Consider the following 136966-nt stretch of genomic DNA (forward strand, 5'->3'; position numbering starts at 1 on the left):
GTGGAGCGGTTGCGGTTTTGGGGTGGAGCCTGACTGATGGGAATCTGGCTGGCGTTTGCCTCGGCGGCTCGCTTGGCATCCCAGTACCTCTTTTTGACGAGGTATGGGGTGCGGAAGCGCGCCTTGCACGTTTTGTCCGCCGTCAGGTGCGCATTACCGCAGACCTTGCACTGCGGCGTGCAGGAGTGGTCCTCAGGGGGTTCGACTTGGTCGCAGCCGGGACAGCGGCGTTGCTTGGGAGCCGGGCGGAGTGCGCCGCAGTTACGGCAGTGCTCGATCTTCTTTTTGAAGAGGTAGCACCTATAGAGTACAGAGGAGTAGTAGATGTACTTGGGCACCAGTCTTGTTCGAAGAGGATGATGATGGACTATGTCGAGCCCATGCGTCTAAAGTAGAGGATTGGAGGGTTCCGCCCGTGACTGCGACGGTCCTTGATGTCTTCGTATGAGTGATCGAGAGGGACCCCGCAAACCACGCCGCGGGCGCAGTCCTCCAGTGCCGCTTGGTAAGAGTATATCGCAGGCGGTGCCTTTGATCATTATGGACTTGATGTTGAGGTAGCGGAATCTGCGCTGCGGGTCGGGAGTGTTGATGAGGATGAGATGTTGGAGGGTGTTGATGATGACTGTGTTGGGCTTGGCCTCTTGATGTCCGAGGCGGGCTGCTTGCAGAATGGCATCGCGAAGCACAACGCCGTTCACGGTCGGAAGGTTGAGGCCGCCACGGGGACGGAGGATGATCTTGTGGTCGTCGATGGGGAGCTTGGGGTGGCGTAGGGAAGACAGTTGGGGCGGCAGGGGCCGGCGCCCGGCCGGGGCTTGAGGCAGATTCGGAGTAAGGGTGGGAGGGAATTTGCGATTAGAGCTTCGCTTGTTGTGCGCTGATTGCCAGCCGTTAGTAGAGGTAAGTTCCGAGGGTGATATGTCTTCTCCCTCTACTACAATGGGTTCCATGCCGCCGTCGAGGCGCCGACGCGCCGGTGGTCCGAGCTGCGTCTCTAGCGGCGTTCGGCATCGGCGGCTGCTGCGCCGCGAGAGTTAGCCTCAGCGCAGCGGGGTGATGAAAAGATATGGACTTGCCTCTTAATGTGGTGGTCCAAATCGGGAAAGGTTGGTATCGGCAGGTTCCTGACGAGAAGCGGAGGCTGATGACACTAGTTTCAGACGGCTGGGATGAGTAAATCCGGTCGTAAAGGACAAACTTTGCGGAGCGCATGTGAAGCGCGTCCGCTCGCCTGGCCTCCGAACGCCGTTTTCCAGGTTAGCTGAGTGAGTGCAGCTGTGCTCACCGAGTTGTTGGGGTCATTTTCAGCTTGCGCCTTGCGCTTAACTGGGGGCTGAAACGGCCTGACTTGTTATTCACAAACTAGCAAGACTGCTGCTGGCTGTAAAGCAGTGCTCGGCAGCCTGGCGCTTCCCGTCCATCGTATGTGCGCCCTGCGATGTAAGCAATAGGTGATTTCAGATCACTGTTGTCAAAACTACACTCGTTGACCATCTGCATTCGCTAACACTTGCGAATTCGCTCTTCACAACCGCCGAAATCGCAGACCGACCACTGCGGACTCGCTAGGCCTAGTCGTCGCGGAATTCGGGAAAGAAGCTAGTCACAGTCGACTAACATTAATTTGGCTAGCGCTTATCGCTGGTGAGTGTTCAAGAGTGCACATGAGAAATATAGCCGTCCGCTTCGCTTATTTCCATTATGCACAAGGTAGAAGTGTGAATATATTCACACCGTCGCCTCATCAGCGTGTTTTCGCTCAATCGCCGAGCTGCGAGGACATGAAGGCTGATCGTCCACCCATTGGATTCGTCGGTGTCGTTGACGTAAAAAACTTGTCCCGCTACAATCATATGCTGCTGTTGACAGTGATAGTGTCGTTGTCGCATTAGTGTGACCGCAGTGACCGCCGCCGTCGACGTCGTTGCACTGAGAACTAGCTGAAGCTTTCGGATTCGTTTGGAAAGTGTCGTATAGCACCGCTGGAGTCCGTCGAGTCCGAATGCCATTCGACTCAGGTGCCATTCGAACGTGCCGAACGGTTCTTTTGATGAGATTCACGGTTTGCCGAGCGCAGCCTTCGAGCTTTCTGATTGTTTCCCTGTTGCGTCAATTTGCCTGGATCAGCGGTCCCAATACTAAATGGATGCCTTCCGGCCGTAAGGGAGACTTGCGGTTTCTCATTCTTCGTGTCCTTCCGGGAGCGGTTGGGACAGCAGTAGTTCTGAGTTTTGTGGCTAGCATTTCAGCCCCCTGTCCGTCTGCAATGTTTCGTCGATTTGGCAGTCGCTTCCTTTAGCGACCCAGTGTTTAATGTCATCCGCATACAGGCGTTTGTTAGGCCTTCGTTGACTGAGTTTCTCGCGGAGCTTGATCATGGTCACGCGCACAGTGGAGTACACTAGTGCCATTTACGATACTGTACCTTATAATACACACTCCCACGGATTTTGTTTAACTCCTTATGTCTTTAAAAACTATATTGGGTCGTGTACGCACCTTTGATTGTCATAAATGCCCAATAGAGTGCGCCTTTCGAGCGTTCTAGACAAATGTATGGATGACTGTGCGCAATACTCCATGTGAGCATGGTTCGTGTAACATCTCGCTAAATTTTGACCGATGTGAAAAAATCCACTTATCATGCTCTCCATACGTTAGGAAATACATAATCCAGCGGACGTATTTCCCAAAAACCCCTTTCAGCTCTATGAAACCGATCCTTCACTAAAATGGTAATAATTACTCGGTGTATGCATGCATGTGCGAGGAAATTGGGAATCTGACGTCTATAGCTTCCTCAATATCTGAATGGCATAAATTAAAGCGCGTTCTTGCTGTTACTGTGTAACATGAAGGAAGGAAAAATTCTGTATAACAACAATCCTAGCGGCCAAGTGCTAAACATGGTGACGTTGGTGGCTGAAAGGCTATGATATTGAAATTTTGATGCAGACAACACAGGTTAAGGCCGAAACCGAAACTTGACAAAGCCGTCGCAAGCCCTTGAACCGAAAGCCAATTCGATCCTTAAGGCAATGTTTGAAACTGTAAACGAGGTTAGATTTTATGCTGCGAAAGCTCAGAGCGTTTTGCTTGCCTCTTTACCGAGTATATTGCTACTGACTTCTCCACGGGTGAGCGATGGAAGCTACCATGAGCGATGCCTTCAAAGGTAAGCTTTCTCCAACGCATTTTCCTGTCGATAGCATCGTTGGTGTCGGTTTTCTCGACACCATGTTTTAGATTTTTGTTTGAGAACTTGAGACTGATCGTTGCGATTTTGAATTAGGACTGGAAATGTTCACTTTTCTATCAGACTTCTCTGTGCGCCACCGTGGGTAATTCACGCTGCATTAAACACATGCTGAAAGGCACTTGCGCCTCCAGGGAATACGCGTATGCTTTTACACTACTTTGTGGACATTGAAAACGTCTAGATCGATAAAGAAGCTAACTTGTACATACAAGAAGCAGACTGCTTCATATGTGTGTTCACCTTGATAACAAAGTCTGCGCTCTAATGCTTCCAAAACTCGACACAGTCGTTAGCAGTCCCTCCCCCCGCAAATGGCTTGAACTGCGCCACGGCTTATTACTTATCTTTGGTGAACATAACATGTGCCCTGGGTGCTTGAAAGCTGAAAATGTGTGCAGCTAGCAAGCGCCTATGCATATGCAGCTCCACGCATTTGTAGCTTCACTTTCGCTGTAGTCAACTGCAGCGTTTACCCCAAATAAGGACATCAGTGTGTACGGTTGCAAAGCGAATGCTTTTACAGTAAACTGTGGCTCATGCAATAAATGGTGCCAACCTGAAAACGTGGAACAATGGCCCAACATCAAACATCACTTATCTTCGAAACCCCACGTAGTACTGGTGTCAAGGTTCAGACATGGGATTGAAAGGGGGCCCGCTGCAATCCTTCCCTTTCATAAAGGAGGTAAAAGGTCATTGCTGGTAATATTGGCAGGAGATTCTGGCTATCTTTTAATTCGTATTATTAATCACCTCTTTCTCAGTTCGTTCTCTGCTAACCTACACATCCTTAAATACAAATTGAAGGAATCAATTCATCAGAGCCTGGATATGCACAGATTTAATTTTTTTTTTGGATGGTTTGTATCTGCCCTCTGGCACCCATCTAAAATGTGTTGTGTTGCACCTTGTTTTTTTTCTCGTTTGTCACCACTGCTCCAAGTGACCACGCCTATGCAAGGTCGCCAGTGATGCATCATCTGAGCAGAAAATTGCCTCAAAAGAGAGCTGCAGTTCTACCACAACAACACAGTGTGAACACAAGGCCACAGGGGGTACATCTTGCAAGGGCAGCACAAATATATGCATGTATGGTACATATTACAGTAGCAGCAGCCAAGTGGCTGAACATAGAAACTTGTAGTAGCAACTGATGTTGTAGTTCCCTTTCAGTTACAGAAGGACATTGCATAATAGTAGCATACCTCAGCCTTTAACATACATAGCTGTTGCACTGTATGAAAGATATCTTTCGAGGTGTCAGCTGTGATATTCATTTCTGAACAACTGCTCAAAATTCAAAACATTTATTGCTTTTGTCTTTATTGCACATATGAGAATACTGAATGGTTTATTACTTGATATCAGTAAATGCTACTGTCACATTCACCTGCATGCTCAAAGAAAAAAAAAAACTCTACTCAAGTGTGTGCACATGTAATTCATATGGAGAACTGTAGCTGTACATCTGTGTGTAGTGCATGATTGTGATAACATTAGTAACAGTTATTGTAACTATTGGAAGAATGAAATACGTACACAAGTTGTAAACGACCCATAATGTGTAACTAGCTTTAATAATTTTGACATGTGTCTGCTGTGTGATTAATTTTAACCCAACTAAGCCTGATCTTTCTTTTTCAGAAGTAGATGATGAAATGAGGTTCTTTAATTCAGTGTTTAGACGTTGACTGTGAAAAATGAACATCGAATTTGTTTAGAGGATCATTTTGCCCTACCTCAGCTTAAAGTACAGTAAATCTGGGGTCATATTTTTGGACACGGGTTCCAGAACTACTCTTCATGCAGTCAAATCTACAACAGTGCTTTAACTAGCATTCCAGAAATAAAGAAACCATTTGAAATTGGGCTGTGAATTATATCTGCATGGAAATAGTGCTACTGCCTGCATCAAACAGCAAGGCAACAATTCTTTGTCCATTTACAGCATATTTATTGTGCGCATCCAGGGGCACAACGAGAACATACGGGTTATGTTCGCTTAGGATGTGAAAATGGGATTTTTTTTGTTTGATGGGCTTATTTGCTTTCTGGTAAGTTTTAAAGTGATGCTAAGGACAATTTTTGTGAATTTGCATTGAAAACTTTGTTAACCATTTTTCAGCCATCTTGGTGCATTTTTTACTCGTTAGGTGCATTTGTTTTTTCCAGAAAACTGTTTTCAAATAAGCTATATAATTTTCTACCCTCTTGAAGCATTTGGTGACATCCGTGATATGGCAGCGTTACCGAGGACTAAAACCGAAGTAATAAAAGTGATGTTGTGCCTTGTTTTTAAAACATAAACACCTATTTGAGGTGAGCTAGGTATGCAAACAATATAATAACAATTCTTTAGAAATAGATATTGTGTGAAACCATCTTCTCCATACTTACTCCCAGCACAATGAGAAAAAGCGCCTCATGATAACATGCGAAATGTTATACGGCATGGAGCTGGTATTTGTTTGGAACTGGTAGTTGTTCAGAAAATAATATTGCAGCTGACACCTCGAAGGACATCTTTCATACAGTGCAACAGCTATGTATGTTAAAGGCTGAGGTATGCTACTATTACAATGTCGTTTTGTAACTGAAAAGGAAGTACATCATCAATTGCTGCTACAACTTTTTATGTTCAGCCACCAGGTATGCTAACAGTATAAAACAATTTTTTAGAAATATATATTATGTGAAACCATCTACTCCATACTTACTCCCAGCACAATGAGAAAAAGCGCCTCATGATGACATGCAAAATGTTATACGGCATGGAACTGAAGTCGGATACAACTCTAAAACTAAGCGGCTATAATGCCTCGGGGGTCGATCTACTCTCATGGCATCATTGTCTAGTGCCTTGCACCTGCCAAGGCCAATAACAGGCACAACGTGGTTGACCGTTACGACAATAAATCTGTGCAATTAGCTGTAGGGCTTTCTTTGAAGGACATTTTCTGCATATTTCTTGAGTTGTAACCTACTATAGTTTACAAGATGCCCACGTTTGATCGCCACCTTGGGATGCCCACTTTGTGTGTCAGATGTCGTCTCTTTTTTTGGTGTTGCATAAATACTCTGAAGCTCTGAAAGCTCCTGTGAACCTTATCTGTCCTATGGAGCTTATTCTAAGATATCGAGCAGTAAGTGAAATTTACTAGGGTGTCTCTTTTTATGTCGAATGAAAGAAAATACGAGCTGGAGTGGACACTTGCCTTCAGCTATCTTGGCATTTTGTGGTGTGCTTCCACACTGTGCTTGCGTTGAAGCTTAATTTAGTAATGCTCTCGTGTTATCTTGCAGCTGTCACAGAGGATTGCTCTGACGATGACTTTTTGAAGCACCCAGAACTTCTCGAAGTACTTGAGAAACTGAAGGAGCGAGCAGAATATGTAGTCACTAATGATACTCGCCGTAAACTGGAGAAGGTATGTTACCCTGTGAATGCTAGACTTCCTCTTTCTGTTCACATTAGTTTGTTGTGTGTGTGTGCGTGTGCATGTGTGTGTGCGTGTGCATGTGTGTGTGTGTGTGTGTGTGGAAAGAGCGAGAGAGAGAAAACTGCAGATGGAAAAACTTAAAATGGTATTAGCTTTAATCTTTTTGGTGCATGCTTATGATTTATGCAGTTTAGTGACAGATTACTGAAGCAGCAAAAGTAGCCAGTTGATGTGAACATGTGCTGGCTGGAAAGTTTCTTCAAAAGGGCTGCAGAACTATGTTTGAGAGAATTTTAAGCTCATGGCTGTTGCAGGCAGTAGTAAAATTATATGACCATAACAAAGTCATAAGTTTGCAGAAGCAAGCTGTGTAAGTTGGGGATTGTGGATGCCTAGATCAATTGTGAACATTTTGAAGGCAAAAAGTGATCATTGCTTTAGATGATATATGAATAGAGCCCTTCATTTTTGGGTAAAACCAGATTTTATTCGATTCTTGTGCACCGAACACATTTCTTAGTAATCAAGTTAAATCTGATTTCTTCCTGAAAGTGCACAGGCAAAGACAAGGGAATAAAGGGACTCATTAAGATGTTAGTATAGGTATATGAAAGGGCATGGAGAACGTACATTTTTCTGAAGAAATCTGAAAACACTCCGCAAAAGTTAACAGATATTCTGTGCTTATACCAGAATAGTGTTTGTTAAACTGGAGATCTTAGATGTTTCTTAGCACTTGTTAATCTTCAGGAAATGTTCGAAAAGTAACTTTTAGAAGTGAGAGGCCAAAACATAGGTACTGCTCAGGCGTCTTGGCATCTTGCATCAAACACCATCCACGCTAATGACGTCTTGCACCAGGGCTCTTTCCTCTTAAGCCTCTATGATGTTAAATGGCTGTGTTCGCTGGGTGCAAAGCAGGCAGGTGTTGCATGCACGTGAAATGCTACGTAGGTGATTGACAGTCTATGCGATAAGATAATCGCAATACATGAGAAAAAATCTAATTTGATGAACAGTTCTTTTCTTCGCAACTTGTAATTTCTATGTTTGGGAAATATTGAGTAAAAAATAGGGTAGTTTGTGTCATGCACAAAAACGAGCGCTTATAGTATACTGTATTTTGCTGCAGAAAAAGGACCTGGAAAAACCGAAGTTATAGAAATTTTTGCTGACCTTCATTTGTACCTGAATTTAAGCAAAAAAATATCTCCCGGTTTTTATGCTCCTGAATTCTGGAAAAAATACCCAGAAATGAAAGGCCTGCATATGAAGCATCAGGAATCAACAGGAAGGATCTAGCTGGGCTGGTAGTTGCATCACTTTGTTTGTCAATTAGTTAGTAAAGATACAGTAACAAACTTTGCATTGATAAGATTTTCAAGATTTTCATGCACAGCCTGCATTTTTTGAAAAATTGGTTCCGCAGACAATTTTCACTTCCTTTGGGATCAGTCTGAATGGGATAAGAGATGCATTCAGTAGTTTCTCACAATATTACAGCACAATTTTTGTCCTTGAAATCTTTTAAATGGCAAAAGCCTGACTCTATAGTTATCTGAAGGGCTTTGCAGACATGCCCATACAGTGCCTGCTCAGGTGTAACCTGTTTTAATTTCATATCTACAGGCACTGAGACCTATGTATGCCTTGGTATTGTGGAAGCTTCATCATACTGGCTTACAAGTTCACCACCAGTGGTGCCAGCACCTATGAACCATCTTTCTTTATCCATGTCATGAAATCTATAGTGTCTGTGTATTATTCAGAAGTTTGAGCTGAAATGTATTTGTGAAAAACTAAGTCACAGATGAAAGGTTCGCAGTAGCAGCAAAAGATTTTATGTGGTGCTTTTTTCTGCGCCCTTGAAGTTGAAGCTAAAGACATTAGTATACATGAATCACTGCATGGAATGCACTTACATCCAGAAAATAATATTTCTTCTGTCACGTTTCTATTTCGACAGCCGTATGATGGGAGTCAAGACTTCATGTCACATGAAGTATCAAAAATGCAATATAATTGCTGCTTCATCATTTTAATTCAGCCCAACTCTTGCACTAGCCTGCCCCAAAAGCTGGAATGAACAGACAGTGATTGTATCACAGTTTTTTTTGTGCCCCACTTTTCCTGAAGTCCAAGTTGATGTCGCAGCCACTGTTCAGCTGTTGAAATCAAAACAGCATGAGAAAGAAATTGAATTATGAGTTATTTACTGGGCGCAGGCAAATTCCACATTGTGATTTATGCTTAGTAATGTCTTGCAGATCATTACATAGAAACGGCACACAACCAGAGTTTGGTGTCGGTATTCCATTAGAGACCTGTGTGAGTGAGTGATAACACAGTATGTGAGGATACTGATTGTTAATTTTTGTGATGTGGAGGTATATAAAAATTTTTGGAATGTAGTTTGGAAGGGGTCATGGTGTGCAATATTCACTGCACTGCAATGACAATTTCAGTAATTATGTAGGCCAGTGTGTCAGTGAAAGACCAATGAGTCTAAATGCACATTCAGAAAGATGCAAACTGCTGGAAAGTTGGTTGCACACTATGGCAGGTGGAACTCTCACCTCTCATTCATAAAAGGAAACCAGCTTGAAATGGATATATGGTGAGCATTTATATGCATTAGGCATTTAAATGAATTAGGCAAGTTGAATAAAATTTGGTGACTTGTTGTTGAAAGTCATTTTGCATCAGTGTTGAGCCAGTTACCATAATTATGTTGATTGTGCGTTATTGCACTGTGTGCACAAGTGGAAAGCACTTGCAAGGTGGCTAGTTAAGCATAATTCAGGCTCTCACTTTTCGAATGTGACAGTAACTGTATAAACACAGTAGCATATCAGCTAGGGTGAAAGGCATCATAGTGTCAGTGATGAGACTACACGTGGGAAGCACGACAAATCACTTGTAAAATACTTTGCCTGTTGTGGAGAGGATCCAGTTTTTAAATGTCACAAAGGCCTTTATTGTGTGTCCTTAAATGCCTTTATTATTTATCTTTAAAAGGCAAAAGCTGATGCTTTGGCTGCACAAGAAAGACATCTTCAAGCTTTAGTTCTGAAAAATGCTTGGACAAACATCGGGATCTCACTTTGCAGCAAAGAAGATCTGGAGCCATGTGTGGAAGGCGCTACAAAGGATGTGAGCAACATTAACTTTACATTTCACTTTTGTCTGTAGCAGAGGTACCAGATCATGAAGCTTCCTAAATTTGATGTGCCTTGTAGTCATCCTGTATGGCAGGATTGTTGGTTTAGTTATTCAGTAATGAGATTTTAGTAAGTCTTTTAAGCACAACTTTTGGGCAGCAATTGCTTTGTATCTATGTTTTTAACTGTTTAACTACTTTTTAATAAAATATGAATGAACAAGAAGATTTGCAAGGTAATTACAAGTTCTTTTCACCTACGGAGTGTAGTCTCACATGTCAGAGGTGAAGACTGACCATGCCATGACATAGTCGTTATTAACTCTTTCCTTACTGTGCTTAAGCATGGGTCACCAGTGCCCTATATAAGTAATGTGCTGTTTCAAAGTTCCTTTATGTTTTGTTATGCTATGGTTATGTATTCAGAGAAATTAACTTTGAGTTTTGAAGTACTCAGCTGTTTGTCACTAAGCCAGTGAATTTTGATGTGGGTCCAAAGTGCATGGTTCGCAACTTTTTCTTATGAGCCTGGCAGACTTCCAGGCAGCCAGGCCCTCCTGCAAACTGTGGCGGTTTATTACTGTTGGGTCATGAGATAAAAATTTTTGGGTGCTGGTGGTAGTAGAGAGCGTGAGGATGATGACATGTAATTGGAGCTTAATGGAGACAATGAATACCCAAAAACGTCACCCCAGAATGTTGCCTGCTGCCCACTGAGAACCTTTGTTTTCTACCTGCGGTTGGTTCACTAATTTTTTTGTGCTGATTAAGATGTCGTAGGAACAGTGGCAGAATTATGACCGTTACCTACAGTGTCTTTCAAGCGTCAGCACAGAAAACTCCACATACAAGAATAGGAAGGATGAAACAGATGGCTCAGCACCTGTGTCCGGTTTGTCCTGGTTGTTGTCTGTGGTGTTCTTTGAGCTCGTTCCTGAAAGTTAGGCAAACCAACCAGCCCAACAGCAAGCCATATTTGTCGCGTGTTTGCACTGGCTAAGGTTTGGTGCAGCCAGATAAGGAAAGATTGCTGCTTTCCTTGAAATGAGTCCCTGGTGCTAGCAGTCAAGCAGATGGCACCATGAAGAAACCGAACGGCTTGCAGGAGCAGTTAATTTCTTGGGCTGTTAATCCCATTAAGGTTGACCACACGTGGAATGAATTCGATAAACAAATGATGAAGTGTACCCGACTGCTTTCGTCATCGGCTGACATTGGAAATGTGCCAGCTACCAGCGATCTGGACCAGCCAGATATTGGTACCTACCATCTTCGAGTCTGGAAGCTGTGGCAGACATGAGCCAATATCAAAGCAGAAAGCTGTGGCATTGTTTGCCACATGAACTTTGTTTTAAAAGTCTGCTTTCGCTTTTAAAAAACAATAGGATTTGAGTCAGTACGAATAGTTATGTCAGAATGAAAATCCTGAGCTTTTGCTGAAGTTGAAAGATCGTAAAAAAAGTTCACTCGTGCAGTGTCACGTCTTTCGTTGCCTTGTTCATTCACATCAGCTTTGCTAAGTTTGCATGACTACATCTCTACTTGGGTGAGGCCGACTCCCTACTGCAGTAACTGTCTTGGTGAATGTCTGGAATGTTAGCAGAAGTCTTTTCTTATACTGTGTTGTAGAACTCCTTCTGCAGAAGTATATGGTTCTTGTGTTGCTGCAGTAATTTTCACAAGTGTTGTCTTTCTCTTTACATACATTTCAAATATTATTGACACTTTGTCAGGTTGCTTCACGTATGCATTATAGGAACCTTAAAGCCTTTGTTTTTAGGCTACCATGTTAGTTTGTGTGGTCAGTATTTTTTTTTTAATAAAGGTATTCGAATAGCCTTTCAGGCTTTTTTTGTGTAATTTTATTCCCTCAGGCTGTGGATTATGTAAGCATGTAACAAGGGATTCTGTCTTCAGATGCTGAATTCACTGTTTCATTCCAGTTTATCGAACAGTTCGAAGGACTGAAGTACCAAGTTTTGATTGCTGAATCTCCCTTTGGAAGTGTTTTGAATATACAAAATCAGCCTGAAGTTACACAGGCAAGTTGATTTTGTTGCCATTTTTATTAAGTTTAGTTTCTGGAGGCTGGAGAAATAAAGATGCTGATTAGAGTAAACATTCTTTTTTTCTCAGGAACTCAAGGCTGAAGTACACATTCAGCTAGCAGAAGAACTCCTGAAGCAAAAATCAAAGCTGCTAAACCAGATGGGTCTGTATTAGAACTCTTGTTAATTATCATCATTGCCACCAACATTACCGTGTTAAGGTTGTCTCCTGCAGGAGAAAGCCCTCCTCTTTCATTAATCTCCAATTAGCCATATCTAATGGCAGTTATGACCGCCCTGTCCCGGCAACATTTAATCTCATCTGCCTAGCTGACTTTTTGCTGCAGCCAAAATTTTCCTTCCCTAGATATGCTCTATGTTGCTGTAAGAAACCATCGGTTCAAGGTGTTCCTTTCAGTTAATTTTTAATCTTAATTTGAGCTAGGGTACTATTAAGTTGTTTGTTCTCCAGTCATTGCTGCTATTTTCCGCCTCTTTCATTTCTCCTATCCTTTTCTTTTCCACCATTTGCTGCACTGCTTTTAGTCTCATTTTAAGTTTCTCATTGCCCTCCATGTTTCAGCCCCTTCAGTGAGCTCCAGGATATGCTTGTTTATTCTTTCTTTTAGAGACAGTGTACTCCAATCCATATTCTTCACCTTTTCATTTCTTTTTCTCATGGTTCAATCTGCCGTGACCTTTTGGCCTAGACAGACATACTCCCTTACTACTACTAGCATTTTATTACTTATAAACTGTTTCTTCTTTGGCAGGTAGTTGGAGACTTTAATGCCCACTCTTGTTTTTGGGGAAGTGAACAAGCTGCTACTAGAGGCTGTGTTTTAGAGGATTCGATTCTGTGAAATAATGTCTGCCTACTCAATACAGGCAAATATGCGTACTGCTCTCTCAGGTCAGGAAAATGAGCTATATAGATATGCCTTTGAGTTCACCCTCTGTGTTTACTAATTTTAAAGGGGGTGTTCTTGACAACCCCTCTAGAAGGGATCACCTTCCTGTGATGGTCAGCTATTATACTCGTCATAAATCACCATAAGTGAACCATGCTGTTGAAATCTCCACCTAACTGATTGGCCACTTTCAAGCAAACGCGTAGTCTAGACAAAATATTGTCAGATATGCTTAGCGTTGACTAACTCAGTGAAATGTTGATGACCTATATCATTGCTGCCACATGACTAACTCAGTGAAATGTTGATGACCTATATCATTGCTGCCACATGCCTAGCTATTCCTCAGCCCTCAGGAGTGGTAGGACAGAGCCACAAAGCGTGGTGGATGCGAGAATGCCAGGAAGCAAAAAGAAAGAAAAAAAAAAAGCCTGGGGTGTGTTTCTTTACATCTATAGCCAACAAACTAAAAAAAATGAGAGCTAGAGCGTGCTAAATACATAAAGCCCTTCGTTTTCATGTTTTATTTTTTTCGAAATTCAGGGGGTAAAAATCTGGCGATATTTTTTGAGCTCAAATTTGGTACAAATCCAGTTATTCAAAAAAATTCTTGTATTTTGGGTTTTTCCAGGTAAGTTACAGGGCGTCTTTCTGCTAGACTTGCCTTATTTTTTGCTCATTCTTTCATAAACATGAAAATTGTTGGTTCCACTGAAAAGTTGTTCAACAATTAAGATTTTTTTTCCAAATCTATTAAAAATATTTCTTCAAGTATGTTGGCAATCTGCTGCGAAGCACGGCTGCATCTGAGGAATACCGACCTGCTTCTATTTGTATAGTACGAAAGCATTCAACATCAGTGGAGCCATTTTAAATGTGCAAGGTCCTTGGATCAGGGTGTCATCATCATGGATAGCGCTTAATACAGTGACTCCTATAAGCCATCTGGTCTGTAGCCATGTTTTGGCCTTTTGCTTCTAAATTGCCCTTTACGGAGTTATCCATGAATTTATCTGCCTCATGAAAACAAGCGTTAAAAGAGGTTCAAGATCCCCAGTTAACCGGAGACACCTCTTTGGAATACAAACTAGTCAACCGGAAATTTTTCTTTCGGTGTCCAGCTTTGTGAACTGGAAAACCAACACCGTCTAGAAGGCTCGTTTTCAGAAAGAATTCCGGTTCAATCCGATTTTTAAAGGGGCTCTGAAACACCTTCCAAGGAGAGCACATCAACTTGCTCAGTCACAGCATTATGTTGTCATGAACACCTGAGCCAAATAATATGATTTTACGTGCAGCAGAGAACCCACAGTCACACGCAAAAGTTGCCAGGCCTTTCCGGTGAATTTTGTATGTTCGCACCCTCCTCCATTGCACAGCTTCTGTGTATACGAGTTCAGAGATGCCTGTTGGTTAGATTCTTTCTGACGTCACGCTGCTACCATAGCCGCGGCCAATAAGTGGCATAGCTTCGGCGGGTCAGGAAGCTCTGCCCCTGGCGGTGGGGCCAGCGGAGGAGCGCAGACCTTTCAGCAAGCAGAAAGTGGTGAGGTGAAGGAAAGGCACGAAGACAAAGAAATTCAAATTTTGACTACAGATAACTTAGCTTTACAAAGGAAATAAAATGATTCTTGCTGGAGTATATTTGTAAAGCAGCGTCCTTTGACATCACAGTCATATGTCAGCTTTATTAGAGCCCCTTTCAGAGCCCCTTTAAGAGATGTGTTCGGGGTGCAAGAATCGGGCAAAATCGGGTTCTACTCAAAAACGAAGGGCTCTATATATACATCGCATTGCTGAAAAAACATCTTGGCTAAGTTATGTAGCATCCATAAAGAGTTCAATCACATCGAAAAAAATGTGGGAGCAGGTTCATAAACTTAACGCAACTACTCCCACTTCACAATCTCAACTTTGACAGGCCCTGGTGTGCAAACAAGTAGAGATTAATAGGCAGACATATTAGGTGAACATTTTTCCAGAGTTTCTAGTTCATGTTACACAGTATCATTCATTCCGAAGGCACAAAAACACGGCCGAAAGGCAAAAGCTGTCAACAAATGATAATAGTAATGAACCATATAATAATGAATTATTACCATATGGTCCATCATTAAGAAATTCACAGAGTATTGTCTGTTGTAAGCAAACTGCAGCAGGGTCAGACGAAATACGTTATGAAATGCTGGCCAGCTCTCTGAGCCCGCTGTAGAGGCACTTTTGAAATTTTTTAACAAAATATGGAAACTAGGAAAAATACCCGAGGATTGGAAAAAAGCTTACCATTCCTGAAAACTGGCAAGCCACTAGCTTTTCCTTGTAGTTGCTGGCACACAGTCCTTACGAGTTGCCTTACAAAATTTTTTTATTGTGTTATGAATATCAGATTGAAAAAATGGCTGAGCAAGGCCTTTATACTTAAGCAAACAGACCCAGTACATAATCTAAGTCTGCGCATTTCATGTGGTGTGTACAGAGCATACCCTGTTGCCAGCCTTTATGTGGAAGCAAATGAGCCTTCACTAGAAGATACTACCACACAGTGTATACACTCGTAGAGTAAGATACCGAACAAAACACCTTTTCCGTCCAATCATTACAGCTTGTCCTTCCAGTATAATATTCGCCAATAAACCCTGAGCAGCAAGGCCGCTGTTATTGTGGTTTGTAGGGATATGCTGCACACATTGCCTGATTTTGTGCAAAGTCTTGACAAACCTCCTGTTTGGTGTAGTTTTCCTACAGTTAGCACTTTCACTCATTACTCAATTCAATAAGCAACCAACCCCACCAAAACATATCATACAATAATATCCTGCACTAAAACAAAAATATGACAGCTACACTTAGTTTGATAGACTTGATGGTTCAAAAACCTAGTTTATGTTGGAAGCACAGTAGTGCAGGGAACTGGAAAAAAAGCAGTGACTTCCACAGTGTACGTCAAAATTTACAGCTGAGTGTCACGCTGTCGTGGTTGCTATGGAGAAAAAAATAAGCAAGAGCATCAAGGACAGCACAATCTACATTGATGTACTGAGCATACTCACAGCACTACGCGCCAAAAATGCAGTTTTAAGAGTTATTCGGTGATATACTGTATTTACTCGGGTAATATGTGCACTTTTTTTTAAACTAAGGCTCCAAAAAGGGGGCATTCAAATTAGGCGCAGATTTCACGAACATGTCCTAAAAGGTCTACAAAGGTCATAACGTGCAATATATGCCGTATGTTGCTGCCTATACATTGACCCCCCCCCCCAACTCGCACCCCTTGCTGGCCAAAAATTTTATAGAATTGCAAAGCCAGCAGTGGGGTGGGGGGTGGGGGGGGTGGGGGGAATGGACATAAAGGGTAATAAAACGGCGTTCTCGCATGCGGCTCGGCTGACGAGCGGCAAACTGAACAGCAAGCGGCTCGCTAGTTTCAGACTTGGACACATGCCAGTGGTTCCCGACAGTTTGCTGTTGCAGCTGTTCGTCTGGGAAAGCGACCACCAGCACGAGCGAGCTGGGTAAACTGCACGCAATACCAATTTTCGGGGGGGCTGGTGTTGTGGACAACGCAGCGAGCTATGTAAAGGAAAATGATAGGTGTAACATTAGGAGGCAGGAAGAGGACAGAGTGTGTGAGGGAACTAATGCATGTTATTGGCATCCTAGCAGAAATCAAAAAGAAATGGGCTTGGGCAGGGCGTGTAATGTGAAGGCAGGATAACTGATGGTTGTTAACAGCCATCATCCTCATAGCCTATGTGTCACTTCAAGATGTTTTATCTCCACATATAATTTCTTACAAGGGTCCCTGTCTTCCTGGGATAATTTGTTAGTGTTCTTGCTAGCGGCCCTTTCTCGTCGTACCTGGATGCAATGTAATTATACTGGCAAGGTTTTCATGCATAGCCTCTTCTCTACACTAAACACCAAGAGAAGGAGAGTGTAGTAGGGGGCGGCAAAAAGTTAGGTTGGTGGATGAGATTAAGAGTTTACGAGGATGATGTGGCTGCAGCTGGCACAGTACAGGGTTAATTGGAGAGATATAGGAGAGGCCTTTGTCCTACAATGTGCGTATTCAGGCTGATGACAATGTTTTAAAAATTTCTGTAATTTGATTAATGCCATGATTGTAATCTGTTGTTGAATACACTCTTTTTAAAGCTTGCCTCCTCCCTGGGTTGCCTGCAGTTTAATTCTTCCATGATTCTAATGGCATTTACTTTATTAAATGCCTTGGTCACGACAGACAGCAAGCTAACAAGTACCTCTTTTGGATTTTTTTAGCATTCTTCCATGCCTGTTGTATGAGTCCATCAGAATTGGAGTGTTGCAAGCTTTCCGGTTGCACTTCTGTCCTTAAGGGGTCTGGAGTAATGTCGATTTTATTCTGCTGCCCTGCCTCCTACCTGGGTGCACTGTGATTACATCCAGTGCAGCCAGTGCAGAATTCCTCTGCTACTTCAACTACCTGATCCAAATTGCTAATGATATCTCCATCTTTGCTATTTACCATGTGCTCCTGGTTTCTACCTTTGCCTAGTTTGCACCTTGCTTGTCTCATAGTTTTTATGCTCTTTTGCATCTTTTGTTATCCCCATGCTACACTTCACGATGTTGCTTGCCTTCACCTTATTGATCATGTTTGCCAGTTATTTTATAGTTGCTTCTTGCTCCTGGGGGCCTTGTGGAATTTATTGCTAAGACCTGCAATGGCGGCTCAGTGGCTTTGTCATTCAGCTGCCCAAGTTGCAATTTTGATCTTGGTTGTGGTGGCTGTATCTCAATGGAACTGAAATACAAAAATGCCCATGTGCTGTGTGATATTGGTGCACGTTAAAGAACCCAAAGTGGTCTGAATTAATTCAAAGCCCTCCACTAGAACATCCCTCATGGCCTATGTATCGCTTCAGGACATTTTATCTCCACGTACCACATACCATTTCTAACTAGGGTCCCTGTCTTCCTGGGATAGTTTGTTAATGTTCTTGCTGGCTGCCCTTTCTCCTACCCGGATGCAGTGTAATTATTGGCAAGGTTTTCATGCACGGCCTCTACAATGTGCTCATTCTCCTTGGTTAAAGTAGAATATCAAGCAAAAGCCTGAACTGCTGCAAATTCTCCCTCATAGCCTGGGTTGCTTTGGGACATAAAACCCCAATAAGCCAATCAACTGATGCAAATTAATTTCATTGATGTCTGGCAGACTTGTTTCTCTGGGCAAATCTTCTTTGTTCTCTTTTTAAGCTAGGCGCATTCTAGACTTGTGATACTGTGGTCACTACAGCTCCCTTTGGCTAACACCTTCATATTCTGCACGATGCCGGGACTGGCACACAGTATGAGTACTAGTTATTTTTGGCCTCTGTGTTAGGGCTTTTTTATACCCACTTGCTCTCTTTACATTTGTGGAAGGATACAAACACGCTTCCTACATTACTTTTTCCCACAGATTCTACTCATGCTATTCCTAGAGCCTGTGCCACATTTTCCACTTGCCTGTCTGCCTACATTCTTCTGTACTTTTGTATTGCAGTCATCCATCAATGATACTTCATTCTTCTTTCTTAGGCGTTAATTTGATGCTTTCTTCAACCTTTCATCTGTTTTATTGTAACTTATTAATAGAGACTGCTAGCATTTCTTTTTGGCTGAGGAATCTTCAGTGTTCCTTACTGTTTTGTTAGCCTACAAATTCAACCCTGTGTTGTATCCTGTCAGGTAGGCTTTGTAGCAACATTTTTGCCTTTTTTCTGCAGCATAGAAATGGGTATTATAATAGGGAGAACTCTGTAAGTTTTCTTAAAATTCAAGTTTTATTTGCTAACACTAACACTGTTAGCCTGGACAGTTGAAGAAGGAGAATGACCTATGGCAATATTTTGGCCACCATCAGCTGTCTTGCAAGCTGCGGAAGTAGTGTATGGTGTTTTTAAATGGGGCTAATTAGAGCTCCTGGGCAAAATAATTTTGGGCGCAGCCAAGGCCCAGATTCCAAAAACTTTTATTTGGCTGAAGCGCATTGTAAGTGGCCAACATTCAAATTCTTGAAAATCATGATAATCAACAAGGAATTTGTGAAGCAGTCTCGCATTGTATGATATTGTATTGTATTGTATATTGGGTTTAACATCCCAGAGCGACATGGGGTATGACGGACGCCATAGTGGAGGGCTCCGGAGTAGTTTCGATCACCTGGGATTCTTGAACATGCACTGAAATCGCATAGTACACGGGTACCTTCCGTTTCGGAAATGTGCCCACCACAGCTGGGATTGAACTCGCATCCTCGGGCTCAGCAGCCAAGAACCCTACCGACTGAGCCATAATGCAGGGCTGTAAGGCAGTTTTCAAGTGCAATTACACGAGATATATTGACTCACAAATCTTAAGGATGTATTTTTTTTTTCTATTTTTCAAGGTGATTTCAAGTGTTCAAGTTTACAAGAGTCAGTTCTGTCAAAATGCACAGACCGTGATATCAAAAAGAGATCAGTTTTCAACCTGGTTCTTGAATATGCTGACTGTGCGTCTGAATTCAAGAAAGTATGTGTCTCATTTTTCATTGTGTGCATGTGTGTGTGCTTACATGTGTAAAAGGGCATTCTGCACTCTGCATTTACAGTAATTGAGTAGGGCAGTGAAAGCAAAGGCAGATCACTAAGAGTAGAACCTTTGTGGAGAGCTCCAAATTAATTTGGCCCGTGGGGTTCTTTAATGTGCACCAAAACATAATCACATAGGCATTTTTATGGCTTCTATGCCACATAAGTGGACTGCCCATGTGTCGTGTTCTTGTTATAATGCTCCATGAACGTAAAATGTAAATCAGTTATAACTTCTCAAAACTAGCATTTTTTGTTTGTCTAAATGCTTCAAGTTGTGATCTTCTGGATGCGTGCACGTCAAGAGTGTGTATGAAATTGCTGCTGTGAAATTTTAGTTCATGCCGCCAGACCTAAATTTGTCTCTAGTTATGACGTATGTTGTGAAGAAAAAACAAATTGATTGCTCTCAAAGATTCTCAAAAGGAAGTGTGTTCTCTATTTCGCGTATGAAGGAAGTGTGTATAGTGCTCCTGTTTTGAAGTAACTACACTTGGGCCCAATGCATGCGGCTGTCCTTTTGAGAATTTGCATGAGGTATTCATGAACCACGTAATGTAAATTTCCCTTTAACTGTATCGCACTCCCTTACAGGTGTACAGATACCAAATTTTTGGTTGTGCGTTTTCGTGTTTGTAATGATGCACTAGGCATTATAGCTGGATACAACTCGAGAATGATGTGGCGAACATCATGACTTCGTGGTTCCGTAGTTAATCCCCAGTCACCTGCCACCTGCAATTTCACGCTGCTAGATACAAGGGGATTAAGCACGAAACCACAAGAACCAATTGACCCCATTAGCTGGAGGCCCCCTTTTGAGGGACAGTCGCTGCTTCATTCTTGATCTGTAACCAACCATAATATACTTGGATAACGATGTAGTATCCACCTGCGACCGCATCGTAATTTATAATTGAATTTCGTCTCTTATGCTGTTTTCGTTTTGGTTTCAATAGCCAAATGATGGCTATGATGGCAAGGTTCATTGAAGGTCGCGTGAGGCATGAAAAATTTGATACAAATTTCTGATTTGTTGTTTTAATTCGCTAACACACTCAATATAGCGTGTCTCAATAGCCGAAATGATAACTAATATTGAAGGAGCACTTATATCGCAGTTATTTTTTTTTTTGCTTTTGAGGATTGCTTTATATGTTAGCAAGTGCCCAAAGTATTAATTTTTTAGTGATGCCACATTGTTTTCTGCTTTGCTGCAAATTTAATACTGTAGGCTTCTGGCCCATCCTTTGTCTTTATTAGAAAATAATTAGAGCTTATTGTGCTGGGGAATAATGGCATTTCTTCCAACAGATAGTGCATACTAAAAGCTGTTGCCAGTCAAATTGGCTGAGCATGCATGTTTTGCCAGAAAACGAGATGGTGACGACTGCCCAGTGTGGAAAAGGATCCTGGTCTTCAATGTGCTGAATTGCTGCATGTGTGTTGTAGCAGGAGCTCTAGAGTAAAGGAGGACGCTGACAAAAGCCAATGACAATCTGAATGTGGACTTTGAAAAAATAGAAAAGGACAAATGTAGTGAATGAGCATAGTCTGTTAAAAAAAAAAAAAACATCACACTGACATTGTGGCAATGCACAAAAAACTAACTTGAAATGGCTGAACAGTTTTTTCATTGCTGCAGATGCCACTGTGCACCTGCGTCTAAGTAAGAGCATTACTGTCTGCGCAGATTTCATCAAGAATGGAGCCCTCCGAGCTGGTCTTTAAATCTGCAATTATTTGTGCAAAACAGAATTCCTATTGTCATGAATTCGAAGTATAGCTATAAAAGGCTTAAGTTTTTCTTAATAATTGGCAGTTTGTATCCGTGTGTACGTTGTACCTGCAGCCCTGAGTAAAGACTAATACGCAATAGTCACTCTGTTGTATACGTGAGCTGTGTAGTCAACAAAGATGGGTGTGGCAAGAGGGGTGTTAAATGCACTGTCTTCCAAAAGGTGGGAAAGCTGAAAAAAAAAAAGCTCTGTGGTGCAGTGCCAGTTTTTATCAAAGGGACCATGAAGCAGTACCTGGATTTTTAAAAATTTAACCGGGTCTGTACTGCACACTAAGGTGCTGCAATACAGACTTGGTGAAATTTAAAAAAAAGCAAATAATATGGAAACAAGAAACAATAACTTTCACTTCACAATTCATAATGGAGTAATGCATGATCACTTTGTAGAAACAGCTACCGGAGTGGTTCAGTGGTTATGGTGCTTGGCTGCTGACCCGAAAGATGCAGGTTCGATCCCAGCAACGGTAGAACCATTTTGATGGATACAGAATGGTGGAGGTACGTGTACTATGCAATGTCAGTGCACATTAAAGAACCCCAGGTGGTCGAAATTATCTGGAGCTCTCCACTGCGGCATCCTTCATAGCCTGAGTCCAGTCTTGTACATGTTACAGAAAATAAATAAGTAGCCGAATACAATTACTGGATCTGAAATGTAACTGATTATAGTGGTAAATTACAGCCCCAGAAAAGTAACTGAACAATTAAAGTTAAAGAAGCATAATTGAATACTATTGCAGTATTTGCCTTCCAACTTTCATTGCTATAACAAAAATTTACTAAGACTACAGTGAACTACTGCGGCTCAATTGCTTGATATTTTGCTACACATTGTTACTTTTCAAGAGGAGTCTTCTGAAGTTGTCATCGCTAATTTTCCCACATTTCCTCGTAAAGAGATCAGCTATTACACCGAACGCTCTCTCAATGCATGTACCGGAGGGAGGGGTGGTATTATAACTAATGAACAACTTACGCACCGGCTCGTAATTGCGCACACATGCTGGTCGCTGGGGCTGGCGTGCCCGGTAGCTTCTACCATAACAGAGAGCGAACTGCCCATGAGGAGTTAGGCTAGCATGCAGTGTTTATTCTTTTTACTTGTTTTTCAGTTTGTTTAACTGCCATTGACGCTACAGGGTACCCCATGCCACCGTGATGGTGCCTGCTAATATCCCTTCTAGCCTTTGTTTACCTGGGTTTGGGTGACTGTAATAGGTTGTGGGTGCGTGCTTCACTTGCTTTAATGCTGTGTTCAGAGTGCTCCAAACTTGGGAACAAGCTTGCAGTGTTCTTAAAATAGTTGCATAGAATGCGAATTTTTGCTGCTGAGTTCTGCTGTGTAAGCCGAATGTCCATATTAATGCAAACTTTTTTGACAAATTTCTACTGACTTTCGTGCCCAACCAGTGGCTTAATAGGATATCTTGAGAAGCAGACAGCAGTTCAATAAGCTTCCATGAGGCATGAGGGTCGCTCACAGTGGCAGGACTTGAAGGTACAGGCTACTTTCCCAAGCCTTGCACCAAGGAAAGCTGAGCACCAGGCCGGACCTTGCTTGTACCCATTTTTTGAAGAACATAGTGGATACCTGGGTCATTGGAGTGACGAAGCAGTAGCCTAGTGGTCAGAGAATTCGCTTGGCATTTGGAAGGTGCAAGTTCCGGTTGCCAGTGCCTCTGGGCGCTCACCAGCTTTCAAATGGGTACAAGGTTTTTCCCGGCATGGCGCTTGACTCTGCTGGAGTGAAATGCTTGGGAAAAGGGTCTTTAGGCCAGCCAACACTCAGTGGCAAAATCTAAGAATGTTGCCTCATTCCATGGCATGGAAGTATGATCATGAGTAACCAGCGCCTTATAAGTTTTAAAAAGTATTGTCAAAATACTACCATTGACGTTTCTTCCACATATCTATGGGTACTAGCAACAAAAAAAGTAGGTGCACCGCGGAAGCAGAATAAAATTTTTCCTCCTTACAACTCTATATCGCAGGGCAAGTTCACTCGGTAGACATATGCTTGTTTGGCGGACGGCTGTTTTCGTCCTCTTAATTTCTTGGTTGCCTTGTCAGGTGCTTCTGGAATAGAACTTTAAAGGCACTGAGTATCCAACTTCTGTCACGTTAGTTGTAAGTACTGGGAAAAAAAAAATGGCTGTCGATTTGCGCAGTTAGGCGCTAGCGTTCTAACCAATATTTTGCATTGTTTATCATGGTTTTCCATTGTTTATCTTGGTTCTGCATTTTTATCATGGTTTATCATGCCATTTGCCCACTATGGCAGGTGGACCTCCTGCTAGGAAGACCATAAGGGCAGATTGCTTTTCCGCGAATGTGGGCTTGAGTGCAAACACATTAAAATAAAACTGCAAGAAAGGCAAGGATGAAGAGACATGTGCACAGCACTGTTTCTGCGTCTTTTCTTCCTCGTCTTTGCTTCGCTGCTATTTTTCCCAAGATAGAAGCCCAAGTAGTCCACATACTTTTCCTTCTGATAATACAAAACACTCTAGCAGTAGTGCTGGTTTTAACAGAATCCTTGCTTTATGCGCCTTCTTGAGCGATATCCTTGCCTCCGTGCTCTGTGTGGAAGCCGCCAAGTTCGGCGTAGTGGGAGGCAAGTTGCAGTGCCATCCGACAGGACGGGGGTCCCTACATTGCGGTCACTTGATATTTCTCAGGTAGAGAACTGCTGTAGAAGATGGCCGTGACACGGTTGTGGTCCGGACTTGATCGCGTGCGATGGTTCACCGCAGCCTGTTCGTTCTCGCTCTGTCACGAAGGAAACATCCCTGCTAGCATCAGTGTTTGCTGTCAGGTTGAGGTTCTCAAAGCTTTACCGTTGGTTACAAGTTTGTTTTTAGAAAATAAGTAATTGGTTATAAGTAATCATTTGCAGAAAAAGTAATTGAATTCAGCTGAACATTATTGTATGAAAAAGTAATTGATTATTTGCAAAATTACAATGAAATGTAACCTATTACAGGTAATCAATTACTTGTAACACATTACGTGCAACTCTGCCTGAGTCGCTTCGGGGCGTTAAACCCCATAAACCAAACCATTTTGAAGATAGAAGCTTTTAGTTTATTTATTTGTTAATTAATTACATAGTACCAGTACGGCCGCCGCGGTGGCTGAGTGGTTATGGCGCTCGTCTGCTGGCCCGAAAGACGCGGGTTCGATCCCGGCCGCGGCGGTCAAATTTCGATGGAGGCGAAATTCTAGAGGCTGGTGTACTGTGCGATGTCAGTGCACGTTAAAGAACCCCAGGTGGTTGAAATTTCTAGAGCCCTTCACTACGGCGTCCCTCATAGCCAGAGTCGCTTTGAGACGTTAAGCCCTCATAAACTAAACCAGTATCAGTACTTTCAAGGACTAATGTAGGAGTGGAGTCAGTCCATGCATACTGGCAAAAATACCAAGACAAACTGATACAAACAAGCCGATAACTAAATATGCTTGCTATGTGTTACACAAATCATCATATAGCTGAGACGAAAACTCATCACGAGATACCAGAGGCACCACGTCAGCAGGTAGCTATTCCAGTTGTGCGCGGTCAGCGGAAAGAAGGAATATTTGAAGCAATCTTTGGCAGCATTGAATTCTTTGACACGTTGACTGTGTTTATTACGAGTTATGACAGATGTGCGCTCCTTTATGTAACTTTGTTTATCAATGCCAACAGTTTCATTCATAATGTTATCAAAAAGACAGAGGTTTATGCTTGCGCCTAACAGAAAGGCGTGATAAATTGGCTGTGCTGTACAAAGGAACTGCTGAATCTTTCCTCCTGAAGCGGGAAAATATGGAACGTAATGTGTGTCTCTGAACATGCTCCAATTCCTGCACTAACACTTTGCTTTTCGGGTTCCACATCTCGCATGCGTACTTCAGCAATGGGTGTACCAACATTTTATATGCAGTTAGTGTTGTTTCACTTGAGGCAAACTTTAGTGTTCCCCTGAAGTAGCCTCACCTCTTATTAGTTTTACCAACAATGGACATGACGTGTGGCCTCCATTTAAGGTTCGACACGATAGTCACCCCTAGGTATTGAAATTTATTTGTGCGCCGGAGTGCATTTCCTTGTATGGAATACCCAAATTCTAGCGTTTGACGTTTGTGTGATTAGTCATGCATGCTGATTGATTGGGGTTTAATGACACTTGTTACAGTTTACACCAGTCATTTAGTTACCTGTGCTGGTGTGGAAACGTGCTGTAAATTTAAAACCTTGTAGGTTTACAATCGAAGAAGCAGTGAGTTCTGTTTGCCCATCCTTTATTTTGCGCCATCATTTAAGAGATGGGATATCTTGCTTAAGTGTGTGTGATCCATGAAGCCTTCATTTTGGTGGTCTTGCTGCCTCAAACTTTCCTATACCTCATAATATTATGAAACTGCTTTTTAGTAGAAGCTGCTAATTCTAAGTAACTTGTGCAACAGTAGTGTGATGCCTGATCAGTAGCCAAGTAAGACATGTGCCATGATGCATCATGTGCCCCTTTTGCTAATATTGAAAAGTATATCAAGAAATGCAAGTCACAAATTGCAATGATAATGCATGTGTTACCCGCCAGAATTGAAGAATAAATCGCGCATATTTTTGTGTGCCCAAGGCATTCGACATCTGGAGCCACCAAGGCGACAAGAATGCTTTGTAATAAGCAATATGTTTTGTAAAATGCCTTGGCTTTAACGGACTTTATTTATGCGCGAAGTGCACTTTGACACAGGGCAGACACTTTAAACAAATTTGGAAGTGAACAGGTGTTTATCAATAACTTATGATAGCATCTTTATTAGGTGCAAAGAAAATTCATGTAGCGCCTGGCAGGAGCTCCTTCCACACCCTCTTGTACAATGCCTTTTTCAATGTCTCGATGCTCTGTGTTGGCTGCCTCTAGGCCAGCCCGGCTCTTGCATCTTTATACCCATGATGATTGATTGGAGGTTATGGGAGCAGCACGTGTGAGCACAAGCAGGGACATACAAAAATAACATTTCCCTCCCTGCTGTGTTCCATGCTACTTTAGTCTATATACCCTCTGCCATTCCATTCTGCATCCTTTATACCTGCTGTAGTTTAACTGTGTCTTCTGATTTGGCAGAAGTAAATGAATTCGTATAGATGGTCATGAGCAGATAGCAAAGAATCAACGCTCATTGTTCTCTGCTCAAGCGTGCAAGGTTTTCTTGGGTTGCAGTTTGCACTAAGCAGAGCCTACATCTACTGCCCTTTGAATAGCCTATACTCTGTTTCATACATGGCAGGCAATGTTACAAAGGCTGCAGAAGTAGTGTGCCCTCGATACCATATTACTCTGCCACTTCTCATTCTTCTTGAAACCTCTGTGAATGTTTCTCTACAACAAAGAGCGGTATAAAACGAAGTGGTAGCATTGAAAATCACAGTCGAAGCTGTGAAACAGTCAGTGTTTGGGTCCTCTGGCCAGAATTTTCACTGGGTGTGGACCACTTTTTCGACAAAGATTAGGCAGGAATGAGTAAGAGCGATTCGCCTTGCCTGGTGCATATCATGCAGCCACATGTTATTCTTACTTCTTGAAGTCTAAGTCTCGGTTAGTCGCAGGACGAAAATGTGGCAAGAAAATGAAACCCAGGAGGTGCCAGTCACGGGACTTAAGGTTTGTTGCAACAAAGTATGCCTGTGCTTACTTTGGTTGTAGGGCGAATTACGTTTTGGGCACTGACTGTGCCTGCGCAAATGGGCGCGCTAACTTTGGCGGCGTTGACTGCTATTTATAAACAGAGTATGGGCTAATAGCATGCCTTTTCATTGAGACATTAACATACTGAGCAAAGCAATGACATGAATAGATTGAATTTTTTACTGTTGAGGCTTTCTATAGTTAGCACTTTGCAAAGAGTTGCAGGGGATTCAAAAAGTAGCTTTGTTACGTGAGGGATGCGAGGTGCAAATATGATTTTATTGTGGAATTCTGGATACTAGAGTTGCCTGAAGTGTAAAAAACTAGGAATCATTTAAAGCCAAGCCGCCGTGCTGGCTCCGTGGTTATGGTGCTCAGCTGCCGACCTGAAAGACGCGGCTTTGATCTCGCTGGCGGCGGTTGCTTTTCGGTGGAGGTGAAATGCTAGAGGCCCATGTACTGTGCAATGTCAATGCACATTAAAGAACCCCAGGTGGTCAAAATTATCCGGAGCCCTCCGCTACAGCGTCCTTCATATCCCATAAGCCATAAGCCACAATAAATGCCAAGACTTGAACATGTTGGAATTTTTTTACACAATGTATGCAGTAATATTCCCATCTTTTGCCCCAATCGTGGGCTCTTTTTGCTCTCATGTGTAATGGGAGCTGTACAACCTTAACTTTGTCTCTACTCACATGTTATATCTTTTCTAGGCATACGAACAGTATCTAACCTTGGTCTCGTCAATGCCGGTGTTGGATGAAAAGGAGCATGACCTTCTTAAAATATGCGAAGAGGTCTATGAGAACTACTTCCTTGCCAAGTAAGTCACCTGAAAAATTATGTTCAGCAGCTGGCTAAGCTGCCTTTTTGTGCATTTGCAAAAATATCTTTGCATGGATGAGCACAAGATGTAAAATGGGCTGTTTGTGGCCAGAGCTACCTTCTACTTTCTGGCTTGCTCACACATGAACTATCTTCATAAAATCATCAAGGCATTGGTACTGTGTTGGAATTATGCTGAATTTATTTCACGCAGTGCAATCTGCATAGGGTAGGAGTAGCAGCATGCTTATTCAATGAGAGAGTGGTGCAAGTTATTGAGAGTCGATAGGAATGGCTGGAATTGACCATACTCACCATACCAGTATTACTACATTATCATTATCGTAACTGGGAGGTACTAGTAAACTATTAGTAAATGCACATTCTGTAGCATGTAAAGAGCTGTGCTTTATTTTTGTTTTGTTTTTCTCAGTTATGTGATGCAACTGAGACTGTGATTGCGGAAAGCTTGTTCCTTAACAAATGATTATCAAAATGCCTGGCATTCACTGTAAACAAGGCTACTAAACAGTCCGATAACAGTTCACCTGAGCATTTTCTGGAAGAATCTGGTATGTGCAAACCACAACCAGCTTTATGGAGAGTGAGCCGTTTATCAACAACTGCGCCAGCGTGCTGGATTAGTTCAGTTTGCCCCATACTTTAGTGATGCTGTCTGCTAGCATACCTTCGTGCCTGTGTTTACCAGTGCTTATTCGATTGCGGTAAGCTGTGGGCGCACACTTCACACGTTAATGCATTGTGCTGAGGTCAGTGTGCTGCGAAATGATGACTGAGCTCTCGACCTTATCAAACTGTGTTGTCTGTTGCGTAGTTTTGTACGGCCACGTTCCACTCTGCACATCGAGCACCTGCACAGTGGCAGGAATTGCTGTGACTTGTGTGGAAATGGTGGTTCAATACCACCTCTAGGCAAGCAGAAAGAGCATAAATAGTTAGGAGGTATAATAAACTAATGTGTTAAAATACTGAAACTTTGTTTAGGTTGAAAAGTACCTACCGAGTCGCCAGCCGTAAGTTTTTCTGTGCACTTAGAGCACTTTACAGAACCATAGAAAATTTTAGGATTTCGGGTGATTGGAGTGAAGTTTGTAGCTTTAATTTGAAGGAAGAAGTCTACACACAAGTCCTCATGCTACAGAGATCAGAGCAGTTTGTTGTGCAGCATCAATTTATCTCAAGTACCCAGCATATACCTACTGTAAAACACTTTGTCTTGAAGGCAGTATCTGTATTAAAACTTGCTTATCAACAGCCTATCTGGCATGGATTTGTTTCATTTTTTTAACGCTAACTTGCATGCTAAAATAAATTACCAGACACACCATTTTAAACTTCCACAAGTGTGCTGGCACCAAAGTGCATTTGTTAGAATGCATATTGACGTCAAATGCCAAGGCACCACTCATGATAGACCTACACATGAAATGCAAAAGACTGCCAAACAGATTTTGAAGTGTGTGAGAGAAGATGGAATGTGAAATAAAAAAAAAAACAGCAGAGGGTCCATGGAACAGAGTTGCAACTATGGCTGCCCATAGCTTAATTCGCTTTATTAAGTATTAAAGTTCGATTCAAATATCAATGTGTAATAAGGACAAAAAAAGTTCTTTGTCAGTAGACACATGTTTACTTTGGCAGACTGCCCTTGCCTGTGCTCAAAATTTTTTGGAGGTAGTGTTAAGCTGTTCCTCAGTAAAACCTTAAAGACACAAAGTGTAACACTTAAGGTTAGTTGTTTGTGCATAGTGGAAAAAGCAACAGAGCAACGAAGATGAGGAGACATAGCCACAGTGCTGCATCTTTTTGTCGTCTTTTGCGCACTGGTCTTTTCCCAGTAAAGAAACCAATGAGGTCCACATACAAATCCTGGCTTTAATACAAAATAGTCTAACACTAGTGCTGCTTTCAACAGGATCCTTGCTTCAGGCACCTTCTAGAATATTATCCTCACTTTTGTGCTGTGTGGAAGCCTTGGAGTTGGGGTTTCAAGTTGCAGTGCCATCTACCAGGACCGGCTGTCCCTACCGAGCAGTCACTTGATATTTCTGGGGACAAGCGCTGCCATAGGAGATGCTAGAATTATCAGGTCGCTCTCTATAAAATTGATCATAACAGAAGCACATACATGCAGATGCAATGGAAGCAAAAGAGTACTCTGCAGTGCTAAAACACCTTGTCCACTGTTAAGAGTTTGTGCCGTTGTAAGATTAGGCCTGCCCCCCCCCCCCCCCCCCCCCCCCCCCCCCCCCCCCCCTCTACTATGGCCTGGTTGAAAGCTCAGTAGCTGATACAGTCGTGTAGATAGATAAGATCCAAATATGCTTCCACACTTTCCCGTAATTGCTAGTGTGAACTAAAAGTTCAAAATATTGGTCACTTTCTAGCCAACTTGGCAGTAAAGAAAAGCATCAAGGAAGGTAGCGTGTATAGACACATCTGTTTAGGTGGCAAGTGCTTGATGACAAATGTCATGATAAATTATGTACTCGTACCTTTAAACAAATTGTAAACTGAAGGCTTACTTGATGTAATGCATTTTTCACAAGTTGTACTAAGTGACTCAACTTGAAAGCATGACATTCCGGAATGACAGTTCAAAAGGAGTCTTTCTTTTCAAGAGCACTGTATGGGGGCTTGTTCTTTATATCTCCATGCTGCTGATGCTTTTGTGTGATATTTTCAGTGATGGCATTGAAGAAGAAGTGGAATTATGCATTCAACATAACGTGAATCACCTCTTCAAAGAGGCAGAGTGAGTACCTAAAAAGTAATTTATCACACAAATTGCTCTTTGGAGCACCTGGATGTAGCCGCTCATACCAGAGCTGCATATTTGTGCACTTAATCTGCATGTAAGTGGTAAGCTTGTACCGTATTATTCCAGAAAACGGCTTCTATGTGAAGTTGAACAAAAGAGAGCAACAGTGCAGCAAAAGGAATCAAGGCTTCAGGAATTCGAACGCATCTGGTCACCAGAACTTGAAGACAAGATTACTTCGTACAAAATTGCCATCAGAGACAACAGGGGCCTTAAGTTTGCTTTGGATACTGCTTCGTCGGACAGTGATTAGTTCCTAACTCTGTTTTTGTAATGTAATCATACCTTAATGTATATACAGTATTGTGCATCTTTATCGTGAAGACTTCAAAAAATTTTTTCGCCTCAGCTGCTGGCTCGTTTGTGGTAAAACTGAGCACAGAGCTTGCATAATGTGGTAACTTTTTTTCTCGTAGCAAGTTTTAAAATGATACTTACTTGATTCAGCCGCGAATGATTCAACTCTGTAATCGTCTGTGCAGAGATCAATGAACTGAAAGCCGCCAGCACCGGATTGCCGCGAAGGGCCAGTAACACCCTTCGGCGAAAACCCAGAGTTGCGGTTTTTGGTTCGTCAATTTCGAGGCAGACAATTACAGATTTGCATCATGCACAGCTGAACCAGGGAAGTACTGTTGACAAACTTACTACGAGACAAAAAGTACCGTAATACCCAAGTTCTGTGCGCAGTTTAAGCCTTAACGAGCTGGCGGTTGAGACGGTAAAGTATGAAAAAGTCTGTACGATAAAGAGGTGCAATGCTGTATGTAATCATACCTTGGTCCACTGTAACTAAGAAACAGTGGAGATTAGTGAATCTGAAACATGAATACTTCAAGGACAATGTGAGTGTCACCAGAGATTGAGGGGAGTGCTTGAGGAATGCAGGCACTTTGATGACAAGAGTAGGTTGTGTGACTAACCGTGGCAATAAAGTGGGCTTGCTTTATGGAAAATCACAAGCAGTCCAAGAGGTGTTGTGGATTTCTTTTGTGTTTTACATAAACACAATATTATTACAGTAAGATTTTATTGATAGACTCGGACAATTCGAAATCCAGGATACTTAAAAAAATTTCTGTGGTCCCATAATTTCCAATGTAAATCTGACCTGATAATTCGAAGCGGCAGCCTGCACCAGCCTGGTTAATTCAAAGACTGGAGGTGCTATGTGAGGATGTCCGATCCCGATTCGTCGCAGACCGATGAAGCAATGCTCCCTCAGAGCTGCCCCAAATGCCCCCAAATGCCCTGTTCCAAGAGCTGTGTTGGTAACTCTGTCACGTACTCAAGCAGACATGCATTCAAAGTGGCACAACTTAATTTGGACCAAGCAACAATACTAGAATGAAATAACTTCCTTTATACCTAACAAGTGCAGAATGACTCATGCAACCAACCATTTCCCTGCTGGTGGCGTCGCACGCAAGTCAAGTTTAGTGGTGCAATTTAATGCAGGTGTTGCAGCAGACACTCGGCACCCAACGTTTTAGGGATAGTTCAAGACCGAAAGAAAAAAATCAAATTACTATGTGACCACAAATAATGTTCCGATGAAAGGGCATGCTGCTTCATACAGGTAATAAAAGCATGAGGTGCTGCAACATTTTTTGAGGCTGGACTGCATGCTAAATTTGTAAATTAAGCCTTTAATTTATAGTCATACTATCATAATGCGAGTGCTACAATAAATACAAGCCGCTCTCAGTGTAGGAGAAACTTTTAAATTGATTTTCAGGTGCTAATACTCTAATCTAAAATTCAAGATAACTACCTCATTTACTGTCTGAACTGAACATGCAGTTTTGCCTGTGTGTGAAATTCAAACCCAGAAACAAGGTGCTTTTAAACACTGTCAAAGTAGGCTTTTATAGACTCTGTTAGATGACTGCTAAATGACTTATTTGCACATGGCTTCAGCTCGTGTAATTCAAGGGATTTAGTTATATTTTTACAAAGACATGAAAAAAAAAAATTTTCGTGCAGTCTGGTCGCTTTGCCATCAGAATGCAAACATTTTGACTGCATGTCCTTCACAGTTTTGTGGAATAACACAGGCCCCACACATATAGCAGAACTGAAAGGAAAAAGCATTGCAAATTGAGACTAGAGGTTTGTTGGAGCTGCACTAGAGAAGAATTTAAGCCATCACTGAAAAAGTTATGCAGAGATTTTATTTCCTTTTTAGGAAACAGTTTGTGGTAAAAACACAGAACATGAATGAGCATGACTATGTGCATATGACCAAATGAAACTTAACACACCACTTTGTTACCACAAATACTAAATAACTTGTGCGTTCAGAGGAAAGCTCATTTGAACAAACTGCATGCAAAATCTGCCTCTATATTGAAGGGACAGTCTACTGTTGGAAAAATGCATGAAAAGATTGCCATATTCTGGTACTCTTTCTCTGTTTTTACAATATAAGGACAGAACTTATGGTTTTGATAGGAATTTAATATTATATTAGAGGCAAAAAAAGACAGGCCAGAGCCGATGGTGGTGCCAGGTGTTCAAGCCTCATCGTTTTGCTGGCAGTTCGGCAGCGTCACCTACAGTGGATACACTACATTTTATGAATAGGACTGAGTGAAATATGGAGGTTTATTATTTCCTAATTTTTTTATTCTCTCGCAACTAGTCGTAATTCCATCAAAACAGTTGGGATATCTGCAGGCGATGCAATTCCATTCTCTCAACAGTGCAGTACCCCAACTTCTGGTTTTGCCTCTCAGTCTCTCTCAGCTTTTTAAATGGCAATTTTTGCTGAAAAGCAGCTTTGAATGCATGCTAAAAGGGAACACACACCCAGGGCAGATGGCAAATGATTTGCGTGCTGTTGACCTTACAAGAAAACATTTCCTGCAAGAGAATTCAAACTGCTGTCTGGTAGACTGTAAAGGTATACATTCAGATATTAAAAAGGACATGGTGAGCATTCCAGTACCTTTGGTTTTAGGGATAGTAAAAGCAAAATTAACACATCAGCAGTAAAGACGAGCAAAGAAGACTAGAGTACTGGTGGCGTAAGAATGGAATGGAGAAACTGCAGGAACCCTCACAGAAGTCGAAGTTGTATAGCTTAGAACATGAAAAATAGCCTTGAATGGGCAAAATAAAAGTAAACATTAAGGTTCAAAGCAGAAAAAAAGGAAAAAGTACAATTATAAAAAATAGCCACTGTAATTTACTAGGCAACGTAACACTTGCCACTGCCCAGGGGATGCAAATAGTTATTCATCTGTGATAGATATTGCCTAATGACTGTTTTTTAAAACCACCTCAGTGCTTTAAACTATATTTAAGAAAACCCGAGCACACCTGTTAAAGCAGCCAGACATTGCTGCGTCTATAATGTTGGGGTTTGAAGATGCCAGCTACCATGGGAAAATGATGAGGCCATGTTGAAATATTGTTTATATTGCTCGGCCAATGTTTATTTGGACAAGGAACTTTTGATTGCAAACAAAGTCAGTAAGCTGTCCCTTCAGTGACTCTATGATGACTGCTACTATGTAATAAACAGGGCTAAATGCTTGCTGTCGTATACCAAGGCTTATACTTAAAATGTCAAGAAGGAAATGCATAACTGCAGGCATTTGTTAATCCAGATGTGCTAGTGTTAAAGTAAGCAGTTGTTCATGCATTGTTTTGTTAACATATTTACTGAAAAAAAAAAAGACAAATGCAGCTAAAATAAGTTAGCCTCTTTACTGTCAACCCACCCCCTTGCTCATAAGCAAAGGACACACACTGCTGCAATTTCCGAGACTTTAGACCTGCAGCAGGCACAACTTGTTCAGTTGAGATCTTCCTTGGGCAATACAAATGGAGCGTCAAGTCCATGCTCAAAGTTCCATGGTGATGCTGCCTGCTTTGCCTTTGCGGCCTAACTGGGGAAATGTGGACTTGCCTGAAAAAGCAAAAGTGCATTTGACTTTTAACAAATTTTTCCGCAAAATTTCTTGACGGCACTAAGCAACAGCACTGCAATGGACTGCGAGCAGCATGCACCTCATTGTGGACTGACGTGCTTTGCGATTCCCTTATAAAAGGCACTGCTGATTAGTCATTATTCAATAGTCACTTTCTTACCCGGTAGCTGAGGGCCTTTAATAACATTATACTGACACCCAAGAAATGCAAATACCTTCGTAAATGCCAGGCTTTTCTTTGTCAGTGGTAGCAAGGATTTTTGCCTTCAAAGATGAACTGTTCTCTCTTCAGCACCACATGAAGTACATGAGACAGCACTGCTTATACATTTAAGACAGCTTTCAGCTCTCTCTCTCTCTTTGTTAGAACATAACTGAATGCAGTTATAACAGAGCACGCTACATTTATTTGCATCCACAAGTGTGCCTCAATGGAAACTCAAAGGCCAAAGTTTCTGTTGCGCATGTAGCAAACTACTGTGAAGTACCATTTTCAAAAATGAAAGTCGTTAGGTGAAGCATGAAACATGAATAAATAGCAAGTTATACTGCAAAAAGGCTAAGCCAAAGTAGCAGGCAGTGAGGCAGCATTGGTCTGCATAGTGCACAACAGGCATTCGTGCTGTGACCAATTCAAGATTGCAAGTGCTTTATTTAGAACAGAGAAAGTGCACAATAAAGCTGCTGCAATGGAAAGCCTGCTCCTGAGGGTTTCTTTTGATATTTTAAGCCTCTTTAAACTTTTTACAAACCTTCTGTAAAGATAAACGGGCTAGTTATGCATTTCTGAAAGTCATCATCATCAGCTCTAATACACCCACTGCAGGGCAAAGGCCTCTCCCATATCTCTCCAATTAACCCTGATGCTGAAAAAGCGTAAGATAGAGCATCCGTCTCGCTGCTAGAGGACCGGGGTTTCAATCCCGCTGCTGTGCAAATCTCTACTGGCTAAAAAATAAAAAAACCTTGGCATGTCGATGGAATTGCATAACCAGGCCTGGGGTGTGGCCCGATTTCGGTGACGAGAACTGACAATGCACTCCCTCACAACAGAATTTGGCCACCCTGGTGAAGACTTGGCCACAACTTTCTATATGACTAAGTTTTGAGAGTAGAAATAAATAGTAATATAAAAGTTATTCTGTTTGCACTCGGCAATTACCAACGGTATTCATTTAGTTCAATTCTCTCGACTTTCACAAAACCTTTGGGTTATATTGGAAGAATGAGACTCTTAGAAAATCTAAGGCAAGCACTACGCTTTAGGCATGACTAGAAATCAGAACTTTGCTTCACACACTTGGCACAAAACAACTATAGGCCATAACCGAAAGAAAACTAAAGCAATGCAAGAAATATTTTCCTGCTGCAACCACAGTTCTGAGCATACAAAACACATGAGAGCGACAAAGGAAAAATCGAACTGGCACCTTTAGCATTTTAAGGCTAACTGCTGGCACAAGTGTTTAAATGCAACACGGCAACAATGAATAACACATTCCTTTTAGTAAGTAACAGTTCTTCAAACTGCAGCTGCTGCTTAGAGTTTGATGATGTATCAAAATTACTACTCGAATTTCACCTTAACGCTGGCTAGCACTACTACATGCATGTTACATAAATAGGGCCCTTTTTTTTGGATCTGATGCACAAAGGAGGAAGTGGTAATCACAACTTGGTGAATGTGTGTAGTTTTGCTGATATAAAAATAAAAATCAGTTTTAAAGTACCTCTTGTGCTTTTAATATCGCCCCAAAGTTGTCTCTGGTCTAATTACTTAAGCCAAAATTTTCACTTCACTTTTGTGTCAGTGTGTTCGAAAAAGAGCTGTTAGTTTGGAAAAGCTTTATTTTGTTGAGATATGCCCATAAATAGTGAAATATCACAATAATCAATCAATAGGATGAAAATTCGACAGCTTAACTACATTCCCAAATGTATCGGGACCCACTTGTCTCCTGAGATAGCATTCCTCCATCGTTCATTTAAAGATAGTAGGCAGTTGAGTGACAGATCGGTTCAAAACAGGACTTAGAAAAGTCAGGTCAGAGTATTGCTAAGCTTCATGAACCAATGAAGTGTGACTTTGCTGCAATACTCCACAGCTGTCCAGGGGCCATGTTTTAATTTTTAAAAAGATAGCGTTAAGGGCACTGTGTCACAGAAAAGGCGGCATTGTTAGCATCGGTCTCATTGGTCGTGAGTGAAATATGCATGAAACATCCCCAGAGGAGCAACCTAGGGGGCAGGTGGGCCATATAGGTCATGTGACTTTGTGATGTCATCAGAACCTGCCCACCAGATTGTGAGAAAGCTGCCCACTGTGGCAAGTGGCAGTTCAATTAACGATTGGTAGCAAAAGGCTGCTTGGGAAGAGGAACCTGGTTCTCACAAGCCTCACCAGTGGCAGTCTCTACCACTGAAGGCAGTGGCACATTGGTTAACTGTTGCACCACTGCGCTAGAAGTGGTATGAGGACTCCCAGGGATCTATGAATGCAATGTAGGGAATGACCAATTCCAGTGCATATATGCGCATTAACCCAATAAGTTGGCCTGTATCGACAAGGTACCACATCCTAATCACAAAGAGACCACTCTCACCAAAAACGAAGCTTTTATAAGCTAGAAATGACCAAGAAATGAAGTACTGGTGTCGCCATCCCCAGCTGATTTCATAAGTAAAATGCATACATCGACACCAATTTCTGGGCGTGGATCCCAGAGACCACGTACACCGCCATTCACTCCAAAATCGTGGCAACCTGTCCTTTCCAGTAAGAATGTCACGAGTTTGAATCAACTGACAGGAAAATTTTTAAATCCAATTTCCTCACCGATGAATGTGTCTTCTGCTGCCGAACATATACCAACAGAGCCAGAGAATCAATATTTACCGAGAACAATATTGAATGCGGCAATTAACAATTGGTGGCTCTTGCTGGTGCTGGAGAAGAAGAGAAAGTAGCAGTGCACCATGCCTGCTGCATCACGACATTTGTAAGCAGCGTGCATGCTGTGCTAGCTCTCTTGCTTCTTGCCCAGGGATAGCTACAGCAATTAAGTGAAGTACTAAACTATTAGGCAAGGCACCATTACAATGCTATATAAGGTTGGAGACCAGTTATTTTAAACTTAGGCTCCACCTGTAAGTGTCACCTATGCAGAGCAAGCAACATGTGCTCGTGTACTCTGTGTAAGCATTTGATGGCCTGTACCAAGGGCAGCTGCTCTAAACACATGTTCACTGAAAGTTTACCAAAACTACAATTTTCAGTCGAGAAGTTGGTGCAGCTGAACAGTATTAATAAAACACTGCTGCGCAGGCAGCCCCAATACCTGTTTACTTCTGCATGTTAAAAAACTGGACAAGTTTGAAACCAATAAGATGTACTGCATATCTGTGTGCTGCTTAATCTGAACACCCAGTTTGCTCATTGACTTCAAATCTGCATTGATCTGTACCTCACGCCATCGCAATACAGAGGCTAGAAGGTATTCTCTTTGTCATGAACAGCCGCCACACTGAAAGTTGTTTGCATGATGCACCTAGGTGGCACTGTGACCCGCTGGTGAACTGTTTTCCAGCCCAGCTAACATAGGTAGGATCTAGAGCCAGAGCTGGCAAACATGCGAAGTAGTCGTACCATGCAGATGATACTTCGTGGTCTGCTTTTCGTACATTTAGTTTTACCTCGTTATGCTAGCGAAAGCAACTATGTAAGCCCACAGTACGTGTGACCATGGCAACGAAGAAATGAAAGACATACTTTGTGTTCCTTTGCAAAAGTGGCCACAAATCCTCAAAATCTCATTTATCTCTGCACCAGTTGATCCTGCTCGCTTGATAAAGAAGCTAATAACAGCCCTTTTTCAACTGTCTAATGGGCACAATGAAAAAAATGGTAGGGCTTTAACGTAATTAAACCGAGTAGATGTGCGGAAGAATATATTTAGCCTGATTGGCTCAAGGTTTTGCTTTGCTGATTCGTCGGCATGTCTGCCAACGATATTAGACACAGGTTCGAGGTTAAGCTGATCTGATCTGTTCACTCCGGAGTTGGAAGTTGATTAAGACGATGTGGCCAGCAAAGCTTATCTGCTTGCACTGCCACGGGCTGAAATCTCAGTTCCGGATCCGTTTGTCCGTCCATCTATTCAAGGTCAAGGCTTCAACGGTGAACTGGCTTTTGCAGCTGCATGAAGTAGAGCTTTCGCTCATAACAGCACTAATAAATGAGCCGCCGGATGAAAGAAACATTACACATTACACAGTTGCGCTTACCAAGCATGGGAGCTTGCTGGAGCAACACTCTGTACTAATAAAAAAACTAGCAGCCTGGCCATCTTTTACATAGCTGCCTGTGTTGACTATAAATTTCTCAATAGGCTTCCATGTTGCAAGTACGTATATTCTGCTTGAACATTCTCCCCTTGCAGTTGAGCTCAAATGAAAGTGCATCATAGACGAGGTAGTTCATCCTCAATGGCATAGTCTACCCATCAAAGTCAATTCAAGAGCTTCTTACATATCTTCAAATCATTGGCCGCAACAAGGTTCTTCAAAAAAACTGACTGGACATTTGCCCTGTGGTAATGCTAATTGTAGCGACAGCTAGGATACTGCAAAGTGCCAATGCCAGTTGAAATGCTTAGTAACTCTATAGGAGTGCAGTATGTCTGCTGCATTTATGCTGCTACATTCGCATAATAAGTGCCATGGGTAAACTCTAGTGAATGTCTCATGACATCATGCACACAGCGTTACACTAATGGGAAACATAGCCTGAAAAGCTGTCGATGTAGAAGTCTGATTGACTTTTCGCAAATTCTTCAGAAAAATCAGCTTCAGGAAGTGGCTTAGTAAACATGGGCATCAGTCCCTCATCAATCATAAGTATTATGTCCTAACTAATGAAAACTACCAAAGGAAAGGCACAAAGCTACTTAAAATCAGGCAATGCCACTATTACATACAGCAGCGTCGTGTAAAAAAAGTCACTGTAGATGTGTCATTGCAGCCATGACGCATTTTGTAAAAAGGGATGCACTTTGTGATTACGTATTTCTGCCTTTTTATCACTGCCTGTTTGCCTGTACCCTTTGAATTTATGCTTGGTAGACAGTGCTTTCGAAGCAGAACTCTTTAATCTGCACTGCTACATGCAAATAATTCCATGTCAAACTGGTGAAGCTGAACATTTTCAAAAGTTTTGGGTATGCTCCTACATTTCATGCATTAGCAAAACAAGAAAAGTGTAGAGCAGAAAGAACTGTTCGTACAGGGGCTGGCATGCCTACAGAATGCCAGTGGGCTTTGCCGCCATCTATCCAGACAGTGAAAAATATTCCAGCCCCATTGGTCTGTTCATGACAATATGAAAACCTTTCTAGCCTCTACAGTCATGCCATAGATTTTTCAAGACTGTGTGCACTGGTGTGCCAAATGCCTGAAATTCTGCAGGTGCATTTAGAAAGCACTGAGTGCTCCACTACAAAAGTGCACAAAAAATATAGACCATAGCAACACACTTGTCCATGTTCATGCAATTCCTAATGGCAGCAACTCTGCAATGTGGTTGCTTCTGCTTGATTTGTGTTACTAATTACTTATGGCTGGCAAATACAGCACAAACAACATATGTTCCATCAGTGTTAACTCAAAAAGAGAACAGAAAAATGTTACTGCAAAACAAAAACATTAACTGCTTGAAGATGTGTTGGGCCTATTAACAAGTGAAAATCAAGGGAACCAATAGTCAGTCTGTGTCAAGTAAAATCTTGTTTTGCTGCTCCCTTTTCTAATGCCTTGACTGCATTTCATTTGATGCTAACATACATGTATAGCCCTTCTGTAAACAGCACATGCAATTTCACAGTGACAAATGGGGGCGGAATTATGGGGGGGGAGTCTTCCCAAAATAAGCAATAAAATTTTACATAAGAAAACCATGCTGAACGCTATTTTTTTAATGAAAAAAGTCAAAGAAACACGTGGTTTAAATAGGACCACCTCCCATAACTACTCCCGCCAAGACTGACGCATAAATCCGCCCCTAGTGGCAAAAGCACATGATAGTGGCAGGCATTTTCCAATAATTTATGCATGAATTGAATGCACAACTGTGCATTCATGTCCAAATGTACTCTGGTTACATACTACAGGACCTCTGAACAGATATGGACACTCTAAAAGGCCATGTAGTCGGCGGAAAACACAGCCCTGAATCATCGTCATGGTAAAATGGCAATGCTCGGGGAACGGATTTCAGAGGGAGGGAGGAGGGAAGCGGAGGAGGCGGTCGCTCCCTCCTTAGCCGGAAATATCACATGGAAAAACTATGTTGAACCCCATTTTTCCAAAGAAAAAAGTGTTAGAAATACATGGTTCAAATAGGAGGACCTCCACCACCAACCGCCCCCTCCAAGAGTGGTCCATAAATATTCCCCTGCAATGCTCCGACCATGGCTGAGAACCAGCAAAATAAAAAGACCAGTCATGCTCTTAGGGTGGGGAGCAAACCTCTTTGATTGCTACCGGATACATCATAGGTGCTTCCATGGCATCACACCTTAAGCATCCTGTTTAACATGTCTTTAGAAGGGAATCATAAATGCACACAATTAATGTGAAATTATAAACGTTTTCAGAGACCACAGTAGCCTTGAAAATAATGCATCCATGATGATGATAATGATTACGTATTTTAACGGTGCAAGAGCAGCTCTGGCCAAAGAGCACCCTGGCACAAAGTATTTCTGTGTACTCAAGGTGGGCTCAAAGACCCATTTTCCAAGCATTTCACCCCAGGGAAGCCGAGCACCAGGCCAGGCGAAAGTGTGTACTCAATTAAAACCAAAATAATACATGAAAAACAAAAATGTAAAAGATAGTAATGAGAAACAAGCTTCTGAATGCTACTTTGCATGCAATATAATGTATAAGATTTTTTAAACTTTCGGCATCTTTTCTTGTACCAGAAGCATGAAGCTGTGGCAACTGCAACCTTATTAAACCTATTAGTATTTATAATTTTTCTTCTGTGTAGGAAGTGTGTACAGAATGAAATGTTAAATATGTATAGACACCAATTTTCCTTGTTTGTGTGCTTTATTGCTTGTAACGATGCACAAGGCATTGCTAAGCATGGATCACAAGTGTTATTTGCCTGTGACCACTAAATTTATAATTGAATTTTTTCTCTCAGCTGTTTCGATTTCAACAGCCGAATGATGGCTGTGATGTCAGAGTTCAGTATAGGTCATGTGAGGCATGAAAAAAGTAGAATATAATCGTTGCTATATCGTTTTACTTCACTACAATGCTAAAGCTAGCCTGCCTTAAGAGCTGGAATGACAATTAATGAAGAAACAACAACTATATTGCAGATTTTTCTTGCCTAATGTGACCTATATTGAACTTTAATGTCATAGTCATCATTATGCTATTGAAACCAAAGCCGGAAAGGCCCGGGAGAAGAAATTCAATTATACAGGGTGTTCCATATTTATCTGTCTGGGTTGTAAAAAATTCTCCTGTGCAAATTACTTTCCTGTTTGGGCTCAAGCACGGACAGTAGGGCAGCTTATGATAGTTTCCATTTCTCAATAAATACTTTAAACATCGGAACTTGCCTGAATTGTCTGGAATCAGCGAAAGAATGCAGTCGTCTGCGCGGAGAATTTTCGTTTAGATGAGCAGAGCAGCAGATTTGACTGGCTGCGCCATCTGGGGTACTGCGAGACCTACCCCAGCTCCAAGCAGGGATATTGGTTGCCTCACAGTTCGCCAGATGGCGCAGCCTCTCAAATCTGCTATCCCGCTCGCCACGATGAAAATTCTGCGCGCAAACAACTCCAGTTTTTCACCGATTCCGGGCAGTCTGGGCAAGTTCCGATGTCAAGTTATTTATCGAAAAACACAGACTATTATAAGCTAGCCTGCGGCCTGTGCTTGAGCAGAAATAGACCAGTGCTTTGCGCAGCAGAATTTTTTACAACCCGGACAGATAAATATGGAACACCCTGTATATAAGTTAGAGGAGGTTGCTGAATAACACGTGGTGATTAATGTATACCAATGTCTTACGGACCCTTACTAAGGAGAAAACAGCAACAAAAATTTGGTACCTATACTCTTTTAAAGCATAGTAAATTGGTGGGCTTCCATTAGTGGGCTTCTTTTTTAATGCTATTTTAGAAACAACTGGACACACTGTCCTAAGGTTGCACAAAAAGTTATTTTCACACCTAGCCTTTTTAATGCATGCTCTAAAAGAGTAAGCTTGCTCAATCACTACCCTCTACTTACTTGGAGGAGGGTTGATTTTTGAGACCAGGTAAATAAATGGTTCAATCAGAGATTTCCTATCAAATGCTGACACTTCAGCAAAGCGCACTGTAATAAAAGGAATACTGACATCAGCACTTGCATGATAAAGGTAAAATTGAGGTTTACTGAAACTCGCTGTACACCAAATTTTTGGTTCTTGTGCAATCTCGTGGCAGAAAATGAAGACATCAAACTGCAATTTCAATGGCACATGACAGTATTTGATACTGTACCATGCTGAAAGCAAAACAATGGTCTTTAAGTTGCTGTAGTTAGGACAAACAATGCTCATTTCTACTCATCGGCTGAACTGGAAGTACATATTTCCATGGTTGAACCGTTACAAAAGCAGTTTTTAGGAGAAAAGGCTTTCCTTAATCATTTTACATGCTAAGGCCAGAAGAGCAGCTATGAAGTGCACAGCAGTGCAAGGCTCTAGATCAATTTTGACCACCTGAGGTTCTTCAACGTTCAGAGAAATTTCAATACACAAGCATTTTAAGCATTTCCACATTTCCGCCCCCATTGAAATGTGGCTGCTGTGGCTGGTTTTGAACCCACGCCTTCACTCTCAGTAGCAGAATGTTGTAGCCACTGAGTCAATGTGATGAGTACTTATTCTTAGATGGCAGTATTAGTGTGGTACAAAATTTTTATGAAACTTTTCTGTGGTTGACCTCTCGCATCATTCATATAGGGGTCACATAAAATCTTAGGCTTTATACAGCAAAACAATGATCAGTATGGCATGGCATGTAGAGTTGAACATCCTGAAGCAACACACGGGCTATGAGGAACGCTGTAATGGGGAGCTCCAGATTAATTTAGACCACCTGAGGCTTCTTAATGTGCGTTGACATCACACAGCACACAGGCATTTTTGCATTTCGCCGGCAATGAAATGTGTCTGCCACAGCCAGGATTCGACGCTGCGACTTGGGGGTCAGCAGCCGAACATTACAGTCACTGAACCCCCGCAATGGGCACAAAAATAAAAAAAATGTGTACTGAAATTGCAGTGTAACTATAAACTTTAGGTTCTGCTAATGTTCATATAAACTGGGCAATACAATCTATAAAAAAACCAGACTGAATATGCCAACATTGGCAAATGCATCAGGATTAATTATACAGTTGTGGTTTGTTAACCTAACCCCTATTAATTTGGACGACTTGAATTATGAACAGATTTTCTACGGACCTAACTTCTTAACGTATTTATGCCTCACTAATATGGACATTCGCTGCCTGGACAATGGACAAGGTTAAAATTCACACAGCCTATTGGGGCTCAAGTATTTTTGTTGCGTTAATATGGACAACGATGCAAACAAAACTGCGACTGCCCCAACCAGATTTTTCGTTTCCTGCATTTCAAGTGCAGGGCACGAGTGGAATGCAGTGGGGAAGTGCAAATGCTTGAGTGATGGCTTTTTTTCCTTTGGGTTTCAAGCTTTACAATTTCAAGGTGCCCACTCATGTGCCTTGCCATTTGCCAAATTGCATGAATAGTTGTGAAGAAAACCCTCTATGCAGCCTGTGCTACGTTGAAAGCCGTATTCAGCGGCTGTCTGCCAATAGAATACGTACATGTACTACCGAGTCGTGGGATGTGAACAGTTGCTATAGGAGATATGTTAGCGCGGCATTGGATGTTACAATGATGATGATTATGGATTTTTATGGCGCAAGGGCATCTATGACCAAAGAGTGCCATGGCACGAGATATTTTTCGATTACTCAAGGTGGGGTCAAAGACCCATTTTCCAAGCATTTCAGCCCTTACTAGCTGAGCACCAGGCGAGGGGAAAGCTTGCACCCATTGTATCACCGGTGGGTACCCGGCGGCACTGGGGATCGAAACTGTATCATAGAACACTAGACAAAACTGCACCATATTATTTTAAAGATAATGGTGGCTAGGATAACACGCTTGAAGCTCCTAAGATTTTGTTTTAATTTCCACTGCATTGCCCGCCACTATGCACACAGCAGACCTAGTTGGACCATAAATTTTTTCCTGATCATTTTTTTTTCTCTTTATGATTCATTATGATGAACGACTTACTTTATAGAGCTTTTCGTGGGAACCAAAGCATCCACATTAAGGAGGCACAACTATAATTACAAGTTATGATTTAATACCCCCCCCCAAAAAAAAAACTCTTTTGCAAAGTCAACCACATCTACTGTCACAATTTTTACTTTTTGATTAGTCATATAGAACGAAAAGACGAACATTCTTTCAGTGCTGACCGTGGTGCGCATTTGTTGTGTTGGGTTTTAGGGTGCATGAAAGGGTTGAAGTTTTCAGTTTTTATTTTTGGAAATTTTGTGAACATTTTTTCGGTGTTTACTTTGGAACAGTTTCTCTTTTCAGCAAATATTTTTTTCAATTTATGAATTACTGTTCTTTTTTTTCGGTACTATAAAGTTCCATTCCTGTATGGCCCAAAGTCACTTGAGCTTATGTTCACTTTTTTGTCAGTGTGAGCAGTTGATTTACCACTAATTTTTGCCAAAACGGTCATACTAAGATGTGTGCTTGTAGAAAACAGAGCTATCGCCATTAAAAAAGGGAAGGTAAATAATGAAGCTATCAGACAAAAAATGACAAAATTTCTGCCTAAATTCTATAAACGTGTGAAAGCAGAATTGCATGAACATTGGCTTGTCTTGTTACTTTATTATTGGCTTTCTAATGCTGGCTTATCATGCTGTTTTTCATGTCGCAAATGGTAGGGTTTTAACATAGTTAAGCCAAGTATGGCGAGCAAAAGCAACTGGGGCAACACTGCCTCAAAGGCAACCACATGAAAAGACGTGGCACAAGCAGCGGGCGTCCATTGCCTCTGCGTGGTTGCTTGCGTGATTCTGACGCCAATGGCTCTCACGCATTGGGAGCGGGGACAGTGGGGCACGCTGGCACCACGGCATGGGCAGCAGTATCGGCCAAGCGTGGGAGCGCTAGGAGTGTAAACGATGTTGTGGGATGGCGGCACTGTCGGCAATGATTGCACAAACCCATAAAAATCGCAAGATCTTGCTCAGGTTTTACCCATCGGAATAGTTCTCTCACACTAAAAACGCAAGTAGAAGTGCTACTGAACAGTCACAGTAGCCAGGACATGACGGTTTTTTGTGACGTTAATGCATCACATCGTGTCACTGTTCTTAGATGCAGTGCCAAAACACAATTAACCAATTAATTGCCCTTGGTTGGTGACAACAACAAAAAAGAAGCTTTTCACTAGAAAACAGTGAGGATGTGGAGCCTCCCAGTCTGTACAGGGCAACTAATTGCCCTTGGTTGGTGACAACAACAACAAAAAAGAAGCTTTTCACTAGAAAACAGTGAGGATGTGGAGCCTCCCAGCCTGTACAGGGCAACTAATTGCCCTTGGTTGGTGACAACAACAAAAAAGAAGCTTTTCACTAGAAAACAATGAGGATGTGGAGCCTCCCAGTCTGTACAGGGCAACTAATTGCCCTTGATTCGTGACAACAACAACAAAAAAGAAGCTTTTCACTAGAAAACAGTGAGGATGTGGAGCCTCCCAGTCTGTACAGGGCAACTAATTGCCCTTGATTCGTGACAACAACAACAAAAAAGAAGCTTTTCACTAGAAAACAGTGAGGATGTGGAGCCTCCCAGTCTGTACAAGCAAGTAAAGTAGTGGACAAATGCCACAAAATGAACAACTGCACTAACCCAATGATACCATCGTCCCCCACGCTCCTGGCTTCCTCACACTGTTTACTTTTTTTTTTTGAGTGTAACTCTGGCTCCCGACCTCTCTCCTAAGAGACAGGAAGAGAGCAGAGTGGGTCAGGGAAAAAACACAGGTCCATGACATTCTAGTTGAAATCGAAAAGAAAAGGGCATGGGTAGTGAACATCGTGTGAAAGCAAGATAACCAATGGTTGTTAAGGGTAACAGAGTGGTTTCCAAGAGAAGGCAAGTGAAGCAGAGGGCGGCAGAAAGTCAGGTGGGCGGATGAGAACACGGAAGTTTGCAGGAACAAGGCAACCACAGCTGCTCCAGGTCAAAGATAATTGGAGTGGTATTGGAGAGGCCTTTGTCCTGCAGTGAGTGTAGTCAGGATAATGATTATGGTGATAATGATGATGAACTTTTACTCAACAGCCAGCGAGCGATGCCATGGATGTCATGAATACTGACCTTCTTCGGTTAAGGACGAATTTCAAAAATTGAATTCAGCTTACTTTTACCGTTTTTTTTTTGTTGCAGTTTAAACAAAGTTCAACCTGTATGCATGCCAATGCTTACAATATTGCTACCACATATGCTTTTCTTTAACATTCAACCTGTAGGGCTGTTATGTACAGCTGTCTGCATGGCTATAAGCTAATCAAGCTGCTTATATTATCACACAAGCTGGAAACATGACCTCGTGATGTATCTTCAGGGGAAAGCAGTGAGTAATCTTTCTAAAAAAAAGAACACAAGTGCAGGACATGGCAATTATGCTTTCATGAGCAAAAAAAAGAAACACACCGGAAATTCCTCATACACTCACTTTATGCTGGATTATCTGGAAAAGAGAAAGATCCTCAGACAATTGCTCTGACTTTGAATGTAACAATTTGACTTTTCCATGTTCTCATAAAAAAAGTGTGTGTGAAAGCTCACACAATTTAAAACAATACCAGCTGCAAGAGAGGTCAGAGCAGTTTTTAATGCAGTACATTACATTCTATTATGGTTAAATAACCATGCACTTACTTGCACGACAGTACACTTTGAAAGACCTGTCTGCTCCACACAACAGGAGGTGAAAATCACTGCATCAAAGTTTGTGCTTGTTCAATTGATAACAGGCAAAACTTTTGCATATGAATGGCTTTGTTAGAAGCTGAATACCTGCCCTAGTGACACTGTCACAGGGTGAAAAAACTTAAATGCACAAAACACGAACAAGAGATCCACTCCTGCTTTTCCAAGTCAAGAAGGGCCTGCAATTACCAAAGGCAGTGGCCAGCTGACGGCAACGAGGCTCTCCTGACAGCCATGGTTGTTCTCCTCCTTCAGCGTGTGCTGGTACCCGCTAGCACGTGCTAGCTAGCTCTTATTCTTCCGAACCCTAGTGTAAGTGGTGGTGCTACAAGTACTTTTCACAGCGTGTAAGCATATGGGAAGCATGCGACAGACGCCAATTCTCCACTAATTTCTAGAACATTCTGCCTCAATAAAAGACACACTTTTAAAGCATTCTTTCAAACAAACCTTCCCTCAACATCTTCATCAGTAGGTTCCGCACAGGCCATCACAGCACTGGTATACAATGCATAGTGTGGTGTGAACACAACCTTCCATTTTGCTAGCTCTTTCTATTTATGCAGGTTTTAATGTGAAATATTCCGATAGGTAAACCCCAAGCAAGACCTTGCGATGTTTGTGGGTTTGTGCCAAGTGAAATAAATAAAAAAAATCAAATAAATATCCGCGACTGGGATTAGAACCCGTGGTGGCGTGAATAGATCAGCTTCACTAGCCACTGCGCGAGATCTCAAAGCGCACAGCGCAAGAGCACTAGCCTATCGCCACAGCTAAGCACGCCTCGTGTTACACTGCAACACTCTCTCACGCTATGCATTGCACATCGTCTTCTTCAACTAATACTGCTATCAAACTAATATTTTCATTCTGAGCTATGCGGCAGCAGTGACAGAGAGATGTGCGCTGCATGCATTGGCGTGGACAACGCTGTGGCAGTAACACGGCACTAGAGCAACATGTGTTGGCGTTGACAACACTGCTGCAGAAACGCGGTACTGGAGCATAGGCTGCCCGCGTACTTTGGGTAAATCGGCATTGACGATGAAAAGTTGAAGACGCTCATAACTGGCTCCCTGGGTCAGTAGACACCTGCACAATACTTTGTGCTTAGCAATACTAGACCGCCAGGCATTTTTTTCATTCGATCCTTCCTTTGTAACTTTACCAACAAAGCACCAGAGATGAAAAAGCTTTAATGCAAGCACTTCTTCACAACAACACCTTTGGCTGTCTGTGCTGCAACATGTGACAGCTTTGTGAAAGATCAGAGACTGCTTATATGCACGGCTTACCAGAAATTTTAAGTAATTTTTCCATTTTAAACATAAAATCTTTTACTGAATCATTGGAAGAAATTAGGCTTTCTTGATAGTCATAAGACTGGGCCTTTTTTTTTTTTGGTGCAGCCATCTTGTTAATCTGTTCAAAACCCAAAATGGGCATGCATGAAACAAGTTTTGCAATGGACCATGACATAATTCATATTTCAAAAATCTGCTAATTTAAAATCTGAGAATGGAACTGGTGACAAAATAATTAAGAAAAGCAGCCAGGAAAGAAAGAGTGGGGAAAAGAACAAGAAAGGCAAGTGCAAATTTCTCCCAATTTTGTTACATCAGAATTACCCATTACAGGAAGCAGAAATCACAGTGGTGTGTTGCATAGACAGACAGGACTTACGTAAGGGGGTATGCTATGCTGAAAAGTCAGCTTTTGAACTGCTGTATCGATCTTAACAAAAATTTCAGGGATGATGTAGCTTCTCGTCACAAGACTATATACTACATTTTATTACCATAGCACAAACACATAAAAACTTATAGCTGTCATATAGAGCAATTAGGTACGTATGTCAGTGTAGGTATTAATTAAAAAATAATGAAGATATACTTTTTTTTATTTTGAGGTGGTTTATAATGCAGGATAAGGCCAGTCACATGTTTTTTTTTTGTGTTGTTTCTGCAAAAATCTCACCTTAAAAATGAAGTTTACTTTTGTTGTTATTATATGTCAGACATCTGACAACTTTTTGTGTTCAAAAATATTTAGGCATCTAAAAAGTACCTCATCTTGTTCCTGACAAAGTTTCAATTTAGAAACCGCCTCGAAAGCAGCTTTTCACAATCTAATGGTTTTGTTTTCCTAAAAAGTGCAAACTGAGAAATATAGGTTGAATGATTTCAGTACATGCTATATAATTTTATGGCCAAAAACAATTAATCAAAGTGTCCTGCTGCATAAGTAGGGCCCTACTTTGTGGCAACTGTTTGAAGTTTTTTTTTTTCAGCTTTAGAGCTGTGCAGCGCCCTTGCCTGCACTTGTGAAATACTTTTCTTGGTTCTTGGTTGGGTCCAAAAATAAACAATAAGCAGCATCGAACAGAGCCAAAATGAGGTCTGGCTTAGCGAGATCCAAATGGCGCTAAAACAGTGCTGGAAGGTCTTGTGCTGCGTTTTTGCCAATTCAAGCCTCTGTGTGGTTTTGCAACCAATCTGCAGTTGCGACAGCCAAAAATATGTTATCTTTTTTAGTTTTTATTTAGTGGTCTGGTGTACCTTCAGTAGTAGGTCTCCCATGACTAGAAGGCGTGAAAAACAAACTTTCTAACGTGATCTTTCACTCCGCGTTCAGTTTCTTGCCTGCTCTGCAGTTGCGTCTTGAAAAAAAGTGTTCATAGGCGCTTTCAACAGCGAACGAACACCACCGTCAGGTGAAAAGGATTCATTTTCTTCTTTTCTACTGCGCAGATAACAATTAAACTTGGCGAGCAGTTTCTTTTTTAAATGAGAAATCCAAAACAACACAAATTTACAAACACATTTTTTTGATGAAAATCGTCATTTTAGCCCCCCCTTGGTTAAAAAAAACAAGCACTCGACATCAGCCTAACCACCTAGCATCCTAGACACAGGGCTAAGCCATGCCAAATAAGGTACACATGAGCTCGGCCCTCTGTGTTGGACTTATGGTGTTGCTGCAATATGCCAAATGCCTTTACACTGAATACACCCCAGATGCTTGCTAGTTTCCTTGCTTTGGACACAGTGCTTAAGACTTTCACCCCACCAGTCCGAGGACCTCATACCACAGCACAGACTATTTTTTATAGTGCGCACAAGAAGAAGCCAAACAGAACAGTGATGCGCACAAACTACAGGAGTGAACCACATGGTAATTTGAGCAAATGGCACTTACTTTCAGCTGAAAAAAAAAAAAAAACCACTTGTAAGTTTTGGGTTTGTTTTTACAAGACATTATGTTACGCCAGATGATACCACTAAAAACACTTGTGCTCTACTGTGAATCCTTACAGGTTATGCTATGAGGGGAATGAATGTAGCTCTTGCCCACCTGAACTCAATCCCCTCATCAATGCATAATGCACAGGCAGGGGCAACAGAAAAAGCGCGGCATGGGGCTGCTCTTATCAGGTGAGAATTGTGATGTTTAACCCTTTCAGCCCTAAATTTTTCTGCACAATTTTGGAATTTTTTATGCCATCTGAACAAAAAATATAAAGATATCACACGCATGTGCAAGTACTGAATAATGGGATAATGTCTTCATGTAGTGACGCCAGGGCCCAGTGGTTGCAAAGGCATGAACTCCGCACGTGACATGATCCTTTATCCATGCCTGTCAGTGCACGAATATTTTCATGCAACAAAAATGACCTCTTGACTAGCCAAAGCATAACTGAACATAAGGGCAGCAATTAGCGTGCATGAAAATCCTTGAAACAGCTTTTTCTTTTCCAGTTTCTGAAGCACAAATCTGTATTTCATTGCTACAAACGGTCCTGGGTGTCTCAGTACAACCTTGTAGCTTGCACCTTTCCTGCTCCTTGGCTGCAAATAGCCAGAGGCTGATCTGGAGGCACCAAACACCCTTGAGCGTTGAATGCCTAGAAAAAACCTTAATCTTTCCATGGGAAGCATGGCTGCCTTTTGCCGCAACTATGTTGGAAAGCATAGGAGTGCACAGGTCTCTCCATAAGGGGGGGGAGGGGGGGGGGGGGGGGCGAGCAATGTCCATGGTAGCATCCGTTCATGTCTACTGAGTAGTAGGAACACAGGCGTGCACAGAGTAAGGGCAAGGGGGGCAGTGACTCCCTCCGATGGCATGAAGAAGGGGGGTGCAGATTTTGTCCTCTCTTGTTCCCTGCTACCCAGAAGACTTGAAGAGTGGACACTACCATGAACGTCGGCTCTCACTTGCAGAGAGACCCATGCACACCCATGACAGGGAACAACATGGTACAAAATTTGAACCCCCCCGTCTCCAAGCCTATTAGGGGGACCACTGTCCCCCCACCCCCTTTCTGCACATGCCTATAGGCGGCAGATACTGCTAACTGTTGATAATGTGTCTAGTATAGTCGTGCTGAATATGAGCAAGCCCAGCTTATGACATTTCCTTCTTCTACTACTTCTACCCTGGTCTGGTTCTACCAGGCAGTAGGCGACTATGGCACAAGCTCCAGAAATAGCAGTGGGGAGTTTGTAGCACAGTTCGCATGGGGAAATAATTAACAGATCATGAATATCTTCTTCCGCAAACTAGAGAACAGGAAATGGACGTGGAAGAGTCCCAATGGCGAGACTAAAAACGAAACAAACTTCATACTATGCGCTCACCCTGGCATCGTGCAACATGTGGAGGCCCTCGTAACGTGCGTTGTAACGACCACAGAATGGTAAGGTTTCGAATTAGCCTAGACATGAAGAGGGAATGGAAGAAACTAGTGAGGTGGAAGCCCACCAACGAGCTAGCGGTAAGAGGGAAAGTAGAGGAATTCAGTATCTCGTTGCAGAACAGATATTCGGCTTTAACTGAGAAAGACAACCTTAATGTTCAAGCAATGAACGATAACCTCACAACTATCATTACAGAGTGTACAACAGAGGTAGGTGGTAGGCTGGTTCAACAGGATACAGGTAAGCTCTCTCAGGAGATGAAAGATCTGATTAAGAAATGCCAAAACATGAAATCACCAAATCCCACATAAAGAATAAAACTGGCAACATTATCAAAGTTAACCAATAAGAGCAAGTTAACTGACATAAGGAAGTTTAATATAGATAGAATCGAGCATGCTCTAAAAAATTGGATGTAGCCTAAAACCAGTGAACAGGAAACCAGGCACAGGCAAAAATCAGATGTATGCATTAAGCGACAAAGAGGGCAATGTCATTAGCAATAGGGATAAGATAGTTAAAGCAGCCAAAGAGTTCTACACAAATCTATACAATAGCCAATGTAATCCGGACATTAATGAGAGAGGCAGTAGTGCACAGCAATGGGACATCCCTCCAGTAATGAAAGAAGAAGTTGAGAAAGTTTTAAGAGCATTGCAAAGGGGAAAAGCAGCTGGTGAGGATCAGGTAACTGTAGATCTGTTGAAGGACGGAGGGGAGATTGTGCTAGAAAAACTAGACGCCCTGTATATGCAATGTCTTATGAGCTCGAGCATACCAGAAGCTTGTAAGAACGCTGACATAATTTTATAATCCATAAGAAAAGACACGTGAAGGATTTGAAGAATTACAGACTGAACAGTTTACTCTCCGCTGTCTATAAGGTATTTACTAATAGAGTCAGGACAACCTTAGACTGCAATCAACCAAATTATCAGGCAGGCTTTCGTAAAGGACACTAAACAAGAGACCATATTCATACTATCCAACAGGTGACAGAGAAATGTGCAGATTATGACCAACTCCTGTATACAGCCTTCATAGATTATGAAAAAGTATTTGACTCAGTCAAAACCTCAGCTGTCATGCAGGCATTGCAGAATCGGGGCGTAGAAGAGCCTTATGTAAAAATACTGGAAGATATAACGGCTGCACAGCTACTATAGTCCTCCACAAAGTCAGCAATAAAATTCCAATAAGGAAGGATGTCAGGCAGGGAGACACAATTTTTCCAATGCCATTCACCGCCTGTTTACAGGATGTATTCAGAGGACTGGATTGGGAACAGAGGCCTGGATTGGGAAGAGTTAATAGAAAACACCTTAGTAATCTGCAATTCATTGATGACACGCCTTGCTAAGTCACTCAGGAGATGAACTGCAAAGCATGATCAATGAGTTAGACAGGCAAAGCAGAACGGTGGGTCTAAAAATTAATATGCAAAAAAGCAAAGTAATGTTCAACAGTCTCAGAAGGGAACAGCAGTTTAGAATTAGTAGCAAGGTGCTGGAAGTGGTAAGGGAATACGTCTACTTAGGGGAGGTAAGAAGGCAAGAGTATAAGAAGTCACAACCAGTGGGTGTTGTCACGAGAACCACCCGGAGGGTAGTTACTCTGGGAGAAGGAAGATTACCAGAACGTATATGGCAAGAGTGTAAGAAGGCTCGACCAGTGAGTGGTTACCATGAGAATTACCCGGAAAGTAGTTATCCTGGAAAGAGAAGAAGGGTTACCATGAAAGGATGAGGTTATGGTGAGAATGCCAATCTTCCGGGCTAGTTGGTGCGATTCCGTTTCAGAGGGCCAGCATGAACACAAGGATGTGGGAGACACATAACACATCACTGACTACCAAATTGAATGAAAGAAGCAAAGTTGTCAGTCAGCGATATGTTATGTGTCTCCCTTGTCCCAACGTTCACGCTGACCCTCTCAAATGGTATGATGAGAGCATAGGAAAGCATAACCGGAAGGTGGTACCATGGGAACCGCCTGGGAGGTGATTGCCATGGAAGGAGGAGCATGCGTCAAGAGTGGAGGAATCGGTAAGTGGAGGATGGTTAATGTGGAAGGAGGAGGATACGGCTAGAGCATAGGAAAGCTTAACCAGAGGGTGGTCACCATGGAAGGGGGAAGGTATGGCGAGCGCATAAGGCACAAGTGGAAAGTGGTTGCTATGGGAACCACCCTGACAATAGTTAGCCCCGGAAGGAGGAGGGAGAGTATGGCAAGGGCAGAGGAATATAACACGGTCCATCTGCAGCAACTGCCACGAAACACAGCGACCGAGGAGAGGGTCATCGGTGGCACCACGTGCATGAAGCAAGTACTGGAGAGGACAGCTATTCAAAAAGTGAGTATGTGGGGAAAACTAAAACGAGTGCTCTAGAACTGCACAGATATGAAATCGCTCTCATATTCTCTATCTTAACACATCGTAAAATATAAACACCTTAACAGCTATCGTGGAGCCTCGCATTACACAGTGGTAACCATCCTATCAACTTTTTTTTGCATCCTTACATCTTTTACTGCAGTAAAAACTTGTTAAGGCGACCCCTGTTCAATTGGAAAACCGCATAGTTTGGACACCCCGTACGGTATAGTCAAATGTCTGTACTATTTTATGGTGTGAAACACTCATTTAACTCAGAGGAATTTCGACACAATTCGGTTAATTCGGAGAGGTGGCGGACTTCGTGTGTGCAAAGGGTTCTGGAGATGGGTGATGATGATCTTGAGTGAGCCCAATAAAAATGTTAAGGAACCATGTTCATCACTACGATCATTAGTTCAGAAGGTACGACAGGATGCTTTGTTGTTCTGTGCTGTGCTGTGCCGTTCTCTTCTTTTTCATTGCGTGCATGTTGCAGACTGTGCTACCAGCATTCATGTTATTGTTGAGCCTGTAATCATTTGACATTACGTCGTTTGCCTCTATGCAAGATGTGCTTTTTTCGCACAGGAATGAGTGAGTGCATGTGTGTGTGTGTGTGTGTGTGTGTGTGTGTGTGTGTGTGTGTGTGTGTGTGTGCGTGCGTGCGTGCGTGCGTGCGTGCGTGCACGTGCGTGCGTGTGCGCGCGCACGCGCGCGTGTGCGTGTGCGTGTTTCAGGGGGGCCGGGGGGAAGGGGGGTTGTTATGCCTAGAGGCATAACATACCGCACCATTTGGCAGAACTGTAAAAAATACATCTACCTGAATTTCTTAAATGTAGCAATTAATAATTACAGATTTTCTAAAGATATAAAAGTAAGTTGAGGTGCTACACTCTGTTAAGTTTGTTTTTTGAATTTCTTAAATTTAGCAATTAATAATTACAGATTTTTAAATAAATAAAGGTATGTTGAAGTGTTCCAGTTTGTTATGTCCGTTTTTTTCAATTCTTAAATGCAGCAATAAATAATTACAGATTTTTTAAAGAAATAAATGTTGAAGTGCTACACTTTGTTATCTTTGCATTTTTTTGGTCCCCCTTGAGAATTTGACGTTCGGTTAATTTGGCCATTTTCCTCGGTCCCGTGAAATCCGTATCAATGGGATTTTACTGTAATTATTCATGTTCTGCAACTCTTACGAAAATCCATACTAGCAGCTGTATTTTCTAACAATCTATTTCATCTTCCATTCCATTTGGCCATGACTTCAACTGCGATGAAAGTAGGTGTGGAAGCAAACAGCTAATCACAGACAAAGTTTGCCTGGTCGTGGCACTGCCACCACATCCAGTCCGGCTAAGTCCCACGGACTACACTGTACCAAATCATTGTACAAGTGATGCCCTGTCCCTTTGCTGAGACTGGATTAGTGCCGTTAAAGGTCATCAGGCATGTCGAATACATCGTTGTGCTCTGACATTCGTTGGCGTCTACCTTGGTCTGCCAGTGAGACATAGGTGTGGTACACGTTTATTCTAGTGGCTGTGCAGGCATTTCTGAATGACCAGTCTGATGCCTTCTCCCTCAGCCTACATCACTGGAAGCAGCGACTCATAGCAGAGGACCAAATGAATGAAAAATGAAATGGGTCATTAGAAAATGCGACCCCCAGGACATTTCCATATAGACGGAAAGATCACCCCTTTAAAGGACTATAGACACCAAATTTTTGCTTGCGTGTTTTCTTCTTTCAAACGATGCGTTAGACATTTGTATACATGGAGCACCCTGTGGTATTTGTGTACAACCACTAAATAATTCATAATTGAATTTCTTCTTGGCGCTGTTTTGGTTTCGGTTTCATCGTCCAAACGACGACTGTGACTTCAAGTTGATGTCTTAGTCACGTGATCCACTAGAAAAACTATAATATAATCGCTGACAGGTCATTCTTTGTCATTCCAGGTCTTGGAAGAGGCTGTATTAAATGTCGTAGTGAATTAAAACTACATATCAGCTATTATATTTGTTTTTCTAGTGGATCATGTGAACAAAACATCAACTTGACGTCACAGTCGTCATTCGGTCGATGAAGCCAAAACCGAAACAATATGAGAGAAGAAATTCAATTATAAATTATTTAGCGGTTGTAGGCAAATACCACCTGGTAATCCATGTATTCTAATGTCTAACGCATCGTTTGACAGAAGAAAACGCGCAATAAAATTAGGTGTCTATATTCCTTTAAACAGTTATTTTATGAACACGCTTTTCCTAGCTTCATTTGCACGACACATTGACCACCAAGTCCTGATGCCCTCAATGAGGACGTATAAATAATGATACACTACTTTTATTATTATTGTCAGGGGAAAAAAAATTTTAGTTGGGTTACTGTCTCTAGTAATGTTAAAAAAATGTACAAAATTATCAACATGCCCAAACAAGTAGTTAAAGAATAAAAAATGTCAGAACATGCACATCCTATTATTTTGTGTGTGTGTGTATGTATATATATATATATATATATATATATATATATATATATATATATATATATATATATATATATATATATATAAAAATTTGTTTTTATCTGAGGACATTAGGGCCGAAAGGGTTAAAGGTGTTTATGAATATAGAGTTAATGCAGAGTGCTTAAATTTGACTTGAGTGTCCATGCAGCCTAATTTGATTCAATGCATTTTAAGCATGTTTTTAAAAGTAAAGAAGTTAACAATGATAAAAATTTTTTGCATTTATGAAAGTTATGTAGTTAACCTGTTTGTTACAACAATATTACTATAAACAAACTTCAAGAAAGTGATAACAATGCTCTCAGAAATTATATTTGCACAGGGTCTGTGGTGTGCTTTATACAGTGTACAGACACCTGCCTGCTAGTTATTTTTACAAGAATATCTCTGCTACATTCACTTAACTTCACAATGGTAACCTTAAAAACAGTACTAAGAACTACAAAAAAAGCTCTCCTTTAAATAATACTTATGGAGTTTGACATTAAAGCCTTACCCTTTTCCTTGGTGGCCCAGTTAATGGCAGACTGCACATCAACCTGCCTCTCGGCACTCAGATCTGCTTTGTTTCCAAGCACCAAGAAGGCCAGCTGCAATAAATAGCTGTTAAGAATTTGGCAAGAATGCCAACAGCCTGAATGAAAAAGGAATGCTACCTCCTTCTTGTCTTTGTGCTTATCGATGTCCTTCTTTAGCTGCTCCAACAGCAAGAAGGACTCTCTGCTGTTGATTGCATATATTAAGACGACCCCCTGCAATAAGACAATAGTAGGACTTAAGCAGCTTTATTCGCAAAGGTGACTCTAACCAGAAAAGAAAACGTACTTTTAAGATAACAAAAACTTGCCAGCTAGTTTTGCCTTTGCAATACGATAACAGCAATGGTGCTCACCCAGAAAGCAGCAGGAGAGGCAAAGTTACCACGAAAAATGTGCTTACTTCTTGATAAGACATCTGTGGCACAGCAAGACCAGAAGAGTTGCTCACAATTTATCACATCTTCCAAAAATCAAACAAACAATTATCAGCAATAGTGCCTCAGAAGTGTACGGTGGACAATGGCTTTCCAACATATCTCATATGATGCAATAAGCAATATTTTTCAGCTTCACTCTTATGAAAAGAGTTTCTTCCTCACGGCAGAAGAAAAAGTGCATTACTTTACGAAGTCTAGAAAGTGAAAAAAAAAGACAGCCTCTCTGATAGCTGCAAAAAAGTGCACTACTTTGCAAAATCTAGAAAGTAAAAAAAGACAGCCTCTCCAAAAACTGCAACAGAAAGCTAGAAACTTTTGATATATTACAAATTTTGGCAAATAAACTTCGTCTGTGCTGTATACAAACTCCACTACACTATTATGACAATGAACAGGAGATGCAACAGAAGAGACATCTGGGCTAGTTGGTATGGTGACATGATGAATAGTTGTTAGCCCACCCCTCACGTAAAGCCCTCAAGGGCCCTTGAGGTATCTATAATAATAATTAAAAAAAAAACGCACTAAAGATGAGGACAAAGAGCAAACAGGACGAGAGCTGCAACATCTGTGCAGCACCTGTGTTACAACTACTGTTTCACTGCAGGCACAAAGATCTATAATCATAGAGCTTTAAAAACGAACTATGAACCATATATTTCCTTGCAGCACTGCTAAGTCAAGCCCTAAGCAGTTCACTTGTATGAGCATATGCCATGGTACTAAGCTATTTATCCTAAGCATGTAATTTTTTGCGAGTTACCTGGCCATGAAAAGAAAATGAAAGTAATCCTCAATACTCATCATGAAGAAGCAGAAAAGCAAGGCTGCCCTGAAGACCAGCCACAACATAATCCTGGCATGCAATTTTAAGTAACTTGGCAAGGATGCATGCACCAAGCAAGCCACTTGCTACATGCACGGTTGCCATGTTACTTCCACTGCGATTTTTCACAATTTCATTGTACAAAGCAAATAAATACATTTTAGCAGGATATTAAGAATGCTACGGTCCACCTTACACTCACCTAATGCACACGTGAAACCTCCACCATACACAACAGCAGAACGTTTGCAAAGAAAGGCGCATCACTAATTTGCAATCAGCATCAGCCATGTCAAATAATCTTGAATTATTTTAGAACAGAGCTGCCGGCTTTATCACACAAAACTTACTTTATGCCCACGTATAAAAAAAATCACTGAAGAAACAAATTAAACAGGCAGAGAGACAAAGAAACATTTTTCGGGTTCAGTTTGGGCTCATGCATTTTAAGTTCAAATTGAGTTCAACTCTGGAGCAACTGTTTTACTTCATGTAGCAGTGGCTAAAGTGTGGCAGTAACAGGCCTAAACCTTCCAGCCTATTCTCCCAGGTCTTTGTGATTATCCGATGAGTGGTGGGTGCACCAACCTCTGGTCCACATTTGTTTGTCTGCCCTGACAAGGAGTTAGCTTTGTCATCGACTGCTAGCAGTGATCCCTGACCCTGTACCTGCGCATGGCCCTTCTACAGACTGGCTACATACATCCCTTTTGACAGTGACGCCAGTTTACTGTGCAGCTACAATGTGGCATAAACCAGGCTTCTGAATCTTCTACCCTGTGTTCTCAGGTTTGTGCAAGAAGTTTCTTCTAGAACCTTGAATTCATTGCTGCCACTGTTACTGCTACCATCTTGCAATACCTATCACTTCTGAACAGGCAAACTGACTCACGGCATGACAGCCTGGTAGTATTTCTGCGATATTCAGCCTGTATAAGAACTACGCATGCAATGAATAAACTTCAGTTGAAAGTTAGCGCTCGTGGTGTCTCTTTCTTTGTTCGTCCTGGTTTCTTAGAGCTATAAGTTCCATCATGAATAAAAGAAAAATGTTCTCAAATCTAGACTTAACGACGCTGCTGACAAGGTCACATTCAGTGTGGTGTCTAAATTTGATGCACAGCCTCCCTTGGTGGCCACTGAACTTAGGAAGTCAAAGAATTCAGACAATGCTTCAAATTTCTAAGTAAGACATTTGGAGCACTAATATGAGAAAATGAGGAACTGAAAGTAACCAATAAAACCCTGAGTACACATAACGATAGCCTTGTAAAAAAGAGTGACAGGCATGAAACAATATTCACGGGAAAACAATGTGGAAGCCAAGGGTATCCCATGATCACAGGGTATCCCATGATCACAGCGGGGCACACCACCGCTACGAGCGAGGTCACAGGGATGCCTATTCTGTTGCAGGTTTTCCTGCTCTTGACGTTCCCCTGGGAATTCAGCAACGTCCTTTTGGCTGACTCCAACCAGGCTTTAATCTTCAGCGAGCCGGACTGCTGGTTTCCTGATCCCCACACGACGGACAGCCACGAAACCATCCACTCACCTGTTCCTGACATCGACAGCTTCTTCGCCTGGCAACCGAGCGCTACTATCGGCGCGGGTGACCCGCCTAGCCTATATAATCAGCCGCCGCACAGAGGCCAGTTGGGGCATGCCACCGCTACGAGCAAGGTCACAGAGATGCCTATTCTGTTGCAGGTCAGTTATCTTCCGAACGCTAAATGCCTTCGGTGTAATGATCCTTTCTTACGGTGTCGTGCCCCCTTGACACCCTTGACAGTTGGCGGAATCTGTTAGGCCCGATACTTTGTTCCTTCTGTGTCAATGCACACCTGGTTTTGCTTTTACTTGCTTTGTCTGGTGACAATGAGTTGAACTCTGGACCACCAACGCTTGAATCCATATCAGAGGCCATTGCACGAATGGAGCTCTCATAAAACACCATGTTGTCTGAGCTTGCTTTGATACGTTCTGCCCAAACAAATATCAAATCCCTTGTAAGCCGTCTTTCCAGCCATGTTGACATACTAGAAAAAAAAGTGAAAACTGGCCAATCTGATGACCAACCTACCGCTATCACAGTCATTGAAAGCTGACTGCCGAAGTTAAGGTGCTCGCAGGGAAATGCAACGATTCCGAGAACCGCCTTCGCCGCAACAATCTGCTTTTTTTCGGAATCCCTGACTCCAGTGACGAAACGTGGGCACAGTCCGAATCGGAAGTTGCATCTTTCTGTGCTGAGCACCTTGAAGTACCTATCCAGAGCTCAGATATTGAGCGAGCTCACCGACTTGGCCGCTTCCGCGAAGATCGAAAACGTCCCATTATTGTTAAACTATCTAGCTTTAAAACCAAGTCAAACATTCTAAAGCTAAAGGAAACCACATTTTCAATTCGGGAAGATTATTCAGCGTGTGTACGTACAGCTCGAGCAAAACTATACTCGTATGGCCTTGATAGCAACTTACCCTTTAAGATACGATTCGATAAGTTGGTCATGGGACAAAAGCAGTACACCTACGATGCTGAGTCAGATTCTGTCCACGAGTTGAAATCATAGCGATCACTGAATAGTTCAAAGCCTCCTCAATCTGCATCGTATCAGCCGGAACAATCCATCGTCCGCACAGCTGCGCACCACGAAATATCAGCTGTTCTCACAAACATCCGTAGCTAGTTACCCAAAAAGGACTCCGTCGAAGCCATCCACGAAGATAACCTCACTGATATTGCTATTTTTACGGAAACTTGGCTAACCCTTGAAATCTCATCCGAAGAGCTGCTGAATAATGTGTCATTCACTATACACAGGCGTCATAGGGTGGGACGCAAAGGCGGTGGTATCCTAGTCTTTGTTAATCGAGTCATGCCTTCATTTACTATTGATATCGAAAGTCATCATAAAATCCTCAGCATAAACTTACCCCTTCCTGGAAGCTCTATCATACTCATCGCATGCTATCAAGCACCTGATTCTGATCGTTCCTTCGTCAATGAACTGCACTCGGTACTACTCGACTTAAAGAGCAGCTTTCCCAGAGCAAAATTTATACTTTGTGGCGATTTCAATTATCCAGACATTGTTTGGGATAATTTAACTGCCACTTCTCGTCAATCCAAAGAATTCATTGATCTTGCACTTTTGTTTAACCTCACCCAGACAGTTAACATGCCAACTAGGATCAGCAACACGCTTGACCTGGTTTTTGTTTCGAATCCAGAAATGATCCACTCAATGTCTTCTATAAACAGTCTCAGCGATCACAACCCAATGTTATTTAATGTAGCAGTGCCGAAGCCGCTTCGCTACCCTTCCACTAAAGTTATCTGTGATCATAAGAGGGCAAATTTCCCTCTTATAAACGCCGAACTGGACAAGTTCTTCCACACTTTCCAACAGCTTCCTTCTTCAAGAACTGCCAACCAAAATTAGTTATTATTCAAGCGGAAACTTTTGACATTAATTGAAACCCATGTCCCAGTCATTTCCATTCATGGTGATGCAGGTAAGCCATGGTTCAGTGGTACCCTAAAGAGGCTTTAACGTAAGAAAAAACGCCTTTTTTGCATTGCTAAGCAATCCAACTCAGCCGTCAGGCGGGAAAAATATTTCACGTGTCTCGAAGACTATGCACGCTTACTGAAGCAGTCCAAAAAGAAGTTCTTCCACGAGGATCTTCTGCACATGTCCTGCACATGTCCCCGGTCCTGATAGCATTTCTGCCAAAATACTTAAAGCCACCAAAGTCCCAACCAGCCGTATAGTATTGCAGATAATATTTGCCCAGTCCCTCGCTCAAAGCGCTCTTCCAACAGATTGGAAAATTAGCAAAGTAGTTCCTGTATTTAAAAGTGGCAACCGGTCTGATCCATCAAATTATCGTCCAATATCTTTAACATGCATCGCTTGCAAACTAATGAAACACATCATTTATTCTCAAGTTGCCGTACACCTTGATAACAATGCATTCTTCTTTGCTAATCAGCACGGTTTCCGCTCTGGTCTTTCTTGTGAGTCGCAGCTTTTTGAATTCACGACTGATCTTCATTTAAACCTTGATTAATTTTTTCAAACTGATGTTATATTCTTAGACTTTTCTAAGGCTTTTGATCGTGTTCCTCACTTGCGACTCCATCTGTAAACTTTATTCTCTCAGCCTAGACCCATTAATCTTATCATGGATCAAATTCTTCCTCACCGACCACTTTCAGTTCACCGTCAAAGGAGGGCATCCTTCAGCCTCAACCAAGGTTCTTTCTGGCGTTCCACAGGGCTCAGTCCTTGGCCCGCTTCTTTTTCTCATCTATATTAACGACCTCCCTTGTGGCATTTCATCATCAATACGTCTCTTTGCAGATGACTTAATTTTAATAGATGCCTGGTGCAATAAGTGGCTGATGCAGCTTAATATCTCAAAATGCAAGTTTATGCAAGTTTCGTGCAAACGCTCTAACATCACCCACGTGTACTCTTTAAACTCAGTAAATATTTCACAAGTACCAACGTATCGTTACCTCGGTATCCTAATCTCAAGCAATGTATACTGGTCCGAGCATATAATTAAACTGGTCGCTGAGTGCTCCAAAACACTGGGCTTTATTCGAAGAACATTATCGTTGTCGTCCCCGGCCGTCCATTAACTGGCATATGAAACCTTCGTACGATCCAAACTCGAATACGCATGCGCAATCTGGTGTCCACATCAGACTTATCTCATCAACTGTTTAGAATCTGTGCAGAACCGCGCCGCTCGCTTTATATCTTCAAAATACGACTACAAAATCAGTATCAGCGGTATAAAATCATCACTGGATCTCCCCTCATTTGTCTTTCGCCGCAAGACATCACGACTATGTCTCTTTCACAAGATATTCTATCGTTTCACGCATCTGCGCCAATCTCTTCTTCACCCACTAGCACGTTCATCTCGACGCTTATTCAATAGCTTAAGTATACAGCGCCTGCATGGATCAACATCTGCTTTTAATAAGTCATTTCTACCATTTGCAATACAGGAATGGAATGAATTGCCAGATTCTACTGTCATGGAAAGTGACCCTGTCAAATTCAAAGACCAGTTACTGTCTGTCTTTGAACATTAAATATGTCTATATTTCTTTTCTCGCCCTTAGTTTGACGTGCTTGAGCAAATCGTTTGTAAATCCCCTTCTCTACTCGATTGATTTTTTTTTTGTAACTGTTTTAATTGTGTTCTCATTTGATGTTACTGATTGTATTCGTTGTCCTAATTGCCCTCATTGTATGTTAATATATATATGTTTTACTTGATTTGTTCTTTTCTTTTTCAACCTCTTTGGCTTTGTTCTTGTTTTGTCCTAAGTACGTTGCCCCCCCCCCCCCTATGTAATACCCTGTGAAAGGTCCTTAAGGGATCAATAAATGATGATGATGATGACATTCACACCACCTGCCAGCGTCTTGACGACTTGCAGTCGAACTGGCTTCAAGAAACGTGGGATTCTCAGCCCTCTACTGATGCAGACTTGCACACGCTCATTCGCTCCATAATCCGCGAAGAACTCCGTGGCACCATTTCATCGTCTGCTGCAAGTTTCCCATCTCCTCCTGTATGCGTTCCATGATCAAGGATGAGCTGGCCTCCTTCACGCACCCGATTAATCAAGAGCCCCCCCGTCTCTCGCTGCGTCCCGACGTATGCTGAAGTTGCTGCGACACAACCGTCACCTTTCCTGCCTTCCCCTTCTGAACCTGTACAGCACAACCTCGCCGCTATTTTTTCAAGATCTTCCGCCGCTGCTTATCCTCCTGTGTGGCATCCCCATCTATCCAGTTCCGTTTGTTTTTACTGCGCAATTACTAGCCATGTCGCCAGTGTCTCTTGCTGGTGAATGCGTGACGAGCGTGCTGGTTACAGTGATCCCCGACACGTCGACATGTACCCGCAGTTTCCATACTGCCCGAACTACGACTATCCCGATAATCGTTGCTTCCTTCCCCGCCGCCTCCTCCTGACCAAGCCTCACATGTCTGTGCATCACGCCGCTACTCCCCGTCACCTTTCCATCGCTCTTTATATCGGCTCTTCACGCACCTCCTCAGCCCTCGGATCGCTGCCCGGAAAGCTGACTTGTGCAGTTTCAGGAGGTGAAACTGCACCATGAACTCATCCTGCAAGTCCTCCTCCGGCCCCATCCAATATGTTCTTCATAGAAGTTGAAGGAACTATTGTGGAACCACTAAGTGATACCGGCATCGCTCGCTCTGTCATCCGATCTGACCTGTATTTACTTTTGAAAAAATCTGTACTCCCTACTTCAGCTCGCGTTTAGGTGCTGCTAATGAGGCTCCGATACATCCTTCTGGGCAGTGTACCGCTCGAATCACTATCAACGGAATCCACCATCACATCGAAATCGCTGTGCTGTCTTCCTGTGCTCATCAACTCATTCTCGGCTGGAATTTCCTTTTATCAGCGTCCGCTGTCATTACGTGCGGCCAACCATCCCTCGCGGTTACTGCAACCGCCATCTGTGACCTATCTGACTGGACGCCTCACCGCTTGGTTACAGCCACTAACCATTTCCTTTATCCTGGCTGTGACAATGTCATTCCGGTTTTCTCCACCCACATTGGCGATGGGGACACATTGGTTGTACCGAGCCCGCGCTTTTTCTCCTGAGAAATTTGTATTGTTACGTCACTTCATTTTTCATGCGGTTCATCTCTACTGGCTGCCTCGAACACTATGCCTGAGCCTATCCTTCTGTGCCAAGGATTTATTGTCACTTCAATCGCTAGCGCTCAGCCTACGACTATTCTCTCGCTTTACAAAGACGCACAACCAGCTTCCTCCTCTGCTTCCTTTGGTGACAAACTTTCCGCTACCATCAGACCCGACCTCACCTCAGACCAGGCCCAAGCCTTGGTCACCGTCTTGAAGAAGACGCCTCTTCCTTTGAAATACATTCTGCACTTTTGGGCCAGACATGTACAACCACCCATCGCATCGACACTGACGGCTCTGGGATCATCCGTCGCTGCCAGTACCAAGTGTCTAGTTCTGAACACGAGATTATCCAGGCCAATGTCACTGACATGCTGAATCATAACATCATACATCCTTCATCCAGTCCTTGGTCCTCACTAGCTGCGTTAGTACAGAAGCATGGTTCCGTACATTTCTGTGTCGATTATTGTGCTCTGAACAAGACCATTCGCAAGGATGTATACCCCCTTCCTCGCATTGACGACGCCCTTGACTGCTTACAAGGAGCCAAATTTTTCTCCAGCCTCGACCTGCGATCTGATTACTGGCAAATCCCTATGCATGAAGATGACAAAGAAAAGACAGCCTTCACCACCCAGGATTGGTTGTACGGATTCAATGTTATGCCTTTTGGGTTGTGCAACGCTCCCGCTACATTCGAGCGCATGATTGATACAGTTCTCCAGGGCCTCAAGTGGAAAACTTGGCTTTGTTACCTGGACGATATTGCCATCTTTTCGTTGACCTTTTGTGGCCACCTTAAAAGCCTGGATGAAGTTTTAATCGCACTTGCAGGGGCTGGGCTTCAGCTCAATACTAAAAAATGTTGCTCTGCCTCCAAATCTATTAAAGTGCTTGGCCACGTCATCAGCAAGGATGGCATATGGCCTGACCCCAATAAACTTGCGGCTGCTTTATATTTCCCACGTCCATTCAGTGCTAAAGAGCGTCGCAGCTTTCTTGGACTGGCATCCTAATTTCATGACTTCATCTGCCACTTCGTGTCTATCGCGTCAACTCTATACAAGCTGCTGGAACAAACTTCGTCTGGTCTGCCAATTGCGAGGCAGCATTTGGAGAACTTAAACAAGCTCTGACGTCTGATCCAGTACTCTGCCATTTTTGAGTCTGCTTCAGCACTTCTGCACACCAATGCCGACGGGCACGGTCTTGGCGCTGTGCTTTTGCAACGACAAGTTTCATCGATCGAAAAGGTTGTTGCCTATGCGAATCGTACAATGACTCCAGCAGAGCAGAACTATACTATCACCGAACAGGAGTGCCTCGCCGCGGTATGATCCGTTCAAAAATTTCACCCCCATCTGTACAGCTGCCAATTTACGGTTGTCATGCTCTGTGCTGGTTGTCCTCCCAAAAGAACCTATCCGGGCGGCTCGGGTGATGGATTCTCCACCTCCAGGAATTCGATTTTACCATCACTTACAAATCTGGCAAACACCATAAGGACGCTGACGCTCTTTCTCGTTGCCTGCTCACTTCATCGCCACCTCCCAACCACGTTGTCTCCGTCATCTCCAGGCCATCCTGAGGATACCCAGTCTCTTGCCATGACAACTGCCCCCATTGATTTCGTCTCCCCATCCGTGCCCAGAAATCTCATCTCCGAACAGCTGACAGATACTTAATGTCGAATGCTCATCGATCACCTCACCGGTGCTACGCAGCCTCCAAACACACGACTGCACCACCAACTCACCAATTTCATGATACAGAATGGCATGCTGCACAATTACAACCCTCTCAGCAACTCCAGGGTTCCTGTTGTTCCCCGTTCTGTCCGCCGTCAGCTGTTGCAAGCGTTCCACAATGATCCAACGGCGGGTCGCCTGGGTTTCCAGAAGACCTACGATCGTCTCGAAAGCCGCTTCTTTTGGCCGGGTCTTTAGACTAGCGCTGCAACATACGTCACCTCCTGTATTCCCTTCCAACACCATAAATGGTCAACGTCTCCTACTGCGGGCCTCCTACAACCCCTTCCTTGCCCATTGACTCCGTTTGACGTTGTCGGCATCGACCTATATGGACCTCTGCCGGTGACACCTGCGGGCAATCGCTGGATAGTCACCGCCGTAGACCACCTCACCCAATATAGAGAAACTGCTGCTCTTCCTTCTGCCTCCGTTGTAGAGATTGCCAATTTTTTCCTGCTCGCTATTCTCCCGCGCCACGGAGCTCCTCGTGTCCTTTTCAGTGATCGTGCAAGGCTTCTCTCTCCGCCGTCTTGTAGCAAGTTCTTCATGTCTCGAATACCACCCACAAAACAACCTTTGCTTAATACTCCCAAACCAACAGCCTCTCCGAATGCTTCCATTAGACCCTTTTGGCCATGCTCTCTACCTGCATTCAACCTGACCATACCAGCTGGGACTCCCTGCTCCCATTTGTTACCTTTGCTTACAATACAGCGCTAAAACGAACAACCCATTACTCTTCATTTTTCCTTGTTCATGGCCGATCCCCTACTTTCGTCTTGGAAGCATCTTTCTTTTCTGTCCCCGTCCCTTCTTCAGCACCCTCCCACGAACTTGCGCGCCTGAACGCGGACACTTGACAGGCCTTCCGGAAACGCAGTTATGACCTTGCCCATCATGCAGTTTGTTATTCCCCAGGTGATGAGGTTTTACTGTGGACATCCGTGTGCACACTGGGGTTATGTGAAAAACTCATGAGCCGCTATATTGATCCTTATACAGTGCTTGAACAAACGTCCCCCTTTAACTACTGTGTCGCATCCGCCTCCCCTGTTACTGATTGTCGCTGTCGTGGCATTGAGATCGCCCACATGTCACGCCTCAAGCCCTTTGCTCGTGGCCCGTCATCATTCTACCTCGCAACCAGGATGGTTGCCTTCGTCCGGGGGAGGGGGGGGGGGGGGGGCAATTAGTGTAAGCATCGTGCATGACCCTCATCTTCATTTGTCTATATTCATCATCATCTTCCATCATCCTCTTCGTCACGAATGCTATTGCTGTGGCAGGCAATTAAGCCTGCTCCGGGCATTCACAAGCTCACATTATCTCATATTTCTTGGCAATCAACAATAAATTATATTTCTATCAACATGAGATATGGTCTTCCAATTGTAGCCCAGCTGATTAGAACTTATCACAACATTGCAATGGCCAGAGATGCGCAGCTACAGATAAATGTGATCTGTATTGATTTTGCAAAAGCTTTAATTAATTAATTTTTCATTTATAATGTGGGATCCAATCTGAACTGGATTGAAGCTTACTTAACCAACTGCTGGAAGGTTGTTAGAAAGTATGGCTGTGTCCAGTTGGGTCAAGTACTTTCAGGGGTTTCACGAAGGTTCTGCTAAGTCTACTACTATTTCTTGTATGCACTGATGCACAGTTACTGTAATTAAATCCACTTTAAGGCTTAAGGCATTTGCTGAGGATTTTTTAATTTGTTCTACAAAAACTGACAGGAAAGGTCAGCTCAAAATTCAATGCTGTCTTCAGGATTTAAGCATTTGGTATTAAAAATGGTGCACAGGAGCCAATTATACTAAATCAACATACATACATATCATTAAAACTGAAGTACACTTCTCATCTGTATATCCAATCAGTCGCATTTTGTTTTAAATACACGCCAGTTAAAGAACCTAGCAGTAACCATAAGGCAATAATTTGGCTGGCACAAAGATATTGAGATGTGAGCTTGACCATAAACCAAAATTTTTACTTTTCAAGAAAGAAATAGGAACAACAGCTACCCAAGATGTAAAGCTGACTATGTACAAAACATTTATTATACCAGCGCTAGAATATACTACCGCTGTCATCTACAGCTATAAGAAAAAGCTTTTAAAAATGAAACTGGAACAAATTCAAAGGCAAGCAGCATGCTCCATTATCTCAAAGTACCACAGAACTGACTTCATCATGCAGATGCTGTAGAAACACAGATAGAGGAGCTATATTTTGAAATATGAAAAGGACAACACAAATTACTCACATAACTATACACATACCCCTGAAATTAAAAGCACTCAACTGACAAAAATTAGACTCATTATTCTCGCAATTATTCTTGCAGTCACATCCTGTGTTAGTTCTCCTTTCCTGACATGATAAAGCAGTATCTTGTGGCATGCGGCACCAGAAACCATCCTGAACTGTCCCCTGAACTAGTAGTTTAGAGCAGTTCTCCCATTCATTCCAGTTCAACTTAATTCCAAGACAGCAAAAAATTTAAAAAAAATATAGGTTGTATGAATGTGAACTGTATTTCTTTCTGGAGCTGAAACCAGTTTGGTATGGCACTCAAGTCATTACCTTGACTTTTTTTTTTTTTCATAAGCTGTCATAACTTGCAGTTAATGCCAGCACAATCAGCAGGATTCAACTTTTTTCTTCTACCCTGCACTACCTACATGCAGAAAGCTAGAAAATTATCTTCTATTTTGTCTCAATAAAACTTACTCATTCATCACACCCATTAAATGCTGACGCCTCTAAGGTCAAATCACACAAGTTCATGCTCTTGAGGACAGATCATAAATAGAAAGTATTACCTTATTAATGCAAACTAGCCTATTTTGTCAATCGCAACAATTGTCATCTACCAGAGAAATCAAAATCAATTTTTGAAGACTATGCAGTCATTACAAGCCATGATAATTTCTTCAAAGGCTACAATTGTCTTTTAAAATGCATGGTCATGCTTGCTGTGTATTTTGTGCTTTACTGTTATAAGAAGGATGTGTTGTTGGGGGGAGCTGGGTCTCAAAAAAAAAAGTGTTTATTAATGTAGTCACAATTATAAAATCTTCAGGGAACATAAATTTTTGCATAGCAGTTCAAAATACAGCAGACTCCTGTTACAATGAACTCGATTAAAACGAATTTTCGGATAAGATGAACAATGCGAGACCATTTGGTTGATCTGCTAAAGGACTCAATGTAAAAAAAAAAATCCAACATTAACAAAGGCCTCGAACCACGGCGACCCTGTGCAGTGGCACTCACTGGGTGTCCAAGCGACTTTGTTGAGGAAAGAAAAAATATACAAAGTGTTTTTACACAACAAAATGCACCCCCACAAAATGTCTTCTATGCACTTTCACGCAAAATTGCGGGGAATCTGTTTTGCCAAGAGTACGCTTTCTTGAGCGAAGCTTTCTTGCGGGTGCGAGAAAGGCAAGGCACCATCACACCTGTGCTGGTGCATTGCGCATGTCACATGCTGCATATCGCCTCTGACAGGATGAAAGGCACGTATGTGCAAAGTGTGCTTGCTCGTTGATTTGGGGCCCGAAAAATCCGGAGCCGCATTGTTAACATACGCAGCATCGCAACATGCATTACTGTAGTGCGGAGATGGCCGGATAGTAGCACCGCACGCATTGCCTATGGTGTATGGAAAGGCGCGTGGTGTGCCTGCTCGTGCAGTTGATAACAGCTCTGCCACAGAAGGAACGAGATGAGAGAGAAGCATGGATACTTTGCTGGGCCCCTTCAAAGCGGTCGAAGCAGGACAGAAAGCAAAAATTAGAAAAATAGCTCGCACAAATAGCAACCGCTGTGGAATATAGTGAGAAAAAAAGAGTTGGTGGAAAAAAAACTAGACTAAAGTCAATTTCAAGTAGGATGATGGGAGCTTATTTCACGCTTTCAGTCTCCAGCTCACTTCATGCATAGTGGAATAAACCCCCTATTTTCAGCTACCCTCTCTGAAAGGCTATTTTATTCATGGTTTTCATGTAACATATATGGGCACATATAGCATACTCACATATCTTTTTTAAGGGCACTTCTGTAAACATGAACTTCTGATAATACGAACAAATTTTCTGGTTCCTTCAAGTTTGTCTTAAAGGGAGTCTACTGTATGTCATTTAATTTCATGTGAAACAATTCCTTGAGCACTTAAGTAATTGTTATTTAAGTTCTTTGTGAAGAGCTTTTGAGAAAGTCTGCTGCAGGGAAGTTAAGAAATGTATACCGTTAGGTTCTCCTGACACCAAGGAATGCAATAAGTGTACAATTATCATCCTGCCTATCATTGAACTTGAGCTATAAGGTATTAAAGCTGCCACTTCCGAAACAGGAATATTAACTTTTTTTCCCGTTTCCAAAGTGGCAACTCCAAAACCCTATAACTCAAATTTTATGGTAGGCAGGAACACAATTTTAACCCTACTGCATTCCTTGATGTCAAGAGAACCCCAATAGCATACATTTTAGCATGTTCCCTGCAGCAAACTTTCTTAAAACCAATTCACAAAAACTTGCATAACAATTATGTACATGCTTGTTTTACACAAAATGAAACGAAAATTAAATGACATATTCAGGATCAGAGCACAAAAATACTAGTTCCCTGATGATTTCATAACTGCAACTACATTAACAATTTTTTTTTTCCTAAACACACAAGGGCCCACAGGAAACTCATCTGCTGTTGGCACTTAGCTTAAGATACTGGTGGAGACAATCGCCGGTTTTGCTTTGTTTGTTAGCTATATGTACTGCTTGTATAACCAATGCCTTTGCAACTCATGCTCTGAAATTTTGTGGCTTGAACGCAACCATGATCAAACCCAAAAAGAAATCATATGCTTTCAATGCTTACAAAGTACCATGGCTACCCGTCTTGCATTGCAGTTTGGCAATTCTAGATGCCTTGCAACGTTTGACCCTTGTGCTATGTTCATAGTACCTCAATGCTGATTACTGCAAGAACATGAAATGATGTGCATTCATTCTGGTATGTCATCTTGCACCTATTTTGTTTCTTATTGGCAGCTTTAAAACAATCCTTTGTGGCAGATTATATGGTTAACAGATCACACAGCTAGCTGACTGCACTAATTCAAAGTTTTATTGATCAGTCTTTATCTACTGAAAAGCAAACCATTCATCTCACAGCCTTTTAAATTTTATTGAGCACTTCAACTCATTTCTTTTATTGTGGTGGTCACACTGCAAAACGTGCTAGACATGAAAACAATGCACTTTGCATTTTGTGTTCTGTCATCATCTAGTTGTGTGTAGACCACAGTGTAAGAATATATTTAGGTGTTGACAATCGGCCCGATGGCATGACCAGATCTTGTTTGCTGCTGTTTGTGCTTTTTTTGAACACGGATAGATGGCGCCCCACAATGCAAGCTTGACAAGTCGCCAAGCTGTGGCGGCCGTACTGCAGGTGTTGCGGGATCATTCGGTGCTGTGGCATGTATGCGTGGTTGTTCAAGTACAGCAAGGCACTGAAGGATCAAAACTGCTGTCAACATCATTTTATGCTACTTCGTGTTCTACTTGCTGGGACTGCATGAATGGGCAGAACAGTGGCAACGATGTGGCCCTGTGGTCCTTCGGAGCTGGTTATCAAAATACATTCATTGCAAGGTTTTTTTGTTCATCCGCATGACTGCTGAGAGCATGGTTAACTATACCGCCTCTTGAAGATAAACGGTCGGCCTCAAAGCACACGCTCCCATATTTGGGCCAGAGAGCCTATGCATACGTTCAAACATTGCTTGAGTAGCATAATGAGCCGATGCTTGACAAGATGAGGCCAACCGTGCAGAGAACATGGTTAATTTCAGCAAACTGGGTTCTTTGATGTGAACAGACAGGTTAGGAGCATTTCTGCATTTTTCCTGCATCACAAATACTGCCTCCGAAGCTTAGAACCAGACCTGTGCTCTCATGCTTGGTAGCAGAATGTCTCGCTGCTGCACGCAGGATTGAAAGGAAAACGAGAGTGCAGCTGTGACGTTTTAGTGGCTAGTGCAGTGCACTTTTAGCGATGTGATGCGAAAATGATTTGTTATGTTACCCCTGATGTTCCTCCCACCAAGCTCATCTTTACGCTGACAGTGACGATGCTGAGTGGTTGACAGGGCATTTACTTTAAAAAACCTGTATATTGCAAGCAACTGCAGTTCATTATTGTCCAGGGAAACCTAGGTATCTATAGCATGCCTGAATGATGGTTAACAGGAATTTGTGTACAGGACAAACCAAGGAAAACGGAACTGGCACTTGAGAAGGTGCCTCCAAGCTTCACGGGGGGGAGAAGGGCATGCTCCCTGATCAGCTGCCACTCATGATGTACTGCAGCCACCTGTGCGCAGTTTCTTGTGAGGGCTAGATGGTGGATTGGCACCTTTTGTTTTTCACAGGCTGTCCCCAAGGGCAGTGCGACAGCGGCGGGTGTACACTGCTTGCTTGGCCGCTTGGCACACATGGCTGCTGATTGCCATTTTCTAGGAGGCTTCCTTGAACTTGTTTGCTTTGTCAGATATTTCGGACACTCGGAGAAAATGCTGGGCACAGCGTTCATTAACAGTACCGGTTTCTTGGGTGCATTCAAAAGGACCTTGCCACTAAACTCGGCATAGCATGATTTGGATATCATATGCTCGACAACGTGCTTCGCACAGACACTGCCGCTCAGTTGCAATATTGTATCCGCTCTGGGGATTGCCCGGCACCGAAGTTCCAGGCGAGCACGCTCCGACGGAGCTTTAACAAGCCCAATCTGCAGAGTTGAGTACAAATCCCTTCTTGCTATAACCACGTCGAGTCGGCTTCTGGACCTGGCTGGACTCCGGGGTGTGCCACAGCAACAACCAACACACAATAGCACCAGACACATAGGCCGCAACGACTGCTCACGGGGTTGGCTCACACGACCATGTGAGCTTGCGCTGCAATCACCGGGGGTAGTATCGAAACGCAACTCAAAAGGCTAGTTTTGGAAGCCCTTTTTGTGCACAGTGCACACACTACTTAGAAGCAGAGAACCTAAAGTTCACACTTTGAGATGCACTCTGGCAGCAGAATACAGACAAACACAGCTTGAAGCGCCATTGAAAGCCCCACCCCCACTCCGCTGCGATGACCAAATGTACTAGAGCACGAACATTATCTGTGCGCGCTCTTTGTCATGGTGGGCGGTCAGTGTCAACACTTAAATACATTCTTACACCGTGATGCAGACCTTTTCCTACCCCCTTGGACCAACTTGCTCATGCACATGCAACAGCCTCTGAAGGATAAAATAGACCGTCTGCACACTAATAGAAAGCCATAGAGTTCAATGCATTATAATCAACCAGTTCGATTTGTGTTAGAGTTAAATGTAACCATGAATCCATGATGCAAAAATTTTGAGAACATACTGGTAACCCCAATGTGAACTAAAGGCGATAGCGTACGGGTAATCACTCTAGCTGCTGCTGCTGATGATGACGATGTCGGCGGGTTGTTGCTGTTTCCTTTGTATCGGGCGGACATGACGTACGCATCCTAGTCAGTTTGATGAGTGAGGATCTTGTGCGCTATGCCATCTCTTGCAGCTAGCAGCGGATGCCAGTGCCACTACAACACATCCAAGCGGATTTTGTTTGCTCATATGCGTAAGCATTTGTGATGCGAATTGGTCATCTTAACTAACTAGATGTTGTAGCCCGCTCTGTAGCGTAGTGAAAAGCGCTCTGTAGCGAAAAGGGCCACAAGAGGGCTTTTACCGCATGAAACAGATTTAGGGTTGCTTGATGGCGGAATGAATCACTGGCCCGTCAATGCAATGGTTTGGTAGAAGACCCTTTCTCTCAAGCATTTCAGCACAGAAAAGCCAAGCACCGGGCCGGGGGAAATCTTGTACCCATTAGAAAACTGGTGGGCAATCAGCAGCACTGGGGATCGAACCCAGCACTTCCCGAATGCGAGGCGGATGCTCTACCAAAAGGCCATCGCTTTGGTATTAATTAGTTGTAGACCGCTCAGTAGCATATTCTGCAGTGCGAAGCGCTGACACAAGGCCTCCTTTTATTGCCCTCAACACAACCTTCTCCATGGTCGAGGGTAGTTCGTTCGGCTCTCAACCCAAGTGGCTCAAGTCCTGGCTCTATTTTTCTTTTCAGCGCAATTGTTTTTCTTTCTTCAGAGGCACTACATAATGGTGGTAGAATAACGTCACAACGCTGTAGACAAACGAGGAATTGTGCAGTGACATCATCACCATTGTACTTTGTGACTGTTGTGGCGTGTCTGAATTACCCACACTAGGTCATGTGGTGCGACGCCACATCATCATTGACCAATGGGAATTTTTTTCACACCACAGGGGCTGCTGCAGAATGGAATTTCATTCTCACACCCCTGGGGTTGCTGCCAAACGTGCAATTTAACGCTGTTGTATTAAAAGTGCATTATACATATTAAGTGGTGTTCCACCTTCATAATAAGGTTGCATAAGCTGTAAGCCTGCAGTGTCTGCATATATGTGAACAGGGCTCCACCTGTAACTTAAAAGCTGCTTTAAAAATGAAGTGCTGGGTTTTGCAACAATATAGCTAGAGTAGTATACTTAGCAGCCACCATACACTTTTCACTACATAACTGTGTTCACATCAAATAAACATGGCAAAATTTCTGCAGTGGAGTCTCAGTTCTGGTTCATTAGCACAAGAATCTATGACTAAAGTAATTCAAAGGTGTGTAATGCGCAGCAGCAGCTCCATGACTAGTCAAGTTTTGGTAATAGCAGGCAACTTTGTTGTTTGTATAACCTCGTATGTGGTGCATATATGCACTGTACATCATAAAAATTTTTTCGAAATGATAACACTGCAACAGTAGTGATATTGAGAGGTCACGTTATCCCAACCAAGCTGGTTTTGCTGATTACAAAACAAAAATATAAAATATATTCTGGCAATTTCTTACCAGTAACACCTGGTCAGAGCTATCCTTATAAGCACGAAAAGTTCACACAAAAGCTCAAGTTGGTGAAAATATTAGGTTGTCTATTCCTTTAAACAAAGCTTTCCAAGCAATTGAATACTAGGTTACAGCAAGTGAAAGAGTGAAGCAAAAGAGTGAAAAACCAGGCATCTGCACAATGAAATCTTTGCAACATAAAATTCAGGGCTATAGTAGCAACAAGTGGTAACATTTTAATGTGTGCAAAAATTGTGCCACCATGATGAGCTGGGATTGAGACCAAAGAGATGATACATGCACAATTAAATGTTGAAGAAGCCTAATCCAAAAAAACTGACATAAGATATTGACCTAAGCAGTTTTGTATCTTGATATACCATGCTGTTGCTTTTAAATGACCAAATCTGCTTTGCAGAATTTTTTTTTTTTTTGCAATAGCTACGTCTAATTTAAGCATAAATACAGTAAATTAAATAGCAGTAATGACAATGAAGAACATACAGTGAAACCAACTTATGACAAAGTGCAGGACATGTCAAGTTTTGTTTGACGAATCCAAAGCAGTGCAACCTGCATATAAAGAATTTGTCAATAGTTTGCTATGTATAACATTTTCAAGGAATGAGAGAACAGCCTCCAACCTCCCCCCCCAAATGTCACCAGTATGCATTTATTACTAGTAGTAAAGCATTCTCTAAAACAAATTTTGTGATCTACACTTTACACTGTGGACAACTTTTAACTATTTAATATATTTCAGTCTTACCAATTTGCAAGATTACTAGGCATGCACATAATCTTGTTTTTTGCACATGAAAAGAAGACAATGCTGGACATGGCATTAATGAATTCCATATGGTTGATGGAGAGCATTTTTTTCTGGCTTAAGCAGTCGCAGATGCTGTCAGCCCTGATTCTTGTCACCCAGTATAAATAGTACGCAAGGACAATTGACAGAGGTCTTGTTTTGAAGTTGGCATTACTGAGTTCAACATATCCCATGCTGAGTTCAAAGTAAGAAATGCGCAGTACCTTCGCGACTTTCTTGAGGTATTTGATACAGGTAACTTAATGGATTGAACTTTTATGAGTTTTAAGCATATGAAAAATTATGATGTTTACCTTTGTAACAAAAACATCTTTATAGTGAATAGATTCACTACTTTAGTAGTCAATTAAAACAAATTTCTGCTAATATGTTACCTAGCGAAATTTCCATAGCCGAAATTCCACAATATTTTTGTTCTGAAAAAAGAATACTTACGTTATGCTAGGAAATATGGTAACAGCAGTAAACAAAAAATTCTTCAGTAAGAGCAAGTTTTTAACATGAAACTAAGGAATATGGCTTGAGTACTTACATCTGCATGTGATAGATGGGACTTTGAAACCTCCGCACGGGAACTTTCCTGGAAAAAGGTAGTCATAATTCTCTATGGTATATTGTTTCTGCATGCAAATGCACAAATGAACAATGCTGGACTACAAGAAAAACCAACCAGCCCAATTTGAAACGCTATTAATGTTCGTTCAAGCACTGCCATGGCAGGCAGCACCAACAAGCATTGAAGCCCATGTTATTTTACAGCGCTGCCAATGCAGCCTTGCCCACACCTGCGGTGCACATTCATCTCTACTCTGACACTAAACGACATAACCAGGTCTGCCCATGTTATCATCAAACAACCTACGTAGGGATGTAGCTTTTGACTACATGCCACAGTGACTCTGTAAATGACACAAAAGAGAAACTGGCTGTAGAAATCACTTGCAAAAGCAATAAAAACTCCTTCTTTCCTATCATTACCTCTATGAGCTCTAAGAGAAAAACAAAGATTGATTCAAAATTTTTTGGGGCATGTTCTGTCATGGCGGAAAATTTCTAGCACCTCTGCATTGGTAGCCATAGACTTCGAAGAAGTCACCACATGCACATATGCAGGGGTGTCTGCATGTCTGCCATTCTTGGGACATCTCCTAAAAGCTACATTACGTGAGAGTGTCAGGCGCTTCTTGGGGTTCTGCTTGAATTGCCCTGTAGGTGTTGAGATCGTGGCCTTTCATCTTAAAATTCAGTTAGTCAAGGAAATAAACATCTGGCTTGGCTCACGAGAATAAGGTTAGGTTAGCAAGATGGGTATAGAAAAACATTCATATTGTTTTTGGTCAAAAACTGCCTGTGTAAGTGACAGTAAAGCTTTGTAGGGGGCTAGTTGGTTGTACATACTGAGACTGGGGAGCGCTACAATCAAGACAAGGGGACAACACCACATAAGAACACCACGAAACACGAGCGCAATTTGCGCTCGTGTCTCGTGGTGTTCTTATGTGGTGGTGTTTTCTTGTCTTGATTGTAGCGCTCCCCAGTCTCAGTGAGTGACAGGACAGATACTGTGTTGCAATGGTGCAGCAGCCAGTTCTTTAGTCACCAAAATTTTGGGTGCCATCTTTGCACAGCCCCCCAGCTGCCACAAAATATCACAACAGTATCTGGAGTTGACACTTGCCCTACTGAGACTAATTCCCTCCTGCAATCCTGCAAATTCATAGGCATGCACTTCTGTCAAGTGCTCTTGATGTCAGTGAGGCTACAGTTTTCTAGTGGGAAAGGCAAGGTCATAGTCATAACCCCTGCTTTTACTGCCAATGAGAACTGGGCAAGAAAGTTGCACATTCCAAGATGATCCAACCAAGTTTTATGCAGCTGTCAACAAGTCCCCATTTCCGATCAACCGCAAAGTTTCTGGGACAAATTCTCTGGGACATTAGCCCATCACGTGGCCACCTCCCACCTCAGCAGCAATGCCTAAAATAGTTAAACGTCAATCCTTATGAAATGGCTACTGAACTGTCTCAAATGCCATGTGGCTGGAGGCCTTCCTGTGAGCCTGTCATCCTGAACGCAAACCCAAATAGCATTGAGCACTGAGCTCAGAGATCCATTTGAAAAACTGCATACTGCCTAAGCTTTCTTCATCAGAGAGCCTAGATCATTTCTAGGGTCTCTGTACAGGTATGGCTGAGCTTTGCACAAAATTTGATGCCCTCTCTCTGTTTCACAATTAGGACAGTGTCAAAAATTGCTCAGCATCAAATACACAGTATGGCATTAAAGGACATGTCAACAGAGCATGCTGTCAAGCAGTGTGGAATTTTCGTAGCTGAATTAATATGTTAAGCTGGTGCTGCCATCCACAATCACATGGAGCTACCACAACTGCTGTTCAAAAGGCAGCACTAGTCCCTCACATCTCATACATCTAGTGTTACAAACTGCTAGCAAATTCCCACTGGCAGTTTGTAACAATAAGTGCTGTGTGGTCTTCCAAGTTGAACGAACCATCATACTAGAGAAAACGGCCTGCATTCAGGAAAGGTTTTTTCAATAGTATAGTTTTGGGTACAGCAGTCATGAATTTTTTACATGAACACTTTGTAATAATGCAACAATAATACATTACTATCACCTTAAAAAATTCCACCAGTGATGTCACATTTTGATTAGCAATACTGCCACCTTCAAATGCCACTATCATGTTAGCTATTAGCCTATTGGCAGGCAACTAGCGCCAGCTATCAACAAATGCACAAATGAACATAAAAGGAAAGAGCAGTCATGAGAGCGGAGAGAAGTGTGTCAGGCTTCTGCAAAGCGAGTCGGATGCAACTGCTGCTCCTCGTATCTTACAGTTTTCAATGTGCTTGGTAAGCCAGTTATTATTCATTAAACTTAGCATGGAAGCAACTGGTGCCTTTGCATTATCAGTAATAAGCAACATAGGTCAACTTTAGTTTGGCGACAACGTGGAACCAAGAGAGAAACTATTTCAAGTGATTTCACGTTTCTTGGAAATCAAAATCATGCAACTAAATTATCACTGTGAATGGCTAAAACAGAGGCTGCAAAAAAATTATGTGACCTGAAGCCAGTGCTATCCATGATACTGAAAGGCAAAAACAAGTTACAGGATGCATAAAACTTGGCAGGTTTGCAACATTACGGATGTTAATGCAAAACAGTGTCACTGCACAAGAACCATAACTGGAGTAAAAATTTTCCTACGGGAAAACTTATCTCAGCAAGAATGACTCAAAGAGGTCATGACACAGAAAAGCTGAATACAGCTCCATAAGTGGCAGCTGTTTCAATTTTCGAAAACCCTTCACCAGCCTTCACTCATATATAGCTGTCTTGAGCACTGCAAAAGAAGTTGAATGCAGAAGGAAAGCCACTGGCTCCCCTTTCTTCACCTAATCATTGTCAACAGCACTTAAATTCTTTTAAAGCCATATTTTAAAAATGAGAGGAAGATATAATAACACCGATCTGCTGTAATTTCAGTACCCATGGAATATATTTTTTGACCTGCAGGGGGGAGTCATTATCTGGAGCTATCTGGAGTCCCCCACTACATATGGCGTTTCAAAGTCTGCGCTGTAGACCTGGCTTGCAAATACATTAACTATTATACAATTCCTTAAGCCTTTTTTAGAAGAAGACTTTCTTAAACAGAACAGACCTCTTTCCTCTGCTTGCTGCCCTAAGCAGAGCTTACAACGCCAAGTTTAGAAAGAACAAAATAAGAACGACATAGCAGACACAGCATTCAACAAAAGGTGTGAAGTCTACATTTTCTAAAAAGAAGTCAAAACTTATTGTGTTTCGCCACATCTCTAAGTAAACTCATTCTGAGTGCAACATGTTTGACCTTACGAGCGCTGTATAAAACAGCAATTAATATACTGGACAAACCGCAGTTCTAGCTACTCAAGAACTGCTGCTGACGTCTCACCACCTCATTGCAAGAAAAGCAAACTACGCAAATCACACTGCAAGATAGTTACTTACCACACCACGAGAATCATAAAAAAGCACTTTCTCCTTCCCTCCCCGGTCATTATCAATCAAAGCACAGTAGATGTCTTCAATTGTCGGCTGAATATCCTAGGAAAAAATGTGAAAGTAAATGCCTTCACTACAAGATTGAAGGGGATGACAACATACGTAAAAGCACTCATGACCTTGACTATTTGTGTAAGAGTCCCTAAAGTAGTAAAATAGAAGCTCGTTTTTTAACAAAACTGGCAGCAGAAAAGCAGCAGTGCAGAGGCAAGTTAAGACACACAAACTGCAGATATACGGACACACTTTCATAAAAGGAAACATGCGGTGAAACATTCCTAAATTCATGTGATTAGCATTTACAGACTTTCCCATCCATCGGGTGAGAGAGATGTCGAAACGCTTCCTATGTGGACTGTTGCAAAAAGGTTCTGCTGCTACTTCCACTGTGATGGTGCCAGGTGCACACATAATCTCCTTTAGTTTCTATGCCCAGTCATGCGCTCCGGCATGGGCATTCAGTACTCTCTCCCGACCTCCTTACACCTCACCCACAAGGGGCACTCGCAACACAGAATTGTTTTTGCCGCATGACTCTGCATGCATGGTTGTTTGCTCACACTCAAAACTCTTTGCACAGACCTGTGGTGAATGCGGAAGTCTATGTCAGTGCATTGCTCTGGCATACAGTATCAAGAAACCAGAAAAATGACGAGAACTCAAGAACATATGTGACTGCAACCTACTAGCGCGGATGCGAAGAACCATGCAAAGTTTGTGAACCCAAAACATAATCACTTACAAGGGAACAAAGCAACACGAGGGCAGCTTTTCTTAACGCACAGTGTACAGAATGTCAAAAGGGAATCATGGAACAAGCCCAGGTGGGTGATCTTGATTTGTTTCCCAGTGAGTCAGGAGGACGTGGTTCACCAGCTGTTCTAGAGAGACTAGGGACTAGCTCAACGTGAATGTGAATCATCACATAATTTGTTGCTGTATTAGGAGCTGAACATTCACTGGTCCCAACAGTAAAGCAATCGAGTCAGGTAATTCTGACCATCCCCTACAGCCATATTCGCATGCAAAATAATGACCAAGTAAATTTGGTCTAAAATGGCCTCAGGATGCTTCGAAAGGCTATTGATAATGACTCAAATGCAGAAATTATGACAGACATGGCACTGCAGAGGTCAAAGAGGACATTTATTGTTCACAGCTGGAACACCTTCGAGCAAGCTATTTCATGTTAAATATATCAAGCGTTGCAAGACTTTGATGATGTTCTCTAGCACTTCCTTAAGAGGTTGCTTCAGAGTTCTCCTTCTTTGCTAAGATGACTTCAGTGAACCTCTTCCGACACTAGAGGACGACCAGCAGCTCTCCAGATGGTTGCAGAAGTCTTCCTCTGTCCCGAGGTGATTTAAGACCAAATATACTTGGCCATCAGGGATGGGCAGTATCAAAGATACATGTATCTTTCATACTATCTTTCGATACATTTTATGTATCAGTATTAGGAATCGTGTGTCAAAGACAACAGCATCTGAGTATCGGTATCGAAAATACATATTCAGGGTATCATGCATTTTAACAATACTCGATACTAAAAAAAAAATGTGCCGGAAATTTTGAGGCTGCTGTGAGTCAGACTTTGGGCCCGCAGCGCCCGCTCAGGCGGTAGCACACTGAGAAAAGGAACGGAGTAGAATTAGGCAGAGATTGCACCAATTCCATTGGCCCAGTCTACTTTCTTCCTACTTCATTGTTTGGCAGATAGACGACATATATGTTGCACTTCTGTACACTCAGTGACCAAAGGGATGAAGAGACAGGCTCACCATAATGGCAGGAACAACACCCCTTCACAATTATTAAAAGTTGCAGTGGTCACCAACAGAAATGGAAGACTTTCACCATCATGCTCAGGAGCTTTAAGAAAATTTGTTGTTCACTTTGTCAGCATGATAAAGGTCACATGCTCTACCTCACGTGGGTCAATGGTGTCATCAGCACCATCAGCGTCAACTGCATCAGCTGAGGCATTCCTTTCGTTTGGAGTGAGCAAGCGTTACAACAAGCCATAGTTCTCAAGAGGCGCTAATGAAACTTGAGTTTCTTAACTATGCTCCCAGGATCCTCAAGTCGACATAGCTATGCTTCACTCTTACCCATTGAAAAAAGGCACCTTCATGTTATAACACAGCAATATGCTCATCTTTTCCAGCAAAGAGGCTTTTTCACATGGTTCACTCATAGCACAGCCACATCATGGGAATTTACAAACTGGCAGTTTGAGCAAATGCTGTTACTTAATACTGTTAAGTAAATGCAACACCTCTATAAGAGTGATTAACAAGATAATTTTTCCCTAATAAAAACTTTCAGCACTTCAATTTTTGTTTTTTACCTTCTAACTTTTAACCCAGAATGTTCAATGTGAAACATCAGTTGACACAGTGCTGGGGAACTAAATGCTCAGCTTTCCCAAGCGCACAGAGCTTGCATCTTTTATCACAGGGCAAAGGCAGAGGCCAGTTGGTAAATACTGCAGCAACAAATGAAAAGCATAAAAAAAAGTTTCAAGTTTATTTGTAGGTTGTCAACTGCTCACAGATAGATTCACAGGAAGAACATTTGCTTAAAAAAGAAGCTTTTGCTAGCCTGCTTATCGAAGTGATCATTTCAACATCACCATGGCTTCAGTCCAATGCTGAAGTTCTTGCGAAACCAGCTGCGCCGACAATGAAGCTTAAAGAAATCCATGCGGCTGGATTTATATAAACCCTTTCAAAGAGAGTGTACATTAAGAAATACACCAAAAAATCTAGAATGCACGGAGAAATTTCTTTATTTAGCTAATCATATTACCAGCTTTGTTAATATGAGTGATTTCAGTGAGGTATCGAAGTATTGATGATACAGCATCAAGTATCTGTTTCGGAAATCAATTTCGGTTGTGTATCTTGTATCAGTACGGGAAATACAATTTTTGAGGGTATTGGTTTCAAAGATACTTTTTTCAAGTATCATGCCCAGCCCTGTTGCCATATATATTACATCTCCATATTTTGTGGCTGCATAAGGACGGTTGTAATTTCTTAATACACATTCTTTTTTCGGAACCAATCCACATGCAGCCCCTAAATGGCAACGAATTATGTGACAGGTTCCACAAATTATGTGACAGGTTGTGCTCGCGGTGAGCAAGTCCCCCTGGACTGTTGGCTGAAACATGCCCCTTAGATCCTAAGGAAAACAAATCAAAGTCAACCATCTGGGCTTGTCTCTCAACTCACTTTTAAGCTAAAAGAAGTCTCTTCACTCTATGGTGACTTTGGGCAAGGGATTGTTCTTTGGCTTCACTTTGCATGGTTCTCACGCGTGCTCCATTGGTCACAGCCATATATGTTCTAGAGCTTGCATTATTTCAAAAGTCAAAACATTATTTATGTTGCAAGTGCAAGGCATTACATAAAAAATATTTGAACTGATAGCCATGCAGCTAGTGAAATGGTCCAGTACAAAAATAAAATAAATACATCAGACAGCTGTAATGAGCAAACATTAAAAAATAACTAAAAGAAACACAAACAGTAAAAATGGCTTGGAACAAAATGCGCACTTGAAGTAACATTTAAAAAAAAACACACAGAGCAATAAGGAGCAGGAAAGAAAAGTTCATAAAGGTGAACAAACCATTAAAAAAAAGTGGAGGTCAGGGCCCTTCCTGGTTGTTAATAAAGAAAAACTTGCAGCACACCTTAAAGTTATTTGCAAGCTTCACATTTATAGGCACTGTATTCCAGGCTTTTGCGCCGGCAAATTGAACTAAGCGTTTCCCGTATACATTGCAACAGGCAGGCAAATTGAAATTTCCATTTAAGGCATGTCCTGTGTTACGGTACGATAATAAGAAAAAACTTAGTGGTAGAGAAGTAGTAGTATTAATAATATTATTTACCAATACAAATAATTTTGTAATTAAGCAAGGATTCAAATGATAATATGCGACACTCCTTGTACAAACAACTGCAGCTATTGTTCGAAGATGCATGGCCAATTACCTGCAATGCTCTCTTCTGTAGTCTCTGTATGGGAACTAAATAGGTTTTGTATGTTTGGCCCCACGATTCGTAGCACTGGCTGATGTGACAGTGAAACAGAGAAAAGTACAAGGAACGGAGTACATTGTACGGAAAATACTGCTTTGCCTGAATAAGTGCATAGCAGCTGAAAGCTATCTTTTTGCACACCTTTTTGATGTGTTCTTGCCAATGCAGGTGTTGGTCAAAGATGAGGCCGAAGTATTTTTAAGAAGACACCTGCTGAATTCTACGGTTGTTTAATGATATGTGAATCGTACCATTGTCAATGTTTCTTCTCCTAGAGTGGAATACTATATATTTAGTCTTATCCACATTTATTGTTAATTTATCCGCAGAGAACCATGAGGAAATATTAGACAGTTCAGATGTTATCCTGCTTTGTAGGGCAGACAGCGATTCAGCTGAGAACAAAAGAGCAGTGTCATCTGCGTACATAAGAACTTTTGAAAATCGAACGGCTTGCGGGAGGTCATTCATGAAAATAGAAAACAAAACTGGGCCCAATACAGACCCTTGTGAAACCACGAAAGTGATGGGTAGGAATGCGGAATGTGTGTTCTTCACAACTACTTTTTGTTTTCTGTCGGAGAGGTAACTAGCGAGGAACTGGAGAGAATTGTTATTAAAGACACATGCTTTCAGTTTTGTCAGCAACTCGGAGTGACAGACGCATTCAAACGCCTTTTTTATGTCGAGGAATACTACTATTGCCAGCTGGTTTTTGTGAAGAGCAGTGTTGATCTGCTGCGAAAGTGTTACAACGGCAGTAGTTGTTGATTTAGCTGAAACAAAGCCGTGCTGCTCTGCACAAATTATGTTATTATCAAGCAGAAACTTATTAAATTGTAGCGCTATTAGTTTTTTGAAAAACGAATTTATTACACTAGGCACCGATATGGGTCTGTAACTATTGGGGTCATTGGGATCACCAGTCTTGTAGACTGGCACAACTTTCGCTATCTTCAAAGTTGTTGGATATTTGTAACTAATTATCGTGTGGTTAAATAGGTTGCATAAGGGGACGCATAGGGTTTCAACACTGTCTTTTAACACCTTCGCTTGTGTTTCGATACTTCGGTTGTGTTTTAACACGTGTTTCAACACTGCTTGGCGGCAAAATAAGTTCCACTGAATTTACCTTTATTGTCTTCACGTGTTCCCTCATGCTGGTGTTATAAGCTATTATTCCAGACCTGGTAATGGTACAAACCCAAGGAAAGCTAATATTTTCAAGCAGAACCAAGCGCAACACGCGGAGTGGGTAGCCTAGGATGGAAGCGCCTCTTTACACAGGGTGCTATAACTAGGTGCAATAGTCAGCATCCTTTGAAATCAGCACAATGATTAGGTATAGAAAATATAGGAACCTATGTGACAACAGTCTAGTGAGCAATATGAAGATGTCCAGGAAGTTCTTATCAAAAATGTCTACATATTTATTTATTAAAATACCTCTAAGGGCCCTCTGGAAGAGGGTAATACGTAGGGGAAAACACATAGACATAACAATATGTGAGAATGTAACAAAAAAAGAAAAACAACAAAATATAAAGACACTAATATCACAAGTAAGATCAAAATTCAAACAAAACCAAAACAGCACAAAATTAGACGAGACAGTGTAAATTAAAAAAACTGGAATTCAAAATACAAAAGGTGCACAAAAAAGAAGAAAAAAGGAAAACCCTTCCCATTAATTCAATACCCATCCTGCCCAACTCCCATACAAGTACATTGTGTTGGACACTTTTAAAATTGGACGTGCCACCAAAGGGCTGTCGTGTCGATGTAGATCTGCTCAGCAAGCAATCATCCAAATATCTTCACAACTGAACTGCATAGTACACTGTTCTCCGGGAACCTCTGACGTGTGCAAAACGGTAGGCATGATGACAACTGGCATGCGGGCATCGTCACTAAGACGAAAAATAGTCAACCACATAGTTTCCTTTTCGGAGATTCACCGCCATTGCATCAGCCAGCCAGCCAGCCAAGCACAGCTGTGTGCCATTGGGATGGCTCACTGACTAATCGCTAGTCTTTTCCTGAAAGTGGCTTCCACTCCTGTGCCAATACGCATTTCCCTTGCTTCTATCCGCGTGGTTCTCCTGTTCCTACACAGCGCCGGAACCAAGGTTCATGTTGTCAAAACTGCACACTCGTCACGCGTTGTTTGGCATTTGCAAGGTGAAGCCTCCTCACATGCAATGCCACTTGTGAAGAGGCTCCATCACTACCGCATTGCACCATGAAAAAGACCACAGAGACCCTTTTTCCCAGCCTGGTGCTTGGCTTCTATGAGGTGATATGCTTGAAAAGCGGATCTTTGACCCCACCTCGAGCAGTGTGAAATACTCTGTGCCATAGCACTGTTCGGCCAAACTGCCCTTACGCCATGAGAATTTACCATCATCATCACCCCTAACCATTATATTGCAGTTCTTCTTCCGAAACACCTGATAGTGTGCACGCATTAAAGTATTTGACAGAACTGCGAAAAATCGTCATTGCCGTGCTAGTTATCGTCGTAGAAACTGATATCTTAGTTTTTCACCGAATAAATTTACTCTCTTACGAATGATTTTTGGCAGCTTTTGGGGCCATTCGATAATTCAACCTTCTAATAATTTGGACATTCTTTTTCAATCTCTCGAAGTCCAAATTAACTAGATTTCATTATACATATTGTGCGATTTAGATGTGTTGTACAACTACCTCCTCTACCCTGATGTGTGTTTCGCTCTTTTTGTGTCCTGATTTTTATTGTATGTCTTAAATGCTATTTTTGTGATGGCAATTATTGTCTCTCTCTACCATCTGGATGCTGTGTTAGCCTGCAACATTACTGTACCTTTGCCATTGTGAATAACTGTGGCAGTTTGGGAATAAAAAGGAGAAAAAAAAACAGGATCAAAATTCGCTGCATATAAGTAAAAGTGCCACTAGACCCAAATTGACTTTACCTACTAATAATCAGCAGCCCTTTTGTAATGAACATCTGGCATCTAGTAAAGCCTCTATATTGATAACCACATGCCAATGTGCCCTTTGTACTACCCAGCCAACACCATAAGTGCCACATGGTGCCACTACAACTCCAGTACAGGAGGCCTTTAGGATATCCCATGAAAGTGAACTGAAGCCGGTACCTTCTGTACCTTGTTTATGAGTTCCTTGCATCACAGTATAAAGGATTTTTTTGTGATGCTACCCAGGCAACGTCGTGATTAAGTTCATTGTACTGGACAAAATAAAAGAGGCAACATTAGGTGTGTTGCACAACAAAGCTCATATATTAAAGCCATCCTCACTATCTAGCAATAATTCAGAAATGGGCCTGGGGAAAAACGATACACACCTAAAGCTGCTTATGGTTTATGGGGGTTTAACGTCCCAAAGCAACTAAGGCTATGAGGGATGCCGTAGTGAAGGGCTCTGGAAATTTCGACCACCTGGGGTTCTTTAATGTGCACTGATATCGCACAACATGGGCCACTAGAATTTCGCCTCCATCGATATTCGACTGCCGCGGCCAAGATCGAACTTGCATCTTTCGGGTCAGCAGCTGAGTGCCATAATCACCGAGCCACCGTGGTGGCCAACACCTAAAGTTGCAATAAAAAATATGAAGGTGTGAGAAAAATTTCACAAAGCATTACGAGTCAGTAGTACAACTGCATATACAATTTCCACCTGTTTACCATATGACCAACAGCTGTAGGCGAACACAAGATAAGACAATTTGTTGTAAGGTATCGGGCCACTATACATGTCATATGCAGTGAACATTCAGTGCACTCAACAGTATGCCCAGAAAGTAACCCTCATACTTCTTTGTATGCAAAATTATAAGCTTTACAATGGTAAATACAGGACTGCCAACTGCTTGGAATAAGCAGAGGTGTCTAGTAAATGGTCTACAGGCAGTTGTGGGCTGTTCCCACAATGGACACACTACATGTTGCTGCTTGCATATTGCCTTTTGCAATAATTGCAGACAGTAACTTATGGCTACTGCAAATGATAGGCTATGTGGGCGAAAATGTTGCTCATTATGTTTTTACACAAATGAGGTACAGTGAACACACAAACATGTCTCTCAGTATGCTTGCTCTTTACCTCTTGATTGGTGCAGTACTTGTCTGCTCCAAACTAAACCCAACATTCAGACCATTACCTGGAACTGTGCACACTTGGCTGAAAAACATGCTGTAGATGATTTTCTTGTAAGTAGTCCTAATCAGTATTATTCAAGGGATCATGACATGGTCAACCAACAATCGTGGTTTACATTGCAGGTACTAGCCACGACGTTGTTATGCGTACTACAAAAAGAAGTAGGGCTCTACGCTCACATTTGAGCTAGAAATTGCAATTAGAAGTTATCGGCTCGAAGGCCCTCCCTCTGGTAGGGCGGCCATATTGAAGCAGCCTGAGTGACATCATGAGCTGACAGCACCATCGTCTGCTGCATCACTGCTGCGCGCACGGTTGGTGAGGAGCAGAGCACGCTGCTACTCGAGTCCAGCCGTGACACACTGTGGTGAAGCCGCTGAGGCCAGACAGAAGCTAGACAAAAAAGGGAAGGACACAGGCCTTTGTCCCATTGCCATGACTTCCCCCCTTCACCCCTCTGCACTCCTAGCCCAAGCAATGAATAACCCATTCCCCTACACTCACCCTATGTGCAGTGCGCAGCTCAGTCATTCAGCCGCAAGCAAGCACGTGACCGTCAGTTTGTCGTCATGGGTTGGGAGCGCGCCATCGCTGCCTGACTGTCACACGGTTTAGGAGAACTTTTAAAAATTGAATTACAAATTTCTCGCTGCATCAAATGAGTTCATATTTTGCCCAGTTGTTCCAAGACACATAGCGAACAATATGCAATAAATAGCTCGAGTCTTAAAAATGGTGTCATGACCATTAATGGTCTGGCTCTTCAGAGGAGACGATGTTTGTGCATCGACTTGTAATATTGATCTAGCCATGAGGTGCGATGATCGAAGCAGACAACATAGGTGCTTCAACAGGGGGTGCATCTGTTCTCTGGGAAACCTAGGACAGCGCCCCAGCGGTTTGCTGCATTCCGTATCAGTCATTCCTTGCAGTGTTGCCAAAGCCATGAAGCATAAAGAGGTAACATTCTTGCATTGTGGGGTAGTATAGTGCCAGTCTAAAAGTCTTCTCCTTGATTAGAGCATAAAGAGGCGACATTCTTGCATTGTCGAGTAGTATAGTACACAGTCTAAAAGTCTTCTCCTTGATTAGAGTATTAATAAATGCGCAATAAGCATTTATAGTAGCATTTGTACACCCAAAGAAAATGAACATGTGCAAACATACCTGCACAAAGGAAATGAAGTTTCAAGCAATTTGGCCAAAATATTTCAGGCCATTTTTCGTTCCAAGAGCATAAAAAATAGTTCCCTATTTCTTTTCCTGAATCTTAGTAAATGACATCATAAAAGCTACATCATTTAAAGGAGTATGGACACCTAACTTTTAGGGGCATGTTTTCTTCTTTGTAATGATGTGTAAGGCATTATTATACATGGATTACCACATGGTATCCTCCTATCGCCAGTAAATGATTTATATTCGAATTTCTTTCTCATGCCGTTTCGGCTTCAGTTTTGAAAGCTGAACGATGACTGTGACGTCAATGTGTTTATAGATCACACGAGGCATGAAAAAACTGTCGTTGTTTAAATCACTACAATGCTAAAGCCAGCCTGCCTCAAAAGACGGAATGACAACGAATGTAGAAGCAGCGATTATATTGCAGTTTTCTCGTGCCTCACGTGATCTTAAAGCACACGTTCACATCACAGTCGTCATTTGGCTGTTGAAACCACAACCGAAACAGCATGACAGTAAAACTCGATTCTAAATTATTTAGGGGTCGTAGGCAGATACCACGTGGTGATTCATGCATAGTAGTGTCTTCCGCATCATTGCAGTAAAGAAAGCACGCCACCAAAATTAGGTGTCTATACTCCATCAATATACATTTCAGCCCAGTGTATGACCCTCATTAGAACCAAGTTGCAAGCATGTCTCAATTTTTTCTTGCCAACATGCAACAGCGTGCATTTTCCTTTAATTTCTCTTTTGTATGGCTTGCATAATTAGTCTTTTTGAGTAATGATGTTCAATGTGTAAAATCTGCAGCCAAATGTATTTGACTATGGACCTTAACTAGTTTTGGCTGTTGGTCCATGTTTTTTTTTGTGTGCTGCTTAATTTGTAAATAAAATTGTGTGACTTGAAAAAGAAAGTTAAAACAAAAATAACTGAAACACTGGAGGACTTTCAGTGGTCAGTGTGCCAGCTTTTGTAAAAATGGCATCCAATGAGTCTGTGTGATACAAATGCACTACCTTCATGCTGAAAGTCACTATCCTCGCTTCAATCCCGGCCGCGGTGGTCGAATTTCTATGGAGGCGAAATTCTAGAGGCCCGCGTACTGTGTGATGTCAGTGCACGTTAAAGAACCCGAGGTGGTCAAAATTCCCGGAGCCCTTCACTACGGCGTCTCTCATAGCCTGAGTCGCTTTGGGACGTTAAACCCCCATAAACCAAACCAAACTAACCTTACTTCGCAGAAAAGCCACGAGATGTCAGCGATCCACTTCACTTCTTTCTGCTGCCACAATACTGATGCTTAGTGACAAACATGACCTTAATGTTCTGAATTCTACATCACATCCCTGCTTGCATGCCGATGCAGACTTATACTCCTGCTATTGTGACAGCTGACTTCTGCAGTACAGTTATACTGTGCTGGTAGATGATCTGGATCAAAAACATCCACTGTTGCGCTAATGCTGCCTGACTGTTTCCACACGATTCCACACAACACTGTTCATCTTTTCCCATCTGTATCAGAACGAAGCGCCCAATAATACCTTTAAGATTTGATTGCCTTTCTGACTGGTTGAGGAGGTCTGTTGCTTCCACAGTGCTGGAACGCATCAGGATGAGAAGGAATAAAGCCTGTTCTGCCTGTAACTAGTGGAACATGCTTTACATGTACTATCAGCAACGAATGAAACGAGAACAAGAAAACTGAGGTAGCAACAAAAATACACTAACATATTAGCTCGTAGAGAGCAAATAGAAGCGAGGTTGATTAACACTTCTGTATAACAGTCTCCGCGCTTTCGAAGTGACATTAGCCTTTGCTACTGCAAAGCTTCCCATGCCTAAGAACTTGTTATATTGCTGTTCGTGGCTGAGCTGTCTTGTTCGCGCTTCATTTCTTGCTGACAGTACATGTATTGCCATAAAGTTCTACATGTCTTTACACTGCCAAAAATTCTGAACAATTTTTTTTTTTTTTCGAGAGGCAATTGTACACTCGCACGTTATCACATATAGCATAGAAATATGGCAAAGATAAAAGCTAGTTGCACAAACTTCCTCACACTCCAATTAAAGTTCAATGAATCAAACACGGAGAATGATAACATTCGTGCATATTCAGAGTAAACGTCGCAGAGACGGACAGTAAAGCTGAACTCACAGCTTTTAGGGGATGGTGGTTGTATATTAGCTGCTCCAGCACTGATGTCTTGCCACAACCTCTGTGCCCGCAAACCATTATCTTGCTCGTTTTTCCCGAGGACACCGATGACTTGAGCATCTGCATGTCAAAAATTGAAACAGAATACAATATATAAAGAGTATGCATGTTTGAGAAGACGCTACGCAAGCATACAACTCCTTGTTTCATCAGTGCCCTCGGCGCCTTTTAACATTTGCAACTTGGACAACGCCCTTTCAAGCGCAAACAAAAGACAACGACTTGAGCGTTTTCGATTTAGAATTTAATGAAAAACAGTTTAAAAAAAAACACTGCTGAATGTTACGTGTGCTAAACTGGAAAAGTATTATTACGCGTTCAGAAAGCACCTTAGGATACACATCGGGTGACGCTTGCCTTTGCAGCACAGATCTGTTCCTGCTCAGCTTTTCAGAAGGTAATTTTCGGGCGAGGCTTTATAGAGATGCTTCTTCTTTGCCAGCCATGCTTCATCGGCTGATTATTGTTTCGTTGATATTGTAGAATCTTAACTTTCTCACTAACATTTCAGCTACAACAGACAGAAACCACGAAACCAGACGAAATGATACTGATGTCGATGGACCTCCTTCATTAGATTGGCGATGAAACCAATGAAACACTGATCAGTGGCGCGAAGCAATAAATTATCCCCCTTTATAAGACCACATTTTAACAATATAAAATATTTTAAATAAACTAAAGCTATAAAGCTACAAGAAAGGTTCGCTAAAGCGTGCGCAACGAACATCATGTATCAGAAACCAGCCCAAGCAATTTATGCTCCAGTCACTTTCAACATTACTAGCACAGTCTTCAAATTGCGATCAAATAGCATTCATTAGCTTTGATATTCGATGTACAACGGTGGGCCATTGAGCATGAGACGTAGGTGTTTCACGGTTTCATAAAGCTAGCAGACGACACCGACGACACTTCCCTGACATCCCGGTACCGCTTTTTTTCTCATCTTGCGAAGCGGCTAACGCGGCAACATTCGTCACTCATTGTGCATTTTTACTAAGCAGATAACATGATGTTATCTTCAGCACATGTTTCTCAATTGGTCGAGATTATGAGTGACATGTTATCTCATGCACTCGGCAGCTCGCAGCACATTGGACACAATAAAGAGAAATGGGCATTCAGCGTGGCAGCGAAGCAAATTGACCTTGGGTTAGCTATGAAAACACGTTTCGAGGTCAACTACTTGGAGGTGTCAACAACCTTGAGCACCTTCAGTAGGTAGCACACGGCTGCTCAGATCTACAGGAGAGTCCTGCCTAAAGTTTAATTATATAAGAAAAATTGTGCCCTTAATTTCATACTTTGCTTCAAGTCAGACAATTGTGCTCGACAAGAGTTCGAGTTCAAGCGTCTTAGGTCGCTTAGGTCTCCTAGAGATTCAAACGTTAGTTCAGAGTTCAGACCGACACTACCTCTCGCTGCCGCACAATGCTATTGCTAACGATACATTGCGTGCATTTGTCGCTTGTTTCGTTTGCTGCAACTCTGCAAGTTAGGCAACGAAAGCGAGTGCAAAAACATTAATTTAAAAACTCTGAATAAATAAACAAATATTCTGAATTTGACTTAAATATTACTAAGATTGTTTGCATTGACTCTATGCGGATAAAGGCCCCGGCCTAAGAATTGCTGCGGGGCTGTTTTGACCTGCAAGTGTTTACTTCTTGCCCTACGAAGCGGTAGCGTGATGGATTCATCGTGACCGTGACCTTAAAGCCGTTTGTCACCGCGATTATGCGGGTGCATTGAAAGGAAGGCAACAGTAACCTTTTGCGGGCAGCGAAGCTGCTTCTGAACACTTCTTTTTTACAGGAGTGGCCGCTGTAGGGTGCTCCAGCCATGCTTCAGCGCGCAATGTTCCGGCAAGTCCGCCTCCTATCGGAGGCTCGGCTGTCACGTGACCCCAGGTTGTGGGCAGCAGCGACGAAAGTTAACTTCCCTCTCGGAGCAGCTGTTGGTCGTGCAGCATCCACGATGGCTGGAAGAACCGTGACTCTGGACAACATGAACCCACATCTCATAACGATGGAGTATGCCGTGCGTGGCCCCATCGTCATTCGAGCCGGAGAAATCGAAAAGGAGCTGAAAGCGGTGAGAAACTCGTTCTTAGATCTGCTCTTCGTGCATCGCATACCTGATACCTGAGCTGCCTGCCCGGGTGTGAGGTAACTGTGTAGTACTTGCGTGATGGATTGTGGTCCGTCATTAATTGTTGGTGTCTGCGAAACACAAATGTAGCCATCGCTTCGAGAATGGGCCGAAAGACGCGTGGTGTGTTCGAACTCGCGATCGTAGGGTCGGATTTACAGCGTTTTGTATTCGATTGCGCACGGGTATCATCTCCGTGCGTGTCTGGCGCGTGACCATTTTTCTGTGTCACTTGTCATGTAGCAGTAGTCTGTAAATAACAGTGTAGATGGATGACTTGAAAGGCACTTGGCGTTGAGCAGTATTTGCGGGCGCTCTTAAGCGGCCATGGCTAGGCCGCCTTCCGCGAAGTGCGAGAGGCAGCAGATAAGAGACGTGACTGACAGCATTGCGCTAGCGTAATTTCGCGGGCGTTGAGTCCGCGGCATTACCTGAGCGTTGCGTAACCGCGGCATGGGGGGAGCTTGTCGCGCGCAATTTTCAAAGCATGTAGGGCAGGTTCACTGCTTGCCTGTTGGAGTTGTGAGTTGCCGACCGGGAGCAAGGTATTTAGCTCTTGTAAGCCAGCGCAACGGCTCGAAGCCAAACAGAAAGGGACAAAACACAGCGCTGAACTAACAACAGAATAGGTTTATTCAGGGCACCATGCAGTGGTTAAATACACGCTGGTATCACAGAATAACGGAAAAACAGAAAAAAAACAAGACAAAATAAATTCATGTTGTAAAGGTATTTAGCGTCTCTTATTGCGCATGCTTTCGTTCCAGGGGAAGAAGTATAATTTCACCGAAGTGATTCGAGCCAACATAGGCGATTGCCATGCTGTGGGACAAGTACCATTGACCTTTTTCCGACAGGTATATATTTCTGCGTGCTGTTTGGCTTTGTGTACAAATGTTTTTTTTTTCTACTATGTACGATTATGATTTTTAGTTACTGCTAAGCAGCACATAACTTATTTAGCTTCGCTCATTGCTTGTGCAGCTCTGCAAAGTGAGCAGATTATTTTGCTACTTCTGCACTCCTGATGCAGAATTCATTTTAAAACTGCATCTGGCAGTCACTTGGGCATTCAGTCATGTTTGCTTTTTCCAGGCCTTGTGTATGAATGCATATAAATCTTATTTGTGCATATCTGTAAGTGTAAAGTGGTGCTGTTTGAAAGTCATCACATGCGCATCAGGCTGCACAGGGCACCAGTTAATGATACTCTCTGGAGCTCAGAGCAAATGCAGGGTGTGCAATAAACAAAAAACTTCTACATCATGCTCCTTGGTGCACTGCATGGGGCTGAAACTACCAATTATTTTAATTTGTACTCTGTGTATCGAAATATTACAAAAAAGGGTTTGTCTGAAAAGTAGTGTTGGTTTGTACTGCAGCAAACAAAACATACCTGTAATGTGTTGTAAAAGCAAAGCAAGTTGGCAGTGTTCTGTTGTTCACAATACAGCATAAAAGACAGAGTGGGTGCTGAACTCTTAGTTTTTGTTAAATATGCTGCATGCCTAATAAAATTGAATTGAGAGTTCGGCACCAGTTCTATGTCTTTTGCTTCTAGTCATCATTTTCTGCACTGTTTTAGTAACAACAGATGTTCCAGAAAAATTTCAGGTGGATAACTTTGAGGTATGAAGTTAGTAAAATAACATTTTCTTTTCTGAAGTTGTATTGCTTGCCGCATTCAAGCAGAATGCTCATGCCACTGAATGCTTTCATTTGGCATCTTTCTTTTGTGCCAAGCAAAAAGTTTCAAAATGAATCTGAGCTTCGATTGAAGGTCAGTGATCATCTAATGCACTAAGGAAATCTATGCCCAATGTTACATTGTGGGAACGTTGCTGCAGCTCTGATTTGTGAACCAGCTTTGCAGTCAAAGGCTGCATCCTTGGACATAGCTGCATTGAGGTTTATGGCAAAATTTGGCTGCAAGTGACAAGGCTCCTAAATTTGCTTCTTTTTTTTTGAGCAGCCACAGCATCATGGATCACTTCTTTGTATAATGCACTGTGGCCTTTTTTCCGCTCCTTAGCCTTCCCACTTGCTCGTTAAATTCATGATGCAAGTGTGGGGATAAATTTAATACTTGATGTCAGCATTTCAAGTGTTCTGATGCAAAGTACAAATTCTTTTAATTGCTAGTTTTTTAGCCGAAGAAACAACTCTCTGTGCTGAAAAAATACAGAAGTAATTGTAAGAGCCCTGCTATTCCATTTAATTGAAAAAAAAAACAAAATGCTCAAGAGCTCAGTTCATTATGTCTCAAAGAAAAGGAACAAAAAAGATTTTACAAATTTCAAAAATGAGACTGAAAAGTTGTTGCAGTTTGCCTCACTCTAACCTAATTAGTTGAAACTAAATAAGTACTAGGTTCTGATTTCCATAAAGCTTATGAAAAGTTTCGATTGTAAATGTTTTGAGCTTCAGAAGGAACCTCCTGTGGCACAAGTTTTGTAATGTTAGTTGTTGTGGCAAAGCTCTTTCTGTGGTCTGATCAAAGTACAGTCATGGACAGATGTTTGTGGGATGTGGATTCATGGAAAAAAAATTTATTTCTTCGTTGCCTCACCATTCAGTCAGCTGATATTTTCCCTACAAATGGAGCATGTATGTTCCCTCATAGTTCAGTGCTTTTCGTTGGCCACACAGAAATAATTGTTTTTTTGGTAAACCCGCATCCTGCGAACTTTAGTCTGTGACTGTACATAAAATATCTTATGCAGGAGGGCCTTTTGAACATTTTGTTCTCAGCAAGGAATTTCAATTGGTCACTTCCATTGCATTCCACGACTGGTGCAGGTGCATCCGCTAGCGGAGTTTGCAGGTGGCTGCAGTTTTCTGCTCCTTCATTATTTCACACATACTTTGTTCAGAGGCAGAAAGATTGCTTGGAATGTGCATTTTCTTCAGGAGTGGCACTGTTTTAGATTTTTTCAGTGCTTTACTACTGTCAGATTTAACTTTTTTCAAGTATCTGTAGATGTTCAGTAGTCAGTCACTCTAGGCCAAGTAGTCTCAGCAGATCCATACAATGGTGGAAAAATTAGCAGGAGAATAAGAATTGGTTGGAGAGCATTTCGCTTTCATTACCAAATCATGAACAGCAACTTACCTATATACAGAAGATGAAGTATATAACTGATATGTATCTCACCAGTACCTGCCTATGTTGCTGAAACTTGGAGGCTAAGCGAATGGCAAGGGATGAAAGGGAAAATATTAGGTGTAACATAAGAGACAGAAAGGAAATAGCACTAGTTACAGAATGCACATTGAAGGCATTTCAGCTGAAGTTAAAAGAGAGGAAGTGGACAGCGACAAGGATGTGATGCGTACTGACATCCGGCAGTCCATCTGATCGACAATGTTCTAAGGCATGATAGCCAGAGGCAGGTGAGAGTTGGGCGGAGTGACGTGCTTATAAAGTTTTTTGGGTGACACGGCCACATTTAGTGCAAGACAAGAATAATTGAAGGTCATTGAAAGGGGCCTCCATACTGCAGTGCACTTTACTTGGATGACAATGATGATGAATTAGGTTATTATAGAAGTAAATTATACTTCTGCATTTGCTAAGTGACCGCCAACAATACTGCTTCAGCTTCGTTCTTGCTATTTGTGCTAGTTTTTTTTATGTCCTTGGCTAGTGTTGTGGTATGCCGTAAATATAATCTTATTTCAATTCAAGAATCTTGCTAAGTTGCATGGATTGTAAAACTAACCTGGTTTCTTTATACAGTCGAGCCCACTTACAACAAACCTGATGGTCACACGGATTGCATTTCGCAGTGCCCTAAGTTCGCACTAAGTGGATTTGCCTTATTAAATCCAAAACATACAAAGTCAGGCAAAAGTGGCATTTATTTCTTTAAAAGATTTGTTGTCCACGTCTGTTTCTTCAAAACAGCCCCTATCAAGCAGCTTTCTAAGCTCTCCAGCGTGGTCATGTCCTCCTGGCTGAGACTGTTTGTGCTGATTAGCCACATTAGGGACGTGATTATGCTAGCAGCGATTGAACCATTTGCAGCAACTGGTGGTAGGTTGAGAACCTCATCTTCGATCTTGGACAAAGCTGTAAGGATTTAGCGATGAAGCAGTGCATGTCCGTGCAGAACGTACAGTATCGGTCCCCCTTGTGTAAAGTGCCCCAGCAGTGCACTGGGCTCCAAACAAAGCAGCACCTCACCACTGCTACTAGGTTCTTGCTGAACCTTTTTGTGTAAGTAGAACAACTGAGACCTACAAACCGGGTGGTAGCTAGCACTTTACCCGAAAACCAATCGGCTACCGTCTGATTTCAGTCTTCATTAATTGGTGTTCACTGCTCGACTGCTCTGAGAAGCATGACTGAGACTGTCTGCTCACTGCCTGCACACAGAAGCAGCGCAGAAGGCAGAGATCTGATTGGGCAGGTGACACACGCCACGTGACCAGGTAGACCAGCAAGGGTTACCTCGTGACTGGTATCCAACTTCTGAAATCACTGTAATTGTTTAATCACCGGCCATGCGTAGTAGTATCACTTTGATCGCTGCCCCTGTCTCATGCTTACCACTCTCCTAGTTCCACTTCAGATGCTTTGCCCAGCCGGAAAACATGCATGCACCAATTGACTTAGCTTCCTGTCAGGGCGCGCTTGGCCAGTGGTTAACTACAGCTTCAGTGCTCCATCTTTATTGTTTTGTAGTGATAGCTACATTATGCTAGCATTTCGAGCCTTCAGCGTGGCAGCGCCGTGGCCACTGTGGCGGCGCTGGTCACGTGGTGCGGATCAGCTGCCGGCAGCGCGGCGCGCCGGCGAAACCGAGTGGGGTGGAGTGGAGAGCGGGAGAGGAGGGAAGCGAGTGAATCTACATCCAGGGACGAATATGAAGAAGGAAAGCCCAGCGAAACGGAGCAGCGAAAGACTGACTTTGCAATTCGACTGTGCGAGTTCCACTTAGCCAGCTGTAGCTGTCACGTCACTCCAGGTTGAACCAGATCTAAACCACAGCCAATTTTTTTTCTTTAAAATGGGGGGAAGGGGGGGGGGGGGGGGGGGGGCAGTTTTCTTGGGGTTGATCACGGGAGCTGGGTGACACTCTTTGGTCTCTGCGCTGGCGGGAGGTGGGTGTTTTCTTCGACTGCAGGAGCGAGTTTACAGTGTCTCCTTGTTAGTTGTAACGAAGTGGCCTTGCTTATTCTATGGCATCTGTGACGCAGTGCCACAGCCCCAGTACAGATTTTGATGGTAGTTCCATCCTTGTTCGTAATAAGTGAGTGTTCGTTATAACTGCAGTCATTATAAGTGGGCACAACTGTATTGAAATTCCTTCACCTGCCTGCGAAATGAAACTGCCGACTTAGCTCAAGGATCATAACTGTCAATGTATATTCATTGTGTATCTTGCTCCAAGTGCATCCATGGGTGAACATTGCATGATCAAACCTACAAATATTCAAAATGTACCTTCGTCTCATCAGATGTTGGGATTTCTCGGGTTAGAATTCCTGTATGCCCACTGCTTTCTCATGTAGATGGGGAGTGCATCAAGGTATGTCTCAGTTGACTGGCAACTTCTTGCATAATAACTGTGACTTGTGCTTTACTGGTATACACTGAGGTAAGAGAAAGTGCACTAGCAATCGGTATTCCATTACTTATCACCACAGCACAAAATTTTTTAACCTAGCTTCATAACACTGAAGATATCAGTGATTAAAAATGATGCTTCTCCTTGCCCCCCTAAGCTCATGCACGCCGATATGCCAGAAAAAAAAAAAAAAACAGGTCGGGACAGCACCTTATCTAACCACATCCCGCTTATGCCACCTGGGCACACCCAATGAGAGGGCTCGTCCAATCTGCCCACTGATGTCATCGGCGTAGGTGATGTGCATTGTGGTGTCGCCCTAATCGGTTGTGAGCTACTGCGAGCAGCGATTTTTTAAAAGTATTTGTAAATTATAGGGTCCACGCAGAGCTTTTAAATTTCACTCAAATGCTTGCAAAGACCACCTCTACAGATCTGTTGCACTAGATTATGACCATCGAACTCATTTCGGGGTTCCTTTAAGCTAAAGCAGGTGTGGGAGGGAGTTTGTGCCAGATCTGTTGAGGGCATGCTCTTGTGGAGTACTTGAATAGACTGTGTACTTGGGCTCCAGGGATAGGTTATTCTTGAAAGTTTGGGTTAAGTCGAACCTTGCTTAATGCAGTAAAGCCGGTGTCATCATCTTCGGCGTCATTGGCTGTGAGCGAGAAATCCCAATAGAAGCAAAGAATTAATAAAATTTAGGAACAGATCAAAGAACGTTTGGATTGATGCCAAATTTTTCAGGGAGCTTCCTGTAACCAAAGGAAAATAATTGAGCTGAAAAGAAAATTTTGTTAATTTGGGATTGGATGTGAATCGAAGCCAGGACCTTTGGGTTGCAAGATCGGCATGCTGCCCATAGGCCCCAAAGGCTCGATGGCTCAAGCTGCATAAAGGTGGAGTTAGGGAATGCGTTGTGGTCTTTGACTTAGAGAAATGTCTTAAAGACATGTACGGATGTGTACATGAGTTACTGTGAGTAAGCTAATTAGGAATTAGGTAATTATCCAAAATTAAAGGTGAATGTTGTGATGTTTCATTGTACTTGAACAATCTGATGTGTGTGTATGTGTAATATAGCTATGTGTAAGATGTCATTTGAGTACCCATTAATTAGTGAGAAGTGTAATTAGGATGTCTAGTGTGTGTGTGTTGTGGCAATTGATTGGAATGAACTAATGGAGTGCACTATCGTGTTCTACTCTTAAAGGTGAAGCTTTAAGTGTCCCCAAGTTTTCAAACTTGTCTGGATAGCAGAGTGCTGTGAATTTTTTCTAGATACATGCAGCTGCTGTCCTTACTTTCTCACTTAACAGTTCTCATTTCAGCTTGACACAAAATTGCAGTGACCTTTAACTGAAATATGTTAAACACGTCCCCCTTCGATTCTCAGGTTATAGCAGCATGCACAGTGCCCGACTTGATGAAAGGGGACATGTTCCCAGCTGATGTGAAGTTAAGAGCTCAGCAGATCCTAGATTACTGTGGAGGAAAAAGTGTGGGTAAGCACAAGACTTTTTTAACATATATTTGAAGCATCATGAAGTGTACAGCGGATGGGAGACACACACAAAAGGACGAAGAAACGAGATGATACACAATGTTGGTACGACCTTCATCCTTTTATGTATGTCTCCGATGTGTGCTGTATGCCTCAGGGTGTTTCCGAACCAACTAGCCTGACAAAACTTGTTAATGCAATATATTTCAAGCCTTGAATGTTAATAGACCTGTACACTGTGTTCTAAACCAAGTAACAGTTTTAGTGTCAGTGTCTATGCCCACACATGTGGGCATGCAAGCATACAGGGTGTTCCCGCAACTAGAGCCAAGGATTACAAAAAAAAAAAATGGGGGAACCACAGCTGGGCGAAACCAATGACATATTGTTCGCCATCATGTGGCACTCCTCAAAGTATTCTTATATTCTGCTTAAATAGTTATCATATTATTCTTCTTGTCATCTTATCCTGCTTATTTAGTTATCATTGTGCAAATTTTTAAATATTAACTTTAGGGCCAAGTGCATTTCGTTAAGTTGTAGAGGGGATTCAGGAACAACCAATACAGTTTTTGTAGCGGGAGCTACACTAGGCTACCAGACGAGCATTTCGCGGTACACACGAGAGGCCAGTTGTGCGCATGCGCCGTTACCATGGTACATGGGGGGAGGCCAGTAGTGTGCGTGCGCCGTTGCCATGGCAACCGGGGAGGAGGAGTGGGTGCACCGCGTCCTTCATCACCTCTTTCTTCCGGAGTCCCTTCTTTATCCCTTCCCTTATGGCGCGGTTGGTTCAGGTGTCTGCCCATATGAGAGACAGATACTGCGCCATTTCCTTTCCCCAAAAACCAATTTAACTTTACCAGTCTCCAGGGATCACACCTACATCACCCAGCATGGTAAAGGAGGGACTGAGAGAAGAAAGGAAGAAAGAGGTGCCTTAGTGGAGGGCTCCGGAATAATTTCAACCACCTGGGGATCCTTAATGTGCACTGACATCGCACAGCGCACGGGCGTTTGCCTCCATCGAAAAGCAGCCGCCGTGGTCGGGTTCGAACCTGAGTACTCCGGATCCTGGACCACAAGGATTGACCTTGTGTATCTGAGAGAAAGCAACCAGTCTAAATACTGTTTAGGCAGCATTGAGACAATTGCGTGTTACTTTACCGATCATCGGGCAGTGTTTACCTCTGTCAAAAAAATTGAATAAATAAACAATGTGTCTCACCGGCTGCCGCGGTGGCTGAGTGGTTATGGCGCACAGCTGCTGGCCCGAAAGACGCGAATTCGATCCCGGCCGCGGCGGTCGAATTTCAATGGAGGCGAAATTTTAGAGGCCCGTGTACTGTGCGATGTCAGTGCACGTTAAAGAACCCCAAATGGTCGAAATTCCCGGAGCCCTTCACTACGGCATCTCTCATAGCCTGAGTCGCTTTGGGACGTTAAACCCCTATAAACCAAACCAATGCGTCTCACTGAATACTTCTTCAATGCTTAACATTTTAGTCACAACAACAAACTCAACAGCATGCGTAACCAGCGGGGAACTACAGCTCTCGCTACGTATATCCTGGCATAGCTGAGCTAAGCCACTGCCAATCTTTTTTGTGACAACGTACCTCCTGCGTGATTGTTTTTCCAGCATTTAAAGAAAGCTCATGAAATGTGAAAAAAGAAACCACGTAACTGCACTTATGTGCTACCCTTATTGCAGCACTCCCAATTTTGTTTTGGATGAATGAAAGGTGTGTGTTGACCGTGCCCAGGTGAGTGGCCACTGCTTAGTGGCTGCACAGTGATACAAATAAAGAAAATAGAGGCTATGTTGAACTATGTGACTTCACTGCTTTCCTTTCCTTTTTCATTCTGTTTCTGGGAAGGCCTAATAAAATCTGTTTGAATATGTTGTCTGTGGCCTGCCTATCACTTATCGCAGATCATGACACACGCTTTTTATGTTCCGAAAGAATGTGGTGATGCGCTGTCAAGATAATGCTGACAACGATGTCCGTCACTCAGTATGAGGTGGTGTGCATGCACACTTTGTTCATTCAAGGCGCATTCTTTAACTGCAGGAAAAAGGGGCCACATAGGAGATAAGTTGCTACAAAAAAACTGCATAGGTTGTTTCTTAGCCCCCTCTACGAGTTAATGAAACCCACTGGACCATAGAGTGAATAATTAAAAAATTTGCATATATATTCTTTGCTAAATAAAACTAATTAGCAGAATTTTAAAAATGCCCCAAGAGCACCACATGACGGCAAATGATATGTTGTTGATTTCACCTATCTAAGGTGCACTACTTTTTTTATTAAATCTTTGGATTAAATCTTTGGCTCAAGTTACGTGAGACACTCTGTATATATAGCATTTCTTTTGGGCATGCTATTTACAAAGGATGATAAAATAAAATGTATTTCTTTTTGTTTTTGTTTGCTTGACAAAAAATTGATCACAGCGTGAAGCTACAAATTCTGATGTTGTAGGTTTCACTGCTGCTTTCAGTGCGGTTTTTGGTGTGTCTGAAGTGGAGCTGCATGTGCATGAGTGCATTAATGTGGCTTAAAAGCTTCAGATGGTGTGAATGAATTTATAGTCTCTCATTGCTGGGCTCTTTGTTACTTGCAGCTGCCTCTTGGTATAAAAATTATTTCTTAAGCAGTTGCTTTCTTTCTTTCAATTGCAATATTCAATGCAGGTGCTTACAGTGACAGTGCTGGTGTTGAAATTATCCGAAGGCATGTCGCCGATTATATAAGCCAACGTGATGGTGTGGAAGCGAAATATGAAGATGTGCTTCTCTCAACTGGTGCCAGCGAATCTGTTCGGGTGCGTACCTTTCATCATCGATTGCTTTACTCCTATTAGACTAAGGTGAAATGATTTTTGCGATGCTTTCTGCTATTTTTTTGTGCTGTTATGGCAGGCATCTTTATAACTTGAGAGTTTTGTCTTTCTAGTCTGTGCTGAACTTGCTAAATGTGCGCAAGGATGGGAAGCCATCTGGAGTCATGATTCCAATCCCGCAGTATCCTCTCTACTCTGCAACCCTTGCGGAGTATGGCATACATCAGGTATGGTGTCAGGTGCATTCTGTAGTTTATTTTGCACAGGCGTCTAATTTTTTTGTTTCGGGCTGAGAAATACTTGTTGGCATGTGCTAGAAAAATTAGTGAAATTGTATTAAACCAAAAAGATTTCTAAATATCTAAAGTTTTTATCAAACATTTGCATTCAAACAGTTTAGTTGGAAATATTGTAACTGTGCTCGTTGACTGCGACCAATTCAACAATTCAGATAACTTGTTCACTAACGAATAGTCATGATGCTGTGCAGTGTGCAAAACTGCAGATGTTAATAAGTTGGCTGCACTAAGTACAGCATAACATTTGTTTGGTTTATTTATTGGCAGTCTTGCAGTCTGCAGTCCTCTTTTCTTTTTTTTGTGAATTATCACCACATGTAGTGCGTTGACTAGGCAGAACTTTAAGACATGCTGTTGTACAAGAAATAAACTGAGTAATGCAGATTTTCTGATAAATATTGGGAGATCAGGCCTTGTTGCATGGACAAACTCAGATGCTGTTGGGTAGCATGGTTACTGGTGAATGGCCGATTGCTACTGGGGTGGTGACCAGCTGCTGTGCTGACTGCCTATCCTGGACATGTCAATTGCATGGTCTGTTTGAATTAACCATAGCATATGCTCATGCATTCAAATTAGTACCAAGCATCATCAAGCAAGGCTCTGGAGGAGGAGACTGGGTGTGTCTGCCCAAACTAGTGTGCTCTGTGCAGTACCCAGTAGCTAGTGCAGCCAGGTGTCACATGCTTAACTGAGCCATTCAGTCTGCCAAGCTGTCTCATTTTGGCCCGTTTCAGCTTGGAAAGACAGTTTTTTCTTTTTTTTTTTTTTGAGATAGTGTCATAGGTGCTGTATTTAACACTAGGACTGTCTATTTTTCCTGACACTGTGGATGGGGCACTGTGTTACATGTAGGGAACTTGTAAATTGAGAAAAGAAAGCTGAGTGTATTGGCCACTGTTTGAGTGTTTACGCTGTGTAGAAATAAAGAAATTTTGAAGTAATGGCTTTGCTACACATCTCTTGCAAATTTTTATAGAAGCTCCAGAAATGATGGTGGTTTTTACCTGTATTTTATCATGACAAACTTGAATATGTAAACAGTGCGTTGCATAAATAATAAAAACAAGCATATTTGAATTTAGTTATGTTTTATAGATGGCTTTATCATGGCAAATGTATTGCAACTGATTTGAACCATTCATGAAACTTGAGAGGGTGCTTGCAGCTTCTTTGAAACATTCCTGATGCCTCTGAATAGTTAAAGGTGCAGGTTATGCACTCAAGCCCAGTGCCTGAGTTGCTGTTTGAAGTGAACAGCATTTGTTTCTGTAATGCCTCTAAAAAAAATTTTGTGGTTTACCTTGTTTTGATGTTTTTCTGTGATGCTCTGTGACATATTTTAACTTCTACAGCTAAAATTGGATTGTGTAATTGTGCAGGCCAACTATTATTTGGATGAAGAGAATGACTGGGCATTGAGCATTCAAGAGCTTGAAAGAGCTCTTAGTGAAGCCAAGAAAGTTTGCAACCCTCGTGGCCTTGTTGTCATCAACCCAGGGAACCCTACTGGTGAGCTTCAGTGAAGCTTTGCCAGACATCAGTCATGGTGGAGGGATATTGCATAGTTGCTTCTTTTTCAAGTCTGCTTGCTATTGCTGCATGTTGAGAAAGGTTTTTCTTAATAGTGTAAACTTGTGTGAAAATTTATGGATAATTTGAGCGAACTGTCCATGTATGCCAGGCGTGCAGAGTGATGTTGGAGCCTCTGAGACCACATCTAACAACCAACAAGCTTACCGAGCAGTGATTGCTGTACTGAAAGGACATGCAAATTCTAGTTTTTTACTCCTTCCTTGGTGGTCTACTGAGATTCTAAAAATTTTGTGCCTTGCCATTGTTTGCAACGGAATTCTGTTAGCTCAAAAAAGCATGTAGGTATATACTTGAGACGTAGTGTGAGGTTTAAAATATTGGTATAGTTTGGAAATATTTTTTATGCTGTATTGTGTGAGCTTACCACCTTGAATTAATGAATAGATTTGCATTGACAAAGGTAATTTATGACCACTCATAATTGAAGTAAATAGTGTAATAAGAATGGCTTTTTAAGCAGAAATGTAAATGTAATGCAGTGGAATCTCAATGGTACGAGTCTCATGAGGTTGCGAAAAATTTTGTATCATCCAAAACAAGCAAAATCCATGTGCAGAAGCATGGGAAGTGCATACACGTAGATGTGTTTTGCAACTGACAAGACTTATTTGTGGCCACATAGCCACAGCTCGCTACTTGCAGTGCATACTGCATGACTATCGATTGCAGCACCAGTGGTGTATGGGCAACACTTAGTACTCAAGGGTGCGGTTGTGGCTCACACGTTCATACCATCTGAAGTGGCGCAAGAGAGTGGTACATTCAAAGTTCTGCACATTGTACACAATGCACTACGGCTGTGGAAATTTACGACTTATAGTATCATACCTAAATTCGTATCACCCGTGTTCGTGTAATCAAGATTGTACTATACTTTGCTGCTTGACAGTGGTTTGAGTTTGGTAGTTTTAGTTCTCCTTAGCATTTTGCAACTCTTGAGACCTAACTGCAGAGGAGCCACTATCTGCTATTTTTGAGGGTAGCTTTGTTTTTGACATGCTGTATAATTGCTAAATAAGTCTGTAGTAAAAAAAAAGTGAATATGCAGCTTCTCTTTTTTTTTTTCTTTCCAGGATCGGTTCTGACTGAGCAGAACATAAAACAAGTTGTAGAGTTTGCGCATAAGCACAAACTCTTCCTTATGGCTGATGAGGTAAGAACTAATCCAATTACTATCACTTAAATACTTCTGGCCTTCACATTCTACTGCTGATACTTGCAGGTGTATCAGCACAACATCTATGCTGAGGGAGCTGCATTCCACAGCTTTCGCAAAGTCATGCACAATATGGGGCCCCCTTACTCTGAAATGGAGCTTGCGTCATTTATGTCTGCCTCCAAAGGATATATGGGAGAGTGAGTATGCAATGAAAACTGTCCGAGAAAAACAGCATGGCGCTTCTCGTGACGTCTATATTAACCTCTGATCTACCCATGTGTTGTGCATGAGGGCATTAGCAGTAGTTTAGGTTTATAGTGGAGCAGTATCAGCTATTTTTGATTGATGGTTAGAGGGAATTAATGAGTGTTTCTCACGTGTCTCCAACATCGTGAGCTGGTAGCATATGTCGAAAATATTATGCTGCATGTGGAGCAGCTATTTAGAGCGAGCCATCTGTTACTGTATACGACCTCATTATAAAGGGATGGAAGTTGAAATTGGGCGTTTTGTGGATGTATCCACATTCACCTTGGCAAATTATAACAGTGCATCACAGATGCTGTCAAGCATGTTTTTTATTTAAGTTCTTGGAGCTAGAAAATTTGAGTGGTCTGTGCCACCAGGTGGTGTTGCTCACTGAGCAGACAATGTGCATTTGATTTTGTTTTTCTGTCCCATAGCAAACTGTAGTTTACCAATGGTGCAGCTTCAACAGACCTTGTTTCTGGCTATTAAAAATGCTGTCAAATATAAATTTGTTGAAAGGGGACTCTGAGGACAAATTGAAGGTGGCCTATATCGATGACAGTGAGGCTACTTCCTTTGAAAAGGTAGCCCTTATAGGCTAGGAAAGGAGACGAGATGAAATATAGTAAAACCTCTTTTGATAGGCCGAGGGAGAGTCTAGCCATGTAGTTTCGCTTTTGAAGCTTCGTTGCTGGTTGTGCATATCAGCTAACCACCCAAGACATGTGCCATTTAGAATGACAAATCAATTATCTTGTATTAGGTATGTCATAACTGTGTATGTCATAACGAGCCCCCTCATTTTCCTCCCGTTGTCTGCTCAGTAGCTTAACGAGGGCCTCGGTTCTGGCAGTCTTGATGCCATAGGTAGCACAAGTGAGATTAGGCTGCACTGCCATTCACTTCGTCATGGTGGTCACTGAGTCCTTTTCATCATTGGAGCCATGAGTTCGAATTGAGTGGCAGGGAAAAAAACAGTGGTCCATTTTGATGTTCAAATGGCTGCCGAAATAACATAGCATATCCACAGAGCGAAACAATCGATTTTTACAAAGAACAAAAGTTGGATGCAGTTGCCTTGAGACCGCTGTAACAGGAGCATTAATCAACTCTTTGCTCTTTTTTTTGAGGGGCTGCTTGATCATTGCAAGTGATTCTGTATTCCATGTGCATCTGCTTAAAAAATTAATGGAAAACAACTAATTCCTAAATTATTCCTGCATGTCGCTGTGCAAGTTTTAAAAGGAAAAGGGAATCATTGTCTGACTCTGATCAAGTACAGTTGCACATTCCCATGCTTGCAGGTGTGGATTACGTGGTGGCTATGTAGAGGTCATCAATCTGGACCCAGCTGTGAAGAGTGTCCTGTTGAAGTCTGTCTCTGCCAAACTTTGTTCATCTGTTTTGGGACAGGTGAGTTGGAGGAGTAGAACTGTGGCTTGAGTGTTTTTTCATTGCCTGTCATTTCTGTCTACATTGGCAGGATTGCTGTTGAGCTGTAGTGTTGTTTTTCGTAACTGACCTTGTCACACACTTTTTATGCGCACACTTTAGTAAAGTGGAAGCTAGAGTCTTGCAGCATTGAGCATGAGGCAGAGTGCTGGTCCGTGTTCAAAGCGTGTGTTTAAATGGCACAAAATTTTAAGGGACAGAGCACTGAATTTTAAGCAACCATTTTTTTTTTTTATTTGGCATAATGGAAAGCTTGCTGTCTAAGGTGCTTGATTCTGCAACCGTTTTGTTACAAACGCAGTAAAAGATTTTTGCTAAGAATTTTTCTATGGCTGCATGCGCCTGCTTTTATGGATCCCAAATGCTGGAAATTATGGCCAGCGAGCATGATGGTGATGGCGTGACGGACAGTAATAGACATTTTTTTACTCAATTTCACACATCAGGTGCAACGCTGCCAAAGGTAGCACTCTTGTTTGCGAGGCCATCATCGATGATCAAAAAGTAGTGCGTTCCTTGTGGCGAGTGAAAAAAAAATTCGAGAACACTGCGGCAACCCGCATTGGAATAATGCGAAAGCATTGACGCCTCCTCAGCACTCGTCGCCTCTCTTTGCATCTCTTTGCCCCTTTTGCCTCTCTTTACATGTGGTCTGGACGTTGAAGCTGCCCTATGCGATGGCACAGACGGCTTAAACACCATTCCACACAATGCGCAATTCATCACCACGGCATAAGCGCGCGAACACAGCATCTGCATGCGGCAATGGCGAGAGAGCGACTGGCGTACAAGCGGCGCACCGAGGCGGGAGGGGCCATACACTCATTTCAAGTTGTTTTTTTGGTGCGCCGTCGCTCCATGTCTCAAGTGATCGTGACGTCACTTCAGCAAACCACCAATAGCATAGGAGTGACGCGTCGAAGCGGATGGGGCCATATACTCATTTCACGTTTGGCGTGGCATCGCTCCGCGCCGCACCGTTACACCATTAATTCCCCTTAATTCACCCTTAAGTAGCCTTAATTCACCTTTAACTCCCTTAATTCATGCTTGCCACATTTCATTAAACATTAATTAATTGGATTTTGATTAACTGCGCATTTTCCCCCGTTTCATTTCAGTATTCATTTCAGGTGTTCAAATTTGGAGCCACGCATTGGCTCCGCCCACACTTCCGGGCACGTGGTCCCACACTTCCGGCATTTTCAAATTTGGCGCCACTTTTGCTCTGACCCCGCCCACTTTTCGGACATTTTTGGCTGTAATTAACTATTCGTCCGATTTCGAAACTTCTTGTTTGCGCAGCATTCCCACATCATCCTCTTCGATTACAACCACCCGTTTGACGCTACCTCTTCCGAGTCCTCCACAACTGCTGCGGACACGTTTCTGCCGACGCGACCTTGTCAACATAGCCGCGTAAAGCTTTCGCTTTAATAGTAAATGTTTCCCCTGCTGGCTTATTACATGCTGCATTTGTCATGAGCTTGATTAAATGCGCTGTTATTGCTGGTGACACGCTGCCGCTTTCTCATGTCTTAGACCACTTGGCCACAAAACAGGCGTGTAGTAACATCCCTCCCTTTATTTTTTTCATGCTGGCTACTTCCATACCTTTCACGGCGTTGTGCCTGATGTATGAAACGGAGTACAGCACAGAGTAGCTTCGATTGTAGATTTCACATCCAAATTTGTTACGGTACAGTGATGTATATCTCGTTGAAGAAAGTTTTAGTAGACCTTGGCAGCGACTCCATCCAAAAATGCAAAACACTGGTGCCATCTGGTGATGAAAGCTTTTATAAAAGCACATGTTAGACAATGCCAAGGGAGCGTTGCTTTTCATTGATGGGCGCACTAGAGAGAGCCCAAACTATAATAAAACATGATGAACACTCCTGAAAGAAAAAAAGAAACTGTGCACTTGCAAATCAGTGATATTTTACCGAAATGTAGTCGGATACACTGATAATGTCGGTTTCACTGCAGAATGGCATTTAAATGCGAAATTAAAATTGTCAATCCTCATGCCTTTGATATTGCTGTGCTCAATTCTCATAGTATGGGGCATGGTCTTTTCATTTCCGCCATAATCTCGTGACACGATTTGGTCAGCTCCTGTAAGTAAGGACACTGATGTGTAGACATGCTGTACAAATGAATGAATACCTTCAGGAAATGTATAAATGAATTCAGAGTCTGACTCTGTATAGAGTCTATGAGCTTTTGACTACTTTAGAGTCCACTGACAAAGCACGTGAAAGTAATGAAAATTTTCTGTTGGTGTGATTTGCTTAAAGTGTTGTCAGAAATAGTCAAGCCACAGAATTCTTGAGATTTTTAAAATTAGCAAATGTTGCTGCCATCACTCAGAGTTCTAAGAACTTCCATGTGGGTGACATATTTGTGTTTGCAATGCAACAGTGATAGTGCTCAACTGTGTCATGCCAACAGCCTTGCATCTATTGCACACCCACATTTTACTCGGCAGTGTAGCAATTTTCAGAGTTGTTTCATTCCATTCTTGCCAGAGTAGCATCTGTCTCATGTTGCACATCAGGCACATAACCAAGGGGAGGCCTGAGGCCCCTACCATAAAAAAAATTAAGCTCAGCAATCCCCGCCTCCACAATTCTGTTAGCAGTGCTCTTGTTGGACATGCACCGCCCTGCACCCCCCTCAATAAAAGAATGCATCTTGGGTCCTTGCCAAAAAAAACAAAATCCTGGCTGTGCTCCTGTTGCACATAATGGGAGAAACAAATCTAAGTTGAAAGAGCATAGTATGTATACTACAACTAGAGCATGTGAACTCAGTGTTTGCTTGCTCCCAGTTAGATGGAGCATAATTAGTCCTGTCACTAAAATTTTTCCCATTGCAATATAATTACATAACCTTTTAGGATGTAGGATTGTAATACATGTATGATCAGTTCATCTACAACTATCATTGCAGCTGTGAAGTTCATCATAAATTCTGCTCAGCCAGATGTGCAGCATTTAGCCATTTGCTACTGCTCTATGAGCACTGTTTGCTTTGAGGCATGTTTCACTGGCAATTGGCTATGTGTAAGATGAGACATTGTGCCATTCGTACCTTCAAGTAATGATTTCTTTTTGGGTTTCAAGTTTATCTGATCATGGTGGCCCGCATCTTGCATTTGGGTGCACTAGTGGTAAGCTGATGACTGTGAGCTGGGCCCTACTGGTGATACACCCATTGCATATCCCAGCTGTCCACTGTGATGCTTGCTGTTCTTTGGAAACGCGTACCCTGACATTAGTTCACCTCATTTCCCCTGTCTTAGATGGGTGTTTCTGAAGAACTTAAATCAGAACCTATGCATGTATAGGGTGATAGCACAGTGGCTGTGGTGGTGCGGTGCTGAGCAGAAGTTCACAGGTTTGATTTCTAGCTGCAGCAGCCACATTTAAAGGAAATCAAGTGTAAAAACTCCTATTATAGAGTTATTTCAGTGTCTGGTCAAGAACACAGGGTTGATTGGAGAATAGGGTTATTTGGAGAGATAGAGGCCTTATCCCTGTAGTGGGTGTAGTGAGGCTGGTGATGGTCAAAAACACCAAGTGGCTGAAATCACTTGGAAGTCTTCCACTATATGCGTCTCCTAGCCTGAGTGCAGCTTTGGCATTTAAAAATGTTTTAGATCACAGCTCTTAGGCACCCGTTCTTGGCTCGCACATTGTTGTTGGTGTAACCGGCAGACCTATAGCAAAGTGAAGAGCACTGCAAAGGCTGAAAGTACGGCAATAACAAAGGGAGAGTGAGAATGAAAAGGCAGGGGAGAGGGGAGTGGTGGGAGAAAGATGGAAGCTTAATGTGGAAAGTGCAGGAGGAGGGTACAGGGGGTAGAGGAGAGGATATGCACTCACCTTGCGCCGGCTCTTGCGTAATGGCTTCCTAAGCCTGCTTATAGGTAGCCGTCATACTTAAACATATATCACAACCACCTGCACAAAAGCGGCTGTGGTGGATGCGGCAGTAGGCAGATACCCCTGCAACCCCTCCATTTCAGGTGGTACGCATTGTAGGATTTGCGAAAAATGGTGCACTGACTTGTTCAAAATGTGGCAATTGATTGTGCAAAGATTGTGGGCCCCGTAATCGTTGCACACGAATGGCTGAGCATGCTCGAATCAGCATAATATCTGTCACAAAACTGCTGGTCCATGAATTGGCAGTAAAACCGTCAGTCAGCTCGTATATGGATGTCTTAGGGGGCCGTTTGTGGAGTGCACATCTTTTACCATGGGAGCAGGCACGTGCTACTCTGAATGTGTGGGCCATGTGCCTCATGGCCTCCTCCAAACAATGACATATCCGTTCTGGCTTCAGCCTTTCTCTTTGAAGCAATGAGATGCATGTTGCAACGATTTCTCGCAGGGAGCAGCAAACACAGGAGAGGGCACTGCAAATGGGCAAGGTTTGCACCGCTGCTCTACACAACTGAGGGGCATTCATTCAGTGCGATAGTTTAGAGGCCTTGTGCGACTAAGTGGCAATTCTTTGCACTGTACTCTTAAGGATAGCTTAAGCATCATCCAAATTTTCTGCCTCAATATATCGCAAAATCAAGCTGTGCTCAAATTTCGCATTAGGGAGCACCATAATTGTCGGATCAGTTTTTTTAAAGTTTAGATTCAAGTAAGGTTTGCACACGTCTTCCTCAGCAATAATGATGGTAAAGCGCCTGGCTCTTATTGGAGAGGTGCTGTGTTCAATAAATGTAAATACCTCTCTGCCTGCGCACACCTTCTTTCCTGGGGATTATTAGGGTGTTGAGGTTCAGGTGACACCTTTTGTAAGCAATTCTACCCTGGGGAAGCCAGGGAAGCAGGCTAGGAGCCATAAGCACAAGCCACAGGATCTTTATGTAGTCACTGAAAATACCAGTGGGCTCTTGGCAATTCCAGAACAGAGCGCATTCAGTGAACGAGACGGGTGTTCTTCCACTAGGCGATCACTGCAGGCTTGCGCAGCTGTATTCTGCACAAGCAATGTGCAGTCACACGTGTTCGAGTGCGGTCACTGTGTGTTCGAGTTGCCCACATTTAGCAGGCTCAGGCCAGAGCAAAGCTAAAGGCTGAGTCAGCCTTCAGCATGCAGATGCATTCTCACCTCAAAAGAAGAAAGGTGCCTGATTGAGAGCACAAGTGTTCATTAAATAAACTGGTGAGCTGCATTAAAAATACTGCACTAATCCTCAGACCTCAGCACAACCCATAGCTATGCAGCATCACCTAGGAGAGAGTCAGCGGAGCCACGTGCAAAAAGGAAAGGCTACACGTGTGGCAGCTCAACAAATGGTGTTGGTGGGCCACATTGCCAACCTCTTGGTTTCACTGCACAGCACTACACACAGGAGGTTGGAGCCAGGAAGTGTGCGGGGCAGATTCAGGCAATGCAGCCTGCAAGCTAATGGCTTTCACGTGCCACCGCCAGTAGTGCCTATGAGGATGGAGAACAGGCTGTGCCAAGCCCTTCAGACCATAGTTCTAGCAAACATACAGATTGCGTGCATCTGCAACCTGCTGAAACGCTGAGACAGAGGAGACCGGGACGAGATGCTACACACCTTGCTGCTGCTTAAGTCAGTTGCGGTGTCTCCCTCGATAGCCTGCTCATACACAGAAACACAAATACGCCAGCAGTTTGTTTTGGCTGCGTGCGCAAGCGATGCGGCTGCTCGCATGACAGATAGATTATTGCTTATTAATGATTGTTTATGTTTAGACATAATTCATGTGAGCACATTAACTGATGCAGTGTTTATTTTTAACTTATTATATGCGGCTTTGTTCACGAGATAAAATGTGTTGCTGTACATCAGTCAAAATGTCAAGAGTGTTAAATGAGTTTTGCCATTCTTTAATGAGACTATTAACCCTGAAAGGACCCGAATACTATGTTTGTTAGAGCAAGACTTTTTTATGCATTTGTGGTTTAGGAGACTAGGTATGCTGTGTGCTTAAAAAGCCTAATGACTCTACGTTTATTTTATTAAACTGGGCTGGTATTTTGTGGATTTAATGCATGCAGCCATGCACTGCCTCTGCAAATAGGTCATGTATTGTATTTTCTTGCAGTGTGCAATGGACTGCGTGGTCAACCCTCCAAAGCCTGGTGAGCCATCATATGACTTGTTCATCAAGGTGAGCTCTTTAGCTTCGATGACAGGCATTTTATGACTGCAAAGTATGGTTTGCAGTACACTCGTTCTTTCATCTTGTCATAGGAGAAGACGGCTGTCCTGAATTCCTTGAAGAAGCGGGCACAACTTGTTGCTGACACGTTTAACTCGTTTGAAGGATTTCGGTGCAACAAAGTGGCTGGAGCCATGTATGCATTCCCAAGGTTCACATTGCCACAGAAAGCCATTGAAGAAGCAAAGGTTATTATTTTTGTTCTTGCAGGCTAGTGCTATTAACATTATTGCTTTTTTTCCTTTCTTCTGAAAGAATTGATGCTGTGAATAGATTTGTCAGTGCACCGAATAACTTGGCCGTTTGTTGTAACCTTCTTCGTTGTGGACAGGCTGCTGGCCAGGCACCAGATTTCTTCTATGTAATGCAGCTGCTTGAAAACACTGGTGTATGTGTTGTCCCTGGCAGTGGTTTTGGACAGGTGCCTGGAACGTATCATTTCAGGTATGTGTCGCCCCATCATTTTAGGCTCAGTGCTAAATGAGCGCATCTTAATTGAGTGAGCTGAACTGCTAGGAGTTAATGCCTGGTACTTCTGGTATCCTTTTCAGGACCACAATTCTGCCTCCATTGGAGAAGCTCCAGGTAATGCTTACACATTTCAAGGATTTCCACCAAAAGTTTATGAGCAAGTACAAATGAACACTGCCAGCTCAAGCAGTTCATTGGTGTCTCTCGTGTCCTGTGCATCGGGACTGCCAAAAATGATCTTTACCACGTGCTTTCGCTGTGACAGTGAGAATGTATCTAGACTGTCTTGTTTTGGTGTTTGATCATAAGAGAACAGCAGCAGTTTCTCTCATTTTCCTGTGCATGTTTGAAAATGCAGATATCTTTTACTTCATGGAGGGCTTTAATGCTTACTAGCTACGGTATGTTACCCTAGATGCAAGGTGCTAAAGGTTGTTTGACGCACTTTTTTTTACTGCTTTTAAATGGTCTTTTTTTTTTCATGGAATGTTCATACATCGGATATTAGTTTTGTAACTACCGCAAGAGTAGTTAACGATTTGTCGATATGCATAGAAAATACCATTGTTCTGCTACGCACCCCTGCCACCTGGACCATTGCCAGCAAGTTTGTTTTGGAGCTGTCGAAAGCATGGAGTAGTGGAATTGTATGTTTGCTGTGGTGTTTCCTGATATTAAGTTACGTTGAGAATGTTTGCGTTCAGTAAGCATTGTATTAAATGTTGTCATGCTTCTCTCAGTTTTTTCACACAGCCAGTACCTTGCAGGTGTTGTTTGTTGTTTTTCTTCTTTTTATATCTAAGTAACAAGTGCTAACAAATTGGGATAGTGATCACAGAGGTAATCTCCTTGGCAATAAATATAGAAGTGCTGGCTGAGCATGTTTTTCATGCAAAAGTTGGCTTCCCTAATTTATCTAAAGTCACAGTTGTATTGTCATTATTTGCCAAAGTTATTTTGTGCTGCGTATGAAGTCGACTGCATGATTTAGTGAGGCTGCTTCATGAAGTTACAGGAATTAGTATTGTTGCGGACGGAAAACTTTTTGCTCTTTATCGAAATTCATGTGAAACTTCACCAATTTCGTACTGTCCATTTGTTGTCATATGGATGTCTGGTGTATCGCTGTATATATGTAGAAAGGAACGGTAGAGAGCAGTGTAGTGAGACATGCTCGTGTCAAACCTGAATACGTCAAATGAGTATTGGTATTGAACAGTACAAGCAGCCCCTTAAAAACTGCATGCACTGTACGTTTGCGTTAGAAGTTCTATTCACTGATACATTTTTTTTATCAGCCAGTGCATTGCTTCATGCTTCTGCATGAGTTGCTTATGTTGTCACTGTCATGTTAAGTTCTTTTGTGTGAGGGCTAGCTTTAAGGCTTCAAATGGCAATATAGAAGCATGGCCATCACTTAGCTTTATTCAGCTTTCCCTGCAGCTTTTTTCCTGTGCAGCCTGTGAAAACAACAGAAATTTGGGGATAAACAGGTAAATGGGAATAGGAAAAGAGGCAATGCCAGAAACAACGATTGGAAGAGTGTTGCCTGCTGATAGGAATCGACGGTCCACAACCTGTGCCATCGAGTGACTTGTGTTCATGCAGCTGCCTGCCACGGATTGCAAGGAAATGCTCAGAGGTGTGCATGCTCAGAGGTGTGCGTTGAACACCAATGCACGCTCTGGGCTCGGTTATGGTTGTGCACCACTGTTCCTAGATCCTCCGTGAATTTGATGTATCCAGGTTTGATTGTATTGGGCATTGTTCTCATTCCCTCCTTTCCCTCTTCAAGATGTTTATTATAAATAATGCTGTGTTTAATTGCATAACAAATACCTGAAAGCCTTTTTTTTGTACCATAATTTCACACACTCATTTGCAATAATTACTTGAGACCATTTGCACTAAGATGCACTTATTGTGCTGCTCAGCAGAGTTAGCTATTGAGCTTCTGCCCATGGGTACTGCCTGATCTCGCATACCAACATTTTCAAGGAGTAGCAGCTGTACCTGACTAGGTGAGAGTGATCTGCATCCAGATGCATAATAATTTTTTTCTGCCTGCTGGCATACAGCCTTGTACATTTGCTTGTAGCAGGGCTTGAGATGTGTGACTTTGAAGAATGATGAATGACAGGTGCACACATTTGCACTGTAAAGCATTCATGATGTGCATGTCTTGTTCGAGGCAGATAAGCGAGCAATTGCATTAATAATGTTTTGCCTTTGCACTATTAAGCTACAGTCTTTGACTGTTACTGTGCATAAGAGGGAGCAGTTGTTCGTTACTATTTTTTATACAGTTCTGATGTTTTTCTTTGCAATAGAATTTTGTTGGTAACCAGCCTCTTCAATGATATAGGCTAGTTGCATGCTTTTATTCAGTGCTTTGTAGGTGCCTTTAGCTGTTAAGAAGCTGTTGTCCTGAGGGGCTATATGTGGACAGTTCTTTGTACTGTTGTATCGCTGCAAGTAACATTTAGAAGCAATATGAGTACCTCATTATGTATTGTGTATGTTGGGATAGCCAAACTGGGCTGTTGGTCCTGATTGATACACAATAAAAACGAAAAGAAAACCTCGCTTCTGTTTTACTTGTGCAATATGATATATTGATTTACATAAGTTTTCGAAGCAGTAAGTGCTTTAACTTTTTTCTTGCCATACCTATTGATCTTGGGATACCAGTGACCCATAGGTATTGCACACTATTGCAAAGCTGCCAATGCATTTTCCTGCAGCGGTGGCTCATTAGTTGGAGCACTGCTACTGAGCTGGAAGACCTTGGCTCAATGCTGGCCACCGTTGATACATTTGCGATGAAGGCAAAATGCAAAAAGGGCCCATATATGATGCCAGTGCGCATAACCCTTTATGGGGGGACGCGGCAAATAAAATGGCCAATTTAGTCCAAACTTTAAATTTCTGTATTTTTTTTTTTTTGTAACTCGGGTATTCTGTTTCGTGATGAAATATGTATTACGGATTGAGAAAATCGTGCTTCTTAAGTGTGGTCATTAAAAATACTGAGCACCTCTCATTTCTGACAGTCCTGACACAATGACAGAGCACCACCATCTTTGTATCGGCGTTAAGAGGATCAGAAGATTGTAGCTTCCTTAGGTTGCAGTGCTGCATTTCTCTGAACAAAAGCGATATCGTATGAGGCAATGAACAAAGCAGGTGAGGGAATGAATGTTAGGGTTGATTTTCTCGGCTTTTAATTTTTCTGCGACTGCTACATTCATCCCTTTGGTATCTCGTAACAGGTAACAGTTTTTTTTTAATTAATCCTAAACACTGACGAGTGCAATAAAGCTCTCGATTACAGGTGACATTGGAGGTTTTTTTTTTAAATTCTAAAACTACTGCAATAAAGCTCTAGATTTTTTTTATGTACGCATATACTGGGCATCTGCAGAACGAAATATCTTTTTTTGTATGGAACAGCTTTGTGAACATGCTGACATAAAAAACTTGTGCACGTTTTCCTGACTTATTTAACGCCCCAGGAATGACTTCACGAGGGTGCTTTTGTAAGTTTAGAATGCAGTACTGAGATCGGCGGAAAAAGTTCCATATCTGTGCCAAATGTGGTTACATTTCATGCATAACGAAAATAGTTTGGCCCAGTACCCCCTTATGGCACATTGTACAGAACTGTGTATATTGCAAACTCTCGGCTTTTACTTGGAACGATCTCTAGCTAGCCCATATTTCTTTGTTTCAGGCGTATTTAGCACCCTCCACACAGCAAGTCAGGTGAAAATTTGTTAATGGGATTCTGCTGGTTTCTAATTGTTTCATCTGGTCCCAGAGGAAGCCTTCTGGTTTGCTGCTGGTTGAAATGGTCCCTGTAGGACACCAACTGGTTTTTTGTTGGGATCTACTGGTCCCAGAAGGAATGCCTTCTGGTTTTGTGCTGGGGTCTACTGGTCCCAGAAGGAAGCCTGATCTTCTGCTGGTTGAAATGGTCCCTGTAAGAAGCCTCTTCTGGTCTCTGCTGAGAGCTTCTGGTTCTGAAATGGGATCTACTGGCTCCTACAGAGGTTTTTGTTGTTCGATTGACAACTTTTTTCTGTTTATGTTGTAATGGTATTCCTGAAGTAACAAAAACTTTCACCTAAATCTCTCTGAGTTTTTCTGCTATAAATTGCAAAAATAGTGTTGAAATTTAATGAGAAAACTGTTCATTAATTGTTCCTCACAAACACCTGTGGGATGCCCTTAATGAGGGAGTATATAAGCATGAGATCAGATGAGTTTAGTGGTGCACAAGCAACTAAGGCTATCGTGCGCCAAGCTGAAGGTATAAGAAATAGTTTTTTGTAGATTTTTACAAAGGTATAAAAAATATGGTGCTGTAGAATGCCTAAAAGGTTATACCCCTTCTGCCCAGTATTGAGAGCGAAACAAGATTCACAAATGGCCAATACTAAAGGTTTCAAAGGAGGCTGGGTACCCTCATCAGCCGTCCTTGGCTGGGCAAGGACTGGAGGCCCCCAACCAATCAAAACAAAAAACTTCATCCCTTTTCGCGGGAATGAGAAAGTGGCTGAAGTGCATCAGGCAGAGTACTGGGTCATGTTTTCCATATTTTAAGAACCCCAGCTTCTGTTAAAAATCTAAAAACGCAGGACAGGTCCACAATTGCATTTTCACCTAAGAGCAGTGATGGATGAAAAGGGATGCAATGGTTATAAAACGGAGAGAAGCACTTTTTCCGTAGCTTTTCCAGTTTCGAACATGAAATTAAAATGTGGCTGACTGTAAGTTCATCTCCACATGCACAAACTGGTTTGTCTTCTTTTGTTAGCAGAAAGTTGTGTGTAATGTGTGTGTGGCCTATAGGGAGGCGGCAGATAATGACTTCGTTGAAACGTTTCTGGTGCACACATGACTTCCATTCACCGAGCACTGGTTTTATTAAGTAGCTTGTTATTTACTTCGCTGTCCCAAGTGGACTGCCAAATTTTCTTTGCCTTACATTGTAGTAATTTCATGCAATCTTTATAAGGCACACTTGCATTCTTTATTTGCTTGCCACAAGATTGAGCAGCGCACAAATCTGCTCTTTCATTGCCCTTTATGCCGACATGACTTGGTACCCAGCAGAGTCTTATGTTTTGTCCTTGAGCTAGGGCTGTTGTAATGTTGTGTATGAGGTCGCCCAGCAGCGGGGTTATTGCATTTCTAGAATGAAGGGCTGTGAGCACACTTGGCGAGTCTGTGTAAATAATACTGTTGGCAAGGTTCTCATTTACTATTTTTTCTATGGCTACACAGCGTAACATTCTGGGTGAAGATAGAAGCACACTGTGGAAGTCTTACTATTTTATTCCAATTCCCCTGTACCACTGCACTTCCAACGTAAGCGTCTGTTTTTGAACCGTCTGTATACAAGGCTGCGTAATTACTGCACTTTTCGTCAAGTGTGAAGAATTCTTGTATTATATGTTCTTGCGGAATTTGTTTTTTTGCGGAATTCTGTAAGAGTGAGATCACAGATTTCCGGAAAGTTGTACCATGGCAGAAGTGGACCTCGCCTTTGAGAAATGAGCTCATAGTAGCAGTTTGTATTAACGTGAGTGTATGTTTCTCATATAAGTTATATGTATTGCAGTGCTTTGTTGTTGGGCTTGGCACTTACTACAACTGTGTGTTCTCACTATAGGCAGATCTGCGTGGTTCTGCAGGGTGACACATTTTAGTCTATGTTGCTTGTTTTCCTGAATTTTTGCAGTGTGCTTATTGTCCTTAAGCAACTCTAAAACATTTTGTAACTTGTCAGGAAGGTTAGAAATACAAGGACATATTACATGGCTGCTTTATCCAAATAAATGTCCCTGCTATCAGCATGTGGTTACTGGTTCCAGCAGCTACTGGTCCCAGCAGCTAGAGGGAATGGGCCAATAAACCATTTGAACTGGGACCATAAAGAATCCCATTTGGATATTTTCACCTGGGAAATAGGGCACTCTTTTAGGCCAACTAGCAAACGACAAAAAATACTACGAAACAGTGAGCCTGGACATTTTCTGCCATTTTCTTGCAGATTTTTCCACCGGTACTATTGTATTTTTTTTTCTTAATTTCTTGCATTGCGTACATATTCCAAACACAAAATGAGTTCTACGATCCCCAGGAGGTTGATTCCATAAATCCTGGTGTTTTAGTATTTGTTTCTAACTGCTGACAATTTGCAAGAAATTAACTATTGGTGTTTTCCATCTCAAAAACTAATGACTTGGCTTTCTTGAGGCCTGAATATGCTATTGAGGCCAAAAAATATTTCTTTTCGATCAAAATGATAATTCACACCTGAAAGGAAAAAACCCCCAGGTGGCCTAAATTAATCTGGAACACTCCACTATGGCGTCGCTCATGGCCATGTGTCGTCTTGGGACGTTCAACTCCGCATTAAAATTTTTTGTTGTATTTTCCAACTTTAAGTTTGAAGCACCCAGGAACCTTTTACAAGTGATGGATTTTGGTGTGGGACTAAAGAGTACAGTGCGTGACTTCTTAGCCAACTTGACCAACTCTCCAATAACTGGACCCTGCTGCAAGCTATGTTGATGTCGCCCTCAAGATAAATTTTTTTATGTAATGCTAGTGGTAGCGGTGGACCTCAGGATCAAGTTGGATAATCCGGTTTGAGTTGGGATGATGACGTCGAGAAACTAGCCAAAAACAACTGCTGTCCACTGGGAGGGATTGCTTTCTACTTGCTGCCGGTTTACCGATTTTTGTGCTGCCCAAGATGTAGTAGGGTTGTTTGCAGTATTATGCTCTTTTGTTTGTTGTGAAGTAAATACGAAGTGAAATATTTGTATGTGCAGCCTTTAGGCACTGATTTGAAACATCTTGTTTACTTGATACATATTTGCTAATTTTTTCCCATTTCTCGATAGTCTTGCATCTTTTTGAGTTTTGCTATCTTCATTGAATCTTTCCTTTTACAATTTTTCCAGTATATAAAAATTCCCAACTCAGCATTTAAACGTCTGTCGTTCAGATCCATATTTGTGTTTGTAATTTCTAGCATTTTCCAATATGCATTCTTCAAGAAAGCAAGCAAGCTTTTGTAACACCTTCTAGTAGCTTTTTTCTCTGAGGCAGCAAACATTTCTTTTTTCATAGTTTGTATTTGAGAAATAAAACTTTGCATTACTGTAAAGGACTTTTGATATGAATACTGCAAAACAACACATTCATTTTGTTTCATTTTGATGTGCTGCATATTAACGTCACTAATGCATAATTTTCATCCAAAAGTAATTAAAGAACAAACCAAAATTTTTTTCCCAATGTTAGGAAAGTTAACAGATTTATCAAAAATTAATCAAACGTCTAGTTTATTAGACAGTTTGTATTATGTACTTATTTAGACTCGCCACAGTATTGTCCAATTGCATGTTGCTGTTATAAAGGGGCTCCGAAAAGGGCTTCTAATAAAGTTTTGGTATGCCTGGGATGTTAAGGGATGCTGCTTCATGAATATCCTCCAGCAAGAATTTTTTTTTAATGCTTTTGTTAGAAGCCAAGTTATCTATAGTCAAAATTTGAATTCACTGCCTGCACCTTTCTCTCTAGTCTCGTCACTTTTAGCACGCTCCCCACCCATTCGGCCTGATCGCCTGCTGCCGACATCCGTGGAAATTCTGCTGGGGGGAAGCACACAATGTAATACACTGTAGTGATTGAGATGGTTTACATACTTTCCTCGGGTATTTCAGGGACCATTAATGCAAGATTACATTAGTGCATGATGGAAGGTGCTGATCTACAGCAAATGCATTAAGAAGCTGTACATGAAGTGTGCTACCCCTGTAGCGCAGCATTCCTGAAAGGAACAGCAAAAGCTTCACAATGCAGCTCAAAAGTAGAATGGTTGAACGGGTAAATTTTCAGCATGCCTGTGATTGTATGAGGTGTCAAAATTGTTAAATTCAAATATAACATCTTTATTGAGCTTCAAAATTTGTTTAATCTTGCTTCCTATTCAAGGTAACTACTCCCAGCTTCTTTTGTCTGCAGCAGATTTTGCTTATTGCCCTGGCCATCATGAGATGGTGCTGCTTTGCACTACACCTTTATAGTCTTTGCAGCTGTCCAGAAAGTAAAACTAGGCAGTTTTTGTTCTGTTTTTTATTTATAGCATTATAGCATCATCATCTGCTTCTATTTCCTCATTTAGGACTATTTTTCTGCTCTACATGACTACAATCACAGCATCTCGAAGGCCGCTCTTCTGAGCTTCTGAGATCTTAGACAACGAAGCTCACCTCCAAGGCCCTTTGTTGCAAAGATGTAGTGTAGCTGTGTACTGTGCATCTTTGAACAAAAAGACTCTATTCTCTAAAGCCTTTGTGGTGTTGCTGTCACTAAAGTAAAACCCCCCTCTATTTCAATCTGCATCTGGTGTCTGCTGCTGGACCTAATATCTGCAAGGATCTTCACATGTGAAGCACTTGCCTGCTACTCTTCATGATTAGTAGTGCTTCTCCCTTATTTCAGTGCGCCGCCGTAGTGGCTCAGTGGTTATGGCGCTCGGCTGCTGACCCGAAAGATGCGGGTTCAATCCTGGCCGCGGCAGTCAAATTTCGATTAATTCTAAAGGCCAGTGTACTGTGCGATGTCAGTGCACATTAAAGAACCCCAGGTGGTCGAAATTTCCGGAGCCCGTCACTACGGGCGTCCCTCATAACCTGAGTCGCTTTGAGACGTTAAAACCCAGTAAACCAACCAACCTTATTTGAGAGTGTTGTTGTTCAATTTTGGAGTATTTCAGATTGACAGGAACGCGATAACCATGAAAGCAATCATGCTGAATTTTGAGAAAGGCAAGACAAAATGCACACATAGATATCGCCACTTACCTGATGCATGCTACCGAGGAATATTTCGTAATAGCGGCCTTGTACCGGCTACTGTATTGTAGCGACTGTAATGAAGTGCTTCCGAGCAAGCAGGTCTCGCATGCATCATTCTCAGCTCCAGCAGCTGCATTGCGATGGGGGCGATATCTGAATGCGGCTGTGTGCCTTGTAATGTCAGTGCGCTTTACAGAGCCCCAGGTGGTAGAAATGAATCCGGAGCCTTTCAACGTGGGGTCCCATCGCTGATGTACAGGTTTTGGGTGTTAAATGCTGCAGACGAACAAAGCAGTCACCAATGCCCATGCATTTAATTTATGCCTTGTAATGAAAATTGCAGTAATTCAGCACAGCCTGCTCCAGCAGTTTTGTTGAAAAAAAAAACTGCCTTTATGCGACTGCCATAAAACTCGCTACTGTGTTTCAAAAGGACAGTCCTGTGCAAAATAGGCTGTAGAGACGAAATATATAGAATTTTAGCTGCCAGTGTGCGCTAAAAATAAAGATGCAAGGTGTGTTGACAGAAGGATTTCCTGATGGTACATTGTTAAATGCACTGATAACCAGTTTCTAAGAGCCTGGTTCTTTGTATCACAAAAGAAAGCTTGCTATACAAAGTACAAAATTCTTGAATGATTGCACTGGTTATTCTGTGAAAAAGAAAAACTTCGGTTTTCTCAATTATGGAGTCTTCCATAATTCTGGTCCACGTTGGAAACATTAATAGTTGGGAATGTTGGCAAGTGCATGCGGGCAGAAGCGATAAAACTGAAAATGAAATACAGCAGTTGCAAGAAACATGTAAATGTGATAGCTAGCCTAACAAATATCCTATACATGTTACTGATGGCAGCATAATGCAACCATCACTAACATTGTTTCACACATTCCCATAGTAAGTGGCTACTACTAATAGGTGCAACATTACCGAAAATTGAGTTATTTTACCACTGGTGATATTATGTTTGAATCTAGCAAAATAAGCCAAGATCTTGTCATTTCCACCATAATGTTATTGCACATTCTTGCAAGTTGTTGGTACCTGCCAGGGGCACAACAGGTATGAAGAGGATGTACTTGGGAAGTGCTAATCCCACCATGCCTTCTCTTCTACAGTCTTGTATGGGGATATAGAAGGCTGTAAATGTGTTTCATAGACACTTGGGACTCCTCAAGCCTTGTGCAGCATTGAAAAGGCATACAAAATACACACACAACAGCAGGCCGCTTCTTGTGGCAGAGTGCAGCCTTAGGTGGACATTGCTGAAGCGTTTCCCACACTGGGAAAAGTTGCTGTAGCCAAGTGAAATACGTGACTACTTGTGGCATCCCAAAAGATGTTCAGCCGGCTTTGTTGTTGACCTTTCAAAAGCTCTTAAGGCCAGAAGGATTGCTGACGGATGCTAACAAGGATACTGAACTAGGTTAGATGGTATACTAATATCAACCAGCATTAACGCCAGAAATGAAAGAACGACAGAAATCTGTAACAATGTTTTTTGGATCTGTCAAACCAACAGGCAATGAGAGTACTTAAGTAGTTCATCAGCACAGCCAGAGGCTGGTCTGATCAAATTGATTATGGTAATTTTGAGGTAGTAGCAACAGATTAGAACAGAAGTTAACCTGTTGCCAACAACACTCACATAAGGTGAGGGTCCCACACTTTCGCAGCCACTGGTCATTTTTCATAATATTTGCGCAAACACTGTAGTCCTCCCGCTTGTGATAGAAAAACAAGTTTTAGCTTATTGAAAAGATGTCATTAACTGTAGGTTAGAGTGGACTGAAAAAAAAGCATAGAGCATAAAACAATACTTTTGTTCGACTTGCCTGCTTGCAAGATTCATTTGGGAAAAATTACGGCACGAAAAAGAGGGCTGCTTGTACAGAATTTAAATTAAATGTCAATCTCGGTACATTCTGAGTGGTTTTTGACTCCAGTGGATAGTTATTTGGAACCAGCGCTTTAAAAATGACCAGAATGACGTATATTTTAGGCTCATTAATAGGCATGTGCAAATATTCGATAATTTCGAACATTCGGTTGAATAATAAGGCATATTCAATTTGATCCAAATATTTAATATTCGAAATCTCAAAGTATCACCTCGAGCGAATAACGTTTCAGGAACTCTTGCTGCATGTGGCTGCGGTTCAGCGTACCATCTCCGGGATGGCACCGCAGCGCACGCGTAGCCAAAGCTCCGATTCTGTGCCACGTGCCTGCGCTCCCGCGCATTTGCTGGAGCCGGTCTGTGCATGCTCGCAGCAACAGACGTGAGCAGGTGGATGCGTGGCACCTAGATCTGAACCTGCCAGGTGTCTGCGGCCGCGCTACTTGTGATGCGCATGTGCTGTAACCGGCACAGCTGCTCGCATCAGTAAAAAGATTTTAGCACAGCGTGATCTGCTTCTGTGCGCTGCTAGTCTGGACACACTGATTGGTCCCAATGGAGGAGTGCGAATAGCTGGCCGGCACTTGGCGCCTTGCGGTGCCTTCAGCGCGATCTGAGCATGTGCAGTGGCTCCCCGCAGAAGCGGATCGTGCTATACTAAATCTCTAATCGGAGGACGCGCGGCTCCCTAGACTTCTGCAGAACAGGTCTGAGCTGACTGCAGCTGCGCGTGAAATTTGCTACACAAGCGCGACGGCGCGAGCGCGAAAGGGAGCCAGCATGAGACAAATGGAGATGGGTGCCCTTTTCCGATGCCTGGCGTGGGATTGCGCTCTGAGCGCGATGTGGGTAACTCGACGCGCGCATCGAGGCACCCTAGGTGCGTACGCCTAGAAGGTGTCGTGGAGCCGCCGCTTAGAAACAACAGCTGTGCAACGATGCAATCGCAATTAAGAGCAGCAGTTAGAAGCCCCACATATAGGTCGCACACCCCAGATACTTTGCCACCGCACGTAGGTCAGCTCCCTCAATTTCTGATGGCCATTTTTGCAGAAAGTCAACACAGTTTCAATGAGTGGGACAAAGCTTTAATGCAATCTTTGTTTCATGTGCTGGCCTTGTGTGTTCGAAAATATGATTTTCAAAATGCCTATTGCGCCCTTCTACCTTTTTTGTGTGCCAAAAGTAGTCGTAATATTCTTTGAAATGATTAGAAGAAAATTAATATTCGCTTCGAACCAAAAAAACTACAACTTGCACATGCCTACTCAATAGCTCCCCATATCTAATTGATCGAACACGTGCATATTTGGCACATTTCTGGAATGCGCATATATTTCTTTAAGTGTGCAAAATTTATGAGTTGCACTAGTTCATTAGTTTTCGATGCTCAAACTTTACCGTCATCGCCAGAACGCTACCCACGGAGGCCTAGCGACACAGTACCAGGGCACCGAGTGACCATACTAGAGCGGTTCTACTGTATTTGCACACCTCTACTGAATAGGTGCGGAAGAGTGTGACGAATGCTGCATGTTTGACCAGAATCACCATTCTCCAGTGTTCAGTGGGTTAACAAGCAGAAGCACTGGGGTGCACCTGGCAAGTTGTACAGCCTGTGCTTCTGCAATGACTGTAGCTATGGGATGCTAAAACTAACACAACAGTTACTGCATCACTATGACCAGTGTGCCATGACAAGCACTACAGTCGCCAAAAAGCAGCAGCAAAACCAAAGACATGGGCGCTGCAGGTTACCATAAAAGAACACCACATATGAGCAATGCAACCAAGAACAGTGAGTATGTACACTTTTCTGTGAATGCTCAAGCTGACCAAGGGATATACATATTAAATGAGTATAGAAATCCAATTTTAAAAGTATGCTTTCTTTTTAATGCTTAACGCATTAGAACACATGGACCACCATGTGGTATTCGCCTACAGCCGCAAAATAATTTATAACTGAATTTCTTCTCTTTTACTGTTTCGTCAAACAAAGAATGGCTGTGACATGAAAGTTAAGTTTATTTTTTTTTTTATTCAGATACCCTAAAGGCCCTTATGGGCATTACATAGGGGGGGGGGGGGGTTAACAACAGGATATTTCAAACACAATTAGGGGGGGGGGGCGAGGCAATATAGAACATCGCGGTAAGGATCACCGAATACAACAAGAAAATATAAAAAGAAAAAAAAGGAGAGAGAATTGCATACATGCGTACAAAAAAAAAGAACAACAACACTCCGTACAAAGCATGTAGATACACTTACAATGCGTCAAAGGCATAAAATTCTGCTTTTACCCAACATGCGTAAAACTGCGTTTCAAATTACTTACAAATGAGTCATGATCACGTATAGAAGCAATTTCTTTTGGCAGCTTATTCCAGTGATGAATAGCTAGAAAGAGCGGTGATTGTCGCAGGAGATTCGTACGCGCAAACATGGGACGCACTTTGAAGGGATGGTCGAGGCGGGGGAAAATTTTTTGTGGGGGTTTGATATGGGATGCTGTAAAGGATGACGGGGCATGATACAATCTGTGGAAGTGGGAAAGTAGTGCTAACAGTCGTCGTGTTTCTAGAGACGGTAATTGGAGGGACTTTTTGATAGCCGTGATGCTGGATGTTCTAGAGTATGTTTTAGTGATGAAGCGTGCTGCTTTATTTTGTAAAGATTCCAACTTGTTTATTAGGTAAGTCTGATTTGGATTCCATATTATGGAAGCGTATTCAATCTTTGAGCGAACTAGAGCTGTGTAAGCTAATAATTTAGTTGACTGATTTGCTAAATATAAATTTCGCCTAATGAAACCAAGTGTTTTATTTGCTTTCGAAATTATTTCATCAATGTGATCATTCCATGTAAGGTTAGAAGTTAAATGGACTCCCAAATATTTTAATGTATACACATTCTCTATGCATATGCTGTTCATAAAATATGAACTTAAGTGAACGTTACTGGCTCTGGTAAATGTCATAGTTTTTGTTTTAGAAACATTAATTTCCATTTGCCATTGCTCGCACCAAAGTGAAATTTTGTTTAGGTCGGCCTGTAAAATATTAGCGTCTTCAGAGGTAATAATTTGTCTGTAAAGCACGCAGTCATCTGCAAACAATCGAACTGTTGAGGTCAGGTTGTTACTGATGTCATTAATGTAAATTAAGAATAAGATTGGGCCAAGTACGGATCCCTGGGGAACGCCAGATTTAACTTGTGCTAAAGCGGAAAAGTGATCATTTACGGAAACAAATTGGTAGCGATCGGTTAAAAAACTTGAGATCCAATTAACAATTTTTTCATGTATGTTAAGCCGGCTAAGTTTCGTCATTAAGCGAGAATGGGGAACTTTATCGAATGCTTTCTTGAAGTCAATAAATATGGCATCAATTATTATGGAATCGTGAACAGCTTGATGAAGATCAGTTATAAGTTCAAAAAGCTGTGTTTCACAAGAGCGTCCTTTCTGAAATCCATGTTGATTGTTAGAAAAGAAGTTATGTTCAGATAAATATTTCATAACTGCGGAAGATATGATATGCTCAAGTAATTTACATGGAATACTAGTTAAGGATATAGGTCTATAGTTTGAGGGCACTGAACGGTCACCTGATTTGTAAATGGGAGTGATACGACCGACCTTCCAGTCATCTGGTACGATTCCTGTATCTATTGATTGCTGGAAAAGGGTGGCTAATACGGGAGATAATATAGGTTTAGTCATTTTAAGCATCTTTGTGCAGATGCCGTCTGGACCTGTGAGGCATAGAGAAAGCAGCAATAGCATACTGTATTTACTCACGTAATTTGCGCACCCCCAACTTTTTACCCGGATTATTGAAAAAAAATTTTACTCGCAAATTTTGCTATTGCGCCAGACCACCAGCATGTATGCAGGTGACCGCAAGGCAGGCGTGGGAAAATCGGCAAGGCCGCGTTGCCGTGTGCGGTTGCAAAAGGTGCGAGTGTTGAGGGCACGGACTGTGCGCCCTTTACCCGGCTCGCTTGCGCTGGCGGTCGCGCATATACCCTGGGGTCTAGTCTCCCTCCTGCCAACTATGTGGCCAACATGCCACTCTATCCCACATACTCTGGGCTTGCCCTCAGGACTCCCCTCCGCGAGGTTTGCAGCTCTCGAATCCAGACCAGTGGGAAGCCGCATTGCTCAGTTCTGACTCGGACACACAGATCCGGGTTGTGACAAGAGCCCTAGAAGTCGCCGAACGCCACGGGCTCATGGCCACTTGATGGGGCTCTAACCCCACACCAACTGCTACCTTGGTCGATGAAAATGAAGTTTATCCTCCTCCTCCTTCCCAGACGACGAGTTGTGCGTGCGTCCAAATCCGAAACTACCGAATGGTCTGCTGTTTGGTTTCCCACTAGCCCGCCGGGCTGCACGAGAGGGCACTGTTTTATCGCCTGTTATCTCCTTTGCCTCCCACTGCTGGCTTCGCGATAGTATTGCTGTACGTTTCTTGCTTTGAGCTGTGCACGTGCACTGTCATGTTATCCCATGGGGAACTACATCAAGGGGGGCAGGATGGAGTATGCGTGTTACATTTGGAGTAAACTTTTTTTTTTCCCCCAGAAAGGGTGCAAGGTGGGGGGGTGGTGGTGGTGGTGAAAAACTTTTTAAAGTAGAGCAAGCCTTAATTGTTGCATCCTAGTGATGAGATTGCTCTTGGATGCGTGTCGTGGCCGGAAGGTGATGCTTCTCAGCGACTTCCAAAGCCCAGTCCACTAGCTGCCGTTGGGCAGCCGGGTCAGAACTGGACACTGCAGCCTCCCATCGCTCGAGGTCTGTGAGTTGCCAATCGGCTGGTGGAAGGAGCTCAGAGCAAGAATAAAGAATGTGTGCAAAATCCGCTTTCGGAGCGCCGCAGAGGGTGCATACTGGCGTGAACAGTCCCAGGTGAACCAGGGCTAAGTGGGCAGGGGGAGGAAGGTGCGGGATTGTAGCTGTCGCCACGTCACCTGCTGCAATTTAGTGAGAGACTTGTGCGGAGGGGGATACGTTAGCCGTTGCTCACAGTAGTGTAGAGTGATCTCGTGATACGCGACCATTCGATCTCGAGCGTCTCCCCAGGCGTCGGCGGCTCCTGCTCGGCTGACGAAACCTCAAGCTAAAGAATGAGCCGCCTCGTTACCCGGGTGGCTGGCGTGGGCCGGGACCCAGAGAAGCTGAATAGGTCGGGTAGGGGCGGGAGACCAGCTTAGAAGCCGGAAAGCGGGTTCGGAGATGCGGCCTTTCGCAAAGTTACGGACCGCGGTCTTTGAGTCGCTGAAAATGTGGGTCGCCGATGTAGTAGCGATGGCTAAGGCTATGGCTGCCTCCTCCGCTTCCGCAGGAGTGGAGGCAATGACAGTGCCTGCCGTAATAGGGGTGTACGAATTGGACACTACCGCCAGGGCAAAGGCGGAAGAGGAGGTGTAAGAGGCTGCGTCGACGTAGACGCTCTCCGGCTGTGCGCCATAGTGTTTGTGTAGGGCTGCAGCCCGAGCAGCACGACGAGCCACGTGATGCTCGGGATGCATGTTCTTGGGGAGGGGGTGAATGGTGATGAGGTCTTGTGTGCGATGTGGGAGAGAGAAGGTGTGGGTATAATAGCCAGGGGGGTGTAGGCCAATGGCGTCAAGAATGTGACAGCCGGCTAGGGTGGAGGAGAGCCGATCAAGTTGGGCAGATCGATGGGCCTCGGTGAGCTCGGCGAGGGTGTTGTGTACGCCCATCTTAAGAAGGCGTTCATTCGACGTGTGCTGGGGGAGGTTGAGGGCCGTCTTGTACGCCTGACGGATGAGGCAGTTGACTTTGTTCTCCTCTACTCGGGAGAGGAAGAGATAGGGCAGGGAGTATACCACCCGGCTAAAGACGAAAGCCTGGATCAGGCGGCAGAGGTCGTGTTCCCGCATGCCTCGTTGTTTGTTAGCGATTCGTCTGATGAGGCGAACGGTAGCAGTGAGCTTGGTGATTGTGGCAGTGTTCTTGCCATTCTTCTGGAGAACCATCCCCAGGATGCGAACTTTGTCTACCTCTGGTATGCGGGTGGCATCAATGGTGACATCGATGCCAGGTGGGGGAGTTTTGTCCAGTCTTCCCCGAGGGGGGCAAAGGACCAGAAGTTCAGATTTTGTAGGAGAGCATGCAAGGCCGACCTGATGGGCATAGGAGGTCACCACATCTGCCCCCGCTTGTAGTGTCTCTTCAATGGTGCCGACATTACCCGTGGAGGTCCACAGGGTGATGTCGTCGGCATATAAAGAGTGCGAGAGGGCGGGAATGGCTGAAAGAGCCTTTTCCATGGGGATGAGAGTTATATTAAATAGAAGCGGGGAGAGCACCGATCCCTGAGGGGTACCTCAGCTACCGAGGGTGAAAACAGGGGAGGAGAGTGAGCCAAAAGTGATTTCAGCTGTGCGGTGGCGGAGGAAGGCTGAGATGTACTGATGGGTACGAGTGCCGACGTGTAGGGACGACAGGGCGTCCAAGATGGCCGAATGATGTACATTGTCGAATGCCTGTTTTAGATCCAGGGCCAGGACCACGCGCGTGCGCCTCATGTTTCGGGGGTGGAGGACGTCTTCTGAGAGCTGAAGCATGATATCTTGGGTGGAGAGGTGGGGACGGAAACCAACCATCGTTGGGGGGAAGAGGAGGTTGTCGTCCATGTGTTCCTGGAAGCGACCAAGGACGACGTGCTCAAAGAGCTTGCCGATGCAAGACGTAAGGGAAATGGGACGAAGATTCCTTATCTCAAGAGGCTTTCCTGGCTTGGGGATGAAAGTTATGCGGGCATGAGTCCACTGCGAAGGGAGGGTTCCCGTTCGCCAGCAGTGACTGAACAAGTCTGCAACAGCCTCCACAGACTGGCCGTCGAGATTGCGGAGCGCCTTGTTGGTGACTCTGTCAGCGCCGGGGGCGGTCGTGGTCCGAAGTTTGTGCAATGGCCGCCTGAACCTCTGCCGGAGAGATGTCCGCGTCGAGTTCCAGGTTGGGGTCTCCCGTGTACGGGGGGAGGGGGGTGGGAGGGGTGGTGGTGAGATATTGATCTTTGAGGGCTTGGAGGAGTGCATTGTCTGAGAGGGGGAGCTGGTGCAAGATGCGTGTGACATGATAGCGTTGGGTGGCCTTCGTGTGACCCGGGTCCAGGAGATATCTGAGGAGGGACCAGATGTCTTTGAGGCCTAAATTGCCACTGATGCGATCGCAGACCTGTCCCCATTGTTGATGGGCCAGGTCGGGGGGGTCTACGTATAGGCAGCAGTATGCAGTATACAGGGCGTTTCACCTAAGACTTCCCACAATTTTTGAAAATACGCCTTTTAAGTTAGCAGAGTGCATTTTTGGCATTGTCAGTGGTGTAGTACATCACAATACAGCTAAAATGTGCTAACTAGGTCAGTTGACTAATATTAAATAGTTAACTTTTTAACTATTACTGCTAGGCTCCTTAACTATTGAGAGGCTTGTAGCCCACTGTAAGTAATATCCATAACAGATTTTAGAATTTCAAGAACGCTGTTACCCTCGGCACTGTGGCCCAACAAATTTTGGCTGTTTTGACAAGTTACATGCACTGGAGAGGTTGCTCTGCCTAAAGCTTCTCGAAAACCCATATATTTTCGCGCGATGAAGCCAAAATTTGTTGGGCCACAGCGTCACTGGTAACAGTGTTTTCGAAGTTGTGTAAACTTATATGGGTCCTAACAGTAATAGTTAAAGCTATATTCAGTATTGCTAAAAATTTAAGCCTGTCTTTAAAAATTGTGTAATGTCTTAGGTGAAACACCCTGTACATTGCGCGTTATGACTATTGTAGAGTTCTTTAGAATGTGCTCAAAAATTTTTATATAATCTGCGCACCCCGTTTTTGAAGCCTTAATTTAAAGAAAAAAAGCACACAAATTATGAGAGTAAATACGGTAACTGCCGATAAGTTGCTTGTTGTCATTCTGGCTCTTGAAGCTGGTTGGCTTGAGCATTGTAGTGAATTAAAAGTACGTATCAGCGATTATACTGCAGTTTTTTTCAAGCCTCACATGACCTAAACTCAACTTTCATATCACTGCCACCATTTGGTAGTTTAAACCAAAACAGTATCAACAGCATCAGCTCAAAGAGCCAAAAATCAATTTTTATAAGGAAAAAATTGGACGGTGCTACCCTCAATGTCCCGTCAACGTTTTGAGTGTTTGTCATGTTTTTGGCAGCGGAGTCTCATACTGCTGGGCTTTTGCCGTACATGCACAGTGGCAACTTTGTGTTTTAAATTTCGCGCTATACTGAAAAAGTTCTGCCACCTCCTAGGCCTCGCGTTACAAAAGTGTTTGTGCTAACTTCTTAAGGAAAAAAGAGAACCGATTCTGACCTTCAGCGCATCGCATGGTTTGTGACGTGCCTGAATGATTTTGGTTTCACTACGTGCATTGTCTAGTCTTGTGGAGGCACACAAAAGTTTTCTTACATTGCCCTTGGGTCATTGTCGCCAACACTCACAGGACATCGCTTTCCACTTTGTTTACCCAGTTTCCTTCGAACTGTTCAGATGCCTGGTAAAACTGCATTATGTCCGCACACGCAGTCTTTCTGGTGGTAACAATGATGGCTCTTTTAATCCCGACTCATATTACAACAGTACCAGCGCCATATCAAATGACCAAAGTGCAGGAGAAAAAGCGTAAAGAAGCCTGGCACAACTGACTGCACTCCACTTTCCTGTGAGGGTGCCTCGGAGATCTATCGAGAGCAGCTTCACCAAGCGAAGTTGCCATGTGTGCGCTAACATGACTCGGTGCTCCGAGCGGAGGGCACACACCTGTTTCATGCACACAGAATGCGATAAGGCCCTTTGCAGACAGCTATGCTTCAATGACTATCACACAGTGAACGTTTTTGCAGTTTTATGTGATGTTGCGACTAAAATATTGCCACTAAACATTTTTCCCTATTTTTATCAATTTTACTCACGTTTCTTTCTAAATTGGCAATAAAAAATTCAACCCTGAGAAAAAGTTTCGAATGTGCTGAACAGGTGCTGAACAGGTTTCATGTTTCAATGAGGCATGCATGAATGCTGCAAGAAGATGGCAGACATAAGTGGTGCAACACTGCCAGATAAGTACAATGTACTTATCTTAGGAAATGAAGCCAACTGAGAATGAGGCATGAAGACTACCTTTCACAGCTCCATATCCCAGTTCACAAGCTACCGTATTTATGCGCATAATTTGCGCACCCTTAACTTATCACCCGGGCTTAGAAAAAAAAATTTTTTACTCGCATATTTTACGCATCGCGTTGCGCTAGACCACCATCATGCACGCGGGCTCTACCCTATGGCTCTACCCAGTAGCATTCGGCTATTCCGCGTGTTTGTTCGGAAGGCTTTTTGAATCTTTTGTGCACTGGGCGTTCATGGTGGTGTCGGGGGCCGCTGTTACAATCGCGGTGGCACCAGTGGCATCGCCACTCGGAACAGCCAGCAGCGCTTCCAGGGAGGATCGGCAGCTGATAGAAGAGCCAACACCGCGGATTGTTTGGCTGATGCATGTGACTCGACTGCCGGCTACGCTTTTCTTGGTGGCTCTGACGGCTT

The 136966-nt window shown here is 42.7% G+C and overlaps 3 protein-coding genes across 7 annotated transcripts; 2 read left to right on the top strand and 1 right to left on the bottom strand.

Annotated features, from left to right (window-relative positions):
- Window positions 1-2998: 2998 nt before the first annotated feature.
- On the top strand, window positions 2999-31528 carry LOC144113664 (uncharacterized). The gene is made up of 9 exons (XM_077646874.1): window positions 2999-3178; window positions 6566-6690; window positions 9721-9855; window positions 11806-11904; window positions 11999-12074; window positions 19237-19361; window positions 27613-27722; window positions 30432-30500; window positions 30633-31528. The coding sequence occupies exons 1-9, from the start codon at window positions 3148-3150 to the stop codon at window positions 30817-30819; spliced, it is 957 nt and encodes a 318-aa protein (XP_077503000.1). The 5' UTR covers window positions 2999-3147; the 3' UTR covers window positions 30820-31528.
- Window positions 31529-32718: 1190 nt separating this feature from the next.
- Window positions 32719-94474, bottom strand: kappaB-Ras (NFKB inhibitor interacting Ras like 1). 5 transcript variants are annotated; one of them, XM_077646879.1, is made up of 8 exons: window positions 94367-94474; window positions 93000-93119; window positions 81372-81467; window positions 77884-77931; window positions 57904-57999; window positions 57744-57837; window positions 42815-42901; window positions 32719-34482 (listed from the first exon to the last, which is right to left on the bottom strand). In XM_077646879.1, the coding sequence occupies exons 2-8, from the start codon at window positions 93117-93119 to the stop codon at window positions 34418-34420; spliced, it is 606 nt and encodes a 201-aa protein (XP_077503005.1). In that variant the 5' UTR covers window positions 94367-94474; the 3' UTR covers window positions 32719-34417. The 5 variants fall into 5 exon arrangements, with proteins under 5 accessions (XP_077503005.1, XP_077503004.1, XP_077503003.1 ...); XM_077646878.1 differs by lacking the exon at window positions 94367-94474 and adding an exon at window positions 93389-93632; XM_077646877.1 differs by lacking the exon at window positions 94367-94474 and adding an exon at window positions 93417-93629.
- Window positions 94475-94688: 214 nt separating this feature from the next.
- LOC144113662 (alanine aminotransferase 2) lies at window positions 94689-119168 on the top strand. The gene is made up of 13 exons (XM_077646872.1): window positions 94689-95156; window positions 95981-96070; window positions 102183-102291; window positions 104992-105122; window positions 105254-105367; window positions 106822-106951; window positions 108109-108188; window positions 108258-108391; window positions 109748-109856; window positions 116000-116065; window positions 116149-116304; window positions 116448-116560; window positions 116668-119168. The coding sequence occupies exons 1-13, from the start codon at window positions 94905-94907 to the stop codon at window positions 116756-116758; spliced, it is 1575 nt and encodes a 524-aa protein (XP_077502998.1). The 5' UTR covers window positions 94689-94904; the 3' UTR covers window positions 116759-119168.
- Window positions 119169-136966: the final 17798 nt, after the last annotated feature.

The sequence above is a fragment of the Amblyomma americanum genome, chromosome 1 (assembly GCF_052857255.1).
Source record: "Amblyomma americanum isolate KBUSLIRL-KWMA chromosome 1, ASM5285725v1, whole genome shotgun sequence".
NCBI lineage: Eukaryota > Metazoa > Arthropoda > Arachnida > Ixodida > Ixodidae > Amblyomma > Amblyomma americanum.

Excerpts from the sequence above, each read along its gene's own strand:
- LOC144113662 (XM_077646872.1), top strand. The coding sequence starts at position 94,905 with ATGCTTCAGCGCGCAATGTTCCGGCAAGTCCGCCTCCTATCGGAGGCT. Across the intron at positions 96,071-102,182 it reads CATTGACCTTTTTCCGACAG|GTTATAGCAGCATGCACAGT; the intron begins GTATATATTTCT and ends TTCGATTCTCAG. Across the intron at positions 105,123-105,253 it reads GTGCCAGCGAATCTGTTCGG|TCTGTGCTGAACTTGCTAAA; the intron begins GTGCGTACCTTT and ends TTGTCTTTCTAG.
- LOC144113664 (XM_077646874.1), top strand. The coding sequence starts at position 3,148 with ATGGAAGCTACCATGAGCGATGCCTTCAAAG. Across the intron at positions 3,179-6,565 it reads CATGAGCGATGCCTTCAAAG|CTGTCACAGAGGATTGCTCT; the intron begins GTAAGCTTTCTC and ends GTTATCTTGCAG. Across the intron at positions 9,856-11,805 it reads TGGAAGGCGCTACAAAGGAT|TTTATCGAACAGTTCGAAGG; the intron begins GTGAGCAACATT and ends GTTTCATTCCAG.
- kappaB-Ras (XM_077646876.1), bottom strand. The coding sequence starts at position 93,125 with ATGCAGATGCTCAAGTCATCGGTGTCCTCGGGAAAAACGAGCAAGATA. Across the intron at positions 77,932-81,371 it reads TTTATGATTCTCGTGGTGTG|GAAAGTTCCCGTGCGGAGGT; the intron begins GTAAGTAACTAT and ends ACCTTTTTCCAG. Across the intron at positions 42,902-57,743 it reads CTGGGCCACCAAGGAAAAGG|TGCGCTTTGCTGAAGTGTCA; the intron begins GTAAGGCTTTAA and ends CTTTTATTACAG.